Genomic DNA, 144,179 nt, shown 5'->3' on the forward strand with positions numbered 1-144,179 from the left:
GGTGGTGATGTATCAGTATGTAGGTGGGAAGTTGAAAATCTGACTGAGTGGTGACACAACAACCACCTCTCACTCAATGTCAGCAAGACCAAGGAGCTGAATGTGGACTTTAAGAGGAGGAAACTGGAGCTAAATGAGCCATAGACCATAAGAAATAGGAGCAGAAGCCAGCCATTCAGCCCATCGAACCTGCTCCACCATTCAGTTATGGGCTGATCCAATTCTTCCACTCATCCCCACTCCCCTGCCTTCTCCCCATACCCTTTGATGTCCTGGCAAATCAAAAGCATATCTATCTCTGTCTTAAATGCACCCAATGACTTGGCCTCTACAGCCGCTTGTGGCAACAAATTCCACAGATTTACCACCCTCTGACTAAAGTAATTTCTCCGCATCTCTGTTCTAAATGGGTGTCCTTCAATCCTGAAGTCGTGCCCTCTTGCCCTACATTCCCCTACCATGGGAAGTAAGTTTGCCATATCTGTTCAGGATCTGAGCCAGTCCTCATTGGGGAATCTGAAGTGGACAGTGTCAGCGACTTTAACTTCCTTTGTGTTATCAATTCAAAGAAACTGTCCTGAGTCCAGCACATAAGTGTAGAAAGCACAACAGCATCCCCACTTCCTTAGAAGTTTGCATAGATTCAGCGTGTTATTTAAGACCTTGACAAACTTCTATAGGAGTGTTGTGGAGGGTATATTGACTGGTTTTATCACAGACAGTTATGTTAACAACAATGTACTTGTACAGAAAATCCTACAAAAAGTAGTGGATACAGCCCAGTCTATCACAGGTAAAGCCCTCCCCACCATTGAGTACACCTACACGGAGTGCTGTAGCAGGAAAGCAATGCCCCCCCCCCCCCCCATCCAGGCAAAGCTCTCTTATTGCTGCTGTCATCAGAAAGAAGGTACAGGAGCTTCAGGACCAACACCACTAGGATTAGAAGTAGTTATTATCCCTCAACCATCAGGCTCTTGAATCAGAGGCGATAACTTCAGTCAATTTCATTTGCTCCATCACTGAACTGGACTCACATTCAAGGAATCTTTGCCTCTTGTTCTCAACATTAACTGCTTATTTAATAATGATAATTATTATTCCTGTTTTTAACTTTTTGTACTCGCACAATTATTGTTTTTTTTTGCAAGTTGGTTGTTGTCCTCCCTGTTGGCTGTAGACTTTCATGGATTCCGTTGTATTTATTATGGCTGCCTACAAGGAAAGGAATCTCACGGTTATATGTGGTGACATATATATACTTTGATAATGAATTTAATTTGATCTTTGAAGTGCTGGGAACTGGGATTAGTTTAAATATATAGTTTGATTGACACGGTCATGTATATGCTGAAGTATCTTTTCCGTGCTGTGTATGGACCTGTTCTAAGTCACCTTCTGATATTCAACTTCAGATATCTGTTCAAATGTGTGATACAAAAAGTTCACATGTGAATACTAATCAGTCCAGAGGTCCAAATTTGGACCTCCAGATTCAGGCAAACAGTTGCTACACAACATGTAACTTCAGACTAAAAGTAAGCATTTCTCTCAGGAATTGTGGGACATAGGTCATAAGACCATAAGATATAGGAGCAGAATTAGGCTATTTGGCCCTTTGAATCTGCTCCACCATTTCATCACAACTGATTCATTTTACACTCAGCCCAAATCTCCTACCTTCTTCCCATATCCCTTAATGCCCTGACTGACCAAGAACCTATCAACCTCTGTCTTAAACATACGCAATGACTTGGACTCCACAGTTGCCTGTGGTAACGAATTTCACCGATTCACCACTCACTGGCTAAAAAAATTCGTCCTCATCTCCATTCTAAATGGACGCCCCACTATTCTAAGGCTGTGCCCTCTGGTCTTGGCTGTAGTGATGCTGCGAATGGGAGAAAGGCAAGATTATGAAGGGTTTAAAGTGTGAGAATGAGAGTTCTAGATTTCATGCACTGGACAACAGAAAGTCAACATGGGAGAATAAAAGAGGGTTAATAGTTAAATGGATTCAGTGTGTGGTGAAATGTATGCTGCAAAAGTTTTGATGAGTTTAAGAAGATAACAATAGGCACTTTCCATCAGGTTTCACAAATTATAATCACAAACTTGACTGAGTTTTTGAGGAGATCAAGTCAAGTCAAGTCGAGTCACATTTATTGTCATTTCGACCATAACTGCTGGTATAGTGCATGGTAAAAATGAGACAACATTTTTTCAGGACCATGGTGTTACATGACACAGTACAAAAACTAGACTGAACTGCGTAAAAAAAAACAACACAGAAAAAAACTACACTAGACTACAGACCTACCCAGGACTAAAGTGACCAAAGTGATTGATAAAATCTCTCATGGTAAATTGATCAGGAAGATTAAGATTCATGGGATCCACAGTGATCTGATAGTTTGGGTTTAAAATTGGATTGCCCATGCAAGATAGAGAGTAGTGGGAGAAAGGTGTTTTTCTGGCCGTACATCTGTGATCAATGGTGATCTACAGAGATCAGTGCCGGGATCTGTGTTGTTTATGATATATAAATATCTGGAACAAATCTGTAGATGTTAGTAAGTTTAGTAAGCTTGCAGATGACACAAAAATTGGTGGAATTGTAGACAGTGTGGGATATAGCAGGAGATAGCTCAGTTACAGTTAATAGGGAAGAAACAACATTTGGAGTTGCACTAGGGCAAGTGTGAGGTGCTGCACTTTGGATAGAGGAAAGTACACAATTCATAATGGGACCCTTAACAGCATTGAAGTACATTAAGATGTTGGAGTACAAATACATATCTTCCTGAGAATGGTAATGTACATAAGTTGGCAGGGCATGTTTGCTTTCATCTCCAGGGGCACTGCATATTGAGACAGGAAATCTTGATGCAGTTGTATAAAACTTTGGTTAGGCCACAACTGAAGTATTGCCTGCTACTCTGCTTACTTCATTACAGAGGCTTTGGCCAGATCGAGAAGAGGTTGATCAAGAAACCACTGGTAATGGAAAGTATTAGCTAGAAGGAGAGATTGGACAACCTTGGGGTTTCTCTGGAATGTCAGAGGCTGAGGTTCATAAAATTATAAGAGGCATATATAGGGTAGACAACCAGAACATTATTCTCAGGGTACAAATGATAAATACTACAGAATACAGCTTTAGAGTGGCAAAGTCTAAAGGGAATATGAGGGGCAATTATTTCTTTATACACTGGAAGAGAAAGGTGCCTGGAATGTGCTGCGAGGAGTGGTAGTATAAGCAAAGTTCAAAGTAAATTTTATTATCCAAGTACATATATATCACCACATACAACCCTGAGATTAATTTTCTTGTGGGCATACTCAGCAAATTGATAGAATAATAACCATAACAGACCGCTCAACTAGGACTTTCAACTAGAGCGTAGAAGGCAACGAACTGTGTAAGTACAAAAAGAAATAATTATAATAAATAAATAAACAATAAATACCGACAACATGAGATCCTTTGAAAGTGAGCCTATTGGTTATGGGAACATTTCAATGATGGGCTATGTGAAGTTGAGTGTAGGTATCCACTTTGGTTCAAGAACCTGATGGTTAGGTGATAGTAACTCTTCCTGTACCTGGTCGTGTGAGCCCTGAGGTTCCTCTACTTCTTCCTGGTGGCAGCAGCAAGACGAGAGCATGTCCTGGGTGGTGAGGGTCCCTGATGATAGATACTGCTTTCCTGTGACAGCAATTCTTGGAGATGTGCTCAATGGTTGGGAGGGCTTTACATGTGATGGAATGGGCCATATCCACTACTTTTTGTAAGGATTTCCTACCAGAAGTAGTGCGACTGGCATTCCAGAGGCTTTTACATTGGCACATGAATATGCAGGGTATGAAGGGTGTGTATCACATACAGAGATTTGTTTTATTGTGGGCCAAAAAGCCTGGCTTGTGCTGTACTGTTCTATGTTTACCAGGTAAGTAATACTGAAAAAATGAAGGTGATGAATCATCCGCTTCTGGCAGAGCTCCTAAGGCCTTAAAATAGTTGAATAGTCAGATGGCTAATGCACTGTTTTAAATTTTCTAAAATTCCATAGGTTTGGAGAAGATTCCAATAAATTGAAAAAAAGCAAAGAACAGAAATAATCTTTTTCTTCAACTTTCAATACTTTTAAGTTGTAAATGTCGTAAAAGTTGCAAAAGTCTGCAAATCCTCCATGATCATTTTGCAAGTCTGAAATGCAGCCACAAACTGCGTTCACACATGATACAAAAAGCCTGCAGAGGTGGTTTGTTCCATCGGTATAAATAATATGGAGAAGCATTTTACATCCCGCTTTGCCATTCTTAATTATACAGCTAATATTAACAAATTTATCCTGAGTTTTTCTCAGAATAATATTTATTTTTTTAAAGATTTTGCTGCAGATTAAGTTTTAAATGTTATTGATGTTTTTAAAACAACATTGCTGCTGGGAAGTTAATCCAAATTATGTATGGGACATTGGAAAAAAGTTGAATTTCCCCATGGGGATGAATAAAGTATCTATCTATCTATCATCCTGTGAGAAAAGTTTGTGTCCTAACAACCATATGAACATTAATACCATACACATAAAAAAAATCTGAATTTTTTTTCAACAATCTGCCTAATCTAATAACATATGAACAATTGTACTTCTTGTCAATACTGAGTACACCGTTTAAACAATCACAGTCTAGGTTCAAAATTGTTTCCAAGCAGCATCCACAGAGTTTGCATTCCAGGTGGATGAACTTTCTTCAATCAGTATTCGCTCGTGTCTCGACTCCCACCCGAACCTTTTATCTTGTATTGTGTTTCAAAGTTTTCACAGACTCGGTGATACTAAACCTGATTCTGATTGATTAAAAATCAACACACGGGCTTCAGGAACCGGACGTGCACAGCCCGACCACCATCTCCTCTGACGCGCGCTCCCGTCCCCGCCGGTTTGCGCGCTCTCGGCCAGAGCGCTCACGTGAGTGCTGGCCCATCGGGCAGTGCGCGGAGAATCACGTGAGCGCTATGGCCGCCGCCGTGGTGTTTAATCGCCTCCGCACCGGTTCCAAGTTGGGTCCGCAGTATGATCAGGAGGGCAATGTTATCGAGGTACACAGCTCGAAATGCTTGTTCGATACACTACACACACAGAAACAAACTGCTGGAAGAACTCAGCGGACGTTGACGTTTTGGGTCACTAGGACTGAGTGTAGTGGGCAGCTGACGCGCTGAGCTCCGCCTGCAGTTTGCGTTCGGCTCCAGATCCCAGTATTTGCACTTTCTCGTGTCTCTGCTTAATATAAGGAGACGATGTAGTTGGAGCAGGTGGCTGAGGCAGTTTCCCCCTCACTAAACTGGGAAGTTCTTGGGTTTCAGCCGTAATGAGAAACTATTTGAATGTGAACTTCGCTTGTTCTATGAAGGAATCTTTTCAAATATATCTTCAGAAGATTGCCACAGTCTTCACTTGCTGTTAATGTGTTGTTACTTCATTGTAGAGATAATCTTGTGTTTTTAAAATGTTTGATATTTTGCCCGTTCTGGTGTTTTTGTGTTGATTTTATTGTTTGAAATTTGTTCTTGTGTGAAACTTCCACTCTGGACTATTGATAGCCTGCCAGTACTGAAATCATCTTTATGTTCTTGATTGGTTTTGATGTTGACTTCAATATTGGGTTTTTAATTTGCTTTGAAATTTTTTTCAGGATCACTTTTTAACTGTTTATCCTATGATTAATCTTTGTAGTGGGTGACTTCAACTTCCCCAATTGAGGCAAGAGGCCTAGATGGGCAGAATTTCTTAGGTGTATCCAGGAATGTCACTTAAATCAAAATGTAGATAATTCAGCAATAGAGGGTCTCGGTGTTGCTAATGAGTTGTGCTGGTGACTGATCTTTTTACAGTTAGGGAACAATGATCACAACTACCTTAATGATAAAGGGTAGTCATAGGCAAGTATGGACCTTGCAGAAGGAGTATTAAATTGGAGCAGAGAATATTGTGCAGAAGTGAGGGAGAATTAATTTGGAAGTTTTTAGGAAAGTCCATGTCAGGTATGTTCCAGTAAGAAGGAAGGTTGGGGATAACAAGTTAAGGAAACCTCAGATGTCAAGAAAAGTGAATTTAATAAAGAAGAAAAATGAAGTGCACAAGGTTAATATTCAAAGTAAATTTATTATCAAAGTACATACAGTTGCAAGGAAAAATCTGAATGTTTTACAATTACCTGGTTTTCTGTATTAACTATTAATAAAATGTGATCTGGTCTTCATCTGAGTCACAGTAATAAACAACCACAATCTGCCTAATTTAATAACACATGAACAATTGTACTTGTCAATACTGAGTACACCGTTTAAACAATCACAGTCTAGGTTCAAAAGAGTATGTGCACCTCTGGGGTAATGCCTTCTACAAAAGCTATTTGGAGTCGGGTGTTCCAATCAATGAGATGAGATTGAAGATGTGGGTTGTAGAGGTGCCCTGCCCTGTTGTGTTTTTTTTTAAAAAGACGCAAAATCAGGTTACTGACCGAGCCTGCTCTCTTTAAGAAAGATTTATGTGTACCATGCCTCGATCAAAACAACTTTCAGAGGACCTTAAAAGAAGAATTACAGAGATGCATGAAGCTGGAAAAGGCTACAAAGGAATTTCTAAAGACCTGAGTGTTAATCAGTCTGCAGTAAGAGAAGTTGTCTACAAATGAGGGAAATTCAGTATTGTTACTACTCTCCTGAGGAGTTGGTGTCCTACAAAGACCACACCAAGAGCACAACGTGCAGTGCTAAAGGATGTGTAAAAGAATCCAAGGGTAACAGCAAAAGATCTGCCGAAATCTCTACAACTTGCTGAAGTCTCTGTTCATGTGTCCACTATAAGAAAAACATTGAACAAGAATGGTGTTCATTGAAGGACTTCATGGAGAAAACTACTGCTCTCTTTATATATAAAAAAAAATGCTGCACGTCTCAAGATTGTAAAAGACCACCTGGATTTTCTACAACGTTTCTGGGACAATGTTTTGAGGACAGATGAAACACAAGTTGAACTTTTTGGCTGAAATGCACACAGCTATGTTTGGAGGAAAAGGGGCACTGCACGCCAACACCAAAACCTCATCCCATCTGTGAAACACGGTGGAAGGAGCATCATGGTTTGGGGCTGCTTTGCTGCCTCAGGGTCTGGACAGCTTGCAATCATTTAGGGAATAATAAATTCAAAATTGTATCAAGATATTTTACAAGAGAATGTCAGAGTCTGTCACTTGAAGCTTAATAGAAGTTAGATTATGCAACAAGAAAATGATCTGAAACACGAGTAAATCAACAACAGAATGGTTTAAAAAGAAGAAAATTCGTGTTTTTGGAATGACCGAGTCAGAGTCCAGAGCATAACCCAATTAAGATGTTGTGGCATAAACTGAAACAGTTTTGTATGGAGGAGTGGGTTAAAATTCCTCCTCGCCATTGTGCAAATCTGATCAGCAGCAGCAACAGGAAGTGTTTAGTGGAGGTTATTGCCGCTAAAGGAGATTTCTGCCAGTTATTAAATACAAGGGTACACATAGTTTTTCCAGCCTAGACTGTGAATGATTAAACAATGTATTCATTAAGGATATGAAAAGTACAATTGTTTGTGTATGACTAGTTTTGGTAGATTGTGTTTGTCAATTAATGTGACTTTGACGATCAGACCACATTTTATGAATTATTAATGCAGAAAACCAGGTAATTGCAAAAGATGCCCCAAATTTTCCTTGCAACTGTATGTGTACCTATATACCACCTTGAGATTCATTGTCTTGCGGGCATTCTCAATAAATCCACAGAATAATAACCATAACAAAATCAGTGAAAGACCACTCCAATCTGGGAGTTCAACCAGTGTGCAAAAGACAACAAACTGCAAACACAAAAGAGAAGTAATAATAAATAAGCAATCACTATCGAGAACATGAGAGGACAAATCCTTGAAAGTGAGTCTAAGTTGTGGGAATATCTCAAGGATGAGCCAAGTGAAGTTTGGTTCAGGAGCCTGATGGCTGAGGGCTAATAACTGTTCCTGAATCTCATGGTATAAGTTCTGAGGCTCCTGTAACTTCTTGCTGATGGCATCAATGAGAAGCGAGCACGTCCTAGATGGTGGGGGTTTGTGCTGATGAATGTTGCTTTCCTGCAGCAGTGCTCATTTAGATGTGCTCAATGGTAGAAGGGCTTTACCCATGGTAGACTGGGCCATATCCACTACTTTTTGTAGGATTTTCAGTTCAGGGGCATTGGTATTTCCACACCAAGCTGTGATACATCCAGTCAATATACTTTCCACTGCAAATCTATAGAAGTTTGTCAGAGTTCTAGATGCCATGCAGAATCATCACAAAATCCTAAGGAAGTGGAGGAGCTGCCATGCTTTTTTCATAATTGCACTTGCATACAATAGACAGTAGGTGCAGGGTAGGCCATTCGGCCCTTCTAGCCAGCACTACCATTCACTGTGATCATGGCTGATCATACACAATCAGTACCCCGTTCCTGCCTTCTCCCCATATCCCTTGACCCTGCTATCTATAAGAGCTCTATCTAACTCTCTCTTGAATGCATCCAGAGACTTGGCCTCCACTGCCTTCTGGGGCAGAGCATTCCACATATCTACCACTCTGTGTGAAAAAGTTTTTCCGCATCTCAGTTCTAAATGGCCTACCCCTTATTCTTAAACTGTGGCCTCTAGTTCTGGACTCACCCATCAGCGGGAACATGCTTCCTGCCTCCAGTGTGTCCAATTCCTTAATAATCTTATATGTTTCAATCCGATCCCCTCTCATCCTTCTAAATTCCAGTGTATACAAGCCCAGTCGCTCCAATCTTTCAACATATGACAGTCCCGCCATTCGGGGAATTAACCTTGTGAATCTACGCTGCACTCCCTCAATAGCAAGAATGTCCTTCCTCAAATTTGGAGACCAAAACTGCACCCAGTACTCCAGGTGGGGTCTCACCACGGCCCTGTACAGCTGCAGAAGGACCTCTTTACTCCTATACTCAATTCCTCTTGTTATAAAAGCCAGCATGCCATTAGCTTTCTTCACTGCCTGCTGTACCTGCATGCTTGCTTTCATTGACTGATGTACAAGAACACCTAGATCTCATTGTACTTCCCTTTTCCTAACTTGACTCCATTTAGATAGTAATCTGCCTTCCTGTTCTTGCCACCAAAGTGGATAACCTCATTTATCCACATTAAACTGCATCTGCCATACATTTGCCCACTCACCCAACCTGTCCAAGTCACCCTGCATTCTCAGAACATCCTCCTGACATTTCACACTGCCACCCAGCTTTGTGTCATCAGCAAATTTGCTAATGTTACTTTTAATCCCTTCATCTAAATCATTAATGTATATTGTAAACAGCTGCGGTCCCAGCAACGAACCTTGCGGTACCCCACAGGTCACAGCCTGCCATTCCGAAAGGGTCTTGTTAATCACTACTCTTTGTTTCCTGTCAGCCAGCCAATTTTCAATCCATGTCAGTACTCTGCCCCTTACAGAGCTTACACTAGGAAGCAAGCAGATCGCTTGAGAATTATAAAGAAGCCGGGAAAGAACTCGAAGGGAATTAGTAGAGGCCATGAAAAGTCTTGACAAGTAGGATTAAAGCAAATCCCAAAGCATTCTATACATTATATTCAGGGCAAGAGAATAACTAGGCAGTAGATGGGACAATGGTAGGATAAAGGAGGAAACATGCTTGGAGAAGGAAAATGTGGGTGAAGGTCTAAGTGAGTACTTTGCATCAGTATTTAGTAGAAGAATGTGGAGGACAGGCTGTTCAGGAGTGTGCTAATTAGTGAGGGCATTTTGAGAAGTGGAGGTATATTGGGTCCCTTAAGTCCTCAGGGCCTGCTGGGATAATACCCTAGTTTATTGAGAAAGACAAGTAATGAGATTGCTGGGGCAATGACCAATATATTTTTGTGCTCTCTAGCCTTGGGCAAAATCCTGGAGGGCTGATTTCCATTATACAAAAAGAGAAATGGTGATAATCCTGAACTATTGATCAGTGAGTGTTAGGTCAGTGGTAGGATCGTTACTCAGGTGGATTCTTAGGGATAGGATTTATGACAATTTGAAAAAAAACCTTTGTGTAATTAGAGACAGTAAGCATGGCTTGGTTCTCAGCAAGTTGTGTCTTACTAATTTGAGTTTTTCAAAGAGATGACAGGTGGTTGGTGAAGGTAGAGCTGTGGATGTTGTCCATGTAGATTTTAGTACAGCAAAGTCATCATGGTGGCTCATCCAGAAGATTGAACCCATGGTGTTCTGCAGGGTTCCATACTGGAACATCTGTTTATGACATGACCTGAATGAAAATGTATCTGGGTGAGTTAATGTGATGGTGTTGTGGATAGTGTAGAGACTGGCAAAGGGTACTGCGGGATATAGATCAGTTGCAGATCTGGGTGAAGAAATGGCATATGGAGTTTAACCTGGCCAAATGTGAAGTGTTATATTTCAGGAAATCAAATGTAAAGAGACAGTATACAGAATCATAAGTGTTATTGGGAAGAGGGATTTTGGGGTTCAAGTTCATATTTTCCTGAAAGTGGCTATGCAGGTAGCTTGGGTGGTAAAGAAGGCTTATGGCACGCTTGTCTTTATTAGTCAATGAAATGAATTCAGGGGTTGGGAATATGTGTTGCAGCTTTATAAAACTCTAGTCAGGACTTAGTTGGAATATTCCATTCAGTACTGATTGCCCCTTTATAGGAAGAATGTGGATACTTTAGAGATGGTGCAGAACAGATATACCAGGATACTACTTGGATTAGAGGGCATATAGTATGAGGAGAGGCTTGGCGAACTTGGGTTATTTTCTCTGGAGTGGCAGAGGCTGAGGAATATTTGATGAAGGTTTATGAAATTATGACAGATATAGATGGAATAGAGAGCAAGTACAGTATATTTTTCCCAAGGTTGAAATGTCTAATGAGTTTTAGGTGAGAAGGGGTAAGTTATTTTTCGAGAGAATGGTGGGTACCTGGAATGTGCTGCGAGGGCTGATGGTGATGATATTAAATATGACAGACACATGAATGCAGAACATGGAAATATATGGAAATTGTGTTGGCACAAGAGTTTAGTTTAGCATTTGATTAGGAATTTAATCTGTTTGGCACAGCATTGTGGGCTGAATGGTCTGTGCATGTTCTGTACTGTTCTTTGTTCTATAGCTTGAGGATCTGTCTTTGGAGTAATAAGTTTTTAACTGAGTAAGTTGTTTAAATAATCTATATGTCTATTTAAAAAAATGTTTTTTGCGCTCATCTTTCTGATTTTAATGAGTTTACATGCTTCTTATCCGCATTCTCCTCTGTAGCAAAGGTTGCCTTCCCATTATTTGGACATTATCCATTGCTTATTTTTGAATGTCCATTAATAGGAAACAAGGAATAAATATTAATTTAGATATTTATCTTTGAGATCAAAGATTTATATAACTTCAATATGGATGTATAAACCGTTGTATGAAATATTTATGTTCTCATTGTTAGATCAATTTATTTTGAGTTTGCAATGATCTATTTCAGTATTGCCACACCTGTTCTTTGGCATTTTATCAGTACAATAATATTTGGTTTTCTTTTTAAATATTGAAATATATTAATGTTTCTATGTGCAATCAATCTGTTGTCACATTTTGGTCATAGTTTTTGTCATCATTTTTTTTGTTCTTATTTGCCTTTCTGGGACTGTCATGTGTCGCTAACCACAAAAAAAGACACAAGAGCCTGCAGATGCTGTAATCTGGAATATTGAACAAACTGCTGGAGGAATTCTGTGGGTCATGCAGCATCCATGGAGCAGAAGGATAGTCAGCGTTTTTTAGCCAAGACCCCGTAGGAGAAAAGTGAATAATGTAATCACTTTTTAGAAGGCACCAAAAGTAAGGAAGTATAAATTTGAAGTAGGCTGGAAGGGGCTGCAGTGTTGTGAAGTGGTTAGCACAGGCAGCTGCTTGTAAGCAGTGTGTACATTCTCCCTGTGACCATGTGAGTTTCCTCCAGGTGCTCTGGTTTCCTCCCACGTTCCAAAGACCTACCAGTTGATAGGTTAATTGGTCATTGATTTGGTTAGGGCTAAATCGGGGGTTGCTGGGGTGGATAATAATCTACCGCTCAATACTTTTCAATTAAAAGTGACTATTTATGGATTAAGCAACTTAGTTAAGCTCGTAGTTATAAAAAAATGTAATATCATATCTATTTAGATGTTACTTATCTGTTAATGTCTTCATTAAGAATTTGAAAGATCTCATTCTTCATCTCCTGGTGAAAAGGATTACTAAATACAGGTTTCCCCCGCTATCTGAAGGTAGAGCGTTCCTATGAAACCGTTTGTAAGCCGAAATGTCGCAAAGTGAAGATGCAGTTACCATTTATTAATATGGGAAATATTTGTGAGCATTCCCAGACCCAAAAATAGCCTACAAAATCATGCCAAATAACACATAAAACCTCAAATAACAGTAACATATAGTAAAAGCAGGAATTATATGATGAATACACAGCCTATATAAAGTAGAAATACTTTCCTGCAATCATTGCAGCCCTGTCTAGCGTAGCAAAAATCTCACTACTTAGCGCTACTAGCATAGTGGAAGTAGTGTCAGCGGAAGCAGTCTCATATCAAATAACACAAAAAAATACGCAGCCTATATAAAGTAGAAATAATATATGTACAGTGTAGTTTCACTTACCGGAATCGGGAAGACAGCAAGCACACTGATGATGATGTGTTAGGCTGAGTCCTCCGAAGTTGGGGTGAACGGAACACAACGGGAAGTATTTCCTTATCAATGCCTTTAAATGCCTTCGGATTTTCTGAATGGTACACTAGTAGAGGCTTAAGGACAGCATCACTAGTGGCGTTAATCATAGGCATTAAGGTAAACAGGCCTTAGCCTGCTTTTCTTCTATCGAAATAAATGTCTTGCTTGGCAATTTTTGCTTTGAACTTTTCGGCAGCTTCCATATCAGCCGAAGCACTCTCTCCAGTAAACGTCGAACTATGAAGCTGCCCTCGCCTCAGAAACCGATCAAACCACCCATGACTACCTTTAAATTTCACTATCGCAATACTCGTCACCATCGTCCAGTGTTTTCTGTTTCAGCTTATTAAAAAGACTGACTGATTTCTCCTTAAGTATAGGATAACGGAACACCACGCTTTGTACACCCATCAATCCACTCAAGCAATAGACTTTCCATTTTATCCATCATTGGATGCCGACTTAAAGAGACCACTTTGCTACAAGCAGAACCAACAGTAACATTGGCACCTTTCAAGATTCTTTTTTTCTGTGTATAAATAATGCAAATATTATGCATGTTCAACGTGCAGACAATGTCCTTACTTCGTTCACCACAATTGAAATGCTGAATTATGTCTAGTTTTACACTAAGTGTAACACCCTTATGAGCTCTCTTAGGCTTTTCCGATACCTTAGAACTCATCTTGCTAACGGATGCACAAAATAAATCGAGATAATGCACAGATGCTCACAGGCACGTGTTTAAGCTGTGGCAGCTAGAATGCAGTTCCGGGGGAGGAGCTCGGCTGCTTGGGGCGCGTGCTGCCTTTTTTCATAAAAGCGAAAACTCTTCGGTTAGCGAAAACAGGTAACTAATGTAGTTCTTTTGCAGCAGTGAGGTGTTGTAAAGCAGATGTTCGAAAAACAGGGGCCACCTGTATAGAAAATATAAAATACTTCAAGTAATTCAGCAAGTGAGAGAAGAAGAAAGAAACACCATCAGTGTACAATCCAAAGAAGTAAAAATAATGGAGCAAAATGAAATCTAAGGAAAGAGAGGGACTTATTAGGGGCCAAAAGCATTACCTATGTGTGGGGTTGGAAGATGTGGCAATTCATAATGAGCATTTGTAATTACCTTTCCAAAGGGTGGGGACGGTGCTGCTATTGTTGAGTAAATATGAAATATTGGGAGGGGAAACATAGCATCAGTCTCCTTAAAATACTTATCATTATCTTGGCACTAGATTTCCATAAATTAATTCAAAACAATGGGCATTTAAAGGTTTTTCTAATTAAAGTTTATTAGTAGTTAGACCCAGATTAAATGTAGCCCAAACTGTGCTAGAAAAATTCAAAGTACTTTCATGTCACCATATACAACCCTGAGAGTCATCTTCCTACAGGTATATTCAGCAAATCTATAGAATAGTGACTATAACAGGATTGATGAAAGAACAACCAGAATGCAGAGGGCAACAAACTGCAAATACAAATATAAATAAATAGCAATAAATAAATGAGAGCATCAGATGCTGAGATAGAGTCCTTAAAGTGAGACAGCTGTGGGAACTCAAAGATAGGCAGGTGAGTGTAGTTATCCCCTTTCATTCAAGAGTCTGATGTTTGAGAGGTAGTAACTATTCCTGAGCCTGGTGGTGTGAATCCTGAGGCTCTTGTATCTTCTACTTGATGGCAGCAGCGAGAAAAGAGAATGGCCTGGTTGGTGGCAATCTCTGATGATGGATGCTGCTTTCCTACAACAGCATTTCATGTTGATGTGCTCAGTGGTTGGGAGGGCTTTACCTATGACATTCTGGGCTGAATTTACTACCTTTTGTAGGATTTTCCATTCAAAGGCATTGGTGTTTCCATACCAGGCTGTAATGCAGCCAGTCATTAAACTCTCCGCTACACATCTATAAAAGTTTGTCAATGTTTCAGATGCCATTCTAAATGTCCATAGACTTCTAAGGAAGTTAAAGAAGCAAAAGAGAATTGCTGAGGTTCTACAGTTTTCTGGTCTTTGGCTAGAGGTGTGGTGCCAATGATGTGGGCAAAATAGAACCCATTCTAATCATTGGTATAAACCTGTATGTACAAAAGCACAGTCATAGAGTTAAACAGCATGGAAATGGGCTTTGTGGTACAACTTGTCCATTCCAACTAAGTTTAGCTGAGTTGATCCTACTTGCATGTGGCTGTGGACCCTAGGCTGGGAACCCCTGTTCTAAAACGTTTCTGTTCATATACCATATAACTGGCAACCACCTGTGTTTAGGTATACCTTTAACATGCTTCTGCTCTTTTAGGTTTCCAGTAACTGCAGAAATTTTTGAAGAATTCTATACAAAAGACTTTTACTTCAAGCCAACAGGCTTTTTCCCCCCAAAGTTTAGCCATCTCTCCTGCCCCGATAACACTTGGACCTTGGGATCTAATTACCAGCTATTATCAACCAGCAAATTTGGCAACTGTCTAGTATTCATCGCTTGGTTTACAGGTAGTCCCCGAGTTACCAATGTCTGACTTACAGACAGCTCGTACTTACGAACTGAGGAAGGAGAATGCTGTCCGCCATTTGAAGTCGGATCGCGACGCTGTCCGCCATTTTAAGTTGTTGCTGTTGACACTGTGTTGAGTGTGTAACTTTGTATTTGGCTTAAATTTTTCTTAGCAAGATTCACCCTGACACCGCCCCCCCCCCCCCCACCCCCCTCGTTCTGGTCGGCTGGTGGCACAGTGAGATCAACGTCGGGCTGGAGAACAGAGGTTCCCAAGTTCGATCCAGTGACAGACCGCTCCTGTACCAGGTTGATGTCGATCCAGTGACTTCCGTACCATCCGTACTGGATTGATGTTGAACTCGCAACTCGACCTCGTAAAAAAGACTCTGCCACCTCCAGTTTAAATTCCCACGTGGAATATTGTGGAGAATCAAATACCCAAACCCAGCACAGCCCCCACTTTTCCCATTTAACCTGTTTCAGTGCGGTGGAGTTTAGGACCCGAGGAATTCAATGCAGTGGTCCTTAGGACCCAGCGGACCTCAGGAGCCAGCGCAGCTCGGGACCCGCCGCCCGCAGTGTTTCTGTTCCATTGACGGGAAGCGAATGCGATTGAAAATAAAGTGGAAATAATAAAGCGTTTGGAAAGAGGTGAAATGTCATCGGTTATTGGAAAAAATATTAGGCTTCAGTCAATCAACGATCGGAACAATTTTAAAGGATAAAATGAGAATAATGGAGCATGTGAAAGGCCCTGCCCAGATGAAAGCAACAGTTATTACTAAGCAAGCAGTGGTTTAATTATTGGAATACATACATTTCTTAAGTGTTTTATATGCATAGAAAGGTAAAATATATACAATGTACTCACATCAAACATTTGACTAACTGACGCTAAATAATACTGGATATACTTGTTCCGACTTGCATACAAATCAGACTTAAAGACAGACTCAGGAATGGAACTCGTCCTTAACCCGGGGACTGCCTGTATTTTGAATTGTGTTGAATTTTGAATGCTAATTACCAACTTTTTTGCCAATAAAAACAATGTTTGAAAATTTCAAACTTCATTGTTCAGACTGAAAATTGTCATAAAAAGGTGCTGAAAATTGCATATTTGTAAATTGTTAGTGCGTCTTAACCACAGGATGATTTGTCCAACTGCAGACTTCTGAAACTATTAAAATAAAAGCCAATAGATATTTGAGATGAGCTATATCAGTTTGTACTAAAAGCACTCATTCACATTATCTACTTGTTAATACATTGGTTTGCTAAACTGTTATTATTATTCACTGTTATTAATATATTATTATTGTTGTTATTATTCACCTCCGGGTCCAACGTATAATTCTCTGTAACTTCCTCCACCTCCAACGGGATCCCACTACCAAGCACATCTTTCCCTCCCCCCCTTTCTGCTTTCCACAGGGATTGCTCCCTACGTGACTCCCTTGTCCACTCGTCCCCCCCCCCCCCCCATCCCTTCCCACTGATCTCCCACCTGGCACATCCTTGCAAGCGGAACAAGTGCTACACCTGCCCTTACACTTCCTCCCTCACCACCATTCAGGGCCCCAGACAGTCCTTCCAGGTGAGGCGACACTTCACCTGTGAGTCGGCTGGTATGGTATACTGCATCCGGTGCTTCCGGTGTGGCCTTTTATATATTGGTGAGACCCGACACAGACTGTGAGACCGTTTCGCTGAACACCTACGCTCAGTCCGCCAGAGAAAGCAGGATCTCCCAGTGGCCACACATTTTAATTCCACGTCCCATTCCCATTCTGATATGTCTATCCATGGCCTCCTCTACTGTCAAGATGAAGCCACACTCAGGTTGGAGGAACAAACGCCTTATATACCGGCTGGGTAGCCTCCAACCTGATGGCATGAACATTGACTTCTTTAACTTCCATTAATGCTCCTCCTCCCCTACTTACTCCAATCCCTGATATATTTAGTTTTTTTCCCCCTCCTTTTTTTTCCCTCTTTCTGCCCATCACTCTGCCTGTTCTCCATCTCCCTCTGGTGCTCCCTTCCCCCTTTCTTTCTCCCTAGGCCTCCCGTCCCATTATCCTTTCCCTTCTTTAGCTCTGTATCCCTTTTGCCAATCTCCTTTCCGGCTCTCAGCTTCACCCCACCTCTTCTGGTCTTCTATCATTTTGCATTTTCCCCTCCCCCTCCTACTTTCAAATCTCTTACTATCTTTCCTTTCAGTTAGTCCTGACAAAGGGTCTCGGCCCGAAACGTCGACAGCGCTTCTCCCTATAGATGCTGCCTGGCCTGCTGTGTTCCACCAGCATATTGTGTGTGTTGCTTGAATTTCCAGCATCTGCAGATTTCCTCATGTTTGTTATTCACAACTGTTTTTGGGGCTCTTAGTTTTCAGAAAAATTTGAGAATCTTTAGGCAGGGTTTAGATTATTTATAGTTTTGGTGTTCCAGTAGAATTTCCATAGATCAAATTTGAGATGTTTTAATTCAGTTCATACGAGTTTTCCAATAGTACTGAGAGGGTAAAATAATTATCATTGCACAGTCTGATACTCCAGGTACTAAATGTGGATTGCCAAAGAATAATCCGGGAAAAAATCACAGTTTTTCTATTTGCCTAACACATTTGGAGCAAGAGATCAGCTGATTTTGAACTTATTGATTGCTCTGGTTTCTATAGCAAAACATCTCTTTGCATAATCACTGAGCACTCCTGTAACACTTGATTAATTTTCTATGAATTAGGTTGAAACCCGTGAGGACGAGGAGCAAAATGTCAAATTGACAGAAATTTTAGAGTTACTGGTTGCTGCTGGATACTTCAGAGCAAGGATTAAGGGACTATCGCCATTTGACAAGGTACAGATAATCAATGTATTTCCTATAACCCCTTTGTATAAAGAATGACCAGCTTCCATTCAGTTTTTGTCAGTTCTGCAGTGGCTCATAAGACCAATGTGGGAGCAGTAGATTCCTCACAGATAGAAAAAAGAAGTTTAAACTTATCCTACCTGCCGGCACATGGATTGTAACCCTAAATTTCTGACTAGTCCATGTGCCTATCTAAATGCCTCTTAAATGTTGTTATTGTATTTGCTTCTAATGCTAGCATGCCAACCTCAATAAAGAGACCAAAACTACATTATACCAAGTGTGGTTTGGTATAGTAAGACTTGGCTATGTTCACGCCACATCCTTTAGGGCAGCATTCCTGATTTACTTCATATTATTTCCTATACCGGCATATCACCTTTCATTTACAAGGGTAGCAGATTCTTCTGTATGCATTATTTTTTGTTCTCTCCATTTAACCCTTGATCGGGAACATTAAGATGCATGGGATGCATTGTCACTTTGTAGATTGGATTCAAAATTGGCTTGGCCATAGATGATGTGGCCAAGATGAAGAAGTGTTGTTCTACTGAAAGATCTCTGACCAGCGGTGTTCCATAGGTATCAATGTGGGGCGTAACAAATGAGGCAGCAATATCCTCAGACTATTCATCTAAACCATTAATATAGATTGCAAATAGTTTAAATCTAAACACTGATCTCTTGCATCATATTTGTTATTGTAGATCAATAAACATAGTTAAAGTATGGCTTGTATAGGCCAAGAAATTGAACCACAGCAAAAGTTGGGAGGTTAAGATCTAACTTAGACCATAAAACATAGGAGGAGAATTGGGCCATTTGGCCCGTCAAGTCTGCTCCACCATTCAATCATGGCTGATCCTTTTTTCCTCTCCTCAGTTCCACGCCCCAGCATTCTCCCCATAACCTTTAATGCCATGTACAATCAAGAAGCTATCAAGCTCTGCCTTAATTACAACCAACAACCAGGTCTCCTCAGCTGCCTGTGGTAATGAAGCACACAAATTCACCACCCTCCAGCAAACGAAATTTCTCTGCATGTCTGTTTTAAATGGACACCCCTCTATCTTGAGGTTGTGCCCTCTTGTCCTAGTCTCCCCCACCATGGGAAACATTCTTTCCATATGTACTCTTGTCTAGGCCTTTCAATGTTTGAAATGTTTCAATGAGATACCCCCCATCCTTCTAAACGTCAGTGAGTGCAGACTCACTGACATTATCTATCCATAGCTATCAAACGTTCCTCATATAATAACTTTTGTTCCCAGAATCATCCTTGTGAACCTCCTCTGATCTCTCTCCAATGCTAGCACATCTTTTCTTAGATGAGGAGCTCAAAACTGTTCACAGTACTCAAGGTGAGGCCTCACCAGTCCCTTATAAAGCATCACAAACCTGCTCTAGTATTCTAGACCTCTTGAGATGAAAGCTTTTTTTTTAGCATGTGGCACCAGACAGTCAGCCATTCTTCTCTGGTGTGTGGTGTAAGGATTGGTCTCCTTTCGGATTAACCGGGTCACAATACGAATGTTCCTGACTCGACCCTTGTATTTTTTACGAGGCCGAGTGGCTAGCTCAACGCTCAACCCGGCACGGATGGAAAACGTGCTCGGGTGTGGCCCGACTTGGATTCAAACTCGGGAGCCTTCGCTCCGGAGTCCGGCACTGAAGCCATTGCACCACCATCTGACCAATCTTTTGTATTTCTCTTCCTCACCACTGACTCTACCTGCAAGTTAACCTTTAGAGTGTTCTGCACAAGGAACATAGAACAAAGGACATAGAAATCCACAGCACATTACAGGCCCTTCGGCCCACAATGTTGTACCGATCATGTAACTTACTCTAGAAACTGCCTAGAATTTCCCTAGTGCAAAGCCCTCTATTTTTCTAAGCTCCATGTAGCTATCTGAGAGGATCTTAAAAGACCCCATTGTATCTGCTTCCACCACCACCCTCAGCAATGTATTCCACACACCTACCACTCTCTGTGTGAAAATCTTACCTCTGACATCCTGTCAGTGCCTATTTCCAAGCACCTGAAAACTATGCCCCCTCACATTAGTCATTTAAGCCCTGGAAAAAAGCCTCTGACTATCCACACAACCAATGCCTCTCATCATCTTGTACATCTCTATCAGGTTACCTCTCATCCTCCATTGTTCCAAGGAGAAATGTCCAAGTACAGTTAACCTATTTTCATCAGGTATGCCCTCCAATCCAGGCAACTTCCTTGCAACTCTCCTCTACACTCTCTCTATAGTATCTACATCCTTCTTGTAGTAAGGTGACCAGAACTGATCACAGTACTCCAAGTGGCGTACTCCAAAAGTCTCTTTGCATAAAAATACAGTTGGCCCTCCTTATCCACGAGGGATTGGTTCCGGGACCCCTCGCGGATACCAAAATTCGCAGATGCTCAAGTCCCTTATTCAATCTGCCTCAATGCGGTGGATCTAAGGACCCAGCGGAACCCCAGACCTTAATTAACCTATCTCAGTGCAGTGGACATTAGGACCCAACGGCAGAGGTCTGAATCCGCAGTGTTTCTGTTCACAAAAGTAATCACGATAACAATTGAAAATAAAGTGAAAATAATAAAGCGATTGGAAAGAGGTGAAATGCCATTGGTCATTGGAAAAGCATTAGGCTACGTCGGTCAACGATAGGAACAATTTTAAAGGATAAAGTGAGAAAGGCTCTGCCCCGATGAAAGCTACAATTATTACTAAGCAACGCAGTGATCCTCCACATCAACCCGGCACGGTGGACAGTGCGCCCAGGAGCGGTCTGTCCTGAGTCCAGAGAACTTACGAGCCCGGCGCTGAAATATACGTTCTTAAGTATTTTATATGCATAGAAAGGTAAGTTATATACTATATACGAAGACAAACGTTTGACTAACGGACGCTAAATAATACCGGATGTACTTGTTCTGACTTACTTCTGATTTTTTCGATCCCGATCCACGATAACCCACGCACATCCTCCTGTATACTTTAAATCATCTCTAGATTACTTATAATACCTAATACAATGTAAATGCTATGTAAAATAGTTGTTCTACTGTATTGTTTAGGGAATAATGACAAGGAAAAAAGTCTGTACATGCTCAAACGACAAGTGCTGGAAGGCACTTCTGGGTTTTCGCGATTTGCGGTTGGTTGAATTTGCGGATAAGGAGGGCCGACTGTAAGTGGTTCCAGCTCCGACCCCTATGGGACACCACTAGTCACTGGCAGCCAACCAGAAAAGGATCCTTCTATTCCCACTCACTGCCTCCTACCGATCAGCCAATGCTCTAACCATACCAGTAACTTTCCTTTAAAACCATGGACTCCTAACTTGGTAAGCAGCCTCATGTGTAGCACCTTGTCAAAGGCCTTCTGAAAGTCCAAATGTACAACAACCACTGCATCCCCTTTATCTATCTCACTTGTAATCTCAAAGATTCCAACAGGTTCATCAGACAAGATGAAGGAAACCATGCTGACTTTGTCCTATCTTCCCAACCACTGAGATCAGGTTAACTGGTCTATAATTTCCTTTCTGTTGCCTTCCTCCTTTCTTAAAGAGTGAAATGACATTTGCAGTTTTCCAGCCCTCTGGCACCATGCTAGAGTCCAATGATTTTTGAAAGATCATTGCTAATGCCTGTTACCTCTTTCAGAACCCCAGGGAGCAGTTTAGCATGGTTCCTCAGGGAACAGTCAGCATGGCTTTGTGAAGGGCAGATCGTGCCTAACAAGCCTGATGGAGTTCTTTGAGGAGGTGACCAGGCATATAGATGAGGGTAGTGCAGTGGATGTGATCTACATGGATTTTAGTAAGGCATTTGACAAGGTTCCACACGGTAGAACCTTATTCAGAAAGTCAGAAGGCATGGGATCCAGGGAAGTTTGGCTAGGTGGATTCAGAATTGGCTTGCCTGCAGAAGGCAGAGGGTCGTGGTGGAGGGAATACATTCAGATTGGAGGGTTGTGACTAGTGGTGTCCCACAAGGATCTGTTCTGGGACCTCTACTTTTTGTGATTTTTATTAACGACCTGGATGTTGGGGTAGAAGGGTGGGTTGGCAAGTTTGCAGACGACACAAAGGTTAGTGGTGTTGTAGATAGTGTAGAGGATTGTCGAAGATTGCAGAGAGACATTGATAGGATGCAGAAGTGGCAGATGGAGTTCAACCCGGAGAAGTGTGAGGTGGCACACTTTGGAAGGACAAATTCCAAGGCAGAGTACAAAGTAAATGGCAGGATACTTGGTAGTGTGGAGGAGCAGAGAGATCTGGGGGTACATGTCCACAGATCCCTGAAAGTTGCCTCACAGGTAGATAGGGTAGATAAGAAAGCTTATGGGGTGTTAGTTTTCATAAGTCGAGGGATAGAGTTTAAGAGACGCGATGTAATGATGCAGCCCAATAAAACTGTAGTTAGGCTACACTTGGAGTACTGTGTCCATTTCTGGTCACCTCACTATAGGAAGGATGTGGAAGCATTGGAAAAGGTACAGAAGAGATTTACCAGGATGCTGCCTGGTTTAGAGAGTATGGATTATGATCAGAGATTAAGGGAGCTAGGGCTTTACTCTTTGGAGAGAAGGAGGATGAGAGGAGACATGATAGAGGTGTACAAGATATTAAGAGGAATAGACAGAGTGGACAGCCAGCGCCTCTTCCCCAGGGCACCACTGCTCAGTACAAGAGGACATGGCTTTAAGGTAAGGGGAGGGAAGTTCAAGGGGGATATTAGAGGAAGGTTTTTCACTCAGAGAGTGATTGGTCAGTGGTGGAGGCAGATACTCTAGTGAAATTTAAGAGACTACTAGACAGGTATATGGAGGAATTTAAGGTGGGGGGTTATATGGGAGGCAGGGTTTGAGGGTCGGCACAACATTGTGGGCTGAAGGGCCTGTAATGTGCTGTACTATTCTATGTTCTATGTTTATCTGACCCAGATGACTTATGTGCTCTTAGGCTTTCAGCTTTATGAGCACATTCTCTCTTGTAATAGTAACTGCATTGATTTCTTTTCCCTCGCACCCTTCAAAATCTGGGGTGTCTTTCACAGTGAAGACTGATACCAAATACTCATTTAGATCATCAGCCATCTCCTTATCCCCTGTTATTAGTTCTCTGGCATCATTTTCTAGTGGTCTTATATTCAGTCTCATCTTTCTTTTATTTTTTACATACTTGAAAAGGCTTTTACTATCCACTTTGATATTGTTTGCTAGCTTTCATAATTGTTATTTTTACTTGTAAATACTCAAAATGAAACACTGATATTGAATGATCAATTTCTATTATCAGTCAATGATCAATTACACTTTTTCTATGAAATCAGTTTAAAAATTAAAAAAATTAAAAATGAAATAGCATTTTAAATATGCTACAGAAATAGTTTCTTATGAGTTTTCTAAGAAGGACAAATTTTCTCCACAGGTAGTGGGTGGTATGACATGGTGTATTACAACATGCAACTTTGATATTGATGTTGATTTGCTTTTTCAAGAAAATTCTACAATCGGTCAGAAAATGTAAGTTTAAAATATTTTAAAAATTGTTATGGCTTATTATAATTATACTGTACTCCTTTCAAAGCTCTGTGCCTGAGTTTCTTGGCGTAGATGCGAACAGGCCAAGTAATACCAACTAAATTAGCAAGTGTTCTGGATTCTTTTAGAGCAGGAGTTCCCAAAGTTTATTATGCCGTGGACCAATACCATTAAGCAAAGAGTTCGTGAACCACAGGTTGGGAACTACTGTTTTAGAAGAATATCAGACTGAAGTGAAGGGAGGTAAATTTAGTCAAATTTTGTGAAAATGAGCAAAAAGGTCACGATTGGGGACTAAAGGATGTGGGCTGATGTACGGCTGCAGGAGGTTGCACTATTGAACAATGAAAATGTATGTGAAAACCTAGAAGTGAATATTTTAGTTTAAGAACCATAAATAATTTTTAACTATCAATTTGAGCTACAGATCTTGTTTCTTTCTTGTAAAAATATTCTGTAGGATTCTTTCTTCCCCCCACTCCTAATCCCCAAAAGTTTTGGTATTTTTGAAGTAATACAAATATGATTTTATGTATTAGTGTTTAATAGCACAATAAATATTTCAACCCATTTGAAAGATACTACATTTTTACTCTAACACACATTTAGAGCCTTGACTGAGAAAATTGTGTCTGTGCTGCCAAACATGAAGTGTCCGCACCGTTTGGAACCACATCAAATTCAGGGTCTGGATTTCATACACATATTCCCTGTTGTACAAGTAAGTAATGCTACCAAAGAAATGTTGGTAATAAAACCTCTTTTCGATTTGTTTTCTATCTGTTAATGGATTTTTTCTGAATATTTTACAATCCTCAATGAGAAAACTGCTTCTAGATTTGAAAATTGCATGCTAAAATGTTTAACATTAATAATATTCCAGACGTGAGGAAAACAATTTGTGTATATATGATACCATCTTTATAAGTTGAAGTCTATCACAAGAATGCTGTCAAATAAAATTTGGCATCAACCTCTGAGAGAGCAATAATCAGAAGTTTTGAGCAATGTTCTTAAGAGGAAGAAAGGTGGACAGAGTTAAGGAAGGAATGTTAGTGTCCTAATTTTCAGATACAAGTTGGTGAGGTTAAAATTGGGAACAGATCAAAGGACTGGTGCTTGAATGGCTATAAGAATTTAGACAGCGATGACATTAGTGTGTTTTGAAAACAAGGGGGGAAAGGCTGAGTTTAGTATGTTAGGATGCGTGGAGCAAAGGTTCAGAGGATCTCAGGTGTTTTAGAGATTAAAATGGAGGATCTGACAGGTAAATGTTGACTAGTCAAGTTTCGAGGTAAAAGTACATGAAGGTTCTGCAAGCAAATACTTTCAGGCATTCTAATGATTAAAACAAGAAGCTTGTACATTGAAAGTAAGGCCTGTGACAAGGTCCCGCATGGGAGGTTAGTTAGGTAGATTCAGTCGCTAGGTATACATGGAGAGGTAGTAAATTGGATTAGACATTGGCTCATTGGAAGAAGCCAGAGAGTGGTAGTGGAGGATTGCTACTCTGAGTTGAGGCCTGTGACTAGTGGTGTGCCACAGGGATCAGTACTGGGTCCATTGTTATTTGTCATCTATATCAATGATCTGGATGATAATGTGGCAAATTGGATCAGCAAATTTGCTGATGATACGAAGTTTGGAGGTGTAGTGGACAGTGAGGAAGGTTTTCAAAGCTTGCAGAGGGAGTTGGACCAGTTGGAGGAATGGGCTGTAAAATGGCAGATGGAGTTTAATGTGCACAAGTGTGAGGTATTGCACTTCGGAAGGTCAAACCAAGGTAGAACATACAAGGTAAATGGTAGGACACTGAGGAGTGCAGTAGAACAGAGGGATCTGGGAGTACAGGTACATAATTCCCTAATAGTGGCGTCACAAGTAGATAGGGTTGTAAAGAGAGCTTTATATAAGTTGTAAAAGACATTGGTGAGACCAAATTAGGAGTATTGTGTGCAGTTTTGGTCACCTAATTACAGGAAGGATATTAATAAGGTTGAAAGAGTGCAGAGAAGGCTTACAAATATGTTGCCGGGACTTGAGAAACTGAGTTACAGAGAAGGGTTGAATAGGTTAAGACTTTATTCCCTGGAGCGTAGGGGAATGAGGGGTGATTTGATAGAGGTGTATAAAATTATGATGGGTATAGATAGAGTGAATGCAAGCAGGCCTTTTCCACTGAGGCTAGGGGAGAAATAACCAGAGGTCATGGGTTAAGGGTGAAGCGGGAAAAGTTTAAAGGAAACATTGGGGGGGGGCTTCACGCAGAGAGTGGTGGGAATGTGGAATGAGCTACCAGATGAAGTGGTAAATGCAGACTCACTTTTGACATTTAAGAAAAACTTGGACAGGTAATGGATGAGGGGTGTATGGAGGGATATGGGCCAGGTGCAGGTCAGTGGGACTCGGCAGAAAAATGGTTCGGCACAGCCAAGAAGGGCCAAAAGGCCTGTTTCTGTGCTGTAGTGTTCTATAGTTCTATGGTTTTATGAATGATTTTCCACATGGGGAGTGGTTGAGTGCCAGTGGAGGTGATAGATGATGGTTGTCCGTCATGTTTGACATTGATAGGAAACCTGTGCGGGAGAGCTTTTAAAGTGGAAAAACTTTACGCTGGGGCAGTTCCACTTTGACCGCACTCCGGGTCCACTGATACAACTGAGTGTCACAAACTGAGATCTTCCTTGGTTGCAGTGGATGACATGACATTTTCTGTGCCTTGTCATGCCCTTTGCTCTCCATGGAGCATTCCAGCACCGCCTTCACACTGTCGATCTCATCTGCCCAAACCGCCAGAGCTAACTTCACGTGCCGGGACAGGTATGTCCATTTTTCACCAAACCACCAGCTACCCTCACCTGTTCAGCCTGCCTGTCGAAGCAGTGTACCGGGGTGTGCTTGCTGTTGCATGCAAACAGCTTCTTGGAGCTGAGAGTCCAGTGGAGACCAAAAGTGAATGAGCTGCCCTGGAATGGAAACGAATCCCTTCACCAGAGGTGCTACGCCTCCCTGGATGTCCTAAGTATAATGGCAATATTAAGGAGGTATTTAAACAGGTACTTACGTATAACACAGAAAGATACGGATCTAGTGAAAGCAAATAAGATTACCGTAGATAGGCAAAAACATTGTCATGGAGCGAAAAGGAAACTGCTGGCAGAAGTCAGCAGGTTAAGATGCATCTGTGGAGGTAAAAGGTTGAAAATCAGGACTGCATTGGCATGGACAAGAGTGGGTAAAGAGTGTTTTTGTGTTTGTAAAAATCTGTGACTTGAGTTAGTCTGGTTTGCAAATTTGTAGGTTGTTATTTTTCTTTACAATAGAAAAATACGTGACAGCATAATTTGTCTTTTAATGTTGAATAGGTGGGTAATAGTTTGTGTAATCTTATAAATGAAAGACAGTTGTTTATACTAGACAGATAATGAAAGCTATCAAGCTGTATTAAGCAGCCAGCAAAGGATCTGCTTTTGTGATTTTTTTAGTAGATAAAATTACTGGATTTTAGTACAATGTGTATTACTGGTTATATTGTCACTCCTCAAACACATTACAGTGTTGTCATCTTTATTGCATAAAAAATCTGATGTTTTCTTTGTCTCAGAATTTGAATGTTCCTTTCATAAACTGGACATCTGCTATATAACCATATAACAATCATATAACAATCACAGCATGGAAACAGGCCATTCCAGCCCTCCTAGTCCGTGCCGAACTCTTAATCTCACCTAGTCCCACCTACCCACACTCAGCCCATAACCCTCCACTCCTTTCCTGTCCATATACCTATCCAATTTTACCTTAAATGACACAACTGAACTGGCCTCTACTACTTCTACAGGAAGCTCATTCCACACAGCTATCACTCTCTGAGTAAAGAAATACCCCCTCATGTTTCCCTTAAACTTTTGCCCCCTAACTGTCAAATCATGTATAGTTACAATATATAGGATAGTTTTTCTTTCATCGAGGAATTTTAAGCAGTTGTAAAGATCTATTATCACCATCTAAGTGAAAATCTAGTAAATCCAATATTATCCACACAATTTCTGTGGGCAAGGCGGAGGGAATTTTTTTTTAAATCAACGTAACTTTTAATTTGTATAATATTGAGAACAAGGGCAAAGTAGAGATGTTATCACCAATTACTGAGTAACATTTTGTTATTATTTTTAAGTGGTTGGTAAAACGTGCTATTGAAACCAGAGAAGAGATGGGAGATTATATTCGGGCATTTTCAATATCTCAGTTTCAGAAAACACATAGTTTGCTTGAGGTGAGTGTTCTGTTTACTCTAAGTTTTTGAACAAAGTAATTAATAATGATATAGGTATTTCAATATACAGTATTATTTCCTAACCTAGTCCTGTACTTTGGAGGCAGTATCTACTAAAACTTTCTAAAAGTTAAACTTGTAAGTATCTCCACTCATCATCATCATTATGTGTCATGTCATATGATTTGGGAGATCACAGTCTTTGGCTGTGATTGTTCTTGGCAAATTTTATTGCAGTGGTTTGCCACTGCCTTTTGTGTGGTTTTTTTTACAAGATGGGTAACCCCAGCTATTATCAATACTCTTCTGAGATTGCCCGCCTGGCATCAGTAGCCACGTAGCAAGTACTTGTGATATGCACCACCTGCTCATACGACCATCCACCACCTACTCCCATGGCTTTACGTGATCTGGGGTGGGGGGGAGGTGCTAACCAGGTGCTACACTTTGCTCAAGGGTGACCTGCAGGCTAGTGGAGGGAAGGATTACAGTGGAATAAAGGGAATTACAGAGGCATGAGAGTTGAGTTGGCCAGAATTGATTGGGAAAGAACCTGATGGAGATGACAGTAGAGCATCAATGGCTGGAATTTCTGGAAGCAATTCAGAAGACACAAGGTATGAACATTCCAAAGAGGAAGAAGTATTTTGAAGAAAAGATGACACAACCATGACTAACAAGAGAAGTCAGAGCTAACATAAAAGACAGAGAGGGCATATAACAGAACAAAGATTAGTGGGAAGTTAGAGGATTGGGAAGCCTTTAAAAACCAGCACTTGGCAATTAAAGTCATTAAGAAGGTAAAGGTGGAATAGGAAAGTAAGCTAGCCAATAATACTAAAGAGGATTCCAAAACTTAGATTCATGAAGTGTAAAAGAGGCGAGAGTAGATATCAGGCCACTGGAAAAACGATGCTGGAGAGGTAGTAATGTGGGACAAGGAAATGGCGGATGAACTGAATAATTATTTTGCATCAGTCTTCACTGAAAGACACTAGCAGTATGGTGGAAGTTCCAGGTGTCAGGGTGCATGAAGTGTGTGAAGTTACCATAACTAGAGCGAAGGTTCTTGGGGAAACTGAAAGGTCTGAAATTAGATAAGACACCTGGACTAGATGGTGTACACCCCAGAGCTCTGAAGAGATCATAAAGGCATTGGTAATGATATTTCAAGTATCACTGGATTCTGGAATGGTTCCAGAAGACTGGAAAATTGAAGATGTCATTCCACTCTTCAAGAAGGAAGAGAGGCAGAAGAAAGGAAACTATAGGCCTGCTAGTCTGACCTCCGTGGTTGGGAAGATGTTAGAGTTGATTATTAAGGATGAGGTGTCAGGGTACTTGGAGCCACATGAAAAATTTGGCTGTAGTCAGCATGATTTCCTCAGCATGGAAAATCTTCACTGACAAATCTGTTGGGATTCTTTGAAGAAATAACATGCAGGATAGACAAAGCATAATTGGTTGATGTTGTGTACATAGATTTCCAGAAGGCCTTTGACAAGATGGTTGCTCAAGGGATCGTGGCGGCATTAGGAATGATCTTTGAAGAATCACCAGATTCTGGAATAGTTCCAAAAGACTGGAAATTGCAAATGTCACTTCACTCTTCAGGAGGGGAGAGAGAAGCAGAAGAAAGGAAACTATAGGCCAGTTAGTCTGACCCCAATAGTTGGGAAGTTGTTAGACTTGATTATTAAGGTCTTGGGGTACTTGGAGGAACATGCTAAAATAAGCCGTAGTCAGCATGGTTTCCTCAAGGGAAAATCTTCCCTGCGAAATCTATTGGAATTCTTTGAAGAATGACACCCCTTCTATTCCATCACAAATAAGAGAAAAGAGCAGATGCTGGAAATCCAGAGCGACACACACAAAATCCTGGAAGAGCTCAGCAGGCCAGGCAGCATCTATGGAAAAGAGTAAACAGCTGACATTTTGGGCAGACCCTTCATCAGGACTGGAGAAAAAAGGTGAGAAGAAACAGTAAGAAGGTGGATGGAGGGCAGGAAGATATAAGTGATAGGTGAAAGCAGGAGAGGCTGAGGGGTGAAGTAAAGAGCTGGGAAGTCCATTGGTGAAAGAGATAAAGGGCTGGAGATGGGGGAATCTCATAGGAGAGGACAGAAGGCCATGGAGAGGGGAAAGGGGATGGACACCAGATGGACATGTTGGGACCAATTCTTTTTATGCTTGTTATTTCCGAAAAAAGGAGATGTCCTCTTTCAAGGAAAGAGGCTTCCCTTCCCCCATCATCAACGCTGTCCTCAACCACATCTCTTACCTTTTCACAAATGTCTGCCACCCTAGAAGTGTTAGGGTTTCTCTTGTCCTCACCTACCACCCCACCAGCCTCTGCGTCCAGCATGTAATTCTCTGCAACTTCCACCATCTCTAATGGGATTCCACCACCAAGCACATCATTCTCTTCCCCCCCCCCCACCACACACCACCCCACTTCCTGCTTTCCACAGGGATTGCTTCCTATGCGACTCCCTTCTCCATTCATCCCTCCCTACTGATCTCCCTCCTGGGATTTATCCTTGCAAGTGGAACAAGGGCTACATCTGCCCTTGCAACTCCTCCCTCTCTACAATTCAGGGCCACAAACAGTCCTTCCAGGTGAGACAACATTTCACCTGTAAGTCAGTTGGGTTCATATACTGTGTCCAGTGCTCCTAGTGTGACTTCCTGTATATCGGTGAGACCCGATGTAGATTGGGAGACCTCTTCGCCGAGCACCTACGCTCTGTCTACCAGAAGAAGCAGGTTCTCCCAGTAGCCACCCATTTTAATTCCACTTACCATTCTCATTCTGATATGCCTATCCATGGCCCCTTCTGCTGTCGCGATGAGGCCACACTCAGGTTGGAGGTACAACGCTTTGTATAGATAGGTCGGTCTCCATCTGGGTAGCCTCCAACTTGATGGCATGAACATTGATTTCTCGAACTTCCAGTATTGACCCCCCCCATACCACCATTCCCCATCCCCTTTTCCCTCTCTCACCTTATCTCCTTGCTGCCAATTGCCTCCCTCTGGTGCTCCTTCCCCCCCCTTTTTTTCCCATGGCCTTTGTTCTCTCCTATCAGATTTCCCCTTCTCCAGCCCTGTATCTCTTTCACCAATCATCCTCCCAGCTCTTTACTACACCCCTACCCCTCCCGGTTTCACCTATCACCTTTTGTTTCTCCCTCCCTCCCTCCCTCCTTTTAACTCTACTCCTCATCTTTTTTTTTCTCTCCAGTCCTGTAGAAGGGGTTTGGCCCGAAACGTCGACTGAGCTCTTTTCCATAGAGGCTGCTTGGTCTGCTGAGTTCCTCCAGTATTTTGTGTGTGTTGCTTGCATTCATTTGAAGAGGACTAGATTATAAAAGGAAGGATGTAATGTTGAAAATTTATAAAGCATTGGTGAGGCCTCACTTGAAGTATTATGAGCAGGTTTGAGCCTCTTATCTTAGAAAGGATGTGCTGAAATTGAAGAGGGTTCAAAAGAGGTTCACGAAATTGATTCCAGGATTGAATGGCTTGTCATTTGAAGAGCGTCTGATGCCTCTGGGCCTGAATTGACTGGAATTCAGAAGAATGAGGGGTAACCTCATTGAAAGCTATTGAATGGTAAAAGGCCTTGATAAAGTGGATGTGGAGAGGATGTTTCCTATGGTGAGAGAGCTTAATACCACAGGACACAGCCTCAGAATAGAGGGGCGTCCTTTTAGAATGGAGATGAGGAATTTCTTCAGCCAGAGAGTGGTGAATCTGTGGAATTATTTGCCACCTCAGCTGTGGAAACCAAGTCTTTATATTTAAGGCAGAGGGTGATAGGTTCTCAATTGGTCAGGATATGAATGGATGCGAGGAGAAGGCAAGACTTTGGGGCTGCTGGGAAAATTGGATCAGCCATGATGAAATGGCAAAATTTTAAAACCATAGCAAGCATACACTTCTGCAATATTTGACAGTTCTCTAGTTCCTTTTTCTAGTTCCCTTCTGCTATAGAGCATGATGTGGAGATATGTATTACTTTTTTTTTTTACAGTCGTTTGTTGCAGGAGGTAATCTCCTGTTTTTATTATTTTTATTGCCTTATACATGGGTGGCTATTTGCACTCCTGCTATGTCATTCTAATCGTGCCCTCTGACAGAATGTTCTCCCACGTACTCTGTGAGCTTTCTTTCTTTGTTTATTGCTCTAAAGCAGGATTGGTTAGATTGAAACAACACACACAAAATGCTGGTGGAAGACAGCAGGCCAGGCAGCATCTATAAGGAGAAGCACTGTCAACGTTTCGGGCCGAGACCCTTCGTTAGGACTAACTGAAAGGAAAGATAGTAAGAGATTTGAAAGTAGTGGGGGGGAGGGGGAAATGCGAAATGTTAGGAGAAGACTGGAGGGGGTGGGATGAAGCTAAGGGCTGGAAAGGTGATTGGCAAAAGGGATACAGAGCTGGAGAAGGGAAAGGATCATGGGACGGGAGGCCTCGGGAGAAAGAAAAGTGGGGGAGGGGAAGCACCAGAGGGAGATGGAGAACAGGCAAACAACTAAATATGTCAGGGATGAGGTAAGAAGGGGAGGAGGGGCATTAACGGAAGTTAGAGAAGTCATGTTCATGCCATCAGGTTGGAGGCTACCCAGCCGGTATATAAGGTGTTGTTCCTCCAACCTGAGTTTGGATTCATTTTGACAATAGAGGAGGCCATGGATAGACATATCAGAATGGGAATAAATATATATATATTTATTCTCTGTAACTTCCGCCACCTCCAACGGGATCCCACTACCAAGCACAACTTTCCCTCCCCCCCTTTCTGCTTTCCGCAGAGATCGCTCCCTATGCGACTCCCTTGTCCACTCATTCCCCTCCCATCCCTTCCCACTGATCTCCCTCCTGGCACTTATCCTTGTAAGCGGAACAAGTGCTACACCTGTCCTTACTCTTCCTCCCTCACCACCATTCAGGGCCCCAGACAGTCCTTCCAGGTGAGGCGACACTTCACCTGTGAGTCGGCTGATGTGGTATACTGCATCCGGTGCTCCTGGTGTGGCCTTTTATATATTGGTGAGACCCGACGCAGACTGGGAGACCGTTTCGCTGAACACCTACGCTCAGTCCGCCAGAGAAAACGGGATCTCCCAGTGGCCACACATTTTAATTCCACGTCCCATTCCCATTCTGATATGTCTATCCATGGCCTCCTCTATTGTCAAAATGAATCCAAACTCAGGTTGGAGGAACAACACCTTATATACCGGCTGAGTAGCCTCCAACCTGATGGCATGAACATTGACTTCTCTAACTTCTGTTAATGCCCCTCCTCCCCTTCTTACCCCATCCCTGATATATTTAGTTTTTTCCCCCCCTCTTTTTTTCTCTGCCCATCACTCTGCCTGTTCTCCATCTCCCTCTGGTGCTTCCCTCCTCCTTTCTTTCTCCCGAGGCCTCCCGTCCCATGATCCTTTCCCTTCTCCAGCTCTGTATCACTTTCACCAATCACCTTTCCAGCTCTTAGCTTCATCCCACCCCTCTGGTCTTCTCCTATCATTTTGGATTTCCCACTCCCCCCACTACTTTCAAATCTCTTACTATCTTTCCTTTCAGTTAGTCCTGATGAAGGGTCTTGGCCCGAAACGTCAACAGTGCTTCTCCTTACAGATGCTGCCTGGCCTGCTGTGTTCCACCAGCATTTTGTGTGTGTTGTTTGAATTTCCAGCATCAAGTTGAATCTAATCTAATCAATAATCTGATGGATTAATCTGTCAACTGAATTAAGTATCAGATGCTTAGATAGATGCTTAAAATAGATGCTCAGAGAAATTAAATGCTACTGTTCAGTTAGCTTCTAAGCTGCTTCTGTGAGAAATACATGGTGAATTAAATAATTTATTAAACCATATGATACAATATTTTATTTTTGAATTAGGATGATGACTTCAAGCAAAGGAAAGATAAAGCTATGAAAACAGTTATAGAAGTATCTGTAAGTAGAGAATATAAAGATTTTTACTCATTTTAATTCAAGCACTGAGGAAGAAAAGTGTAATACCAACACCATTATTGTTAACATTTTAATTAAAGTCTTCAATTTAATTTACAATCTGCCTTCATCCTAAGCACTTTTGATTTGAATCTCCTCTGTACCCTCCAATGCAATTAATACAGTGTGATGACCCAAGCTCTAACAGTAGCCCGCTGTGGCCTAACCAGTGTTTATTAGTTGTAGCATTATCTTCCATGCTTTTATTTTGTTTTTCCCCTGACTATTGTAGGCAATTATTCCATATGCCGCCTTCAGTCTTTAATCTATATATGCGATCACCTACTGGGATCTTGTATACCAGCTCCCTCCATGAATATTCCCTCAGCTATGCCATTCATTGTGTATATCCTACCCTTGTTAGTCCTCCCAAAATACTTCATCTTACACTTGTCTCGATTGCATTTCATCTCTCATTGTTCTACCCGTCTTCCCAAGTGATCAATGTTGGCTTGTAGCCTACAACTCCCTGCTCTCTATGGTGCTACTGATTTTTCAACTCATATGCAAGCTTGCGATGTACCACAAGTTGCAAGCTTCCAACCACATCCACAAAGAGATCTCTCTATCATTACCCTCTGCATTCCCCTTTACCAGGTCATATGACAATCCAGTTACCCTGTGTTCTTAGTTCTGCAAATTAATTTGCCTTGTTTTAAAGATCATTTTGGATTAATCATTTTATCTTACTTGGAGGTATTGAATGAGTTTTATGTATCCAACTGTTCTCGTGCTCACGCTGAAGGTATAATGGCCATTATTTGCCAAGTTTGCTGAGGGAATTGTTTTGAAACCTAAGTCCAGTTGCTTCTGCTTGCCTCAATACAAGCCTGTCTTTCAGGGTAAATAGGTGGTATATAGAACGGAACTTTATTGTCATTGATTAACACAACGAGATTGCGGTCTTACTCCAGTCCATGCAAAACAGATATTCGCAGTGCATGTGGTACGGACTGGAGAGATGTAAGACACTGTGGCGGTAAGCACTGCCATCTAGGATAATTAGGAAACTCTCATCCCTAGTATCAAGCTTGGCGTAGCAGCATCATGTATGTTTAAATTTGCAGGGGTTGAAGGGCATATGGCTGTCCAGCAGCCTTTGGCTTTAACTTTGAGCATAAACTAATTTATAAATGTTCTTTAAACCTATTGGTCTGTACTCAAGTTGTAAGTGTGGTGCCACCTATTGGTTAGTAAGTGCCATGCACTTGATTCGAATAATAGGGCCTGCAGGTACACAAGTAAAGAGTAGACAATAAGCTGAAGGATGATAAATGTGATTGGGAGAGAGGCAGGTTTGGGAAAACAGAACTATTTGTTCTTAGCTGTGAAGATATGACCTAGGAGCCCCTGAGTCTTGCCCTGCCATTTAGTATGATCAGGGATGATCTGCCCCATGCCTCATCTCTTTTTCTCTGCCGGTTCCCATAGTGTCCAATTCCTTGTTCTTTCAAAAATAGAAGTATGTCTTTAAGTCTTCCTCCCCACCATAACCTAGCTTTCCACAATTCTCAGATAAAGAATTCCCAAAATTTACCATTCTCTATGAAGTTCTGATGTACCTCAGTTTTAAATGACCATCTGCTGTTCTTGAAAGTACAGTCCTGTGCCCAAAGCCTTAGGTACATATATATAGCTAGAGAGCTTTAGACTGAATTTCTCACAATGGAGCAGAGAGTGAGTTTGTAAATGTGGTGGGAGCAAAGGATGTTGGGAATGGTGAGGGTGGAGAGCCACAGGAGGTGGTAGAGAAGGAACACTGGGGGCAGGGACGGGAGACATAAATGCAGACACCTAGCCCTGAGTCTTCAGGCATTGATTCCAAACAATGTCTCTCTGGTCCTTCCTGTTCACTCCCCTCTTTCTTCCCCTTTTCCCAACCATGATTCCCCTTGCCCTGCCCTCTGCCCACTCTCAGTCCACCATAGAGACCCATATCAGAATCAGGTTCAGCATCACTCACATGTGTCATGATTTTATTTTTTGTGACAGCAGTACAATGCAATACATAAAATTACCTCAGTACTGTGCAAAAGACTGTTCTTGTCCCAGCAACTGGCATTGGTGTTGCTGTTTACTACCCTACTGGTAAGACTGACCAAGGCCCTAATCACCAGGATTATACAACCAAACCTCTCTCCCTCATTTTAAGATGCTCCTCAAATCTTGCCCCTCTGATAAAGCTTTAGGTTATTGGTCCTAATCCCAGTGTCAAATCTTGATAAAGCTTCTGTGAAGCAACCTACATCTTCTCACAATTACAGATGTAGTACTATATAAATGTATTCTGCTTAGTGTTGGTCACATGTTCATCATTTCTTGAATTCTTTGGTTTTCAAAGGATGTTTATAAACCACAACGCAAGTATAAACGTTTAGCTGGAGCTTGCGAGTTGGTTGATGAAGAATCGAGAGTCCATTCTACCCTTCTAGAGTTCGGCAGGTATGCTTTGCAATATTGAATTTTAATTTTAAATAGTAGGGCTTTTTAAGAATACTTCAGTTAAGATAGTCTCTGCCTACAGGGTAGTTGAATTCTAGACTAACCTTGTGCCTTTGGTAATTTTCTGTCTTCAGAATGCAGTTTGTCTAAGATCTTTTATATTCTGAAAGATGTTGTTAAACCTTATGATGTACATAGGCGTATATTTTTGAATAAGCTTTACCAGTCATCTTTTTAGAGTCAGTTATTATATACATTGCATTTTCACCCTTAAGAATCCAATGTATTTTCAACTTCTCAGGAAGTTATTCTTGGTTGCAGTGTAGGATGGAGGCCACCTCATGGGAGCATTAATTATCTTCAATAGTTTCCTCTGTTACTAGATAAATGTTGCAAAGTTATATCATTATCTCACTTTGGGATAGGTTGCTTTAGTAAAACTTGATGTTTAGTCCAATCTTAAGAATATGTAATTTTAAAGACGATAAAGAATTTAGTATCTGTTTCCACAGTTAAAAATCGTCAGTGGTTTTTGCTTAAGTGTAAAGTTTTTGATAGTAAGTTTACACAATGTCAATTCCAAACAGTGCTATAAGTTATCATAACCAATAACTAACTGCTTTATTAATTGCATTCATTTTGATATGGTAATGAAAATGAATGCAACTAATAGTTGCTTTTGGATCCCTAACCTCGTGTCCATGGACCCCTAATTAACAGTAGGAGTCCGTGACATAAAAATGGTTGGGAATGTTGCCCTATTCAGAGCAGATTAATCCAGAAACAAGTAGGTGTGCTCTTTAGTAATGGTTGATGCACAAGAACATAAACTTAACTAGGAAGGCCCTGTAGATGTTGATGCCAGAAATTGACTGGCACTAATAAATAGCTAATTATGTGCATTTCTTCAAGAAACTAATTTTCATCATCATTATGTGCAATGTCGTATGACATAGGTGATCATGGTCCCATAGCCAAGATTGTTCTTGGCAAATTTTTCTACAGAAGTGGTTTGCCATCACCTTCTTCTGGGCTGTGTCTTTACAAGATGGGTGACCCCACCAGCCATTGTCTTCAGAGATTGTCTGCCTGGCATCAGTGGTTGCATAACTGGGACTTGTGATGTGCACCAGCTGCTCATACGACCGTCCACCACCTACTCCCATGGCTTCACGTGACCCTGATCAGGGGGTTGGGGGTTGGTCAAGCAGGTGCTGCAACTTGCCCAAGGGTAACCTGCAGGCTAGCAGAGGGAAGAAAGCCTTGCGCCTCCTTTGGTAGGGATGCATCTCTACCCCACTGCCCCAATTAATTTTCACTCATGTGAATGGATGAAATTAAAACACAAATTATGCTTGGCTTTCCAGAGCTTACTTCTCAGGAAGAATGATTCTAGCAACAATCTGCAAACACAGTGCCAAATATTTTAACCAAATGGTTGACTTTTGTTTTTTTAAGAGATGGTTGTAGATAAACAAGTTCTTGCAGTATTGGAACTTGCTATAGAAAAAGTTTACAGCACCAAGTCATTTCATACTTGCATCATGGACAAGTAAAATTTTGACCATTAACTATTCAAGTCCATGATACAACATTGGCTTTATTATATGAATGCTCATTTTCCTAAATAATCTCGTTCACAGAATTATTCTGAGCACCTCAAGAGTTGACACATTTAATGTGGTGCAAAATCCCAGAGAGAACTAAATAACAGTAACCATCTTTGTGTTTATTTCTGATTGTGCTTCATTAGTACCCTTTAAAGAAATCTATATGCTGAGTGGCATAGTGGAGTTAGTGTACATCTCCACCAAAGGAGGTGTAAGATGCTCCTTTTTCCAGCAGCCTGCAGGTCACCCTTGGACAAGGTGTAGCACCTACTTGGCCCCCACCCCCAATCAGGGTCACTTGAAGGCATAGGAGTAGGAGGTGGATTGTTGTATGAGCAGCTGGGGCATATCAGAAGTCCTGGTTATGTGACCACTGACGCCCAGCTTATAAAGACACTGCCCAGAAGAAGGCAATGGTAAGCCACTTATGTAGGGAAAAACTTGCCCAGAATAATCATGGTCAATATGACATGGCACATGATGATGATGTGTGGCCTTTGCACGGCGTAACTGGCAGACAATGATGATGTCCTACAGGTGATTGTCAAACAACCTTTCCCGATTATTGATATTGCTGTTTTCCCCAGACCCAACCTCACCACCAAAATCCTATGGATTAATTGTTGTAGTAACCTTAATGAACCTGCCAAGCACTGTACAAGTACATTTAACATAAACCACAATGGATCACCACTTCCATCTTTTGGGCTCTCAAAGAAGTGGTGAATAGTAAATAAGCTAAATATTTTTTTTACCAAGAGGATTTTGTCCCTGAAGTCGGATTTTTAATAATTTCCTTCAACGTCAGAATGATTAGCTACTGGGAAGAAATGCAACTTAAAAACTGCATGCAAACTTGAGTATAAACTAATATTTGAAATTGACTAACATCAATATTTCTTAACAAGATTTAGAATAAGTGTTGTTGTTCTTTATAGTGTAATTTATTATCAGCAAGTACCTAGATATTTTCTTTCCTTGCCACTGCCTTTCTCTTACTTTTATTTCAATATTACTGATTTTAATGGCTACCAGATTTTTCAATTACTTACAATTTATTCTTCCTGTTTTATGTTAAAACTTTATTTTCTCACTCCTTTTTGTTATTTTCTGACATTTTTCATTTTCATTAGCTTTCCTGATTCCCTCATGTAAGTATTTAGTACAAAATTTCATTTCGAAGCAATCTTTATCACATTTAAAAAGCTAGTGCATTTTTAACCTTCATTGTTGATGCTCAAATTTAATATAGTTGGTTTCTTAATTATTAGTAAATTTGCAGCAAATTAAATTTGCATTGTAAATTTAACTCGTATATATCTCAAGATAATATGAATATACTCAGTTACTAGCTAGATGAGATTTTGGGAATTATGGTTCTGATTTTGGGCCCAAATTAGTAAGAATGTGATTACTAAAGGTGCAGGTGAATAATGGGGAGGAAATATAAAGCTAATGGAGGGTTATTAATAAATATAAACTTAAGAAATAGAAGAACTTATAGGCCAGTCAACCCTTTGGATTTTGTTCCATCATTTGCTTAGATCAGGGGTTCCCAGCCTGGGGTCCATGGACCCCTTGGTTAATGCTTGATCTATGGCATAAAAATGGTTGGGAACCCCTGCGTTAGATCATGGTTGACTTTCTATCTCATCAAACTTGCATTCATCCCAATTTCCCTCGCTGTGAAAAGGTCTTGAATGCACTCAATGGTTTGTCACCCACTGTCCCCCAACCCCATCTACAGTTGATAATATTTAAACAATTAGCAATTGATTAGCCCTGAGTTTTGGAAGTTTATCCTGCTTATTACAGCTGGCTTGGGCTGTTTCAAATAATTTGTGTGGTTGGGTGCAGAATGTGGTGACAGCTAATTTGTCACATTAATGTAATCTATGTTTGTTCTGTAGAGCTAGTGTGGAGGATGTTTCTGATCAGTTGAATGTACTGTATTAATTGTTTTCTTCACTTACTTTCCCCCAAACTCATTGTTTCTGCAGGAAGTATGGTTTCAGCAAGCAATCTAAAGCTGAAAAGGTAAGAATTAATATAAAGTAATTTATTCATAAGAATTCATTTTTATCTTTGTAATCTTTTCCATTTTTGCTCCTCAGTGTAAATGGTCAATTGATTAAAGCTTTGAGTCCTTGAATCTATAAAATTATTAAGTACTGTTTTCAGTTTATGCTGGTTATAGAAATTTGCATATAGGATTTAAAAATATTAGTTTGTGATTGCTCTTTGAAAAGTAGATATGTTTCTTATTGTTTAGTGTTTTCCTCGATGTGAAGTGTTTATTTGTTGAAACCTGTCACGTGTTAGCACCTCATGGTCTGACTGAATGGCTAGATGTTAGTGCTTCTCAGTTACTACAGTCATTTTGGGCCAGTGTGTGGTGATTTGCACAATATTTTGTAACTTTTAACATGACATTACAGACTGAAGACAAAAAAGGTACTTTGCCAACAGGGCTGGCAGTTGGAATGACTGAACTGTCTGAAGATGATCTGGAAGCTGTTGAAGAGGTAGATAACAATGTATTCAAATATTGTGATGGGAAAAGCAGAGATATATGCCTTTTTCTGCCTTTTAATATGCTATACCTTTACAGCTTGTTTGCTGTCAGTTCAAAGCATGGGCCATGTCTTTCTAATTTGCATATATTTCGAGTTACTAGTTCTAACAGATTCTTAGACAGTACATCGTTTAGCCAAGGTTCTTGTAAGAACAATTCTCATGAGAAAATAGTATTTGGGTGAATTTATTTCTTTTTTAAACTACATGTGTAATTAAAGTTGATGACTCCTTCCATTACCTTGCTAATGATTGAGAGTAGGCTGATAGGTGATAATTGGCTGGTTTGGACTTATCCTGTTTCTTGTGTGCAGGACATACTTGGGCAATTTTCCACATTGCCAGTTCGATGCCGATGTAGTTGTACTGCAACAGCTCGGCTAGAGGCGCGGCAAGTTCTAGAGCACAAGTTGTGTGTGGTGTGTCATTGATTCCATTGTGTTTCTTGGTATTTACTGTAAATGCCTGAAAGGAAATAAATCTTAGGGTTGTATAGTGACATATATGTACTTAGATAATAAACTTAATCTGAACTTTATATCCTTTGATGCACATTATGCACATACTACTTGGGCAGGCTAATTTGCAATCCGTCACATAACAAATTAAAACTAGGTTTGCAACAGCACAGCAACCACCAAGGTCAAGGTTGTTCCTGTTGCATTGATACTGTAACCAAAGTAAATTATGACTTTCTTTAAATGTAGCACTTGCTTTAGCTGCAGTTGTAGTTTTTTTTTGTGAAACTAAGAAATGAAATAATGGCCTGAATAGAGAGGTGGGAAAGTGGTGTTTGCATTCCAGTTTATAAGGGTGTAGCGATGTTGCAAACCTGGCCAGATTTTTGCACATCAACATGTATAAAATTTTAAGATCATTTTATGCTGAGTAGTTGTGTACGTTGTCAGAATGAGCAGGTTGAATTGTACTTAACTGATAGGTTAAGATATTGAGATAATTCATAAGTGTTTTAAGTTCCCTGTGTTAGACTATATTTATGTTTGCTCTACAATGTTAAATGTTTACTCATATTAAAATTTCCACTTCTGCTATTGCAGCTTCGCATTAAAACATTGATGACAGGAATGGCAGCAATGGCAACAGAAGAGGTATAATTTCAAATGCATTATTGTTAAGCATTTATGATTCTATTCTCAAGGCTTTGACTTGTGTAAATTACTCTTAGTTTAGTTGCTTGTAGGAGTTTAGTACCTCAGTTTCCAAGCATTGGAACTGTTCTTTGGATTATTAGCCCAGTATTACAACCATTAAACCTATAATTTGTTTAAGGTGTCTACCACAGATGCAAATTATGTATCAAAAATCTATTTTTTTTCTCCTCCTCAGCATTAAATTCCATTCTCTCTTATGGACTTAATCTTTACTTAAATACATTTGTCCTCCACGAGGACTGCTCCCTTGTCGTACGGTTTGGAAGTTTGCGTGTTTCAATGACCCGGAGAGCTATGCAGGCTGGAGTCAGGGCTTTATGCTTTGACTTTTGGACGAGCCACCCATGCCAAACAGTCCAGAGAGTAGAGGCCAGACTAAAAGTGGTCCATTGGTCCTCCAGCTTCAGGGTTGGAAACAACAATGAAGAAACCTTCTATATCTGTGTGCGATGGTATTTCTGAGTCTTCACCTGGACTTGCATGACAGACAGTAGTGAAAACCAAGAGGAAGCTACTGACATGATGAAATAAGCCCCGCGTACCACCAAGACCAAGCAGTCTATTGGACTCTGAAGACCGGAGGAAACGCAGGAGACCAAAGACAACTTGACACCATACCGTAGAGGCAGAAACGAGGACCCTGAACCACACTTGGGGCACAATATAGAATATGGCCAAGGACAGACAGTGGTGGAGGATCTTCATTGCTGCCCTTAATGCCAGCGGAGTAATGGGCATTAAGTTTATATAAAAAAAACATTTATGCTATGTACATCAACAATTCCGAGTGGGAGCAAGTCCTATGTTTTTGCTTCAGATTCAAGCATCTTCTGCCTCTTGTTCCTCTTTATTGCTTGCAGTTTCCTTGTTCCCTTGCAACCCTATCTGCTGGTTTCCTCCTGCAGTCCAAAGACATACTGGGTCATTGTAAATTGTCCCTTGATTGGATTAGGGTTGCTGGGATGGTTGAATTTTTTACTTTGTTACAGTTCATCTGGCAGCAACCATTTTTCTTACACCTTTGAAATTCCAAGCAGTATTTGTCAATGTTCAGAGTGCTTTATAAGTACATGTTATTGCTCAGTTCTTTGTAATTGTATTTATATATTATAGCATTATATTATTGATTTCCATTCTGAAGTATTTGTCAGATATTCCTGGATTTAATTGTCTTTTATATCAAATTAGGTTTCTTCAGATTATTGCTGCCATAGCATTAACGTGGTAGGAATTGTGTTGCTGCATGCAGCTCTCAAGGATAAATTTGACCCATGTTGTTTATACTATACCTAACCTTTTCTCTCTTCCCAACACTTCAAAAGTAGTAGTTGACTAGCAGTTGACTGTGAAGCTATGCTATTAATAATGAGTGTTAAATGTGAGAATCTGCCAGCCCATAATATTTGACAGCATGGCTAAGCACCTGCTTTACCCCTCAAGATATTTTTCCTTTAGAATGATATGATTCTTTTAAAGTTAGAAATAGCTTGCACTTCTGTTCATCTTGACAATGCACTGTTAATCATAAAGTTTACTTGCATGATTAAATGCAGCCAAGTGAAATCATTTTGAGATTTTTAATCTTTTATGATCGCAAAGCATCAACTGATGGTGATGCCAAACACAAAGATAACTATGTAATTCTAAATTTTGAACTTATTGAAATATTTCCTAGCAACAAAATATTAAGCCTATGCTTTGCCTAACATTTCATATTTTTGATCTAGGGAAAGCTGACTGCAAGTTCAGTGGGTCATATAGTAGGTTTACAATCAGAGGAAATTAAGCAGATTGCATCAGAATATGCTGAGAAGGTAAGGTTCTTTATCACATCGGTTTATCTTTATTTCCAATACATTTCTCATAAAATGAGGTTGTGTTCTCGTTTAGATCACCTGGACAGAACTTCCTACTACAAATATCAGAATTGTTGAATAGCTTGGTCATTACTTTGATTGCTATATTCTGTGAGTTCTTTAATGTTGGATTCTCATTGATTTTCAGTGAGGGTTACAGAACTGTGGGGAAGGATGGTGTGGAGAGCATTTTGTCTTTAAATTCTGGTTTGCTTGACCCTTTAAACCTTCAGTACCCCATTTCAACTTTCCATGATCTCTAGATCCTTTTTGTCTCCAGGTTTCTCAATCTCTGTGGTCCTCAGGATGATGTATATTGTATGATTTGGCTTCACCCTCTTTCAGTGGCAATGTATCCACAAGTTCACTACTCTTAGATGGTTATTTTGGCTTAACTCAGTCTTGAATGTTGTATTCCTTACTCATATTCCTGGATTCTCGAGAACACTTTCTGCATCTCTTCTGTCCTATTAGAGTTATGTAAGTGTTCTATGGGAGATCTTCTTGCTCTTCTAATTTCTAGTGAATATAAGCAGAGTTGATCCAATCACTTGTGAATCTGTACCCAGTGCTTCCATTGTGTCTTCCTGTGTATCGCTGAGACCCGACAGAGACAGCTTCGAGCATCTGCCAGAAAAAGCGGGATCTCCTGGAGGCCACCTATTTCAATTTTGCTTCCCATTCTGTCATGTCAGTCCATGGCCTCCTCTACTGTCATGATTAGGCCACACTCAGGTTGGAGGAGCAACACCTTGTATTCCGCATGGGTAGCCTGCAATGTGATGGCATGAACATCGATTTCCCAAACTTCTGGTAATTGCCCCTGTTCTTCACCATTACCCATTTCCCTCTCACATTATCTCATCTGCCCATCACCTCCCTCTGCTGCACCTCCCCTTCCCTTTCTTCCATGGCCTTTGTCTTCTATCAAATTCCCCCATTTCCAGCCCTTTATCTCTGTAACCAATCGACTGGCCAGCTCTTCACTTCACCCCTCCAAATCTCCTGCTTTTGCTTGCTGCCTTGTACTACTTTCACCCCTCCCCCACCTTCTAATTCTGATCTCTTATCTCTTCTTAGCCTGTAGCCACATCACCCTGTTTCTACCCTCAGTGCCATGTGGCACAGGCAACAATCCAAAAAATTACTACCTGCTTCTCAGCTTTCTACCTAGCTCTCCAAAAATCTCTTTTCCGGACCTCTTTGTTTTTACTTTTTTTCCAAATCTTTTTATTATTATTATTATCCAAAATTAACAAGAGTACATTGAAGCAGGTAACATTTACAATGGCTCCGGGGTTGAACACCTAATGGGTTTTGTTTTCTCACTTTGCTTTGCTTTAGTAGGAGTTTTTTTGTCACCAAATTTTTCAATCTTTAAAACAATGTTTTTTTTCCCTTTGCTTTTACTTCCAATGTCATTGGTACCAATATGTACCAAGACATCTGGCTACTCTTCCTCCCTCCCCAAAATGTTGTGGACATGATCCAAGAAGTTCCTGACCCTGGCACCTGGGAGGCAGCATACCATTCGCCTTTCCTGTTCACATCCACAGAATCTCCTGACTATTGAGTCCCTATCACTACCGCTCCCCTCTTCTCCCTCTTTCCCTTCTGCATCATGGACCTATGCTCAGTGCCAGTAACCTGCTCTCTATTGCTTTCCCCTGGAAGGCCATCCCCCACGCAAATATCCAAAGCAGTATACTTATTGTTGAGGGGATTGGCCACAGGGGTGCTCTGCGCTAACTACCTATTCACATTTCTATTTCTTCTGACAGTCACCTGGCTACTCGTCCCCTGCAGCTTAGGGGTGACTACTTCCCTGTAACTCTTATCAGTGATCTCCTTACTCTCCCGTACAAGTTAAAGGTCATCCAGCTGCTGCTCCAGATCCTAACACAGTCTTCAATGAGTTGTAGCTGGATGAATTTCACGCAGATGTAGTTTCCTGGGAGACGTTGGGTTTCCCAGGGCTTTAACATCCGACATGAAGAACACACAACAGCTATTTACTGCATTTGGTACAGTAAGAGAAAAATAAAGAAACCTTAATGGAAGCTTACCAGGAGCCAACGCCTCTTTCGAACCAAAGCCTGACAATCCTACTCTCACCACTTGCCTACTCCCAATAATGGCTGCACCGCTTATCCCTTCTGTACTTTTAAACAAGTGTTGCTGACCTGCGAGAAGCATTGTCACTGTGGCCTGTTCCTGCCACTGATTGCGCCATCGGAATGATGAAGGGTCTTGCCCTGAATCATCGACTGTTTACTCTTTTTCATACATGCTGCCTGGCCTGCTGAGTTCCTCCAGCATTTTGTGTGTGTTGCTTTGATTTCCAGCACCTGCAGATTTTTTTCTTGTTTGTCCATCACCTGCCATATCAGTGTTGTTGTCCCTGGACATTGTAGTGAACAACTATGTTCAAACAGCACACACAAAATGCTGGAGGAACTCAGCAGGCCAGGCAGCATCTAGGAGAAGAGTACCGTCGATGTTTTGGGTTGAAACCCTTCAGCAGGACGGGAGTAAAAAGCTAGGGAGTAGATGGAAATGGTGAGAGGAAGGGAGAGAGAACAACCAGGTGATAGGTGAAACCCGGAGGGGGAGGGATGAAGTAAAGAGCTGGAAAGCTGATTGGTGAAAGAGACAGAAGGCCATAGATGAAAGAAAAGGGGGGGGGGGGGAGGAGCACCAGAGAGAGGCGATGGGTGGGTAAGAAGATAAGGTGAGGAAAGGAAAAGGGCATGGGAAGTGGTGAAGGAGGGGGTGTGGGAGCATTAACAGAAGTTGGAGAAATTGATGTTCGTGCCATCAGGTTGGAGGCTACCCAAATGGAATTTAAGGTGTTGTTTCTCTAACCTAAGTGTGGCCTCATCATGACACTGCAGGAACCATAGATGAACATATCGGAATGGGAATGAGAAGTGGAATTAAAATGGGTTACCACTGGATATCTTGCTTTTTCTGGCAGTCAGAGCCTAGGTGCTTGGCAAAGCGGTCTTTCAACCTAAATCGGGTCTCACTGATTACAGGAGGCCACACCAGGATCACTGAACACAGTATATGACCCCAACAGACTCACAGGTGAAATGTTGCCTCGCCTGGAAGGACTGTTTAGGGCGCTGAATAATAGTTCAGTAGTCCCAGCTCCTCGTTGGGTCCAAACTATATTCAAAGTTAATATTGAATTCTTCTAGTGAATTTAATTTCCATCTATTTTCCAGCCAATGTCATGTCGTAGAACTAAGCAAAGGTCCTCTACAAAGTCCCAAGAAGGGTTGCAGACCAAAACATTGACTCTGTGTTCATTTCCATGGATGCTGCCTTACCTGCTGAGTTCTTCCAGTATTTTGTTTGTGTTGCTTTGAATTCCCAACATTGGCAGATTTTGTTGTGTTTATCCTCTGCAAAGTGGAGGTTTTCTCCTTCTTAGGGCAAAGATGTATTTTGCCTGTTAACTTCACCGTCTGACTTGAGAGATGATGGCAACCCTTACTCATTTATGAGCACATATTCCACTCTATCAGAGGGGATACAGGAGACTATAGATACTGAAAATCTGCCAGTATCATCAGTGTTGCTGACTTTTTATCAACGTTTTGATTTCAAGTTTCACTGCAAAGTTTTGAGCACAAGAAGTAAAGGTTTTTTTTTTGCCTGCTCAGTTGACACCTCCCTGGTGTGTCCATTTAGTTATTCTGGTGGTTAGCAAGTCCAGATGAAGGGTCTTAACTCAGAATATTAACTGTTGATTTTCTTCCGTAGATGCTGCCTGATTTACTGAGTTCATCCAGCTTTTTGTATTGTGCTTTGGATAACAGCATCTGCAGTCTCTTGTTTTCCATTGCAGTTCAGTGATCTGTTTTTTTATGTGTATTTTTTTACAATTGCAGCAATCAGAGCTTTCAGCTGAAGATCGTCCCGAGCGGCTTGGAGCTACTCAACAGTATCGAAGACAAGTTGCATCTCTGAATAAACAAGTCTTGCAAAAATCAAAGCAGTTGGAAGAGGTAAATAACTGAAAGATTTCTACGGTTTGGAAAGGGTACTTTTTCCTCTCTTTATAACAAAACTGATTTTAATGAAAGCTAATGTGATAACTATTTTTGAATGACTATGTTAATTTTATTTCCAGTATGTTGAATTTCTAAATGTCGTAGATCTCTGCGGATGTGGTTGACATCAATTATGTGTTCTATGGAACAAACTGTGTTCTATTCTGCAAATGCTGTTTGACCAGAGTAGTTCAAGTAGAACAATAATGAGATGTGTTTAAACTGTAGTCAATTAGATTGAAGGTTTAGTTTTTATTTTCAAAAAACGCTGTCGAATATATCCTAACTCAAATGAATACCACTTTGGAAATCAAAACTCTTTGAATTGATTTTCATTAGCATGATAAAGTGAAATTTGTGAATTATACTTTAATATTCCTTTAAATATGTTAAAATCACCCAAACTGGCCATAGACAGAATCAGATGTGAACAGAATTAAGAATGAATTTGGCTATGTAACTATTTTGAGATTGTAAATTACGTTTCCACTACTGTAGAAAACAGAGCTTAGAATAGGAGAACAGTGATTTTTCAGAGCTACAGAAAGCATGACCTGAGTAATGTAAGACCAGGGAAGAGAATTGCATTTTATAGATAAATGGATACACTCGCTTTAGAAGTTGTTAATTACGTTGTTGACATATTTTCAAACTATAAAATATTCAAGGAACTCTTTTAATTGAATTACATTTTCAAAGAAGGTTGAACCTTGGGAAACCAGCACAACTTATGAATTGTTCAATTGGAAGGTGACAGAGGCATAATGGATTTGGTGTTGTTAGAGACAAGATGAGATGACAGAAGCATTTGATAAGGCATTTAAACATCAGTAAGGCATTTGATAAGGTTCCCCATGCAAGGCTCATTCAGAAAGTAAGGAGGCAATGGATCCAAGGAGACCTTGTTTTGTGCATCCAGAATTGACTTGCTCATAGAAGGCAAAGGGTGGTTGTAGATGGTTCGTATTCTGCACTGAGGTTGGTGACCAGAGGTGCTCTACAGCAATCTTTTCTGTGGACCCCTCCCCTTAGTAATATTTATAAAAGACCTGGATGAAGAAGTAGAAGGATGGTTTAGTAAGTTTACTGAAGACACAAAGGTTGGGGGTGTTGTGGATAGTCTGGAGAGTTACAGCGGGATATTGATAGGATGCAGAACTGGTCTGCGAAGTGGCAGATGTAATGCAACCCAGATAAGTGTGAAGTGGTTCATTTTGGTATGTCAAATTTGAAGGCAGAATATATTATTAATGGTAAGACTCTTGACAGTGTGGAAGATCCAGAGAGATCTTAGGGACTCTGTGCATAGGACACTCAAAGCTGCTGTGCAGGTTGATAGAGTTGTTAAGAAGGTGTATGGTGTGTGGCATTCATCAACAATGGGACTGTGTTTAAGAGCTGTGAAGTAATATTACAGTTATATAAGACCTTAGTCAAACCCCACTTGGAGTGCTGGTCACCTCACTACAGGAAGGATGTGGGGACTATAGAAAGAGTGCAGAGGAGATTTACAAGGACCTTGCCTGGAATGGAGAGCGTGCCTTATGAGAATAGGTTGAGTGAACTTGGCCTTTTCTCCTTGGAGCAATGGTGGATGAGAGGTGACCTGCTAGAGATGTATAGGATGATGAGAGGCATTGATAGTGTGGATAGCCAGAGACTTTTTCCCAGGGCTTAAATGGCTAACATGAGGGGGCATAGTTTTAAGGTACTTGGAAGTAGGTACAGAAGGGACGTCAGAGCTAAGTTTTCTACTCAGAGAGTCGTGGGTGCGTGGAATGCACTGCCAGTGACAGTGGTAGAGGTGGATACAATAGGGTCTTTCAAGAGACTCTAGATAGGTACGTGGAGCTAAGAAAATCAGAGGTCTATGCGGAAGGGTAATTCTAGGCAGTTTCTAGAGTAGGTTACATGGTTGGCACAACGTTGTGGGCCAAAGGGCCTGGAATGCGCTATTGACTTCTATATTAATTAAGCTAGCTTAGAAGTGGGCCCTTTTGCAGAGCTCAGTGATTTCATGGATAGGTCACATGCACAGTAAGTGTAAATTTCTACTGACATTACAATGGAACTATAAGACTTAAGTTTCATAAATAGCACAAGAAGTGACTGAATGGAGTTCAACTGTATTAATATGCAATCTGTCCATCTTTTTATTAGCTGCAAGTTAAATATCGTGAGATCCAAGCTACGTGTGAGGAGGAGAAGAAAAAACTGGTGGAGGTAAGATGGTAGTTTACATTTATGTAGACAAAGTATCTGGAACTTTGTCAAATTGCTCTCAATTTAAAAAAAGGTACAGAACAGTGCAATAGTCTTAGGTGCATATGTATAGCTAGGGTGCCAAAGACTTCTGCACAGTACTGCGGTAATTTTATGTGTTGCACTATACTGCTGCCATTTAAAAAAAACAACTTCATGTCATATGTGAGTGATGATAAATACGATTCTGATATGGATCTCTATTGTGGACTGAGATTAGAAAGGGGGGAGGGAGAGGGGAAATATTTAAGTAACTTTACACACTACTTCATGTGTGAAGTCTGATTTCCTGCATGTGTCTGTTTATATTTTTCATGTTTTCCATATCCAGTATTCAGGGTATTTTGCTTTTAATACAGTCTTGTGTTTCTTGTATTTGTAGCTTATGAATTATGGGGGAAAGCTGGATAAAGAGTTATTGAATCTTGAAGCTGTTGAATCAAAAGCTGATTCCAGGTATAATGTGTTTGCATTTAGAATTTAATTTAGTCTTCTGAATTTTACAATTAATCAATGAGCATGTTTGTAGAAATCCCATATTTGAGATCTTGTAGTTCATCTACTGGTACAATAGTTAGAATAAATGGAAAATGTTCTAGACTTTGGGTGATAATATGGGAATAACGGAATAAATTGTCAAATAAAATTCAGAGGTAGAAGAAATGTAGGTAATTACATGAGATTCCAAGTTTTGAATAGGTTAGCTGACTTTTTCCTTTGCAAACAAGTGGAATGGCAAAGAAAGCATTTAGTAAAGCTTTCCAGATCTAATAACTTCAGAAATGTAATTCATACAGGCATCAGAATGTGTCGGGCATGGAAATAGAATTGTAGGCGGCATCTGGAATCAAATTCAAATCTTAGAGCTGATCAGTTTGATAAGAGATCCTTAACTATTAAGAATTAAGTTTTGAGGAGCTACTCAAACCCTGGAGGACTGTGATACAGTATAGAGTGCTAATAGCACTGAGCATTAATCCCCTTTGTGTAATCTGTTTGCAGTAATTTAATCTTCAAAGAAAGAAGTTTGCCAGTTAGCATACTGCATTGCAATGTAAAGTAATACTAAAGTATTTGTGTGGAAAGATGCTATGAAGAATTGGGAGGTTAACCTGTATCTATGGTGGGAGAAGGTCTAAACATTTCAGGTTGATGACCTTTCATTAGATCTTGTATTAGTTGTTACTTAAATGTTGTTGTGCTTCTCATGAATATAAATCTTGCTCTTGAACATTATCGTTTTCAGACAGATACATCATTTTTAAAAATTGTAATGCTCCTTCCCTTTCTTTGTGCAGTAATTTATCAGTAAAAAAATTAATCCCTACTAGTGTCATGTTTGATCCTTAATTTTTATTCCTATCCTATATTTGACAGGTTAAGTTAAAAACACCTTGATGATAATGTTCTTCCTCACAGAGCAATCTCAATTCCATTTGAGAAATATTCTCTCTGTCTGAACTGTTCCGTCATATAACTTACAACTCTTTGCAACTCATATCTCAGTAATTTTTTTACACACTGGATGCCAGTTATTATGCATTTTTTTTGTAGTTTCTATTGTATTTCTGTACTTTCCTGTAAATGCCTGCAAGGAAATGAATCTCAAAGTAGTATATGATAACACTTACGTATTTTGATAATTTTACTTTCAACTTTGAACTTTATTTAAGTTTATTTTATTCTCCAATCTGTATTTTATTAGAAATTCACTTTCCAACTCTGCTTTGGCTTCTTTACGAATCCATCCTAAAATATCTTTTTAACGTTCCAGAACACAGTTGTATGGAGTCCAATACTGCACTGTATATCTGATTGTGTCCTGTTTAGTGTAATATGTTTACCTTCCATTGAAGATAATGATAAATACACTGCATATTCCAAAAATATCATTGCCAGTGATCTGGGTGGGATAAAGTATGCTAAAATAGCAAAAATTATAGATCAATTATTGGTCACCAAATTACAGGAAGGATGTTAATAAGGTTGAAAGAGTGCAGAGAAGGTTTACAAGGATGTTGCCGGGACTTGAGAAACTGAGTTACAGAGAAAGGTTGAATAGGTTAGGACTTTATTCCCTGGAGCATAGAAGAATGAGGGGAGACTTGATTGAGGCATATAAAATTATGATGGGTATAGATAGAGTGAATGCAAGCAGGCTTTTTCCACTGAGGCTAGGGGAGAATAAAAACAGAGGACATGGGTTAAGGGTGAAGGGGGAAAAGTTTAAAGGGAACATGGGGGGGGGGAACTTCTTCACACAGAGTGGTGGGAGTGTGGAATGATCTGCCAGATGAAGTGGTAAATGCGGGCTCACTTTTAACATTTAAAAAAAACTTGGACAGGTACATTGATGAGAGGAATATGGAGGGATATGGTCCAGGTGCAGGTCAGTGGGACTAGGCAGAAAAATAGTTTGGCACAGCCAAGAAGGGCCAAAAGGCCTGTTTCTGTACTGTAATGTTCTATGGTTCTAACAATTCTCATATAAAGAATATTTTATATTTCCAGTCTTATACAGCAATATCTGATTATATTTTCTTAAAATGATTTTTATTTAAGTACAGTGGATTTTGGTCAATTGGGCCATCAGTTAATTGGGGCAGTAGCTTAAAGAACAAAACTAATTGAGAAAATAGCCTGGGTTTCCTTTGTTGATTTGGGACATTATGCTATCTAACTGCAACAGATTGTTGCTGCATAGTTTCTAAGTAGCGTCAGTCACGTACACTTGTGTGATCTTTAGACACTACATAGTGCTTAGAGTGAGCAGTTCTTAAACAGAATCAGTTGCGTGCATTTGTGTTCAAAAAGTAGTGATTTTTGTCACTGATAGTTGATGAGAAATAAGCAGCAAGACAATTCAGAACTGCTTTTGCTCACTGCTGTTTCAAGCTTTCAGGCTTGGAGATGCCAGAAATGGCTGGGAGTGAAAATGAAATTATTTTGCTAGTTTAAAAAGTTAGGAACTATGAAGAATTTGAAGGAATTGACAATTGTTATGTATTTTATTTAAATACATATCCTGGTATCAGCTAAACTTTATACCTTTTTTTATATACCTACTAAATTATTTCCATGAAACTCTGTCTAATTGGGGCAGCCACTTAACTGGACCAAAATGTACTGGTGTCAATGTGTCCTTATTGTATGTACAATAGTAGTTTGTTGGGATTGTAAGATTCATAATTGTTATTTCAATTGAGAAGACTGTTATGACTTTTGCTGACCTGTGTATTTAATGTGAGTTTTTATTTCTGCATCAATTTTAATACCAACACCCTGTTTGGTATAGGATACTGGAAAAGCTGAGAGAGTTAGTTACAATGAATGAAAGTCTAAAAGATCAGGAACAACAATTTAGGAATCATTGCAGGGTAAGAATATTTTGTTTATTTTACACATGATCATGTTATGAAAAGACACAAAAATATCATGCCTGAATTACTGATTCTACTCAAATAGAACAGAGTTCATTGCTTTTTGCTCCTCGCCATGCCCCTCCCTCTTTTCTGCTAGTGCTTTATTCTCCAATCCTCTCATCTCCAGTTGCTGTTTAACCTTAAGTAGCTCAGTCTTGCGGTACTTCTTGTCTAAAGTTGACATTTTCAAGGTTTATATAATTTTAAATTGCTTGATATACGCATCCAGTTAATGAAGTGTTCTTAAAAAAGTTTTCTTTAAAAAATGTGTGAAAATTTGTAAAGTGTATAATAGAGTTAACTATTAGAAGTGGATGGTGTTTTTACAAGTAACAGGATGGGAGGAGGTATAGTCCAGGTAGCTGTGAGAGTCCGTAGGTTTGTAATCGATATTAGTAGATAAGCTGTCTCCAGAGACAGAGACAGATCGAGAAAGGGGAGGGTGTGTCAGAAATGGACCAGGTAAATAGAGGGCAAGGTGGAAGTTGGAAGTAAAGTGGCCTCCTGTATATTGGTCATGATGAGACCACAGTTAGGTTGGAGCAACACCACCTTGTATTCTGTCTGGGCAGCTGCCAACCTGATGGCATGAGGATCGACTTCTCGATCCTCTGGTAATGTCCCCCCACCCCCATCCCCTTATCTCTCTCACACCTTATCTCCTTGCCCACTCATCACCTCCCTCTGGTGCTCCTCCTTTTCTTTCTTCCATGGCCTTCTGTTCCCTCCTATCAGACTCCCCCTTCTCCAACCAACTTCCCAGCTCTTTATTTCATCCCTCCTCCTCCAGGTTTCTCCTATCATCTTCTGTTTTTCTCTCACCTCGCCTCACCTTTTAACTCTACTCCTCAGCTTACAAGTGTCAGATAATCCAATTCTTACTGTTCTCTAATGTGAGAATAGGAATAGAATGAAGTGGAGGATAAATGCGTGGCTGAGGGATTGGAGGGAGCAGGGATTTAGATGTCTGGATCATTGGGACCTCTTTTGGGGCGGGTGTGACCTGTATAAAAAGGAAGAGTTGAACTTGAATCCCAGGGGGACCAATATCCTGGCGGGGAGGTTTGCTAAGGCTACTGGGGAGAGTTTAAACTAGAATTGTTGGGGGGTGGGAACCGAACTGAAGAGACTGGGGAAGAGGAGGTTGGGTCACAAATAGAGAAAGCTTGTGGACAGTGCAAGAGGGAGGATAGGTAGGTGATAGAGAAGGGACGCACTCAGGCCAAAGGTTTGAGATGTGTCTATTTTAACATAAAGAGTGTTGTGAACAAAGCTGATGAGCTTAGAGCGTGCTTCAATACTTGGAGATATGATGTGGTGGCCATTACAGAGACTTGGATGGCTCAGGGACAGGAATGGTTACTTCAAGTGCTGGGTTTTAGATGTTTCAGAAAGGACAGGGAGGGAGGCAAAAGAGGTGGGGGTGTGGCACTGTTGATTAGAGATAGTGTCACGGCTGCAGAAAAGGTGGACGCCATGGAAGAATTGTCTATGGAGTCTCTGGGTGGAGGTTAGGAACAGGAAGGGGGTCAAAGACTTTACTGGCTGTTTTTTATAGGCCACCCAACAGTAACAGGGATATCGAGGAGCAGATAGGGAAACAGATCCTGGAAAGGTGTAATAATTACAGAGTTGTCGTGATGGGAGATTTTTATTTCCCAAATACCAATTGGCATCTCCCTTGAGCAAGGGGTTTAGATGAGGTGGAGTTTGTTAGGTGTGTTCAGGAAGGTTTCTTAACACAATATGTAGATAAGCCTACAAGAGGAGAGGCTGTACTTGATTTGGTATTGGGAAATGAACCTGGTCAGTGTCAGATCTCTCAGTGGGAGAGCATATTTGGAGATGGTGATCATAATTCTATCTCCTTTACAATAGCATTGGAGAGAGATAGGAACAGACAAGTTAGAAAAGAGTTTAATTGGAGTAAGGGGAATTATGAGGCTATCAGGCAGGAAATTGGAAGCTTAAATCGGAAACAGATGTTCTTAGGGAAAAGTACAGAAGAAATGTGGCAAATAATCAGGGGATATTTGTGTGAAGTCTGCACAGGTACGTTCCATGAGAAGGCCTTGACGGGCAGGATTAAGGAAAACCCCAAGGCATTCTACAAGTATGTGAAGAGCAAGAGGATAAGATGTGAAAGAATAGGAGCTATCAAGTGTGACAGTGGGAAAGTGTGTATGGAACTGGAGGAAATAGCAGAGGTACTGAATGAATACTTCAGTATTCACTATGGAAAAGGATCTTGGTGATTGTAGTGATGACTTGAAGCAGACTGAAAAGCTTGAGCATGTAGATATTAAGAAAGAGAATGTGCTGGAGCTTTTGGAAAGTATCAAGTTGGATAAGTCGCTTGGACCGGATAAGATGTACCCCAGTCTACTGTGGGAGGTGAGGGAGGAGATTGGTGAGCCTCTGGCAATGATCTTTGCATCATCAATGGGGACGGGAGAGGTTCTGGAGAATTGGAGGGCTGTGGATGTTGTTCCTTTATTCAAGAAAGGGAGTAGAGATAGCCCAGGAAATTATAGACCAGTGAGTCTTACCTCAGTGGTTGGTAAGTTGATAGAGAAGATCCTGAGAGGCAGGATTTATGAACATTTGGAGAGGTATAATATGATTAGGAATAGTCAGCATGGCTTTGTCAAGGGGAGGTCATGCCTTACGAGCCTGATTGAATTTTTTGAGGATGTGACTAAACACATTGATGAAGGAAGAGCAGTAGATGTAGTGTATATGGATTTCAGCAAGGCATTTGATAAGGTACCCCATGCAAGACATTGAGAAAGTAAGGAGGCATGGGATCCAAGGGGACATTGCTTTGTGGATCCAGAACTGCCTTGCCCACAGAAGGCAGAGTGGTTTTAGATAGGTCATATTCTGCATGGAGGTCGGTCACTAGTAGGGTGCCTCAGGGATCTGTTCTGGGACCTGTACTCTTCGTGAATTTTATAAATGACGTGGTTGAGGAAGTGGAGGGATGGGTTAGTAAATTTGCTGATGACACAAAAGTTGGAGGTGTTGTGGATAGTGTGGAGGGCTGTCAGAGGTTACAGCGGGACATTGATAGGATGCAAAACTGGGCTGAGAAGTGGCAGATGGAGTTCAACCCAGATAAGTGTGAAGTGGTTAATTTTGGTAGGTCAAATATGATGGCAGAATATAGTATTAATGGTAAGACTCTTGGCAGTGTGGAGGATCAGAGGGATCTTGGGATCCGAGTCCATAAGACACTCAAAGCAGCTATGCAGGTTGACTTTGTGGTTAAGAAGGCGTACAGTGTATTGGCCTTCATCAATCGTGGAATTGAATTTAGGAGCTGAGAGGTAATGTTGTAGCTATATAGGACCCTTGTCAGACCTCACTTGGAGTACTGTGCTCAGTTCTGGTCACCTCACTACAGGAAGGATGTGGAAGCCATAGAAAGGGTGCAGCGAAGATTTACAAGGATGTTGCCTGGATTGGGGAGAATGCCTTATGAGAATAAGTTGAGTGAACTCGGCTTTTTCTCCTTGGAGCGAAAGAGGATGAGAGGTGACCTGATAGAGGTGAATAAGATGATGAGAGGCATTGATCGTGTGGATAGTCAGAGGATTTTTCCCAGGGCTGAAATTGTTGCCACCTGAGGACATAGGTTTGAGGTGCTGGGGAGTAGGTACAGAGGAGATGTCAGAGCTAAGTTTTTTACTCAGAGAGTGGTGAGTGCGTGGAATGGGCTGCCAGCAACGGTGGTGGAGTCAGATACGATAGGGTCTTTTAAGAGAGTTTTGGATAGGTACATGGAGCATACAAAAATAGAGGGCTATAGGTAAGCCTAGTAATTTCTAAGGTAGGGACATGGTCGGCACAACTTTGTGGGTTGAAGGGCCTGTATTGTGTGAGCAAACACGAGGAAATCTGCAGATGTTGGAAATTCAAACAATACACACACAAAATGCTGGTGGAACACAGCAGGCCAGGCAGCATCTCTAAGGAGAAGCACTGTCGACGTTTCGGGCCGAAACCCTTCGTCAGGACTGTCTCGGCCCGAAACGTCGACAGTGTTTCTCCTTATAGATGCTGCCTGGCCTGCTGTGTTACACCAGCATTTTGTGTGTGGCCTCTATTGTGTTGTAGGTTTTCTATGTTTTTATATTTTGTTGTGTGACTTAGAACAGGACAAGTTGAATACGTTTGTCATTGCAGCTCCAAGAAACATCCTGGATTGGTGTCAGTTCAGTATTTCTTATTGTGGAAATCAATGAGACTTAAAATAGTATTAAAAAAAACAGAAAAGGCTGGAATACCCAGCCGGTTATGCCATATCTGCAGGAAGGTCTGCTTCTCTTCTCAGCATTTTCTGTTTTTGTTCCTTATTGTGACTTCAAATGGAGAAATGTTCCGGTTTAGTTGGAAGAGCTCTGCTGTATGTTAGCTCTCCGCTCTCCAGGAGTACCTGTAGCTGGGCTTGAACCTGTGCTCACCTGACTCTGTCTCTAAGTGTGCACTGGGGTCAATAAACAAAGTAATTTACACTATCTTCAAATATTTGCCAAACAGGCTGGTGGTGATACATATGAAAGAAAGTACACCAAGTCATGTAATTGTATTTTATTAACAACAAAGCAGTGTTTAATTTTTTAATGCTAATGAGGGATACCAATATAGTTGTATCATAAATCTGGCTTTTCAGCTTAATTTGACAGTTTGCATTTCACTTTGAGCTATTTGTTGCAGGAGGAAATGGCTCGATTGCAGCAGAATATTGAAAGCCTCAAGAGTGCAGCAGGGAATGAGGAAGCTGAATTAAAGGTATGTTGTACCTTCAAGAGTGTGTTAACATATTAATGAGCTATCTTCAATAATATCAAAGTCGATTTTTTTTATTGTTAGTGCAAGAAAGTGGAGATATGCAATTCACTTCTTCCATTTATATTCTCTACGTATCAACATTGTTCATAAAATTAAGGGCGTAGCTACTTTATCAGACCTTTAATTTTGGTCTTTGTTGTATTTCTACTCCACCTGAAATTAAGTGAAGAAATTCTATTTTTTCTACAGAAATGTATAGTTTATAACAGCTTGTTTAATTTGCTACTGGTTGATCAACTAGACCTATCCGAGCTAATTCTATTTCTTTGCCTATTAGCAGAGAAGAGCAAGTAATTGCAATGAAACCTTTAATCAGCTTGTGGTCTATTTAATTAATCATAGAAGTGTAATGGTTTGAATATTGGAAGACTCAAGTAATTATCAGGATACTGTATGAGAGAATGTTCCATCAAAGCCTGTTTGTTTAAATTGTACCTCTTTTTAACCTTTAACTAGGAGCACAGTGAATTAATAGAGCAACAGTATAAAGAAGACAGAGTAAAGCTTCAGAAAATACGACTCTTGTTGGTAAGTAAAGTCTAATTATTGTACTGAAAAGCTAGTAGCTTTGTATGTAGGAGCTGATTATTGAGATAATTGTCTACAGAGTAGCTCCACCTTCCATTGAACGGGAAGTTGTTAAAATGTACATCTTATAAATTCTGGTAACTAAGTTCCTATTTAGTAAGTTCCAACCTTCAAATAGTTTCATTTGTAAAAATTAAACTGCTATAACATCAAAATCAAGTTATTTCTTCCTGCAGAATTTTATCTAATTGTATCATGTCAAGCGTTTTCTTTTTCCTTTTTATCCTTGTGCTCACTTCTTAGTCAAGTAGCAAGATTGGTCATTTTTTGCCAAACACAGGTGATCAATAGTTTTACTCAGTTATCTACATAGGCATGGTGATTCTCCTTGTACATTTCAATGCAAGAGCTTAGAGCATGGATCAGCATGTGAAATTATGACATTGTAGCCATTAGTGAGACTTGGTTGCAGGAGGAGCAGGACAGGCAGCTCACTGTTCTGGGGCTCCATTGTTTTAGACATGGTAGAGTCCTCCATTGGTCAGGGTCGACCATGGTTGTTGTGTTCTAGCTGTCTAGATACGGAAGCAAAAGCAGTACGGAGATCAAGCTGTTTCCCATGTAGCAAGCTCTCCCTTTCCACGCAGCTGATGAACCCAAAGGAAAGGCAGAGACCGATACAATAATGCATCAGCAGCATCCCAGGGATTGTCAGTCAGTGGTGAACTCAATGTAGGACTGCCTTAGGACTCCAGCTCCAGATTTTTCCCTCGGGATTGATGCCTGAAGCCTTCCCCATGAGTGGGTATAGTCGCAAGGCACTGGAGGTTTGAGATCAGAGCTTTCCTTCTCCTAGATGAGTTGCCAACCATGGTTGATGAGTCCCATCTGCTCAAAGCGACTGGTTTTATGGCTAAGGCAAACCACCTTTGCTCCTTCTCCTCTCAGTGGAAATGGTTCTAACGGGCTTAGTATCTTAAGCCACCTGTGAAGGCCAGGAGTTGGACTTGGTTGTCAGAGGCTATTTGAGGCGCATGCCATTGGGAGCATCTAAAAGGTACTGGGACCTTGCCTCATTATCACCCTGGCAGACATGGTAGAGCAGGAGGGATTAAAGGGGGAGAGTGGCATTACTACTCGGGGAAAACGCCACAGCAGTGCTTGGGCAGCCGGAAAGCTTGACTACTGAGACTATAGGGGAACTGGGGAATGAGAAAGGGATGAGGGTTGACCATGATAATGGCATCCTCATATAGATCACCTAATAGCAGGATTTAGAGGAGCAAATTTATAGAGAGTACACATAAAGAGACATATGGTTGTGACAGTAGGTGGTTTTAACTTTCCACATTGACTGGAACAACCATACTGTAAAAGGACAGGATGGGATAGAGAAAGTGTGTTTGACAAAGTTTCCTTAATCAATATATAGAGGTCCCAGCTAGAGAGAGTGCAGTACTGCATCTCCTATTAGGAAACAAAACAGGGCAGGTGGCAGAACTGTGTGTAGGAAACACTTTGGATCAAGTGATCACAATGCCATTAGATACATGATAATTGTGGGAGGGTATAGGTCTGGTCCCTCAGTTGAATTTCTGTATTGGAGAAAGTCTATTTTGGTGTTATCAAAAAGGATCTGGCAGGTGTGGATTGGGTTAGGTTTTTTGGTAAGGGTATACTTGGAAAGTGGGAGCCCTTCAAAAGTGACATTTTGAGAGTACAAAGCTTGTGTGCGCCTGTCAGAATAAAAGGCAAGAGTAGCAGGTTTAGGGAACCTTAGTTTTTGAGAAATATTGAGGCCCTGATTAAGAAGAACAAGATGCATATCAGGTATAGCCAGGTTGGAACAAACAAGGTACTTGAGTATATGAAATGCAAGAGAAATCTTATGAAAGAAATCAGGAGAGCTACAATAAGACATGAAGTTGCTCTGGCAGACAAGGTGAAGGATACTCCTAAGGGCTTACACAGATGTATTAAGAGCAAAAGGATAACAAAGGACAACATTGGTCCTGTGTAAGATCAGAATGATAATTTGTGCATGGGGCCGAAAGATATGGGGGAGGTCTTAAATGGATTTTTTGCATCTGTATTTACTCGTGAGTTGGACACAGTCTGTAGATGTGTTGCAATGCAGCAGTGAGGTCATGGACCCGATACAGTTTACAGAGAAGGAGGTGTTTGCTGTCTGGTGGTGAATTAGGGTGGATTAATCTGCAGGGGCTGACATTGTTTTCCCTTGGACCCTGTGGGAGGCTAGTACAGAAACTGCAGGGGCCCTAGCAGAGATATTTAAAATATCCTTACCTTTGGGCGAGGTGCTGGAGGATTGGAAGATAGCTAATGTTGTTTCATTGTTCAAGAAAGGTTCTGAGAATAAACTGGAAATTATAGGCCAATGAGCCTGACATCAGTAGTGGGTAGGTTATTGGAGGGTATTTTAAGGGACCAGATATACTGTATAAGTACAGTGGATCTCAGTTAATTGGGACACATCCAGACCAGTACATTTTGGCCCAATTAAGCGGCTGCCCACATTTGCCAAAGTTTCATGGAAATAGTGTATTTATTAAAAAAAAGACAAACTACCATTTAACTGAGTAACAATTTATGTATTCAAATGAAATACAGAACAAATCAGAACACTACCAATACCTCTACAGTATTCTGAAACTGTATTAGTACTAATAGTCATCGAGAGAGGAATGCATCTACTGAGTTCTTGTGATTGACTGTAATTGAACAAAATCAGTACGGGCACCTAGTGCAGATAATGGACTGCCTTCACACAATGCTGTAGATGAATACATCCTCCAAGTATTCAATTTCATTGTTACATTCAAGGTGATTGTTGATAACTTCATAGTTCCTGGCATCCCCTGGTCTGAGTGTTTGAACTCACAGTCAGCAAAGTAGTTCTGAATTGTCTTACTGCTTATTTCTCACTATCAGTGACAAAAATCACTGCTTTTTGAAAACAATCACACGCAACTATTTAAAACCTAATCGCTATAAGCATCAGTAGTATCTAACGGCCACACAAGTGCACATGACTGACTGACAGGAGTTAGAAACTGTTGTGCAATAGTTTCTTGCCCTAGTTAAGTGGCATAATGTCCTAAATAAACAAAAGGAATCCTAGCTATTTGCTCAATTTAGTTTTTATTCTTTAAAAGTTGTCCCAAATAAACAGCTGCTTTGATTAACCAATGACCCAATTAAGTAGAAATATTTAATTATACATCCATATTCAGGTAGGCAAGGACCAATTAGGGATAGTCAACATGGCTTTGTGCATGGTAGGTAAGTCATGTCTAATCAATCCTACAGTAGAAAATTACCGGTAGACTTGATGAAGGCAAAGCAGTAGGTGTTATCTGTGTTGACTTTAGGAAGGCTTTTTGACATGGTCACATATGGGAAATTGGTCAAGAAGGTTCAGTCGCTTGGATTTCAGGATGAGGTAGTAAATTATATTAGATATTGGCTTTGCGGGAGAAGCCGGAGGGTGATGGTAGATGGTTGCCTCTAAGACTAGTGGTGTGCCACAGGGATCAGTGCTGTGGCTGTTGTTTGTTATCTATACGAACAATCTCGATGATAATGTGATAAACTGGGTCCGCAGCTTTGCAGATGACATCAAGATTGGGGGTGTAGCAGACAGCGAAGAAGGCTATCAAAGCTTGCGGTGGGATCTGGACCAGCTAGGAAAATGGGTGGATAAATGGCAGATGGAATTTAATGGAGCCAAGAATGAGTGAGGTGTTACATTTTGGGAGCTAAGCCAGGGTAGGACTTGCATGAGGAACAGTGGCGTACTGAGGAGTGCGGTAGAACAGAGGGGCCTGGGAATACAGATCCACAATTCCTTGAAAGTAAGATAACAGGTAGATAAGTTCATAAAGAGAGCTTTTGGCACATTGGCTTTCATAAATCAAAGTTGAATACAGGAGTTGGGATGTTGTGTTGAAGTTGTATAACAGTATTATGTGCATTTTTGGTCCCCTGCCTACAGGAAAGATGTAAGTAATGTTGAAAGACTACAGAGGATATTTCCAAGGGTTTTGTAAGGACTTGAGGACCTGGTTATAGAGAAAGGTTGAAGAGGTTGTGTACTGTGCTGTAGTATTCTAGTGTCTAGGTTAGGACTTTATTCCCTAGAGAGTAGGAGAATGAAGGGAGATTTGATAGAGGTGTACAAAATTATGACAAGTGTAGATAGGGTAAATACAAGTAGGCTTTTTTCACTGAGGTTGGGGAGGACTACAACTAGAGGTCATAGGTTAAAGGAGAAAGGTGAAATGTTTATGGGGTACATGAAAGGGAACTTCACACAGAGGGTGTTGACAGTGTGGTACAGGCTGATTGTGGAAGTGGTTGATACACGTTCAATTTCAACACGAGAAATTTTGATACATAAATGGTTGGGAGGTTATGGAGAGCTATGGTTCAGTTACAGGTTTAATGGCACTAGGCAGATTAATAAACTTGGCACAGAATTGGGCTGAGGGTTCTGTTTCTGTGCTGTAGTATTTTATTACTCTGATTGCAGTTAGTCTTTCAAATCTAGTGGACCTCTCCCTGAAGTGCATTTTAAGACTGTTGTGCACAAAAAGGACATGGCTTTAAATCACACTAAATCATAATAGATCATGACAGAGTGGAGACTTTGATCTGGTGTCTAATAATTTCCCACTTCTTAACTCTTAGTTCATTCTTCTGTGCTTTATGGTCCAAATGCCCATTTACTTTGGGGTTCTCCGGTGTGTAATCCACTTAAATGTACAGTTAGGTAACATGAGTTAGTGTGGACCAGCCATTTGTTGGGTTCTGAGGCGGTTATGTTGATGTCTGATTACAAAAAAAAAATCTTAGCCTTTTATGATACCTCAGAGCTTGTTTCATAGTAGGGATTTCAGTTATCAAAGCATTAATGATTTAGGATTTATTAATTATTTAGAATTTGCATTCTTGGGATTTAATAAATTCACCTGCATCTGGATTACTTTGGTTAATTTTTGCTCTCTCTATTGATGCATTTTTATATGTAGAGCATGAAATTGCTTATCTAAGTTGTACAGTCACCTCATGGCAGTTATGTTACATTACTATGTAAGATATCTAATTAAACTGACACTTTGAAAAGAAGGTAAATCACAATTTGAATACAGGCTCGACGGAATAGAGAAATCGCTGTTCTACAACGAAAAATTGATGAGGTACCAAGCAGAGCAGAATTGACCCAATATCAGAGACGGTTTATTGAGCTCTACAATCAAGGTTTGTATTTGAGTTGATTTTTTTTTTAGTATATAAAAATGTGTTTTTTAACCTGTGGTAATGGAACCAGCAACTAATGACCAAGTCAAGATACAGGTGTCCCCCACTTAACAAATGTTCGCTTTACGCCACTTAGCTTTTACAAAAGACCTACATTAGTAACCTGTTTTTGCATTAAAAAGAAAATATTCACGTTTAAGAAATTTTTTCCCATAATAAATGAATGGTTCTTCACTTTACGCCATTTCAGCTTAAGAAAGGTTTCATAGGAACACTCTACCTTTGTAAATGGGGGGGGGGGGGACACCTGCACTTAAAAAAAATTACAAAAACTTGAAGTAAGGAAAAATGTGAAAATAGCATAGTATATTTGATGACACAGAAGTTGGGGGTGTTGTGGATAGTCTAGGGGCATCTGAGAAGTGACAGATGGCGTTGAACCCAGTAAAGTATGTAGTGGTAGATCAAATTTGAAAACAGAATATGGGACACTCAAAATTACTGCGCAGGTTGATGGTGTTGTTAAGAAGGCGTATGGTGTGACGGTCTTCATCAATGATGGGATTGAGTTCAAGAGCTGTGCGATAATGTTAAACCTATTCAAGACCTTAGCTAGACCCCATTTGGAGTACTGTGTTCTTAGGTGTATAAGGTGATATGAGAGGCATTGATTGTGTGGATAGTCAGAGGCTTTATCCCAGGGCTGAAATGGCCAATGAGAGAGGGCATAGTTTTAAGGTGTTTGGAAGTGGGTACAAGGAGGACGTCAGAGGTAAGTTTTTCCACACAGAGTGGAGGGTGCATGGAATGCACTGCCAGCGAAGGCGGTAGGGGCGGATACAATAGGGTCTTTTAAGAGACACTTAGATGGGTACTTGGAGCTTAGAAAGTTAGAGGTCTACGTGGTAGGGTAATTCTAGACAGTTTCTAGAATAGGTTACATGCTTGGCACAACATTGTGGGCTGAAGGGCCTCTAATGCGCTGTAGTTTTCTATTTTCTGTTCTAAATGCACGCCACAGTTTCTGAGGAGAAATTGGACTGCATAACAGGCAAGTGAGGTTAAAAGGAGTGAGCGGCAGCAGATGGGATATTCTGTGTGTCACAGTTCCTGAGGTGATGTTGGATTGTGCGTAATTAGGCACTTAGCAAGGACCAATAAAAAGAAGTTGGGTTTAAGCAGAGTGGCCATTGTGTGAGTGGGGAGCTCAAGCTTTGGCTCACAGAGGCTTCAGCGAGGAGAGGCAGATTTTATTTATTTGTTTCTTTCTTTCTTATTGCACAGTTAGAGCATTGGGACGCCAGGGCTAGTGGAAAGCTCCTTTGTGGGCTATGGGAAGGCAGGAGATATCTGGTGTTCTTACCAATTACGCCTGCAGGAAGTGCATCTAGCTGCAGCTTCTTTTAGAAAGTTTTAAGGAATTGGAGTTGGAACAGAATTAACTCCAAATCATTTGTGAGGGTGAGAGGTAAATCAGCAGGACATAGAGGGAGGTAGTCAATGGGATGCTTTGAAGAGTGACATGGGGACAAGAAGAGTGATGAATACGGGATTGAATGTGTTGTATTTGGATGCACATAGTATATAGATCTTGCAGTACAGTTAGAGATTGAAAGGTATGATATGTGCATCACTGACTTGTGGCTGAAAGAAAATCATAGTTTGGAGCTTAAAATTCAAGGATACACCTTGCTTTAAAAGGACAGGCAGGTATGTAGTGGGTGGGGTGGCTCTGTTGGTAAAAAGTAAATTCAGATCCTTAGAGGTAACATAGAATTGGAAGATATGGAATCCTTGTGGGTAGAGTTAAGAAACTGCAAGGTCTCTGAACAGTAGGCAGGATGTGGGGTACAAATTGCAGCAAGAGATAGAAAAGGAATGCATTGGGCAATGTTACAATGTCATGGGAGATTTCAATATACAGGTGGATTGGGAAAATCAGTTTGCTTCTGGATCGCAAGAAATAGAATTTCTACAAGATGGCTTTTTAGAGTAGTTTGTAGTTGGGCCCATTAAGGGAAAGACAATTCTAAATGTGGGTGTTGTGTAATGAACCAGATTTCATTAGGGAGCTTAAGGTAAAGGAACTCTATGATGGTAAGCTAGCCGATAATATATAAGAGGATAACTAAAGTTTTTTTTTAAGTGATATAAAGAGCAAAAAAAAGAGGCCTGAGTAGATAACAGACTGCTGGAAAATGATGCAAGGGAGGTAGTAATGGGGAACATGCAATCGCAGATGAACTTGTCTATCTTGTGTCAGTTTTCACTGTGGACAATGCTAGCAGTATACCAGAAATTCAAGAATGTCAGGGGGCAGAAGTGATTGTAGTTGCTATTACTAAGAAGGTGATTAGACAGCTGAAGGTCTAAAGTAGATAAGTCAGTTGACCAGGGAACAGCAACCCAAAGTTCTGAAAGAAGTGGCTGAAGAGATTGTGGAGGCAGTAATAGTGATCTTTCAAGAATCGCTGGATCTAAGAAGGGAGGGAGGCCAAAAAAAAGATATTATAGGCTAGTTGGTCTGGTTTCAGAGATTGGGAAGATGTTGGAGCCCATTATTAAGGATGAGGTCTCAGGGTACTTGGAGGCAGATGATAAAGTAGGCCAGAGTCACCAAGGTTTCCTCAAGGGAAAATCTTGTCTGACAAATCTGTTGGAATTCTTTGAGGAAATATCAGGCAAGATAGACAAAGCAGAGTCTGTGGATGTTGTTTACTTGGATTTTCAGAAGGTCTTTGACATGGTGCTGTAGATGAGACTGCTAACAAGAACTCATGGTATTACAGGAAAGATACTATCATGGATAAAACAGTGGGTGATTGGCAGGAAACAGAGTGGGAATAAAGGAGGTCTATTTTGGTTAGCTGCCATTAACCAGTTGTGTTCCGCAGGGGTCAGTGTTGGGGCTGCTTTTCTCGTGTCAATGATTTGCATAATGGAATTGATGACATTGTAGCGAGGTTTGTAAATGATATGAAGATAGGTGGAAGGGCAAATAATTTTGAGGAAGCAGAGAGTCTGCAAAAGGACGTGGACAGATTAGGAGAATGGGCAAAGAAGTAGCAATGGAATATAGTTTAGCAAAGTTTAAAGTCATGCATTTTGGAGAAGAAATAAAGGCAAACACTATTTTCTTAACGGGGAAAAAATTCAGAAATCAGAATTGTAAGGTGACCTTGGGGTCCTTGTGCAAGATTCTGTAAAGTTAACTTGCAGGTTAAGAAAGGCAAATGCAGTGTTAGCATTCTTTTCAAGAGGACTTGAATATAGAATCAAGGGGAACATGCACTAAATGCTGGAGGAACGCAGCAGGCCAGGCAGCATCAATGGAAAAGTGCAAACAGTCAACGTTTTGGGCTGAGACCCTTCATTGGTACTGGAGAAAAAAGATGAAGTCAGAGTAAGAAGGTGGGGGGGGGGAGAAAAAATACAAGGTAGTAGGTGATATTTGAAATTGGGACAGGGAGGGGGTGAAGTAAAGAGCTGGGAAGTCAACTGGTGAAAGAGATAAAGGACTGGAGATGGGGGAATTCGATGGGAGAGGACAGAAGGCCATGGAAGGAAAGTGAAGGGGAGCAGCACCAGAGGGGATGGGCAGGTGAGGAGAAAAGGTGAGAGGGGAAAATGGGAATGGTGAAGGAGAGGAGGGGGGCATTACCGGAACTTCAAGAAATCTATGTTCAGGTTGGACACTACCCAATTGGAATATAAGGTGCTCCTCCAACCCGAGAGTGGCTTCATTGCCGCAGTAGAGGAAACTATGGACTGACATGTCAGAATGGGAAGTGGAATTAAGATGGGTGGTCACTAAGAGATCCTGCTTTTTTGGTAGATGAAGCATAGGTGCTCGGCGAAGCGGTCTCCCAGTCTACGTCGGGCCTCACCAATATACAGGAGGCCACGCAAAGAGCACTGGATACAGTAGATGGCCCCAACAGACTAACATGTGAAGTGTCACCTCACCTGGAATGATTGTTTGGGAGCCTGAATGGTAGTGGGGAAGGAGCTGTAGGGGCAGGTGTAGTACTTGTTCTGCTTGCAAGGATGTGCCAGAAGGGAGACCAATGGGGAGGGAGTCACGTAGGGAGTGATCCCTGCTAATTGTAGAAAATTTGGGGGCAGGAAAGATGAGCTTGGTGGTGGGTCCCCATTGGAAGTGGTGGAAGTTACAGAGAATTATGTGCTGGGCTGGTAGGTGAGGACAAGAGGAAACCTATCTCTGGTGGAGGGTGGGGTGATGTCAGACATGCACAAAATAGAAGTACGGATGTGGGCAGCATTGATGGAAGAGGAACGGAGGCCCCTTTCTTTGAAGAAGGACATCTCCTTAGTTCTGGAATGTAGAAAGTAGATGTGGCAGAGATGGGGGAATTGAGAGAAGGAGATGCTATTTTTACAAGTAATAGTGTGGGAAGAGGTAAAGTCCAGGTTGCTGTGAGAATCAGTGGGTTTATAAAAGATATCAGGAGATAAGCTGTCTCCAGAGATGCAGATAGAGAGATTAAGGAAGTGGTGGGAGGTGTCGGAAATGGACCGGGTGAATTTGAGAGCAGGGTGGAAGTTGGAGGCAAAGTTGATGAAGTCGGTGAGCTCTGCATGGGTGCAGGAAGCAGCACCGATGCAGTCGATAAGTAGCGAAGGAGAAGTTGTGGAGTGATGCTAGTGTTGGCTTGGAACATAGACTGTTCTACATAGCCGCCAAAAAGGCAGGCACAGCTGGGACCAATGCAAGTGCCCACCTTTTATTTTATCAATAAAAATACCTTTTATCAATGCTACACCTTTTATTTGAAGGAAGTGGAAGGAGCCAAAGGAGAAATTATTAAGAGTGAGAACCAGTTCCACCAAACAGAGGAGAGTGGTGGTGGAGGGGAACTGGTTGGGTCTGGTGTCCAGAAAGAAATGGAGAGCTTTGAGGCCTTGTTGATGGGTGATAGAGGTGTATAGGGACAGGGGATCCATGGTGAAAATAAGATGATTGGGGCCAGGAAACTTGAAATCACTGAAAAGATTAACTCACGGATGTAGGTAGGAAGGACTGAACTGGGGGGATAAAACTGAATTGAGGTGTGGGGTAGGAAGAAGCAGAAACAATAGGTCTACCTGGACAGGCAGGTTTGAGGATCTTGGGTAGGTCTAGCTAGACAGGCAGGTCATCTTCTGTATCCGGTGTTTCCAGTGTGATATCGGTGAGACCCGGCATAGATTGGGAACTGCTTTGCCAAGCATCCTCGCTGCTTCCACCAGACAAAGTGGGCTCTCTCAGTGGCCACCCATTTTAATTCTACTTCCCATTCCCATTCTGACATGTCAATCCATGGCCTCCTCTAATGCAGCGATTGAGACCACACTCAGGATGAAGGAACAACTCCTTATATTCTGTCTGGGTAGCCTCCAACCTGATGGCATCACCATTGATTTCTTGAACTTCCAGTAATGGCCCCCTCTCCTTTGACCATTCCCCGTTCCCTTTACCCTCTCTCACCTTTTCTCCTTACTTCCATCACCTCTATCTGATGCTCCTTCCCCTTCCTTCCATTGTCTTCTGTCCTCCCCTATCAGATTCCCACTTCTCCATTCCTTTATTTCTTTCACTGATTGACTTTTCAGCTCTTTACATCAACCCCCTCCCAGCTTCACCTATCACCTTATGTTTCTTCCTCCTCCCCCCCACCTTCTTAATCTTACTTCTCATCTTTTTTCCTCCGGACCTGATGAAAGGTCTCAGCCCGAAATATCAACTGTGTTCTCTTTTCCATTGATGCTGTCTGGCCTGCCTGAGTTCCTCCAGTATTTTGTGTGGGTTGCTCTAGATTTCCAGCATCTTCAGATTTTCTCTTGTTTGTGATAGAGTAGAGGGGTGTCCTTTTAAAACAGAGATGACGAGGAATTTCTTTAGTCAGTGAGCTGGGAATCTGTGGAATTTTTTATCACAGGTAGCTGTGGAGACCAAACCTTTATGAATATTTAAGACAGAGGTTGATAGATTCTTGATTGGTTAGGGCATGAAGGGATATAGGGAGAAGGCAGGAGATTGGGACTAAGAGGGAAATGGATCAGCCATAATGAAACAGTGGAGCAGACTCGATGGGCCAAATGGTCTGGTTCTTTTTCTATATCTTTTCTTATAAAAGCAAGATGTAAAGCTGAGGCTTTTTAGGGATTTGTCAGGCGGAACTTGGAGTATTGTGAAGAGTTTTGGGCTCCTTATCCAAGAAAAGATGTGCTGGCATTGGAGAGGGTACAGAGGAGGTTCACAAGAATTATTCCAAGAATGAAAGGGTTAATGTGTGATGAGCATTTGGCTCTGGGCCTGTACTTGTTGGTATTTGTAAGAATGGGAGGGGATTTCATTGAAATCTATTGAATTTTGAAAGGCTTTGATAGAGTGGATGTGGAGAGGATATTTCCTGTAGTGGGGGTGTCTCAGACCACAAGGAGCAGAATAGAGGAACAGAGGTGTGGAGGAATTTCTTTAGCCATAGTGTAGTGGATCTGGAATTCATTGCTTTAAATATATCCAACTGACTTGGCCTCCATCTGTGGCAAAGTGTGATAGGTTAGTTAGTGTCAAAGTTAAGGGGAGAAGGCAGGAGAATGGAGGAGAGGGATAATAAATCAACCATGATGGAATGGTGAAGCAGACTCGATGGGGTAAATGGCCTAATTCTGCTCCTATGTCTTATTGTCTTCTATTTAAATTAGTTAAATATTATAATGATATTTGGAAGAATTCCTCTCGTATTTTAGATTTTGCAGTTAATCATTTGAAACAGATGAGGATTTGCTTGAATAAAACTCTTTAAGCTGTTCCTGATATTCATATGTTCTGTTGCAGTGTCAGCAACGCACAAGGAAACAAAACAATTTTTTACACTTTATAACACACTTGATGATAAAAAGGTGTACTTGGAAAAAGAGGTAAGGATATCAGAACAGGCATTTTGCTTCATATTCTAATTCACTGAATAATTGAAATAATTGAGGCAAATGGGTTCATCCAAAGTTGTGTCTGTCATAAAATACAAACAAGTACAAATGCTAAACCTGAGAAATACATGGAAAGTAGAGAATGCACAGGGGATTGGTTGACAACTGTCACATTGGGTACTTACTTGTTGCTTGAGTTTATCCTGTAGATACGGGATCAAAATAAACTAGGCACCGGAAGTCCCTGAGTAACACAGGTATTTCTGAGAATTATTTTCCCATAACTCAGAAACAAACAATCTTAATGTGGACCGTTTAACATGAACATATTTATTGTCCTGCCCTATGTAGTTACAATAGTACAGAATCAGAATGTGCCACATTCAATGGTAGTTTCAATGACCTTAAACAATCAGTGGATATTACATTAAGTATTTTGCAAAAAACTATGAAGAGATTGCCTTGTCTTTTTCCGAAGCAAATTTCTTACACGGCCTCGCGGTGTGAACCAGTGGCTATGTTCTTAACACGTTTTAAATGTTACATATAAACAGTTTTTTGAAAGCTGGTTAGTTTTGAAATAACTGACTCCTGAAGATCTTTGCATTTCAATAACTAACTTTAACAAACTATGGGAGAATTTAGTTATAGTCTGATTTCCATGTCAGATCTGCATTTACCCAGACAGCTCCTGTACGAACTTTGCACAGTGGGGATGGAAAGAAATCTGAACTGCTATTTATCCTACTATTGAAATACAATGGCCACTGTCTTGCATACTTGTATCTCAGGAGAGAAGAATAAACTGATCGAATCTTTACCCGTATTCTCTACTTTCCATCTTTATTAATAAAGGATAGAATACCCAAGTGTAAATGGATGATCAAAGCCAGATTACTTAATACTTAACAGTAAGTGTGAATTTTGTAATTTACAAGGTGATCTGTCAGCAATTTGTATGATGTAGATCTGTGAATAAGAGACTGTGACTGATTTCTGATTACCAGAAGGATACAATTGAAAGTAAATTGAACAGTCAATGTTTAAAATTAGCTGCATTATAATTCAGTTGAGGGCAATTGCGATAAGAAGTCAAACATGAAAGATAAAAATGTTTAACTGTAAAAAAAAACTAACCAGATTATTTTAGAAAATACCTCTCTCTGTAAATTAATATAAGTTTAAGCATTTTCTTCTCCAGTGCCTAGTTATGTTTGGCTATAATGTATAAACATGTTTGTTTATTGTTTTTTATCATTTTCTAATTTTAAGATACATAATTTGGATTGATAAAAGGTTTTAGAAATGTGGATAGCACTATACAGTCGGCCCTCCTTATCTGCAAAGGATTGGTTCCGGGACCCCTTGCGGATACCAAAATTTGCGGATGCTCAAGTCCCTTATTCAACCTGTCTCAATCCGGTGGACATTAGGACCCAGCACCAGAGCTCTGAATGCGCAGTGTTTCTGTTCATGAAAATAATCACGATCGCGATTGAAAATAAAGTGGAAATAATAAAGTGATTGGAAGGAGGTGAAACGCCATCGGTCATTGGAAAAGCGTTAGGCTACAGTTGGTCAACGATCGGAACAATTTTAGAGGATAAAGTGAGAAAGGCTCTGCCCCGATAAAGCTACAATTATTACTAAGTAACGCAGTGGTTTAATTATTGGGTTTTGGGTTTTTGATCCTCCACATCAACCCGGCATGGTGGAGAGTGCACTCCATAGCGATCTGTCACTAGATCGAGCTCGGGAACTTCCCGAGCCCGGTGCTGAAACTTACATTCTTAAGTGTTTTATACGCATAGAAAGGTAAAATACATACTATATACGAAGACAAACGTTTGACTAACTGACGCTAAATAATACCGGATGTACCTGTTCTGACTTACTTAGTAAGAGAACTTACGATTTTTTCGATCCCCGATGCACGATAACCCACGCACATCTTCCCGTATACTTTAAATCATCTCTAGATTACTTATTATACTTAATACAATGTAAATGCTATATAAAATGGTGGTTATACTGCATTGTTTAGGGAATAATGACAAGAAAAAGAAGTCTGTACATGCTCGAACAACAAGTGCTGGAAGAGCACTTCTGGGTTTTCGTGATTTGCGGTTGGTTGAATTCGCACATGCGGAATCCGCGGATAAGGAGGGCCGACTGTACTTTAACAATGTGTCAGATACTGATCTAGTTTTCTCTTTTGTCAGGTCAACCTGTTGAATTCAATTCATGACAATTTTCAACAGTAAGTCTTGTGTCAAATTGTGAAGATGTATAAATTTAAACTAGGAGCAGGAGACTTAGTCGCATCTTTCATGGATTTTGTCTTTTAATTCTCATTTTGATTATGCATAAGTAATTCAAAATCTGAATAATGAAAGTTCTTAGTGCAGTATCAATTCAGGTGTGCGCACAGGGTCTTCGAATTAGAATCTGTTCATTTTGACGCATTAAGTTATAAAGGTAACAATCACCTGAATTAATCTCCTTTGATTTGTGGCTTTTCTAATTTGGCCTTGTCTCTCAATGATTATCCGATATTTGTTGTGTTGCGTTTCTGTAGGTATTTGTTGATATGTGTATTTGAATCTTTTTATCTGTATTTTTAAGTTGATACATTGCAGAATGCTCTGTTAAACTTGCTTTTCAGAGCAATGGCTTCGCCAGCTACCCGAGAACAATTCTTGCGTCAGATGGAACAAATCGTGGAAGGTATTAAGCAGAATCGCATGAAGGTAACAGCACAGTTAATTTCAAATGCATCATTCCTGGCAATCTTTTCAAAACATTTTTCAAAAGTAATTAGTAGAGATGAAGGAAATGAATTCTATAGAGAATTGATTGTAAATTAGAAATCATTTTAAGGAAGAGGTAGAGCTAACTGGATATTTTTCATGACAGTTTTGTGAATGAATGTCCATTTGGAATAAAGGGGGGGTTATCTATTTTCTTCAGGGTAAGATTGGTCTTTCACGTTTAGAGCTGACATTGATGTAGGCATGGTGGAATTTGGATTATTTGTATGTAACTTTTCAGTGGTTATTTTATAAAATGAGAATCTGTTCTGAAGACTTAACGAGGGAATGGCAAAAATAGTTTGTAAACGTTCTTATCAGTTGATTAAGGTGCTTTTCTATCAATTACTATCTCAAGTGTCATTGATATATTTGTACAACATTGAAGCTACAGATTAACACACCAGTTACTTCGATTTTTGTTGGTAAATCAAATGCAGCATTAACACTTCATTCCATGTAACATATAGTTGTATTTCAAATTTAACTTTTTTCATAGTGTATTAGCCACAAAAGTATATTGAAATACAGTCAGCCCTCCTAACCTGTGGGGTTTGGTTCCGGGACCCCCCACGGATACCAAAAAACGTAGATGCTCAAGTCCCTTATTCAACCTGTCTCAATGCGGTGGTCTTTAGGACCCGGCACAGCTCTGAATGTGCAGTGTTTCTGTTCACAAAAATAATCACGATTGAAAATAAAGTGGAAGTAATAAAGCGATCGGGAAGAGGTGAAACGCCATCAGTCATTGGAAAAGCGTTAGGCTACAATCGGTCAACGATTGGAGCAATTTTAATGGATAATGTGAAAGGCCCTGCCCCAATGAAAGCTACAATTATTACTAAGCAATGCAGTGGTTTAATTATTGAAATACATAAGTGTTTTCTATGCATAGAAAGGTAAAATATATACTATATGCTAAGACAAACGTTTGACTGACGCTAAATAAACCGGACATACCTTTTCTGACTTCAAATCCGTTTTAAAGACGGACTCAGGAATGAAACTCATTCATAACCCGGGGACTGCCTGTACTTTTAAATCATCTCTAGATTATAATATCTAATACATTGTAAATGCTATGTAAATAGTTGGTATACTGTATTGTTTAGGGAATAATTACAATAAAAAATAGTCTGTACAATCTCAAACAACAAGTGCTGGAGAGAGAACTTCCGGGTTTTCCCGATCCGCAGTTGGTTGAATCCGTGCATGCGGAACCCGTGGATAAGGAGGGTGGACTGTATTCTTTGCATTCTGATTCACCTTATTTTTATTAAATATATTTTTTACAGGTAACAAGTTAGCTTTAAAAGGGCTTGTGAGAAAGCCCTTTTATAATTAGCTGATTATATATGATTTTTTAACTAAATTCTTTCTTTGTTGGTTCTTTTCTTTCTCACTCATTCCCTTCCAATGCTACCATTCTCTGCAATAATCCTACGAAAACTAGCTGGAGAAGAAAAAGCAAGAAAATAAAATGAGACGTGATCAGCTGAATGATGAGTACCTTGAACTGCTGGAGAAACAACGTCTATACTTCAAAACTGTCAAAGAATTTAAAGAGGTATTATTTTATCTTGCATACAAAATTATGAAAACTTGTGGGTAATAATATTTTAGTGATTTTGTTTACATTTTACAAGTTTTTAGAAGTACAGAGGGCAGGGTGGTGAAGAAATATATTTTTGGTTTTGTCAATTGAATATTCATGTATCAAAGTTGCAGAAGTATAATTTGAGTAAAGGTAAGTTTTGTTTTTAGGGTTGTTCACCGAACCTGGAGGTTAGATTGCAAACGTCATCCTGACTGGTGATGAAACATCATCTGTTTCCTATTGAATGTTGTTCAGCAGAGTGCTTACCTTTATATTGGTCTGACTCTTTTTGCACTAAGTCTTGCGACAAAATGTCCTACCACTGAGAGTCTACCATAGACTGAACAAAGAGCCAGACCAATATAATGCAAGTACTCAGCAGAACCAACACTCAGTTGCGCACTTATGATGTCACCTCACCTGGTGATAAAACATTTGCGGCCTAACTCCCAGGCTCGGTGAACAGCCCTGCAAGCAAGCAGCCAACGTGAGCTACCAACCTTCTCTTTTATTTCAAATAATTTTAGTCTATTTTGCCAGGTTGTAGATCAGTGAATGTGTTCCCAGGAGTGATTCCATGGTTATACTAATCCTTCAACTAACTGAAATGGATTTGAAAAACTCGATTTTGGTGGTATGAATATATCGCTGGGTGGGTGTATGGCTATCTCAGTAACTGGAACATAGTGAAGGAAATAAAAACATTTTCTTGTCAAATCTTTGGTGATATCCTGTTTGCCCCATGTAGTTAGAAGTAACCATGTTGGTAATGTTTTATTATCGATTAAATCACAGAACCTTTAACGAAAAAGCGATAAAATTAAAGATTTTGCAAGCCCATGGCAAAGTATTTCAAGTAAATTAGATCTTTAGTCTTTTTTTAATCAACTTTTATTTTAAAAGTACTTTCTGTGTCAGCATTTTGCTCCCCAGTAATTTTTTTTTACTGGGAGTAAAGCACATCCAATTTACCAGATTTCTGCAGTTGTGAAGTCAGGCACTGGATGTATGTGGGTGGTGGAAATTATTGTAAGGATTAGAAACAGTGACTGTACATGAAGGGAAAGAAGAGAGAGTCTTTCGGGTATCTTGGTTGGCTGACCAAAACAGAGGGAAATTATTCTGGTAATTGTGGGTCTGTTGTATGATCAATCATTTTTATAGATTAACAATGAACAAATTGAAGGTGAAAATATATTTTAATTAAAGTTTCCTTGAAAACAGATGTTTTTATTAGCAGAGAACTTAATTTTTGATTTATTTTACTCCGCAGGAGTGTCGCAAGAATGAAATGTTATTGACCAAAATGAGAACAATGGGGGCTTCTTGAATAAATTCACCGTGAGTCCAAGGACTGGACTTAATTCTCCCATGGAAGGCTTTCTGAGCACTTAGAAAGTAAATACTGGATGCATGGTGCCCTACGCATTTTGTCTTTTTTGGATGTAATTTAGTCAAATGCACAGCTAACAACTTTGTTTATCCATGACACTTATGAGCCAAACAGTCCATTGTATTATGTAAAGTTATTTGCCCCATAATAAAAATAATGCAAGCTAACCTGAGCTAGATTCTTGATTAATCATGCTGAATTTATTTACTTATTGAGATACAGCTTGGATTAGGCCCTTCTGGCCAGTTTAACACCAGCCTAATCACAGACTATTTACAAAGACCAATTAACCTACCAACTGGTACACCTTTGGGCTGTGGGAGGAAACCCATGCAGTCACAGGGAGAATGTACAAACTCCTTACAGACGGCAACAGGAATTAGTACTATAAAATGTTGTGCTAGTCACAATGCTACCATCCCACCCCAATTTTAGTTTTGCAAGTGACTCATGCTGCTTTGTCTCACCTGTTAAAGGTGCTCTCTTATGTGATGGGAGTCTTTTTTTCGCTGCAATCAAATTGATAACATCGGCCATTATAACATAATTGTTCTCCAGTTTGCTCTTTTTATGTTTCTAACCCTCCCTTGTGAGATGCCTTTTGCCTTTGATCTCTAATTGTAATCTACAATTCTGCACAGAAAGACGGGAGGTGTGACACTGTAATAAAGAAGGCTTGATTGTCATCGACATGCATCTAGAAATGGGCAGGGATTTTGATTATGAAAAAAGGCACATAATTTAAAAAGTAGAAGTTAGGAATTAATATAGATTATTAGATTCTAAAGGTAACATTGAGGCTGTGAAAAGATGGCATTGCTGGAATGTTTCTGGTCATGCATGAATAAATAACGCCATCTCACACCGATTTAAAGCATTGAGGAAGATTGAAAACATTGAGGCGAGTGCCAAAGGAAAGTGAGTGTTCAGCTCCATCTACCAGCCTGTTGCTGCGGCTGGAGGAAGGTGCCAGTATGTGACGGTCTCTTGCTCGTTGCTCCTGAGGGAAGGCCGCATGCGTTTGAATGGTCTCTCTCTCTCACTCGACGCTGTCAGATGATGGTACTGAAGTTCTGGGTCTTCAGTTTGTGGGTTGGGACTGTAGTTCAATTTGAGCTGAACTGAATACAGACTCCTTTGATTTTTGTGTTTTTATATTGTGTTTTCGCCTGTTCATTCTTGTTGCTGTTTGTGTGATTTGGTTTTTTTTGCGCATGGGAGTTGATGTTCTTGTCGTTTGTGTGATTTGCTTTTTTCACGGAGGATGGTGGGGTTTGATGTTCTTGTTGACTTTTGCACGATTTTTTTTGAGACGGTGGGTTGATGCTCTTGTTGCTGTTTGCCTGATTTGTGTTTTTTTTTTGTGCGTGTGGAGTCAGGTGATGCATTTCTTTGAACGGTTTCCATGGTTTTCTTTATTTTGTGGCCATCTGGAGAAGATGAATCTCGAGGTTGTATACTGATATTAAATGTACTTTGAGCCAAGCTGGGAATGACAGTGTTGTAATTATATTGGAGCAACTTGGCTAGAGGTGCATCTAGTTCTGTGTTGTGACTTTGATCCTCCAATCTTAGCTATATCCAGTGGTCTCAGCTGTTTCTTGTTGCTATGCAGAGTGAATTGACTTGGCCGGATCAGTTAAATAATCTTCTGTTAGAACACCATGGGTTAGCAGCAGCTATCCTAATAATGTAGTTTTATATCAACTTCCAACTGTATGCTGTTCTTGAGTAGCTTGCTAGGCCAGTTGGTGAGCTCACTGGCCAAATCAGGTAAGATAGCAGCTTTCCCTTCCTGAAGGACAATAGTAATTCAGATGTCTTTTTACAGCTATCTAGTAACTGCAGTAAGTTCCCAGTAACTGACTGAACTTTAATTCCACAACAGTGGGAGGATTTGAGCTTTCTTTCTAATAGCTGTTTCTTATAACTAGAAATGCTTAATATATTTCTTTTGTAGATTTTTTTATTAGAGGAAACCTTTGAAACATGGTTGCATTTTGATAAAAAAGCAAATTGTTTGAGTGCATTTACTGCAGAGGCAGAGGAATGTGTTAATGACATGATGTGCTTCATGTTTGATCTGTTTTTACAATGAGATCAAAGGACAAAACCAGAGCACCACAGTATTTTTGTTGGTTCAAACAAAAGCAGTATACCAAAACTACTTTGAACTGATTTGTTTATATTAACCACCTGAACTGCCTTTTTGTGTTTAAAAAAAAATGACAGTATTGAAAGCCCACTTATGTACCAAGTCGAAATAATCTTGTTATAAGAGTAGTGAATTTCCACTGTTAGTTTTGCCAATATGAAATTTTAAAATATCTTGCCCACCACCACCATCAGTGCTCTCATATCAGGGCTGAAGGCAGACCTAGAAACATAGAAATAGAAAACCTAGAGCACAATACGGGCCCTTTGGCCCACAATGCAATGCTGAACATGTACTTACTTTAGATATTACCTAGGGTTACCCATAGCCCTCTATTTTTCTAAGCTCCATGTACCTATCCAGGAGTCTCTTAAGACCCATTGATCTGCCTCCACCACCATCACCGGCAGCCCATTCCATACACTCACCACTCTCTGCGTAAAAAAAGAAACTACTTGCCCCTGGCTTCCCCTCTGTACCTACTTCCAACAACCTTAAAACTGTGCCCTCTCGTGTTAGCCATTTCAGCCCTGGGAAAAAGCCTCTGTCAATCCACACAACCAATGTCTCACCATCTTATACCTCTCTGTCACCTCTCATCCTCCGTCGCTCCAAGGAGAAAAGGCCGAGTTCACTCAACCTATTCTCATAAGGCATGCTTCCTAATCCAGGCAACATCCTTGTAAATCTCCTCTGTACCCTTTCTATGGTTTCCACATCCTCCTGTAGTGAGGTGACCAGAACTGAGCACAGCACTCCGTGGGGTCTGACCAGGGTCCTATATAGCTGTAACGTTACCTCTTGGCTCTTGAACTCAATTCCAGTTGATGAAGGCCAATGCACTGTATGTCTTAACTACAGAGTCAACCTGTGCAGCAGCTATGAGTGTCCTATGGACACAGACCCCAAGATCCCTCTGACAGACATACTTTATTGATCCCGAGGGAAATTGGGTTTTGTTACAGCCACACCAACCAAGAATAGTGAAGAAATATAGCAATATAAAACCATAAATAATTAAATAATAAGTTAATTATGCCAAGTGGAAATAAGTCCAGGACCAGCCTATTGGCTCAGGGTGTCTGACACTCCAAGGGAGGAGTTGTAAAGTTTGATTGCCACAGGTAGAAATGACTTCCTATGATGCTCAATGTTACATCTCGGTGGAATGAGTCTCCGGCTGAATGTACTCCTGTGCCTGAACAGTACATTATGGAGTGGATGGGAGTTATTGTCCAAAATGGCATGCAACTTGGACAGCATCCTCTTTTCAGACACCACCGTCAGAGAGTCCAGTTCCACCCCCACAACATCACTGGCCTTACGAATGAGTTTGTTGATTCTGTTGGTGTCTGCTACCCTCAGCCTGCTGCCCCAGCACACAACAGCAAACATGATAGCACTGGCCACCACAGCCTCGTAGAACATCCTCAGCATCATCCAGCAGATGTTAAAGGACCTCAGTCTCCTCAGGAAATAGAGACGGCTCTGACCCTTCTTGTAGACAGCCTCAGTGTGCTTTGACCAGTCCAGTTTATTGTCCATTCGTATCCCCAGGTATTTGTAATCCTCCACCATGTCCACACTGACCCCTTGGATGGAAACAGGGGTCACCGGTGCCTTAGCCCTCCTCAGGTCCACCACCAGCTCCTTAGTCTTTTTCACATTAAGCTGCAGATGATTCTGCTCGCACCATGTGACAAAGATTCCCACCATAGCCCTGTACTCAGCTTCATATCCCTTGCTGATGCATCCAACTATGGCTGAGTCATCAGAAAATTCTGAAGATGGCAAGACTCTGTGCAGTAGTTGAAGTCCGAGGTGTAGATGGTGAAGAGCAAGGGAGACAGGACAGTCCCCTGTGGAACCCCAGTGCTGCTAACTACTCTGCCTGACACAGTGTTTCAAGTGCACTTAGTGTGGTCTGCCAGTCAGGTAATCAATAATCCATGACACCAGGGAAGCATCCACCTGCATCACTGTCAGCTTCTCACCCAGCAGAGCAGGGCGCATGGTGTTGAATGCACTGGAGAAGTCAAAAAACATGATCCTCATAGTGCTCGCCGGCTTGTCCAGGTGGGCGTAGACACAGTTCAGCAGGTAGACGATGACATCCTCAACTCCTAGTTGGGGCTGATAGGCGAACTGGAGGGGGTCTAAGTGTGGCCTAACCACAGGCCAGAGCTGCTCTAGAACAAGTCTCTCCAGGGTCTTCATGATCCTCCACACTACCGAGAGTCTTACCATTAATACTATATTCTGCCATCATATTTGACCTACCAAAATGAACCAGCTCACACTTATCTGGGTTGAACTCCATCTGCCACTTCTCAGCCCAGTTTTGCATTCTATCGATGTCCTGCTGTAACCTCCGACAGCCCTCCACACCATCAACAACACCCCCCAACCTTTGTGTCATCAGCAGATTTACTAACCCATCCCTCCACTTCCTCATCCAAGTCATTTATAAAAATCACAAAGTTGGGGTCTCAGAACAGGTCCTTGAGGCACACCACTGGTGACCGACCTCCATGCAGAATATGACCCGTCTACAACCACTCTTTACCTTCTGTAGGCAAGCCGGTTCTGGATCCACAAAGCAAGGTCCCCTTGGATCCCATGCCTCCTTACTTTCTCAATAAGTCCTGCATGGGGTACCTTATCAAATGCCTTGCTGAAATCCATATACACTACATCTACTGCTCTTCCTCCATCAATATGTTTAGTCACATCCTTAGAAAATTTAATCAGACAAAGCTATGCTGACTATTCTTAATCATATTAAGCCTCTCCAAATGTTCATAAATCCTGCTTTTCAGGATCTTCTCCATCAACTTACCAACCACTTAAGTAAGGCTCACTGGTCTATAATTTTCTGGGCTATCTCTACTCCCTTTCTTGAATAAGGGAACAACATATGCAACCCTCCAATCCTCCAGAACCTCTCCCGTTCCCATTGATGATGCAAAGATCATTGCCAGAGGATCAGCAATCTCCTCCCTTGCCTCCCACAGGAGCCTGGGGTACAACTCATCCCGTCCTGGTGATTTATCCAACTTGATGCCTTCCAAAAGCTCCAGCACACCCTCTTTCTTAATGTCTACATACTCAAGCTGTTCAATCCACTGTAAGCCATCCCTACAATTGCCAAGGTCCTTTTCTGTAGTGAATACTGAAGCAAAGTATTCATTAAGTACCTCCGCTATCTCCTCCAGTTCCATAGTTTTCCACTCACACTTGATTGATCCTATTCTCTCACATCTTATCCTCTTGCTCTTCACATACTTGTAGAATGCCTTGGGATTTTCCTTAATCCTGCTCGCCAAGGGCTTCTCATGGCCCCTCTGGCTCTCCTTATTTTATTCTTAAGCTCCTTCCTGTTAGCCTTATAATTTTCTAGATCTCTATCTTTACCTAGATTTTTGAACCTTTCGTAAGCTTTTCTTCTTGACTAGATTTTCAACAGCCTTTGTACACCCTGCAAATATCCTCTGAACATGTGCCACATTTCCCTAATATCTGTGCCCAATTAATGCTTCCAAATTGCTGCCTGATAGCTTTGTATTTCCCCTTACTCCAGTTAAATGTTTTCCTAACTTGTCTGTTCCTATCCTCTCCAATGCTATGATCAAGGAGATAGAATTGTCTCTCACAAGGAGAATTAGATGCAAGACCCTGTTCTCTGCCGATATTTTGATTGCGTCACTGGATCCTGTGGAAATATTGAAGATTTGGACTCTCAGAATGTTGCAACATGTCTTTAGAGTTTAGAGCACTTGGGATCTGTTGGTAGTGCAAGGAAATGTTCTATGATTGAGAATTTGGACCAGATATTGGGAGCATTGAGAGGGAACTCTGGAACTGAGTAATGTTGAGGTGTGGTGTGTGAAAGAGCAATAATCTATTATTCCTGCTGGCATGGAAGGGCAAATTAAACTATCCAGTAATGTTCCTTTTGTTTGTCTTTCACCATGTTCCTTCCTTCATTGGTCTATACGACTTGGTTTCAGTGCTCTAGCTCTACAGGTTACCTATTCATGGAGGAAGGCATATAGCAGAATTCTCTAGATTTGATGCAAATCATATTTTCAAAATTTGGTATTATGAATAACAAAAGATATGAACAGAATGCAGATATAAATAGGCCTGTGGAAGTTTGATATGGAGAAAAGCAGGATGCTGCATTTTGATGAGGAGGAGGAAAAGCAACATGAAATGCTGTCTGCAGATGTCATAGAGACTGTCCATTGTAGCCTTGGGGGAGAATTGGAGAAATTGACAGCTGATGAAAAAAATGAAAGGATTAGTGGTACAACCAATGAGTTGCTGTGGGAGAGGCAGTATGGCTATGATATGATTCTGGCACGAGGAGATCATTCAGTACATATATGGTTCCTTTCAAGTAGTTTGTAGGTGATAGAAAGGTTTTGCTGTGTCAGTAAGTCACATTCATTCAATTTTTTATAAATTCTATTACCTATTCTCATCAATTCCACCAAATTCTACCACTCACTTACACATTAGGAGCAATTCCAGTGGCCATTGAACCTACTAACCTGCCTGTCTTTGGAATCTCGGAGGATGTTGAAGCATTCTAACCAAATTATTAAAGATATTAGCTCTAGTACATGCATGCCCATTGTCAGACAGGGAATGGTACCAAAAGAAAGATTTCTAGAAGGTAATGGCAGAAAATAATTGAAATAAATAGGGTTAAAATAAGTAAGGTTAAATTTGTTCATATCCAGGAAAAGCAAGAAAACCACTTCAAAAATCTGATGTCAATTCAAACATTTTTTTTATATATATCAAAATACCATGGAGCTGATCATTTGTTACAAATGATCTAAATGTTCACATTTAAATTATAATCTGACATCTCAAAACAAGTTATTGCAGTATAAGGATTGAGATAAATATATCAAATTAACTTCTATTTTTGCAATTATTGTAATGGCTGCTGTCAGTAAAATAGCAACTGTGTTGTTATCTCATCCCATATTGAACAATATCAACAGAGGTCATCATAATTGTTCCAAATGGCCAGAACAGCCAGGGTTGATCAAGCCTGTATTCCAGCAGCATTGGTCCACGTGTCATATCCCTTGATCCATAGCCATCTGGAGGCTTGCTCAGCAGCCTCTGTGACTGTTCTGATGGCTCTTCTCTTTGCAGTCCCTGCAATGCCAAGAAGTGGGTTCTGCAGAGCAAGCAGCCAGCAAAACCTCTCCATCCTAACTCTACTGGCTCACATCATGCCCTCAACCCATCTTTGCAACTGCTGTACCAGCCTTATTATGCTCAAATGCATCCTCAATCCAGCCTTCCCAAGGCACTGTCTGTTCTACTATAACCACCAGTTTCAAGGTTTCTGACAGAATGACCATGTCAGGCCAGTGATGATGATGTGATTAAGTTAGGGCATTTTAAGTGCTAGCCATGATCAATTTTCAGTTGCCAGTCAGATGCTGTGGTGAGCAAGCCTGTTGGTGATCTTGGATGAGGCTGGGGTTGGTCTCCCGCTTGGACAAAGGCTGTATTTTCTGAGTTGGTGGAGGTGCTTACTGTTGTTAATGGTCAGGGAGATACTATCTGCCAGTGCATTCAGTGCTTGGTCATGGTGCCAGTGACAGCAGCCTTCCCACAGGGCCTTTGGGCAGCTGCTGAGGGTGTTCCAGTGTTCTTCTGCCAAGGCAGAGACTACATAATTGTGCAAAAGGTTCGCTGGACTAAGGATGTCATACACAGCCTGGATTGTGTACTTGAGGTGCTCAGTTTTTGCCTGCCAGATGTTGGACCAGATCTTCTGCTTCAGTGCACCCTCACAACTTCCTTCAAGCTCTCTGCTGCACACTTCCTCAACAGCTGCTCGAACTTCTTCCTGGACCACCTGTCCCTACCCTGGGCCCTTCTGAAGCGAGATGAAGGAAAGCCACCCAACCTCACCTGACCAGACACCATTGTCCCTACCAAATCCCTATGCCTCAGATGTGACTCAGCCATCTCCACTGCACCCTAGGCCATCCACCTCCTGCCTGTCCTGACATCAATGCCTGCTATCAAGACTTTGTGGTCACTATAATTTCTGTATAGCAGCAATTCTCTTGTACAAGAAACCATAAACTCCTCATTCAGGCTACTGAAGGGAAGCTGCAGTTTATTCCTCTTCCTGTACAGAGGAAGACTGCTCAGGTTACATGGGCGACTCAGCCATCTTCAAAGGTAGCCACTACTTTTTTAATAGCCTCAGCTGCTGACATGGCTACCTCATATACCAGCATAGATCAGAGGTTTCAGGGGAGGATACCATACTGGTAGATCTACACCTCAAACTTGCCTGGTAGCCTGACTTGTCCACACTGGTGAGCCAGACTTCTACGTCTTCTGAGTGGCAGTCACATCTGAGGCTGTAGTCAAAGACCTTCCCCCAGGCCATTGACTGGTTTCTCAGAGATGGGCAGGATAACAATGTCCATCCAAGGAGAAACTGAACTTGTCCATGTCTGCCTTTAACACCAGACATCTGGATTTCTCAGGCTTAAAACTCACCCTTCCCACCCACTGCCTGATACATCCTAGGATGTGCTGGGACACACCAGAATGGCGAAAAAATATCTCGGGAAAATTTTTTTTAAAGTGTACATGCCCACTAAATGTCATCAAATTCTTTCAATTTACTTGTTTGTGGTGTCTGAGCAAATATGCAATAGTTACCTCAGTCTCAAGACAAGATAATTTTATATAACTCCATTACTTGTTCAGTAAGTCGCAAGGTTATTGAAGTCTCTTGTCCTGATAAACTGCACAACTGCAGATTAACTTTAGAAAGGGGAATGTGGTTATCTACAAAATATCAATGATACATTTATTATAAATTCAAAATACTTTTGAAGCTGTCACATGTTTAAAGATGAACTTTATCTTCAAATTAGATTAATTTAAACCATAACTTTTTATAAATGAGCACAATGTAAAAAAGATACAGCTTTACAAGAAAGTTTTGCAACAATGAGTCAACTTGATTTGCTATAGTTAAGAAAGTTACCAAGCCTGTTAGCCCAAGGCAGTTAACCTAGGGAAATCATACTTTATGTAGCTCATGAATTTTGCAGCTGTGATAAGGCCTTCTAACGAGAAAATTGTCTCACGTCTGCCCTGTTCCTGCCAACTTGCTTGAAGATTTTTGCTTTACGAACATTTTTGGACGTTTGATAACCAAATCCTCCACCACCACCTCTCTTCTTCAGTTTCATTCCTTTGCTGGCATTTATATCTGAAGGAAGTAGGTTAAGAAAATCAACTAAAATAAATCCATGCAATTTCAACACGGCAGGGTTGAATAGGAAGACTTTTTCCATCACTATTCCCAAACTAATGTCAAAATGTCTACCAGTAGAGGTGTACAGCAAAAGAAACCGCCAAATTAAATTAACTACTATGGAATTAAAATGACACCAAATTTAAATTTTACATATTTTCTTACAACACAGGATGGTAGTTAAGCATGAAATGTATTCCAGAACAATCCCATTCTCCCACATCTATTTTCTGTAATCTTTTCTCCCACATCCATTAATTCCATCATGCTTCTCTGACCACAACCTAGGCCTCATATGGAGGCAGTGATCATTAATGGAGAATGCGTGGAGCAGGTTAAGACCTACAAGTATCTGGGAGTACAGTTAGACGAGAAGCTAGACTGGACTGCCAACACAGATGCCTTGTGCAGGAAGGCACAGAGTCGACTGTACTTCCTTAGAAGGTTGGCGTCATTCAATGTCTGTAGTGAGATGCTGAAGATGTTCTATAGGTCAGTTGTGGAGAGCGCCCTCTTCTTCGTGGTGGCGTGTTGGGGAGGAAGCATTAAGAAGAGGGACGCCTCACGTCTTAATAAGCTGGTAAGGAAGGCGGGCTCTGTCGTGGGCAAAGTACTGGAGAGTTTAACATGGGTAGCTGAGCGAAGGGCGCTGAGTAGGCTACGGTCAATTATGGAAAACTCTGAACATCCTCTACATAGCACCATCCAGAGACAGAGAAGCAGTTTCAGCAATAGGTTACTATCGATGCAATGCTCCTCAGACAGGATGAAGAGGTCAATACTCCCCAATGCCATTAGGCTTTACAATTCAACCGCCAGGACTTAAGAACTTTTTAAAAGCTATTATTAATGCTTTTTGAGATAGTGATTTAGATGCATATCATATTTTTAACTGAGTTAAGTACTGTATGTAATTAGTTTTTGCTACAACAAGTGTATGGGACATTGGAAAAAAAGTTGAATTTCCCCATGGGGATGAATAAAGTATCTATCTATCTATTTATTAGGGGTTATTGACATTGGTCAGCCCAATACAATCTCAGGGAAAAGGTGCAAATTTTACAGAAAGCAGCAAGTCTGGGGCTGAAACTGGGTGGCTCGAGCACCAAGGCAGCAGTACCATGCTGGTGGTAGAGGTAGATACATTGGGTACGCTTAAAAGACTTTTAACTAGATAGACACATGGATAAAAGAAAAATGGAGGGCTATGTGAGAAGGAAGGGTTAGATTGATCTTACAGTAGGTTCAAATCTCAGCACATCATGGGCTGAAGGGCCTGTTCTGTTCTATGTACAATCTATAATACACAATCCATTGTGAAGTACTCTAGGAAATGCATTCTTAGAACTAGATTCATAAAGATGGCATAAGAATGTAATAATAGCAAAAAGGATACTGAGATCAACATATGGTGGTACTGTGAATCCAAATGACAAAGCCACTTTCGGTAAATCCAAGGTGCTGACACTGTAGATGTCCTTGAGAGAATGAGAATCATAGGCTCGGATGTAAGACTTGTAAGCTTCCTGTGCTGATTTGTGCAAATAGTAATTTTTTTCTATTAGTTTTTCAAGCTGGGAAAAAAAACAGAAAATGTTTAAATTCAAGGTGATGAAACAAAGTGACCAATTAGAGCAAAAAATTAATCTGTGTCCTAAGTGTTCATCATATGACCTACAGAAACTCTAAACTTTTGCACTGTCAGCTGTACGAAGAGTATCATAAAAACCGTGGTGAAGAGTAACTTGGCGTCAGTACCACATAACTGAAAACTGCTGACATGTTAAGTTGAATGGCTCCAGGCCACACTGACTGCAAGGACTCAAGACAGAACCTCAGAAACAACTTCTGAAGGGGAATTAAAGACCAGCAATAACCAGTAACTCAGAGTCGTGTTCACGTTCCAGCAATTCACGTAAAAAAATTCTAGCACATTAGTGGTTCAACTAATAGTGTCTGATAAAAAGTGGCCTTCCACTGAGTTCAAGTTGAATTGCCATTCACCCATACGTGAATACAGCCATAAGAAACAGCATTACTCTGGGACCAAGGTGCAAAACAAATACCAGAAGTCACACAGTCTGCAGTTGAACACAATACAGCTTGTCTTCTGTCAGGCTGGGAACACTTGGGGGTGGGGTGGGGCAGGGCAGGGGTGGCAGCACCAACTACAGCACTGACACCATGCCACACCACCTCCAATACTCCAGTGGAGTGTAAACAGGTGACACTGCGGCTTGAGGCTTTGAACTCGCTATGGCCATGGGCATGCAGCACTCTTGCCATCCATCTCTGCCATTTACCAATGAATCAGACTTGCAGCATTCATCACACCCGATATCCAACAGGGTCTTGCAATCACAAGAAAAGCAATTGAGACAAACACCCGCTGTTAGATTGCATACTGATGCTTGTTGCAGGCAGCAAGGGGGAGGGGGCAGAAATTCTAGCCCCTTCAGTTTCTCCACCAACGAGCAACTCACCGATGGGGTAGACCTGCAGTACTTTAAGTTCTTTATGTCCAGCAGGGTCTTGTGATCATAAAAAAAATAACAACTTTGGTTGACTCCGAGAAGATGCTGCATCTGAGCACAGCGCCATCTTTCTAATCATAAGCTGAATCCCAACAAAAGTATTTTCACAAATATACTATACACAAGTTTTACAACTTTACAATATGATCAACTGGATGCTACTTGTAAGACTCTATGGTTTACTCACAAGAGACTAGTGAAAATAATAATGATGACAACTTTAAATTCCTGGATTAAACTATAACTCTTGGCCTCATCATTACATGGCTAAAATCCCAAGTTCTACCATCTGTAAACTTAAGCTCATCCAAATCATTGCTGTTACTAAACTTATACAAAGTCTCCATTTTCCCAACTTGAACTATTGTTGGACACCAGTGAGCACTGCTGCTTCATCCACAACAGGCAGGATTTCTTGGTGGTCACTTATTTTAATTCCAATCCCTATTCCAACATGGCCTCTTCTATTGTCACAATGAGGCCACTCTCAGGTTGGAGGAGCAACACCTCATATTCCATTGGGGTAACCTCAGAACTGAGGGCCTGAACAGAAATTTCTCCAACTTTTGGTAATTTCTGTCCTCTTCCTCCTCCTATCATTTTCCATTCCCCACTTTCACTCCCTTCTTATTTCTTCTCTGCTCTTCAGTCTACATCTCCCTCTGGTACCCCTTCTCCTTTCCCCCACCCCACCATGGTCCAATCTCATCTCCTATCAGATCCTTACCTTTTTCCCCCAGCTTAATATACACCCCCAACCTTTCCCACAGCTGATACTCCTTTCCCTCCCCCACCCAGCTTCTTCTCCCTTTCTTTCCAGTCCTGATGGAAGCTCTCCACACAAAACGTCAACAGATTATTCCTCTCTGTAGGTGCTGCATGAGCCGAGTTCTCCTAGCATTTTGTGTTACTCCTGCCAAATTTGGTTAAAAACTCTTAAAAAAGCACCATTATACACATACTGCCACTGGTTTAATTTTACCTGGGACTGTATGTTTGTAATCTTGCTCCAAGAAAATTCAAATTCATTTAGAGGTACCTATGAAAATAAAATTTGGCATTGTGTAAATGAAATTTGTCCCATAACTTAAAAACCGAAAATTGCTGCCAATGTTTACCATAATGCAAACAAGTTCCCTGATACAACAACGATTACACTTCATACAGATTTCATAGAAATGGGTTCTTTCCATTACAAAACAATTTCGGGCAAGGTTTCCCAGCCTTTCTTATGCCATGGACTCCTACCATTACCCAAGGAGACAATGGACCCCAGATCAGGAACCCCTGATTTGAGTTATTCCTGGTGATTATAGACAAAGCAGAAACTACAATTTCAACCTTTGTTTTCCTCTAGTCACAATTTATAGAAACCAACAAAGTGAAACTGCTGTTTATAGGATTAAAAAAATTCTATTCAATATGATAGTGTCCCAATAATTGTTTTAAGTTTATTTTGCGGATTTACATGGACTCTCAGATTACATTCCCACTCAGCAGCCTGTCCCAGAATTGATACTATGTTAGAAGAGTTCAAAAATCATGTACAAAACGCATCATGCAAAAAATATAAGCTGAGGTTTAAAAGGTAAAGTCTTCTTGAAAAGTATAACATTTTAACTCAGTAATTGGATCTTGAACTGAAATGAAAAAATACTTACTCTGGCCTGCTTGAGATAACGAAGAAAACCCAACTCTTCTGATCTCAGGATAAGTAAGGCATGTCCTTGGCCATTAAGTCCTCGTGCCGTCCTACCAACACGATGGATATATTCCTGATAAAATGACATCGCACATAACTTAGCCGAGTTTAAACTTTCCCAAATCTAACTGATAGATTTTTTAAAACTCATTTTCAGGATCTGGGCATCACTGAAACGCCAGCATTTATTGCTAATCTTTAATTGCTTTTGTGGAGTGGAATCAAACTGCGTTCCTGACCCATAGCAATTCTCCGAGTGAAGATACTCCCACAGTGTTGCAGGATTTAGATCCAGCAATGACAGTTTCTATGTCAGGATGGTATGATACTTGGAGAGAAACCTATAAGAGGTAGTGCTCCCATCCATATACAGCTCATCCTTGGTGGTAGAAAACATAGAAAACCAACAGCACAATACAGGCCCTTCTGCCCATGATGCTGTGCCAAACATGTACTTATTTTAGAAATTCCCTGGAGTTACCCATAGCTCTCTATTTTTCTAAGCTCCAGGTACCCATCTACGAGTCTCTTAAAAGACCCTATTATATACACCTCCACCACTGTCACTGGCAGCCCATTCTACACCCTCACTACTCTCTGTGAAAAAAAATTTGCCCCTGACATCTCCTCTGTACCTACTTCCAAGCACCTTAAAAATGTGCACTCTCATGTTAGCCACTTCAGACCCGGGAAAAATCCTCTGGCTATCCACATGATCAATGTCTCTCATCATCTTATACACCTCTATCAGGTCACCTCTCATCCTCCTTCGCTCCAAGGAGAAAAGGCCAAGTTCACTCAACCTATTCCTGTAAGGCATGTTCCCCAATTCAGGAAACATCCTTGTAAATCTCCTCTGCATTACCTCTCGGCTCTTGAATTCAGTCCCACGGTTGATGAAAGCTAATGCACCATATGCCTTCTTATCCACAGAGTCAACCTGCGCAGCAGCTTTGTGTGTTCTATGGACATGGACCTCAAAATCCTCTGATCCTCCATGCTGCCAAGAATCTTACCATTAATACTATATTCTGCCATCATATTTGACCAACCAAAATGAACCACCTCACACTTATCTGGGTTTAACTCCATCTTCCACTTCTCAGCCCATTTTTGCATTCTATCGATGTTCCGCTGTATCCTCTGACAGCCCTCCACACAATCCACAACACCTCCAATCTTTGTGTCATCAACAAATTTACTAACTCTTCCCTCCACTTCCTCATCCAGGTCATTTATAAAAATCACGAAGGGAAGGGGTCCCAGAACAGATCCCTGAGGCACACCAGTGGTCACCAACTTCCAGCAGAATATGACCCATCTACAACCTCACTTTGTCTTCTGTGGGTAAGCCAGTTCTGGATCCACAAAGCAAGGTCCCTTTGGATCCCATGCCTCCTTACTTTCTCAATAAGCCTTGCATGGGGTACCTTATCAAATGCCTTGCTGAAATCCATATACACTACATCTACTTGCTTTACTTTCATCAATGTGTTTATTCACATCCTCAAAAAATTCAATCAGGCTCATAAGGCACGACCTGCCTTTGACAAAGCCACGCTGACTATTCCTAATCATATTATGCCTCTCCAAATGTTCATAAACCCTGCCTCTCAGAATCTTCTCCTTCAAATTACCAACCATTGAGTTAAGACTCACTGGTCTATAATTTCCTGGGCTATCTCTATTCCCTTTCTTGAATAAGGGAACACCATCTGCAACCCTTAAATCCTCCAGATCCTCTCCCGTCCCCATTGATGACACAAAGATCATCGCCAGAGGATCAGCTATCTCCTCCCTCAGTAGCTTGGGGTATATCAGGTCTGGTCCCAGTGACTTACCCAACTTGAATCTTTCCAAAAGCTCCAGCACATCCTCTTTCTTAATGTCTATATGCTCAAGCTTTTCAGTCCGTTGTAGGTCGTCCTTACAATTGCCAAGCACCTTTGCCGTAGTGAATACCGAAGCAAAATATTCATTAAGACTCTCCGCTAACTCCTCCAGTTCCATACACACTTTTCCACTGTCACACTTGATTGGTCCTATTTTCTCACGTCTTACCCTCTTGCTCTTGACATACTTGTAGAATGCCTTGGGGTTTTCCTTAATCCTGCTTGCCATGGCCTTCTCATTTTTCCTTCTGGCTCTCCTAATTTAATTCTTAACTTCCTTCCTGCTAGCCTTATAACCTTCAAGATCTCTATCATTACCTAGTTTTCCGAGCCTTGTGCAAGCTTTTCTTTCCTTCTTGACTAGATTATTAATAGACTTTGTACACCATGGTTCCTGTACCCTACCATCCTTTCCCTGTCTCAATGGAACATACCTATGCAGAACAACACAAATATCCCCTGAACGTTTGCCACGTTTCTGCCATAAATTTCCCTGAGAACATATGTCCCCAATTTATACTTCCAAGTTCCTGCCTGATAGCTTCGTATTTCCCCTTACTCCAGTTAAACGCTTTCCTAACTTGAGCACAGGCAGTAATCCCAAGATTACTACCTTTGAGGTCCTGCCTCGATCAAACCGCTGAAGAAAAAACCCTCTTCTTTTAAATCCTTCCTGCCGGTCAAACTCGCCGACGTCCACGCACTTGTGCAGTCGTGCCTCAAGGTCATGGATTTTGGAGATGCTGTTAGACTAGCCTGGGCAATAAAATGCAGTTCTTTTTATTGATGGTACACACTGGAGGGAAAACTTATTTAAGATGGTTTATGGGGTGTCCAACCAAGCTGTATGATGTAGGTCTTCTTAGAATATTCCATTGCACTCTCAACGTTTGCCTTGCAGATAGTGAAAGGGCTTTAACAAGTTAGAAGGTGAGTTGCTTAGTTCATACCTTTGATCTGTTCTCATAGTCATAGTATTAATTAAAGTCTAATATTGTTAACAATATACTCTGATATTAACTTTATGGTTGGCAAAAAAAAGTTGGATAACTCACAACAAATAAATGGGGCTTTTAGACACAGCCAGGCAAGTTTGGGACATACACTGTGGACCAAAGGGATTGTTTCTGTGCTGAACTGTTTTATTTCCTGTCCTCCTTCATGTAATAACTTCTTTTGCTCATTTTGCAGTTTTAGACTTTAGCTCAATAATCCATTTGATAAGAGAACTCTACCTGGGTCGCACAATTTAATACAATTTGTTTTTAATCAAACCAACCAAAAATAACCAGTCTCCTTCTCCCCAGGAGAAAAGTCCTAGCTTATATCATCTCAATTTACAGATTGCCCTCCATTCTGGGCAACATTCCTGTGAACCTTTTCATGATCCTCTCTAGTATTCTCATGGTGGCATAGCAGTTGGTACAATTCTGTACAGTACAGTCAACTAGGGTTGCATATAAGGAGTTTCTATGTTCTCCCCGTGACCACGTTGGTTTCCACCCACAGTTCAAAAACATACTGGTTGGTAGGCCAATTGGTCATTGTAAGTTGCCCCATAATCAGGTTCAGAATAAATCAGTGGGCAGCTTGGCTCGAAGGGCCGATTCCAACTGTATCTCAATAAATTAAAATTATATTTATCTTTCCTGTAACACAGTGAGCAGAACTGTACACAATACTCCACATACAGCCAAGCCAAATTTAATATGAAGCCCCCCACTCTTTACTCAATACCTAGGCCACTGAAGACAAGAATATCAAACTTCCTTCACTACTGCCTAACTATGTTGTTGCTTTCAGGGAATTAGGTCTCTGTTCAATAGCCTTCCATTGGGTCCAGCAGTTCAGTATGCATGTACCAGCCTGTTCCAACTTCCCAAAATATCCCACTTTGCATTTACCTGAATTAAATTCCAGTGCCTAGTCGCTTACCCATTTTTCCAGTTAATCACTTGCTGCACTATTCACCATACCAGAGAAAAGGAAAACTCCAAATGAAAAGTATATTTTTAATTTAATAAAAAAGGATACAACTGGTAAACATAGATGACTGTTGACACTGGAGCATGCCATGTTTTTCAGATACAATTAGACAGATTCTATAGATTAAATTATTTCAAAGTTGGGAAGAAAATACCAGATTAATAGCAGGAATGAGTCATTGGGCATTGAAATTTAAATAGCTAACATTGATGCCCTCATGTTTTTTCTTTACACACCAGGTAAAAGTATATTTGTTATGTATATAAACCATCCTCCTCTTTAAATTAGTTTAACATCGCTAAATGTTTCAGGAGAGGATAACCAAACAAAATGTGACAAATCTTCCAAAGAAGAGATTATGACAACAAAAAGCATGATGAAGGAAACAAGTTTAAGCCCGAGTACAAAAATGAAGGGTTTAGGAAGGAACTGCAGAAAGTTATCAACATCACATTCAGTGAATTTACTGATGTTGAAAAGAAGCAAAATGTTCAAACTAAAGTGCAAGATTACAGCTGGAGTAGGTTAAAGATCGTAAGACCATGAGATACAGGAGCAGAATTAGGCCAATGAGTCTGCTCTGCCATTTCATCATGGCTGATTCATTTTTCTCTCAGCCCCAATCTCCTGTCTTCTCCCGATATCCCTTCATTACCCTGACCAATCAATAATCCATCAACTTCTGTCTTAAATATACCCAATTGCTTGGTCTCTACAGCTGCCTGTAGCAGCTAATTCCACAGATTCACCACTCCCTGGCTAAAGAAATTCCTTATCTCCATTCTAAAAGGATGCTCCTCTATTCTGAGACTGTGCTCTCTGGTCTCTGACTCCCTAGCCTCAGAAATACCCTCTCCACATCCAATCAGTTGAAGCCTTTCACCATTCGATAGGTTTAAACAAATAGGGACTGGTTCGGTTATCAAATTATTTGAAGACATGCATGAGAATGTGGTTCATTCTTGAATACATTCCCTAACAAAAACATCCATCACTGTGACAGAGAATTTCAAATAAACATTTGGCACCCTCTTAGAAACAAATTTCTCAGTATATTTTGGGATAACATGTTATCCCAAGACTACGTTCACTAGATTCTGGCTCCAGCTAGAGGAAACAAGCTATTCTGTCAACCGCCACTCCTCAGAATCATGTCACTGTGACATCATCTCCAATTTTGGTAGATTCCAGTGAATACAGATCAATTTTTGGCGATCTCTCTTCAGCCAACAAACCCTGAATGAAGCCTATATTGGACTCCACAAAAGTTGGGCATAACATCCGACTCTCCGAACTTGATTCTAACAAATAAACTCTATTATATTCTCAGCAAGATCTTTGTTCTCCAGTCTCAAAATACTTTGCTATTTGTCATCTTAATTGCTTGCTTTAGTGTACAAACTTCAATATATTTTCCCACTATTTGAAAAATATTTATTCTATTGATACTCTCAAATTCCAGTCTCACATTTGCTCATTATAATACACCTAAACCTTCATGTGCGGTGAGGTGGAGATACATAACTACCAAAGGAGAAGTAAGGTGCTCCTTCCCTCCACTAGCCTGTAGGTCACCCCTGGGCAAGGGGTAGCACCTGCTCAGTCCCCCCCCCCCCCCCCCCCACCGCATTCTGGGTCATGTGAAACCATGGGTGGTTTTATGAGCGGCTGGTGCATATCACAAATGCTGGTTATGTGACTAATAACACAAAGCAGATGACCACTGAAGAGTATTGATAATGGCTGGGGTCACCTGTTTAGTAAAGTCACTGCCCTAAAGGCAATGGCAAACCATTTCTCTAGAACAATTTGCCAAGAACAATCATGGTTACAGAAAGACCATGTTCGCCCACGTCATAAGACACAGCACCTGGAAAGCTCAGGATCATCTATGCCATACGACACAGCACATAACAACAATGAAACCTTCACGAATACTTGTTCAATCTATCTTCATTCATTTGTAGTTACTTTCCAGCCACCTATAATTTCACTTTCTATACTCACTCAGCCATCTGGACTAATGAATAAACCAAAAGGGACAGCCTGTAATAAAAGTCTTTTTTTATATAAATGTGGAACATCATACCTTTGGATCATCAGGAGGGTCATACTGTATAATCCAGTCAACTTCAGGAATATCTAAGCCTCTGGCAGCGACATCTGTGCAGAGCAATATTCCATCATTTGCATTACAGAACTGGAAGAAGGTGGATGTACGTTTTGTCTGCTTTTGTTTGCCCTAAAAATATTGGAAGAAGAAAAAATGATTTACATTTAGTTACAATTTTATTGAAAATTGAATTTCAAAACACTTATTAACCAGTGTTGCATGGTATTTGAACCCATAAAATGAATAGACACTTTGGTGCTGTGCCTAGAGTGTTATAAAGCAGGGGGTGATTTTGCAGAAAAATGGCAGATGCAGATTGTTAAAACCGCCAAAACTGATGGCAACTTGGGAGTTAATGTGCACATGTTCCAAGAAATCAGCAATCTGCTGAGATTCTACACTTAATAGGGAATGATTTGACTAATTGTCTAGCAATTGTAAACGAGATTCTGCAGATGCTGGAAATTGTGAGCAATACACACAAAATACTGGAGGAACTTACATGTCAGGCAGAATCTATGAAGGGAAATAATCAAGACCTGCCTGACCTGCTGCCCTCCTCCAGCATTTTCTGTGTTGTCTTCCAATTGTGATGCAATTGTTCTGGATTTTTATCTGAATGGCTGAGAAAGCATCAATAAGAATAATAAAATACATAACTGGAAATTTACAAAAATCTTTTCAAAACTTTTTTAAAAATTTAAAGAATTTAACTAGCCATTAATTTTTTTTAAATATTACCCTGCTTAGATTTTATATATTTATGAATGTACTTGCAAATGTTAAAATTACAAATGTTTTTAAGAGATTCACCTATGATCATACTGGCAGTCCAAGCCCGTGATTTCTTTTTCCCCTTCAATTGACCTGGATGAAATTGTAAATGGTTGGGCTTGTAGATGATACAAAGGTTGGTGATGTTGTGGATTGCACTGAAGACTGCCAAAAGATAAGGCAGAATATGAATCAGTTGCAAATTGGCAGAGAAATCGCAGATGGAGCTTATCTGCCTGAATTTGAAATGTCGCACTTCAGGATTTCAAATGAACACTTCAAATTCAGGCAGATAAACTCCATCTGCGATTTCTCTGCCAATTTGCAACTGATTCATATTCTGCCTTATCTTCTGGCAGTCTTCAATGCAATCCACAGCATCACCAATCTTTGTATCATCTACAAGCCCAACCATTGTCAGGGACAATATACTGTTAACGACAAGACCCTTGACAATGTTGATGTGCAGAGGTTTCTTGGCATCCAAATCTGTATCTTCCTTAAAGTAGCTATGCAGGTCGATAAGGTGGTAAAGGAAGGTGTAAGGTATTAGTCAAGGAATTGAGTTCAAGAGTCAGGCAATTACAGTGCAGTTTTATAAATTTCTAGTTAGGCTGCATCTGGAGTAGTTCATTCAATTCTGATTGCCACATTATAGGAAGGGTGTGGAAGCTTTGGAGAGGATGCAAAGAGGTTTACCAAGATGCTGCCTGGATTAGAGCACGTGCTGCAAGGTGAGGTTGGTCAGACTTGGATTGATTAATCTGGAGCGGTGGAGGCTGAGGGGAGATCTGAGAGGTATAGACAGCCTATATCGTTACTTCTAGGGTTGAAATCACTAATACTAGAAGCTGTGCATTTAAGGTAAGAGGGACTGGGTTCAAAGGAAATGTGTAGGACAAGGTTTTTTTCTCAGAGTTGTAGTTGCCTGGGAATGTACTGTCAGTGGAGGAATGTAAAGGCAAATACAAAAGAGGCTCCCAGATATGCACGTGAATGTGCAAGAAATGGAAGCATATGGATATTGTGTAAGAAGAAAGCATTAGTTTACATGGGCATTTGATTACTAATTTAATTACTCTGGCACAACATCAAGAGAAGGCCTGTTCCTATGCTGTGTTGTTCCATGATTAGTTCTGGCTGATTCATCCGATGCCCATTTTACACTTTACTATCTTATTATGCATAGGAAGTATCACTGAATGTTACTGGTGAATTAACATGTACAAAAAAATTACTATCATTGAAGTGCAGAAATTTGAGGCTTCCGTATAACACCTGGGCCACTTAACACTTTAGTGTGCCCTAAAGATGTGACAGACATTTTAGAAATGTTAAACGATTTTTATGAAAAAGGGAACACAGATACTGCCTGACCTGCTAATTTCCAGTATATATATGTTTTTAAATAAGGTTCACATGGGTGTGCCAAGAATACACTTGTTAAAATTTCTGTTTGAAACCTGCCTAATCCTCAAGGATCACATGTAAACTACTGTCAGATGAATGGATTGTCAAAGTCAGCAACTAATACTTACATGGATTGCCATTACAGGTAGGTCAATGTAATTCAGTAGCTCATAGTGATACTTCACAGACATGCACGACGAGAAGAAAACCATGACCTTCTTCTTACGATTCTTCTTTAGAAACGTGAAGAGCAAAAGGAATCTTTTCTCAGATGGGCAAACCACATACCCCTAAAGATGAAGATAAATCAATCTGTGCATAATTAATCACCTTACTTCAAATCTTACTTCTTACTTATGGTCTAAATGTGCATTCTTTTACAGGTTACAACAAGAGAAAACCTGTAGATGCTGGAAATCCAAACAACACGCACAAAATACTGGAGGAACTCACCAGGCTAGGAAGCACCTATGGAAAAAAAGTTTAGTTGACGTTTTGGCCCTAAACATTGATTGTATTTTTTTTTCCATAGATGCTGCCTGGCCTGCTGAGTTCCTCTAGCATTTTGTGAGTGTTTCTCTTACAGGTCAAATTTTGTATTTTTGTTTTCCCTTAGATTTTATTAAAAGTCTAATATGAACCAACCGTAGGATTCTAAATATACATAAACAATGAATAACTTTCTTTTTTGAGAACTTCCTGAACCTTTGGAGGAAGAAATTGTTTCACATTACAATATTTGATAGAGAATTAGAATTAGAAAATAGAAGCAGAAGTAATCTGAATACAACTTTAACATGGGCAAACCTCTTGAAAATGAAAAAACATGATATAAACAAATTAATCAGTGAGGGAAAATGTGTTGACACAAAAAATGCACAATACAGCTTTAGTTTTATTTTTGCATACATTAACCTTGTCCATTATCACATATACAGTGGCATGCAAAAGTTTGGGCACCCCTGGTCAAAATTTTTGTTATTGTGAATAGCTATGCGAGTAAAAGATGACCTGATTTCCAAAAGGAATAAAGTTAAAGATGCCACATTTCTTTAATATTTTAAGCAAGATTACTTTTTTATTTCCATCTTTTACAGTTTCAAAATAACAAAAAAGGAAACGGGCCTGAAACAAAAGTTTCGGCACCCTGCGTGGTCAGTACTTAGTAACACCCCCTTTGGCAAGTATCAGAGCTTGTAAATGCTTTCTGTAGCCAGCTAAGAGTCCTTCAATTCTTGTTTGGTGGATTTTCACCCATTCTCCCTTGCAAAAGGCTTCTAGTTCTGTGAGATTCTTGGGCCGTCTTGCATGCACTGCTCTTTTGAGGTCTATCCACAGATTTTCAACAATGTTTAGGTTGGGGGACTGTGAGAGTCATAGCAAAACCTTCAGCCTGCACCTCTTGAGGTTGTCCATTGTGGATTTTGAGGTGTGTTTAGGATCATTATCTTGTTGTAGAAGCCATCCTCTTTTCATCTTCAGTGTTTTTTTTTACAGACGGTGTGATGTTTGCTTCCAGAATTTGCTGGTATTGAATTTAATTTATTCTTCCCTCTACCACTGAAATGTTCCTCATGCCACTGGCTGCAACACAAGCCCAAAGCATGATCGACCCATCCCCATGCTTAACAGTTGGAGAGGTGTTCTTTTCATGAAATTCTGCACCCTTTTTTCTCCAAACATACCTTTGCTCATTGCGGCCAGTAAGTTCTATTTTAACTTCATCAGTCCACAGGACTTGTTTCCAAAATGCATCAGGCTTGTTTAGATGTTCCTTTGCAAACCTCTGACGCTGAATTTTGTGGTGAGGATGCAGGAAAGGTGATGACTCTTCCATGAAGGTCACGTTTGTACAGGCGTCACTACACAGTACAACAGAGCACTGCCACTCCTGAGTCTGCTAAATCTTCCTGAAGGTCTTTTGCAGTGAAACGGGGGTTTTGATTTGCCTTTCTAGCAATCCTACGAGCGATTCTCTCGGAAAGTTTTCTTGGTCTTCCAGACCTCAACTTGACCTCCACCATTCCTGAATTGCATTACGAACTGAAGAAACAGCTACCTGAAAACACTTTGCTATCTTCTTATAGCCTTCTCCTGCTTTGTGGGCATCATTTATTTTAATTTTCAGAGTGCTAGGCAGCTGCTTAAAGGAGCCCATGGCTGCTGATTGTTGGGACAAGGTTTGAGGAGTCAGAGTATTTATAAAGCTTTGCGATTTACATCACCTGGCCTTTCCTAACAATGACTGTGAATAAGCCATAGGCCTAACAAGCTAATTAAGGTCTGAGACCTTGGTAAAAGTTATCCAAGAGCTCAAATCTCTTGCGGTGCCCAAACTTTTGCATGGAGCTCCTTTCCATGATGAAATAATGTTTCATCTTTAACTTTATGACTTTTAGTGATCAGTCCATCTTCTACTCACTTAACTATTCACAGTAACAGAAATTTTGACCAGGGGTGCCCAAACTTTTGCATGCCACTGTATACTGATTGCTGCTGCTACTCCAATTCTGAACAAGGAAAGGAACCTAAGATATAAACAAAGGGAAGAGGCAATGTAAGATAAATACAGTACTCTGCTAAAGTCTGAGGCACATATACATATAGCATAGGTGCCCAAGACTTTTGCACAGTCTGTAGTAATTTTATGTAATGCTCTGTACCGCTGCCACAAAAATTAAACAAATTTCATGACAGATGTGAGTGATAATAAACCTGATTCTGATATGAGCCTCTATTGTGGACTGAGAGTATGAAGTGGCAAGGAGAGAGGAATCATGGGTGGGAAAAGGGGAATGCAGAGGGAGGGAGCAGGAAGCACCAGAGAGACATTCTGTAATGATCAATAAACTAAATGTTTGGAATCAAATCACCTTGCCTGGTGTCTCAAGGCTGGGCATGTCTGAACACCCCCCACCCACCACCCTGGCACTCCTTCTCTGCCACCAGTCCCACACCTCACCCTGACACTCAACCCTCGCCATTCACAATATATCTGCTCCCGCCAGATCTACAAATTCTCTCTTCGCTCCATGTTTAAAAATCTAGTCCTATGCAAAATTCTTAGGCACCCTAGCTAAGATTTTTGCACAGTCCTGTACTTTCAGCAGGATGACACAAATATCCAACAATCAGGTGATGAATGTTCCCACCCCTCACCATTTCTACCAAAGTATATTGCCTTTAAATAAAGTAATTAAATGTCAAATTTGATTAAGCACAATACATGCAAAAAATGTATTCTAATGTTTTAGATTTTGAGCTTGAGTGTTTGACATTTGTTTTTCTAAAAAAAAGACAATTTACTCATATTTCAAAGCTAAAGTATTGGACTGATCTGCTTTGACAATAAATGTCAATTAATTTTATTTCATTCTAGTCAAATTGTGCCAAACAAGGGAAGTAAGATATTTCAGAATATCCTGCTGTTACATTTTAGGCTTCAAATAGTAAAAAAGAATCACCCAGCACCCTACCATATATGAAAATCTCTGGTTACAAGGTCAAACTGTTCCTCCATTCTTTCTACTGTCCTCTCAATGCCATGTTGGATCTTCCCAAAGGAAAGCCACATGTCAGATGCATCATCATACAAAGTAATAGATTTTAGCAGTCTCAATGAGTTATGTTATCATTTCTAAAGTGAACTCCTGGAATCAGGTGGGAAGCAGCTGAGTCATAACAGCAGGTATAAACCGTAGCATTAGGAAGTCATTATACCATATAACAATTACAGCACGGAAACAGGCCATCTTGGCCCTTCTAGTCCATGCCAAACGCTTACTCTCACCTAGTCCCACCTACCTGCACTCAGCCCATAACCCTCCATTCCTCTCCTGTCCATATACCTATCCAATTTTTTTTTTAAATGACAAAATCAAACCTGCCAAGTAAGTTGTTCAAAATAAACGTCCACAAACATACACAATGAAAGAAATGAGCTAAAGATATTGCAAATTGTGTAAACATCGGTAGCTGAGCGAAGGGCGCTGAGTAGGCTACAGTCAATTATGGATAACTCTGAACATCCTCTACATAGCACCATCCAGAGACAGAGAAGCAGTTTCAGCGACAGGTTACTATCGATGCAATGCTCCTCAGACAGGATGAAGAGGTCAATACTCCCCAATGCCATTAGGCTTTACAATTCAGCCGCCAGGACTTAAGAACTTTTTAAAAGCTATTATTAATGCTTTTTGAGATAGTGATTTAGATGCATATCATATTTTTTACTGAGTTAAGTATTGTATGTAATTAGTTTTGCTACAACAAGTGTATGGGACATTGGAAAAAAAGTTGAATTTCCCCATGGGGATGAATAAAGTATCTATCTATCTATCTAAATACCCAAGTCAGGCAGTTTCTGTGGAAGCAGAAACACAGTTAATGTTACATAAGAAATAGGAGCTGCAGTTGGCCTGTTGAGCCTGCTCTGCCATTCAGTAATGACCTGAAATCCCAAATCATGGCTGATAGCTCATTTCAGATCAATGAGTTCAAAAATAAAAAGCATTTAAAGCCAATTCAAATTTGATAAAATGCCAAGTAGTAAGTAAAGCATATCCTGTAAAGCACTCATCCAGAAGATATTTTAGTAGGGAAGTAGCAAATAAACAACTTTGTAAAAACTGTAACCTAGAGTATGAACGCAAAGCTGGTGTAGGGCAGGGATTCTCAACCTCAGTTAATGGCACTGGTCCAAGCATAAAAAAGGTTGGGAACCACTGGTGTAGGGGATCAAGAAATGGGCAAAAATTAAGGATCAAAACACGATAATTAACTTTGAGCTCATAAGGATTGTGTGAATATCCCCTAGATCAAATTTATTTTTTCCACAGAAAAACACAACACTGGGATTGCAAGGTATTGTTCACCATTATCCTGAGAATTTTCTCCTGTTCACACATAATGTTCATAAAACATGCTCAAAAACTGTGCCAAGTTAATTAACTACAGGATCAAATCATAATCAAGAAATTCTGCAGATATCGGAAATCCAGAGCAACAGACACGAAATGCTGGAGGCTCAGCAGGTCAGGCAGCATGTACGAAAATGAATAAACACATGAGGTTCTGTAGATGTTAAAATCTAGAGCAACAGACATAAAATGCAAATAGTATTTTAAAATGCTGGACAATGTTAAAGTAATTTCTGACAAATTCTGCCATACTTGTCTTTGTTTTATGAAATAATCCAGATGTGCAAAAACAAAAAGAACTAAAACCATTCAACTTACTTGTTCAAGACCATCTACAGTTGCAGTTTCTTTGTCATCGTCAACACCAACGTACAAGGGCTCTTTCTTCAAAGAGATTCTGGCCAAATCTTCTACCTTTCGAGTTTGTGTAGCAGAGAAAAGCATTGTCTGTCGCCGTTCTGAAAACATTATAGATATTTAAAATTACTTTTCTTTAAGACATCCTGAATTTCCAGCAAGAGAAAATCTGCAGGTGCTGGAAATCCAAGCAACACACACAAAATGCTCGAGGAACTGAGCAGGCCAGACAACATCTATGAAAAAAGTACAGTCGATGTTTTGGATCGAGACCCTGCGGCAGAGCTGGAGTTCTCCCCTTCCCCACCTTTTAATCTAATCATCTTCATTTTCTCTGACTTCCCTTCAAGTGCTAGTAAAAAAAAACAAGTTGGGGCAGTTTCATCTATCAAATAAAAAAGTAAACTGTTCCCATAACCTGAATTTAGAATCGATATTCTAACAGAGCTGAACAAACTGAAATCTGATAGTTTGACGGGTTTGAAAAAGGTCGCATCATATTTCTATCCATGACACTTCAAATACTTTTATTTTCTGTAGTAAGTTTGCTGCATTGAGATCTTGTAGATTCTAATCTATGATTTAATTTTGTATGTTTTTATGCTACAAAGCCAAAAAGCACAGAAGCTGCAAGTCCTCTTTTTAAAAAAAAATGAGGACTTGTTCCAATGTTAAAATATCAACTCTACTGAATATGCTCCTAGAAGTTTCTGAAATTCAGCACAGTGCTCATCCTTAAAGCAGATCAAGGGTTTTGAAATGGATCAAGCCTGATAAATCAGGATTGCAAATGATTTCAGCTTCCATAAACACTGAAACAGTTTGTTTAATATCGCAGAAGTATGAAAAACAAAGCTTTAACAATCACTGAGGTGAATGGTGAACATTAATTTGAAATAGGAAATATTTAGAAATGTACTTCAGTGAGATTAAAATTTATCAAGGTGAAAATTAAAGATATTAAAATATATTATACACATAATTCCTCTACAGTAACAGTAAATGCATTGGATTAACGCACTTGGCAAAAGTTTGATTATCTGTTTCAATTCCTCTTCAAATCCCACTTCTAGGATACGATCTGCTTCATCTATTATCAGGCATTGCAGGTTCTTATACATAAATCCTGGTGTGTTCTGTCAAGAAATTATTGGGAAAATAATACTTTCACAATCTCAAGACATCAAAATATTTAACAAAATCGCTCTAAAATGAAATACTTCGTTTCACCAATTGGCAATACGAAACTGGACACAGAAACAGTTATACAATGATGGAAATGAGTTTGAAAATATCACCTTCCTCAGCCAATTTTGAAAAATATAAGCCAGTGCTTTACCATTTCTTTATCTGAACAGAATTTCCGAAGATCTAACCACCAACACTGTGCACAAATGATTAGTATTCAGATGCATTTAAACAGATGCATGTTTAAAAAAAGATCAAAACTGGAACAATTGGTAATACTCATGATAATAACACAAATCAAAGCAAGATTTCTTTTTCATACATATGTCAAATTGCTTTAACATCATTGTACAACTGAAATTGATAGACTGCAAACATCTAGGAGATAAAGCTCACTGACCTGAAATAGTAATTATGTTTCCCTCCCCACAGATACCCTCTGACTAGTTAAAAAGCTCAGTATTTCCTGTATTTATTAATTTTTGTGGTGCCTTTTAGAAAGCGCCAAATGCTCTACACCCAAAGTTATACACAGAAGCTATTCTTCAAAGTATTAATTTAAGTTCAAGTTTGTGCACCGTAAGCTTTCAAGCAGTTATATGATGATGACCACCATTGGGAATAGCTTCCGTACACTTCTTTAAAACAGCATCTGTAAGCATTATCTACCTACATTGCACAAGGCCAGATTGATTATTGCTGTAATGTCTCTAATGAATGACATCCTGAAGTCCACAAGATATAGGAGAAGAATTAGGCCATTTGGCCCATTGAGTCTGCTCTGCCATTTCAACACAGCTGCTCCAATTTTTCTCTCAACCCCAATCTCCTGCCTTCTCCCTGTACCCCTTTGTACCCTGAAACTATCAAAGTCTGCCTTAAATATATATAGAGACGGTCTCTACAGCTGCCTGTGGCAAAGATTTCCACAGATTCATCACTCTTGGGCTAAAGAAATTCCACCTTATCTCCATTCTAAAAGAAAGCCCCTCTATCCTGAGGCTATGGTCTTCGACTCTCCCACCATAGGAAATGCATCCTCTCCACATCCACTCTATCAAGGGCTTTCACCATTCGACAGGTTTCAATGAGACTAACCTTCATTTTTCTGAATTCTAGTGAATACAGCACAGAGCCATCAGATGTTCATATGATAAGCCATTCAATCCTGGAATCATTTCCTTTATCCGTCTTTGAACCTTTTCCAGTTTCTTCCTTTCTAAGTAAGATAAGGGGCCCAAACCTGCTCACAATACTCCAAGTGAGGCCTCACCAGTGCTTTAAAGTTTCGACATTACAGCCTTGTTTTTATATTCTAGTCCTCTTGAAATTAATACTAACATTGCATTTGCCTTCCTCACCAGACTCAATCTGCAAATTAGGGAATCCTACATAAGGAATTCTTATATAAAGACTCCCAAAGTCCTTTGCGCCTCAGTTTTTTGTATTTTTTTCTATTTAGAAAATAGTCAACCTTGTATTTCTTCTACCAACGTGCACGACCATACACTGTATTCTATCTGCCCATTTATTTGTCCATTCTCCTAATCTGTCCAAATCCTTCTGTGGCATCTATTTCCTCAAACCTACCTGCCTCTACACCACCTATCTTCATATTATCTGCAAGCTTTGGAACAAAGCCATCAATTCCATCATCCTAATTATTCATATATTACATAAAAAGAATCAGTCCCAACACAGACCCCTCTGGAACACCACTAGCCACCAGCAGCCAATCAGAAAAGGTTCCCTTTATTCCAATTCTTTGCCTCCTGCCAATCAGCCATTGCTTTATCCATACTAGAATCTTTCCTACAAATGTATGCACCTTGTCAAAGGCCTTCTGAAAATCCAAGTACAACTGATTCTCCTTAGTCTATCCTGATTGTTACTTCTTCAAAGGATTCCAACAGACCTGTCAGGCAAGATTTTCCCTTGAGGAAACCATGCTGAATACGGCCTATTTTATCACATGCTTCCAAGTACCCTGAGACCTCATCCTTAATAATTGACTTCAACATCTTCCCGACCACCGAGGTCACACTGGCCTATAGTTTCTTTTCTTCTGCCTCTCTCCCTTATTGAAGAGTGGAGTGACATTTGCAATTTTCTAGTCTTCCAGAACCATTCCAAGATCTAGTGATTCTTGAAAGCTTCTTGAAAGATCATTACTAATGCCCCCACGGTCTCTTCAGCTACTTCTTTCAGAACTCTAGAGTGCACACTTTAGTCCAGGTGACCTATCAATCTTCAGCCCTTTCAGTTTCCCAAGAGCCTTCTCTCGTTATGGTAACTTCACACACTTCATACCCCCGACACCTGGAACTTCCACCATATTGCTAGTGAAATCCACAGTGAAGACTGATGCAAAATACTTAATCAGCTCATCTGCCATTTCCTTGTCCCCCATTTACTACTTTTCTTTCACACTTTATTTATCTGAAGACTCTTTTGGTATCCTCTTTAATTTTATTGTCTAGTTTACTTCGTATTCCACCTTGACCTTCTTAATGACTTTTTTTAGTTGCCTTCTGTTATTTTTTTAAAAGCTTCCCAGTCCTCTAACTTCCCACTAATCTTGCTCTATTATATGTCCTCCCTTTGGCTTTCATGTTGACTTTAACTTCTTTTGTTAGCCATGGTTGTGTCATCTTTCCTTTAGAATAGATGGAACCCTTGACTCTGAAATATGATTGCCACTTTTGGAACCATACAAGACAAGATGCTAGATACTAAAAATGTAAAACAAAGGCTGAATGTGCTAAGAAACATTCCCCAGCCATGACAACATCTGTTCAGAAATTAACATGTAAATTATTGAAAAAAAATCAACAACCATAAGTTTGTTTTCTTTGCAATTAACATTTTGCAATTTGATTATCTGAAGCACCTTCATTTTTAATTACCTCACCAGGGGTTCAAATATGTCATGAAACACTTCGGAATTGTCTTCAACAGCATGTTATCAACTTTAGCAATAACATCCTCACTTGTGGATTCAACTACATTTCAGAATCTGGTTTAACATCACTTGCATATGTTCTGAAATTTGCTGTTATGCAGCAGCAGTACATGGCAATACATAATAATAAAAACTGTAAATTATAAAAAGGTTAAATTAAATAAGTAGCACAAAAAGAGAAAAATAACTAGAGGTAGTGTTCATGGTTCAATGTCCACTCAGGAATCTGACTGCAGTTTCTGAATCATTGAGTGTGTGCCTTCAGACTCCTGTATCTCCTCCATGATAGTGGCAATGAGAAGAGGACATCTCTTAAGCAAATAATTTATAATAAAATCAACAGTGCAATACTAAAATCTCTCTTCTGGACGAGACAAAGAACTGAACAAGTCAGTTTCAGATTTCGTGACTCGAATCAAAATGTCAGGCAAAGACCTGAACAGCATTCCTCAACCAAGGTCCTTAAACAGATTCCTTATTCTGCAACAACTCAGTTCAAGGGTCATCCAGAAAATGACTATGAAATACAACACAAATACAAGAAATCCAGAGCAACACACACAAGATGCTGGAGGAACTCAGAGGGTCAGGCAGCATCTATGGAAATGAATAAATAGTTAAAGCTTTGGGCCAAAACCCTTCTTCAGTACCAAGAAAAAAGGGGGAAGATGCCAGAATTAAAAGGTAGGGGGAGGGGAAGGAGGCTAGCTAGGTAATAGAAGAAGTCACTTGGGTGGGAAAAGTAGAGCTGGCGAAGAAGCAATCAGATAGGGAGGAGCGTAGCCCATAGGAGAAAGGGGAGGAGGGGACCCAGGGGAATGTGAGAGGGAGGTGAGAAGAGGTAAGAGGGCAGAGTGGGGAACAGGAGAAGGAGAGGGATTTTTTTTTAAACTAGAAGGAGAAACTGATATTCATTCCATCAGATTGGAAGGTAGTCATTGGAATACAAGGTGTTGCTTCTCTACCCTGGACCAACAAGTCGGAATGGGAATCAGAATTAAAATGTGTGCCCAACAGGACTATGAAGTATCCTGTCATGGTCTGATGTGAGGAACAAGACCGGAATGAAAATTTATTTTTATTTAACACGCTAATGGTTAAAGTAAAATGTACGATACCTGCATATGATCCAAAAGTCTTCCTGGGGTTGCTATTATGATGTTGATTCCATTTGCCAGTTTTTGTGCTTCTGCAGTTCTGTTACTGCCTCCCATGAGTAATCCGTAAGTATGAACGTGGTGTGCCATTAGTTCTTTCATAACACCGTATGTCTGCATGGCTAATTCCCGGGTTGGTGAAAGAATGAGGACACCCGTCCCTGAGGAAAAGTTCATTTTCAATTTTAGACCAACCATCAGACCGGGAAATGGAGACCATACCTCTGCTTCAAACTTTTTAACTGACAAATCCAGCCCAAAATTAAGATATGTTTAATGCAACATGTTTATTGATTATTCAAACAGTATATGTTTGTAAGGCTTGAAGTTAAGGTTTTTCAGGTAAACAATTTCTTCAAACAAATCTGTAAATTCTCTTCATAAAAATATTTAATCACTGAATCAATAAGTAAAATCACAATAACATATTTGCTCTAATCTCAAAGCTCATCTATCCCTTCCCCAAAAATAACAAATTAGAGTTGAATAAAAATCATTTTATAAATTATAATAAATATGCCCAATAGCTTGAACCAGCAACCAGTTGAAAGATTTAAAATTTGAGCATGATTACCATTTCTTGGCATGAACTTCAGTTTGTAGATCAGCTCCACAGCAGGAATAAGAAATGCCAATGTTTTCCCACTGCCAGTCTTAGCAGCAGCCAAAATATCCCTTTAGAAAAAGAAAACATTTTATAGCCTTTCCTTAATTGTTATGCCTTTTATTCCTACACCCATCAAAAACATAACTTACAAACTTACATTTCTAATTAGGAAAAGATTTATTGAAATCAAATATCAAGAACTAACGTGGCAAGTGCAGAAAAAGAATACAATTTAATTATATTCTGAAAGAAGCAATAATCCCAGCTCAAAATTAACAACTACGTTTGTTAAGAGCTATTAGGCCCCTAGTCTTGGATATGGCCATGGACATCCACAGCTTAAGTTTAGAGGATAGGAGGCAGGCTGTTTATTCTATTGAAATTACACTATGAAACTGCAGTGTTTGCCTCTATTGTCCCACATGTTTAGATGCAAGAAACTTCAACCCAAGAGTAAATACATGATAAATGACTGAGAGAAAAGGGGCAAAGGAAGGATGTGCAGTGGAATGGTATTGGCATATTTGAAACCGATGTTTTATTTCAACAGTGTCATCTTTTCCATGTGAGACACCCACTAGCATAACCGAAGAGGTATAAATAAGATACGCTTCATAAAGCAGCACACAAATATTGGTGAACCTACCTGCCCTCCAGCAAAGGCCGAATGCTTTTCTGTTGAATTTGAGTCATGTGAGTAAAGCTCATATCAGCAATGCCTTTTAAAGTATTCTCACTAACCAAGTCAACCAAGGAAGAAAAAGCACTGTCTTCAAAAGCTCCTAAGTATAAATATAAAATTAGTTAAAGGTTTACCCTTAGCAAGTCCAGTTAATTACATTAGCAAGCATTGAAAATCCTTATCAACATAAAGATTTTTATTCAATATAAAGAAATTCTGTTGAAAAAGCTTATAAAACATACATTTAAATTAAAGGAATATCACAAAAATTTTAAATAGTTAAAGCACAGAAACATGGACAGGCTCTCCTTAAAATGTATCTAACTTCTTGTGTGCATCAATGATTTTGAATGCATGTTTTGAACTAACTACTTACTGGGTCAGATTTTCAGCAATAATATATTACAAAAGCTGCAGTAATCCTTAAATTAAGCCTGACGAACTGCAAGTATCAATGCACTATCTGGATGAATCACAGCTTGGTATGACAACTCTTCTGCCCAAGACTGCAAGAGATTGCAGAGAACTGTGAACACAGCTCAGTCCGTCAAGAGCACCAGTCTTGCCTCCTTCATTGACTCTGTTTGGTTTCCCACTGCCCTGGGAGTGCAGCCAACATAATCAAAGACCCATCCCACTCATTGAGCAGAAGCTACAGATGTTGGAAAACAAGCACCACCAGTGTCAAAGACAGCTTCTTTCCTGCTGCTGTAACTCTTGAACTGACCTCTTGCATGATAAAGATGAGCTCTTGATCTCTCAACAGACCTCAGCACCTTATTTGCCTAACTACACTGCAATTTCTCTGTAATGGTAACTGTAATAATACTGCCAATGGGGTGGCTGACTTTTCAATGCTCACTGAAAGGGCAAAGCAGATCACAAAGGTAAATTACAATTTGGGATGGCCTTGCCAAATACTCACTCATGAAGAAAGACCAGTACTGAATGTCACCATTCCTGACCAAATCAACAATTCAACACTCAGACCCAAACATTTCCCTTTTCCATATACCAAATAGCACTTGTGATAAGGATGTATACAACCATGATATCCATGGATGACATTATTATAACTTGAATGCTGTACTGAGAAGCAACACATAATCCTCAGAAACATGCTTACCTGTCAAGCCCATAGGCAATGTTGGTCCTTCATCTTCAGGTTTCTCTTCATTTACCTCATCCTTCTGATCTTGCTCCACCTCTACGCTATCAGCTTTGTTCATCTCCAGTTCACCCCTTTTATTGAATTCTCCAGTTTTTAGCTTTTTGACTTCTGGAAAACAGAAATTGAAAAATAAAACTGACTGATAACCAATTTACGTTCAACTGGCGTCAATAAGACTTTAATCCCTAGCCAGATCGGGAATGGTTGGGTATCAATCATCTAGGAAGTGTGCCCCAAGAAAAACTTACTGGCCATAATGTGATTGCAACTTCTTGTACTTCCTACACTAAAAGTCATAAACACAATAAGTTTTGCAGATGTTGGAAATCCAGAGCAACACACATGAAATGCTGGAGGCACTCAGAAGGTCAGGCAGCATCTATGGGGATGAATAAACAGTCAATGTTTTGCGCCAAGACCTTTCTTCAGGACTGAAAAGAAAAGAAGACGCCAGAACCAAAAGGTGGAGGGAGGAGAATGAGGATAGCTAGAAGGTGATAGGTAAAGCCAGGTGGGTAGGAATGATAAAGGGCTGGACAGGAAGGAATTTGATTTGAGAGTAGAATGAACCATAGGAGAAAGGGAAAGGGGGGGGGGGGGGGACCTCGGCGAAGAAGAGGTAAGAGGCCAGAGTGGGGAACAGAAAAAGAGGGGAAGGGGAGGGAAATATTTTTACCGAAACAAAAAAAAATCGATATGCATGCCATCAGGTCGGAGGCTGCCCAGGCAGAATATAAAGTGTTGCTCCTCCACTATGAGGGTGCCCTCATCTTGGCACAAGAGGTGGCCACAGGCAGACACTAAAAATTACCCAACTTGGAAAAACCTAGAGTTGCTTTCATAAATTTCTGTCTAATTTTCCTGCAGTTCTTAATATTTCCTGAACAAAAAGACCTCTGTACAAGCTGTTTGCTACTAGCCTAGATGATCTCTGTTTTTCCTTCATTTCTCTTGCTGACAAAATAGTCTGTTCTTACTTTTTTCACCCCCTCCCTGTGCCAAATCTTAATGAACCTTTATTACTTCCATGAAGATGCAGTTACATTTCCATTTTCTTGTCAAATCAAAGTCATTCTAATTTAGCAACAAATGCAAACATAAAAGTGTAATTTTGGAGGAAGAATTGCTGTAATTCCTTCCAGATAAAAACACAGCTTTCAACACGTTTTTCTATTCCAAGCTACTGTTTTTTTTACAAATGGTACAAAATAGTCAAAAGTCACTTGTGTGGTGAAACAGAAAAATAGCATCAGACATCAAACACATCCTGACCAAATAATGTGCAGTTTAGATGTAGACTGATAATGGGAAGAGGGCAGGGAAAACATTCAAGATGGCGGCGCGACGCAGTTTGCAGCGGCCACTCCGGAGTTGATGTCTGTTATTTGTCAAGCGGGGTGCTGTGCACAATCCTAATCTGATGAAAAACGGATGTGGGAGCGCAGAGGAACATTTAGAAATCTCCAGGAAGGCCTTCTTCGTTGTTGCTGCTGTTGTGAGGTCCGGGTCTCTGCTGAGAAGAACAGGTCCCCAGTCTTCAGGGTTGCGTTGCCGGTGGCCATTGGCGGGGATGCTGTAGTGCGCTCGGCAGAGGATAGTGCTTGGAGAGGCTGTGCCGGAGGGGAAGGTCGGAGGCTCGACGGACTCAGAGCCTGCTGCGATTGGGGCGCTTTCACTGTGTGCTGTGTCTGCGGGGCTGAGCCGTGGAAGTCCACAGCAGGGGTATTCCTTTCTGCCGCCTGCGTGAGATGATGAGTCTATCGGGACCATGAGGACTTGTGGAAACTGTGTGGTGGTTTCTTTCTAACTTATAGTCTTTTAACATCTTTTGACTATCTTTACTGTGCCCATGGTCTGATTTTTTTAATCAATTATGGTATTGTCTGCACTGCTGTAACTATATGTTAGCTATAACTATATGTAACTATGTGGTTTTGTGTAGGTCTTGCAGCTTTGGTTTTTGGTTTGTTGGGTGGTAGAGTTGGTCTCCTGACTTGGTGTATCTGGGTAGTCTTGTTTTGTTTGGTGGATTTGGAGCTCCTTTCCGGGAAACACGCTAAGATGGTAGCGCGATATTAGTACGCAGCAGCATCTCCGTACTCTGGATTTGGGGATTACCAAACGTTATGTGGATTTTCTGGTGTAGTCTGCTTTATCATGTGCTTTTGTGATATCATTCTGGAGGAATGTTTTCTCATTTTTTAACTGCATTGCATTTGTGGTTTCTAAATGACAATAAACTGAATCCTGTATCTTGTTGTATCTTGAATCATGTTTGGGAAAAGGGGAAGGGAGAAGGGAGTGGGAAGCACCAGAGACATGAGAGACATTCTGTAATGATCAATAAACCAATTGTTTGGAACCAAATGACTTTGTCTGGTATCTCAAGGTTGGGGGAGTCTGAATCCCCTCCCCTCCACCACTGCCTCTCTACCACCTGTCCCACACCCCACCCATGGTGTTCCGCCCTCCATGCTCATCGTTAGTCTCTTCAAATTGCTTATTTCAGCAAAACAGATTTGACATCAATGCCCAGCGAAACTTTCAAGTTCAAACAGTACTGAAATACTTAAAACTAAAATCAACATACCACCTTCCTGGATGTTACTTGAATGCTTTCTTTTCTTTTTCTTTTTCTTTTCTGATACAGATTTCAGATCAGCTTCTTCTTTCACAAGGCTCGGAGCTTTTGGTACCTTGGCAGTTTTTTCTTCAGTATTCGCTGATTCTGGTGGGACTTCATTTTCCACTTCCTTTTGCTGGATCACTGTAAAGTTAATGCTGAATATAAATCTACCTGAATTTCACATGCAAGATCTCAAGCCAGCACACAAGGTGAATTTGATTACAAATGATAAACTAATGGGCGATACAGTAGAGTAGCCATCTGCCCATACTGTTTTTGTAGAAAACAGTAGTGTAGCCGTCAATATGTCCTCCTCGTGGAATGTAAGATCATGGGTTGTAGGAACATTTCAATGATGTGGTAAGTGAGTGTAGTTATCCCATTTTATTCAAGAACCTGATGATTGAGGTGTAGCAATTGTTCGGGTGTGGGTTATGGGAACTATGAGGTTGGTGGCAGTAGTTAACAGATTTAACAATTTAAATCGTTCTTGTTTCTTATGTAATGCACCTGGTGATACCAGCTATGCTACAGAAGCACTGCCACAAGAAAGCAGCATCCATCATCCAAGTCGTGCTCTCTTCCTGATACCACCATAGGACAGAGGTACAGAAGCCTTGGGCTCCACACCACCAAGTTCAAGAACCATTATTGTCCTACCACTTCTGAACCAACTGTAAACAAACCTCACAAACTATAGATTCACTTTCAAGCTCTCTACAACTCATTCACAGTAATACTTATCTACTTCAATTAAATGTACTATTTGCATAATTTGTCCTCTTTGCATGTTTGTTAGTCTTTATGTATAGCTTTTCATAAATTCTACCATATCTCTTTATTTTCCTGTAAATGCTTGCAAGAAAATGAATCTCAATATAGTATATGGTGACACATATGTACTTTGCTAACAAAGTTTACTTTGAACATTGAATTCTGCTAGACAGTGGAGGGTGGTGGTGGTGAAGAGGACCTGGTTAGGTCTGTTGTCCAGAAAGAAGTGGAGGGCGTTAAAGCCTTCCCGATGTGAGATGGATGAGTATGTGGACTGGACATCCATTAACAAAAACAATACAGACAGGGCCAGGGAACTGAAAGTTGAAGTGATGGAAAGCATTTGATGTATCAGATTTACTGTAGGTGAGAAGGGACTGAACGAAGCTGGCACAAGTTCCATGGGGCAGGAACAGGCAGAAACAACAGGCCTACCTGGACAATCAGATTTGTGCATCTTGGGTAGGAGAAAGAAACAAACAGTGCGGGTTATGGGAACTATGCGGTTGGTGGCAGTAGTTAAGAGATCTATTTAAATTGTCCTAGTTTCTTATGTAATGCACCACAGCATGGCAGCACCTCTACTTCCTTCGAAGTTTGCAAAGATTCGACATGACATCCATTGAGCACATCTACACAAAGCAGTGTCACAGAAGAACATCATCATGGAACTCACCACCCAGTTCATGCTCTCTTCTCACTTCTGTCATCAGGAAGGGATAGGAGCCTCAGGACTCACACCACCAGGTTCGGAAACAATTATCACCTCTCAAACCAAAGGGAATAACTTCACTGAACTTCATTTGCCCCATCGTTGAAATGTTCCCACAACAATGGACTCACTTTCAAGGACCCCTCACCTCTTGATCTCGACATTTATTGCTTATTTTACTTTTACTTTTTTTCTCTCCCTCTTTGTATTTGCAATTTGATATGTTTTGCTGTCCGCCCCGTCAGTGAATTCTTTCGTTGATTCTCTTATAGTTATTGGATTCATTAAGTATGCCCACAAGAAAACGGGCACACTCTCAGGGCAGTATATGGTGACATATATGCACTTTGATAATACATTTACTTTCAATGTGTAAACCTATAAGCTAACACAGAACGATACAACAAAGGTGAATGACTGGAACATCAAACAAGAAGCTGGATAAACTCAGGTCAGGCAAAATCGGTGGAAGGAAAAAGTTCTGATGAAGAATCTGGACCCGAAACGTCGATGGATCATTCCCTTCCTAAAACGCAGCGAAGAAAATCACTATTATCATACACTCAATGCTGGAGGAACTCAGCGGGTCAGGAAACATCTATGGAAATGAATGAACAGTCGACGTTTCGGGCCGAAACTCTTCTTCAGGACTGAAAAGGGAAAATCAAATGAGCCCGTGCCTATCCAAGAATGTTCGCCCTCACAGATCTACATAAATTTCCTACTAAACCCCGCACGACAGGTTCTATTGCATCTGCTTAGCAAGCCCATTCCTTTCTCACTTGTAATATTCCTAGGGTGCTGCAATAGACCACGACCAAACTGAGAGAAATTACACAGGATTTAAATGCGGTGCAGACGGAAGGTATCGTTTTACCTTACTCATATGCTTCCAGTAAAAAAAAACACACTCACCTTTGGGGTTTACGAGTACGTTAGCGCTCTTAATTTTCTCGTTTTTCTTTTTTAACCGCTTACGGATAATCTTCATGTGCAAATCCGCCATCTTGCCCACCACCATGTGAAGGAGTAAGACCCAGCGTTTGAGTAGGTTATAAAAATGCCCGCCAGCAGGAAGAATGAGGCTTGGATTATTTTTAAATTATTTCCTTCATATCCAGGACTTATTTCATATATATTATTTCGATTTCTATTTCATGACCTAAAAAAACGTGATCTGATTATTTCCGGCGATCTCGTCAGACGGTTATGCGTGGCGCAGTCGCAGATCTGTTGGCTGGCGGCGGCTGGTTTGGAAGGGGACGGACGGTGAGACTCCGGTGGAAAATGGTGAGCTGCGGGAAACATGGACCTTCTGGTTTGTAGGTTTGAAAGAGAATGCAATGGCGGCAGCGTCTAAGGCTTTCTCGGCATCTTGAATTCAGCTCTAAAGGAAAGCTTTTATTGATTGAGAGAGTAAGCGGTGCCACTGCTGTCACCCTCGTCACCTTTCCTCTCCAATTCCCTTCGCGTTCTTTTTCTTAAACATTTCCTTTCTTCTAAACTGTACTTCATTACTTTATTGTTACGAAGTTATTCTTTAATAGTCTTGAATAAAGATTCTTTTCGGTAGATGCTGCCTGACCTGCTGAGCGTCTCCACCATTTTGTGTGTCTCAGAATCAGATTTAATATCCCCGGCATATGTCGTGAATTTTTTTTAACTTTACAGCAGCAGTACCATTAAATACATGATAAATAAACATAGAGACAAAAACTGAGTTACATTTTGTGTGTGTGTGTATTAAATACTTAAAATTAGTAGTGCAAACTAACAGAAATAAAGAGTAGTGAGGTGTTTTTGAGTTCAACGCCCATTTAGAGATCGGATGGCAGTGGGGAAGTGATGTTCCTGAGTCATTGTGTGTGTGTCTTCAGGCTTCTTTACCTCCTTCCTGATGATAACAGTGAGAAGAGAGCTTGTCTTGGGTGGTGGGGATCCTTAATTATGGATGCCACCTTCCTAAGGCACTGCTCCTTGAAGATGTCTTAGATATTATGGAGCTGGTACCCATAGAGCTGACTAATTTTACAAGTTTCTGCAACTTATTTCGATTTTGCACAATCTCTTGTGTTAATACTTTAATAGCCCTCAGCTGAAGGATCTCTATCCAATGCAGTAACTGTGTTGGTGCTGTCCTCTTTGGATGCATTATTTGACTGAGGCCCAATCAACTATTGTAAGGATGAAAGCGTTTAAGGACGACTGTTTGATTAAGCAAAAAGAGAAATTCTGAGTCCCTCAACTAACATTATTAAGTCAAATTATCAATTTACTTATTTGAGTGTGCGGAACTTTTCAACAAAATGCCGGTAGCATCGTTTCTTTACAACAACCAGAAAGATATTAAACATGTATAACTCAGCGGAATAATTTTTATATTACTTCCCATTAATACTAAATGCTATTTGTATTTGTTTTCAATGTTTAGTGTTTATGGTTAGAAAGATGTAGAATGCTCCTGTTGAAGTAAGGAGGCTTATTGTTCGAAAAGAATACTCTGTTCTTTTTTAACCCATTGTTAAGATGACCATGCTATGCCATTCCTCAAACAGATGCTTCTGGCATGACAGAAACAGGTAAATGAGGAGGGGTAAACACAAAGGGTGACAAACACGCAGATGCTGACAAAGGGTCTCGGCCCAAAACATCGACTGCTCATTTCAACGGATGCTGCCCGACCTGCTGAGTTCATCCAGCTTTTGTACGTGTTGAAATGAGGAGGGGTGTTGCTTTTCTAAGGGCAGTGCTTATTAGATTGTCCAGGCATGCCATATGACTAGAATTTGGAAACATGAAGAAAAGGGTCATTAATGGGGCTGTATTATAGCCCCCCCCCCCCCCCCCCCCCAGTAATCAGCAGGAACCTGAGCAGGCATGTAGGGGAATTGTTCATAGTTGTACAAATAATGGGGTTGTATTAGTGGAAGGTTTTAACTTCCACACTATTGACAGGGTCTCTCAGAGTGCCCAGCAATACTTACGTCAAGCTACATTATTGACTGTAGCTCATTGTTCAACAGTACTAATGAATACACTTCAAAACCTGGGCATCTATACTCTCTACGAATGGACCTTTGATTTCCTCATCTGGAGGTCGCTGTCATTGAGGATTAGAAATAACATCTCCTTCTCTCTGACAATGGATCCAGAGTGACTGTCATTTGAACTCAGAATTTGTTCAAGTTTAATTATCATTCAACCATGCATGGATACAAAACAGTATTCCTACGGGGCCAAGGTACAAAACACGTTACCAGCAACATAGCACAAATAACACGTTTACGATTTCAGAAAAAAAATCCAGTCACATGGAAATAATAGAAGCCCTGTCCCTGAGTGGCATGACTACGTTGATAGTGAGTTGTCCTGTGCCAGCTTGTTCTTTCACCGAGTGAACACTGGGGGGCAGCACCAATGGGTGGGGCCATCCCTCAACCCAGTGTGATTCCACTGCAACCACAGAGGGCAGTGCTTTCTCCCACACCTCCAGTGTCTCTCCCCTGGGAGACTGCAACATGCGACTCCATGGCGAGGACCTTCGCCACAGCTGAGGCAAGATAGCTTCCCGTACCATCAGTCTCGTCCACGAACCAGTGAACAGGACTTGCAGTATTCTATGTTACCATTCTACGACAAGGTCTTGTGATCACAGTAAAAGCATCCAAGACAATCACACTCACCGCACACCATCTCGAAACAGTAATGGTACGCAACCAGTCCAGGCAACAACGGTATGCAATATGTCCAGCTCCATCGCCATCGAACAACTTGCTGATGGGAAAGTGCTGCAGTACTTGATGTTCTTAGTATACATAAGGGAGGAACAACTACACCTTTGATTGGACCTGGAGTGACCACTGCATCAGAGCGTATCACCATCTTACGGTACAGCTCAGAACTTACTGATCCTATGGAAGAGAGTAGAGGTATTGTCTTCTTCATACTGTACCAACCGCCGCCACGGGGCTATAAACATACAGGACCAGTGTGTGGTTAAGTGCTTTGCTCAAGGGCACACATGCTGCCTCGGCTGAGGCTCGAATTAACGACCTTCAGATCACCATCCCAAAGCCTTAACCAGTTGGCCACGTGCCAACCATGTTGATGGTCAATGGGACTTAAACTAGTTGGAGATCTGTGAATAGTGGTGTTCTGAAGGGATTTGTACTGGGACCTTTGCTGTTTGTAATAGATATTGATGTAAATATGGATGGATGTATACAAGATTGGAAAATGATGCAGAAGGATATCGATCACTTACTTCTATTAATGGAGAAATGCCAGATGGAGCTTAATCTGACCAATCGGGGAGATCAAATGTAACAGGACCCTTAACTGTATAGATGTACAGAGGAAACTTGGTGCTCGAGTCCATAGTTCCCTAAAATTGGTTGCACGGGTTTTTGATACAGTGGTAAAGAAGGTTAATGGTTTGCTTGCCATACACCTTCTTTATCTTCTTAGTTGAGGCAATGAATTCAAGCGTGAGGAAGTTACGTTGCAGCTTTATAAAATTTTGTTTAGACCACACATGGAGTATTACGTTCATTTCTGGCTGCCTCATTGTAGGAACAAAGTGGAGGCTTTGGAGAGCGTGAAAAGGTTAATTATGATGCAGCCTGAATTAGAAGGCATGTGCTATCAGAAAAGATTGGACACACTTTGTTTATTTTCTCTGGAGTGGAGAAGTAATAGAAGTTTATATAGTAGGCAGGCAGTATCTTTTACCCAGGCTCGAAGTATCTACTATAGGGAACATTTACGTAAAGTGATGGGGAGTAAGTTGAAAGGGCAAGTTTTTAACCAGAGTTGTAGGTGCCTGCAATGCTTTCCAGGGTGGTAAATATGACTGAGGTATTTAAAAGGCTAATAGAAAGGCACGTGAATATGTTGTAGATGGGATATGGACATTGCAGAGGTAGAAAGGATTAGTTTAATTTGATTAGCTTGGCAAAGCATTGTGAGCTCAAAAGCTACTCCTGTGCTGTACTGCTTTATGTTCTTATGATCCTCTTAGAAAGACAAAGATCACAAATAAAAATTGTCAGGCTGAATATCTGAATCAGATTTAATATCACCCGCATATGTTGAGAAATTTGTTAACTTTATGGCAGCAGTACAATGAAATACATGATAAATATAGTGAAAAAAACTGAGTTATGTTAAGTATAGAAACATAGAAAACCTACAGCACAATACAGGCCCTTCAGCCCACAAAGTTGTGCCAAACATTTCCCTACCTTAGAAATTACTAGGCTTACCTATAAAACTCTATTTTACTAAGCTCCATGTACCTATCTAAAAGCCTCTTAAAAGACCCTATCGTATCCGCCTCCACCACCGTTGCCGGCAACCCTTTCCACGCTCTCACCACTCTCTGAGTGAAAAAACTTACTCCTGACATCTCCTCTGTACTTACTCCCCAGCACCTTAAACCTATGTCCTCTTGTGGCAACCATTTCAGCCCTGGGAAAAAGCCTCTGATTATCCACACGATCAATGCCTCTCATTATCTTATACACCTCTATCAGGTCACCTCTCATCCTCCTTCGCTCCAAGGAGAAAAGGCCAAGTTCACTCAACCTATTCTCATAAGGCATGCTCCCCAATCCAGGCAACATCCTTGTAAATCTCTGCACCCTTTCTATGGCTTCCACATCCTTCCTGTAGTGAGGTGACCAGAACTGAGCACAGTACTCCAAGTGGGGTCTGACCAGGGTCCTATATAGCTGCAACATTACCTTTCAGCTCCTAAATTCAATTCCACGATTGATGAAGGCCAATACACCATACACCTTCTTAACCACAGAGTCAACCTGCACAGCTGCTTTGAGTGTCCAATGGACTCGGACCCCAAGATCCCTGTGATGCACCACACTGCCAAGAGACTTACCATTAATACTATATTCTGCCATCATATTTGACCTACCAAAATGAACCACCTCACACTTATCAGGGTTGAACTCCATCTGCTACTTCTCAGCCCAATTTTGCATCCTATCAATGTCCTGCTGTAACCTCTGACAGCCCTCCACACTATCCACAACACCTCCAACCTTTGTCATCAGCAAAATTACTAACCCATCCCTCCACTTCCTCATCCAGTTCATTTATAAAAATCACAAAGAGTAAGGGTCCCAGAACAGATCCCTGAGGCACTCCACTGGTGACCGACCTCCATGCAGAATATGACCTATCTACAACCTCTCTATGCCTTCTGTGGGCAAGCCAGTTCTGGATCCACAAAGCAATGTCCCCTTGGATTCCATGCCTTGTTACTTTCTCAATAAGCCTTGCATGGGGTACATTATCAAATGCCTTGTATGTTTTGTTTAGATTATTAATGATCACTGTTCTGAAAGTAATCATGGCTGGAATTAATTAACAAGAGAAGAATATTCTACCATTCAATCAGAAATCTATAGGATTCTCTATTATATACACAACAGGGGAATTGGCATTGAAAGATAATTACTCAAAGCACAACCATCAATTTTGATTTGTGAATGTTATGTTTCTTGCAATGTATCTGTCATGCTGCTGCAAGTTTTACATTGCACCTGTAGATAAGAGAATAAACTCAACAAATTTCTTAAAGAAACACATTTAACCCTGTCAAAAGTCATTGTTGGGAGGATATTTTTAAGTGAAGTACTTAACCACAATAATAGAGCAAACTATTGGTTTTCAGCCTTCTGGCAATGAAATAGAGCTCCATAATAATTTCTAGCCTTTTTATTTATTCAGCTTTATTAGTCTGTGTTGCTGGTAAGACCTTGGAAAAAGGTGATATAGCACCATCATGAACCACTTCAGTGCTGCAGGTAGAGGTAATCCCACAGTGTTGTTCGGTAGCAGAAAAATTGTAATAAATGCTATAATTGATAATGACTTTGAATATGTTGAAGATATTAATGAATATTGCTACAGATGACTGTGGAGGCCAAGTCATTCAATATACTGTATTTAAAACGGAGATTGATGGGTTCCTGATTAGTCAGGGAGTCAAAAGTAATGGGGTTCAAAAGAAGAATAAATCTGCCATGATTCAGTGGCTGGGTAGTTCCCTAATTCTGCTCCTATGTCTTAAGGTCTTATTAAGATGGAGCCTTGTGGCCCAGGAAGTGCTGTTGGGCAGTGAGTTCAAGGATTTAGACTCAGCAATGTCAAAGGACTGTGATGACATGTTCCATTTGGTTTGCTTAGATGTAAAATTATTACCTTGACAAATTATAACATCTTGACACAGGTCATAGAGAAGGGATATAACAAACTTCATATCAGTTTTCAATTTCCTTTGATCACTTTATGTAGTAACATTGTACACACAAATATGGATATCTTCCTTGTTCAATAATCAGAGCAAACTCATGAATATGTAAGTGACAAGCTCAGCCTAGGAAGGCCATTAATTCATTTCTCTTAACGTTCCATTGGTTTCTTTACTGTGATTCATGAAATAATAATTTGGCTTGCTTTCAAGTGGGAAAGGACAAGCCACAACAACAACCTCTCACTCACCATCAGCAAAACCAAGGAGCTGATTGTTGACTGCAGAAGAAAGAAACCAGGGGTCCATGAGCCAGTCCTCATTAGGGGATGAGAGGTGGAGATTGTCAGCAACTTTAAATTCTTAGCATTATCATTTCAAAGGATCTATCCTGGGACTAGAACATGAGGACCATTATAAAGGCATGGCACCATGTTCCCACTTTCTTAGAAGTTTGCACAGATTTGGCATGTCATCCAAAACTTCGTCAAACTTCTTTAGATGCACAGTAGAGAGTATCCTGACTGGTTGCATCATGGCCTGGTATGGAAATATCAAGCCCAAGAATCGAAAAGCCTGCAAAAAATGGTGGATATAGAACAGTGCATCACAAAAAAGCCCTCCTACCATTGAGCATACCTACAAGGAGTGCTGCCACAAGAAAGCAGCATCCAACATCAAGGCCATGCTCAAGATTCTGCTTCTTTCAGAAAGCAGTACAGGACCTAGGTCAGGAACAGTTATTACCCTTCAACCATGAACCAGCATTGAACTAATTTCACAATCTACAGACTCACTTTCAAGGTCTCTGCAATTCACATTCTCAGCTTTATTTGTGTATTTTTTTGGACTTGCACAGTTTGTCTCTTGCACATTGGTGCTCGGCAGTCTTTCATTGATTCTATTATATTTCTTTGTCTTATGTATGCCTGCAAGAAAATGAATTTCAGGGTAGTGTATGGTGACATTATACAGTCATAGAACACTACAGCATGAAAACATACCCTTCAACTCAAGCTATTAATCTGTCTAGTCAATCAACTTGCATCCACACGATAATGCTCCACACCCTATCCATGCATGTATCTATCTAAGTTTCTGTTAAATGTTGAAATCGAACATGAATCCACCACTTTGGCTGGCAACTTGTTCCCCACTCTCACCCATGATCTCTAGTTCCAGTCTTACCCAATCTCAGTGGAAAAATCCAACCTGCATTTACCCTACCTATGCCCCTCATCATTTCTGTATACCTCTATCAAATTTCTCCTCATTCTGCTACACTCTTGGGAATAAACCTTTCCTTACAACTCAGGTCCTCATTAACTGACAACATATCTTTCTGGTAGGTAGATGACCAGAACCGCGCACAATATTCCAAATTAGACCTCACCAAAGTCTTATACAACTTCAACATAACATACTAACTCTTCTACTCAATACTTTGATTTTTGAGTATGACAATACGTAATTTGATAATAAATTTACTTTGAACTTTGGCTATTACTTAAAGTTCCCGTATTTTTTTTATACCCATTTCTTTTGGCAGCTTAAGAAACTTCGTGTGCCAAAAGACTCCATATTCATTACAGTGTTTAACACATTCCAATGGAATTCTCAATGATATCAAGCCATTTTAGTTTTCCTGCTAGTTCTTTGAAGTTTCACTCAAATCTTCTATTACTCTTTGCTGTTAGGCTCTCCTTAGGAATTGAAGGTGATTTGTTTTTACTCACGTTCTATGTGGCTAATGAGGTCATAGGTTGGGCAGGTGGTATGGTACTGTAGCGATGTACTACATACAGAGCTAGAGACAACGACACACAGTCGGTAAGTCGTTTCGAGACTAGTTTATTCAAACTTCGCTGCGCTGGCTTTTAATCCCTAGTTCCCGCCCTCTCCAGGTGGAAATGACATCAGAGGTGCAGTTTGGCTATCTGCCTCTGCGCCTCGGTGCCTGAACCTCGACCGGCTTTGCCAAGTCCACGTTAGCTGGTCTGGAGAGTGCGTCTGCCACGACGTTGTCTTTTCCCGAGACATGCTGGATGTGCGTCGTGTACTCGGAGATGTAGGACAGATGTCACTGCTGGCGAGCCGACCAGGGATCGGACACCTTCGTGAATGTGAAGGTCAACGGTTTGTAGTCCGTGAACGCGGTGAACGGTCTGCCTTCTAAGAAGTACCGGAAATGCCAGATTGCCAGATACAGTGCCAACAGCTCCCGGTCAAAGGCACTGTACTTGAGTTCGGCTGGTCGGTGCTTGCTGAAGAACGCCAGGGGTTGCCAGCGCCCCTTGATGAGTTGCTCCAGCACCCCACCGACTGCTGTGTTGGATACGTCCACTGTGAGGGTGGTTGGAACGTCCGTTATGGGGTGCACCAGCATCGCGGCATCTGCCAAAGCTTCCTTGGCTTTAACGAAAGCGGCCATGGCCTCATCGTCCCAAGTGATGTCCTTGCCTTTACCCGACATCAGGGTGTACAAAGGGCGCATGATATGGACTGCTGAGGGGAGGAAACGGTGGTAGAAGTTCACCATACCAACGAACTCCTGCAGGCCATTGACTGTGTTGGGCCGGGCAAAGTGGCGGATCGCGTCTACCTTAGCGGGCAGAGGTGTTGCCCCGTCTTTGGTAATCCTGTGGCCCAGAAAGTCGATGGTGTCAAGACCGAACTGGCATTTGGCCGGGTTGATTGTGAGGCCGAAATCACTCAGGCGGGAGTAGAGCTGGCGGAGGTGGGACAGATGCTCCTGACCACTACTGCTGGCTATGAGGATGTCGTCCAAGTAGATGAACGCAAAGTCCAGGTCGCGGCCCACTGCATCCATTAGCCGATGGAGCGTCTGTGCGGCATTCTTCAGGCCGAACGGGGTGATGAGTGCTGTTTTGGGGATGTCTTCAGGGTGTACAGGGATTTGATGGTATCCCCGGACGAGGTCTACCTTAGAAAAGATTCTTGCCCCATGCAGGTTTGCTGCAAAGTCCTGTATGTGCGACACGGGGTAGCGGTCTGGATTTGTAGCCTCATTCAGTCTGCAGTAGTCGCCACATGGTCTCCAGCCCCCGGCTGCTTTGGGCACCATGTGCGGGGGGGGAGGACCATGGGCTGTCGGACCTCCGTACGATCCCCAATTCCTCCATCCTCTTGAACTCCTCCTTCGCCAGTCGGAGCTTTTCCGGGGGGAGCCTTCGTGCGCGGGCGTGGAGTGGTCATCCCTGGGTCGGAATGTAGTGCTGTACTCCGTGTCTGGGCATGGCTGCCGTGAACTGCGATGCCAGAATCGTTGGAAAGTCCGCTGGGATTCTGGTGAATTCATTGTCCGACAGTGTGATGGAGTCCAGGTGTGGGGCCGGCAACTTGGCTTCACCCAGGGAAAACGTCTGGGAAGTATCGACATGTACCAGTCTTTTCCATGGCAAGTCAACCAGCAGGCTGTGAGCTCGCAAGAAGTCCGCCCTCAGGCGTGGTTGGGCCACGGCGGCCAGCGTGAAGTTCCACGTGAACCAGCTGGCGCCGAACTGCAGCTGCACTGTGCGGGTGCCATAGGTCCGTATCGTGCTGCTGTTTGCGGCCCTCAGGGTGGGTCCTAGCTTTCTGTTGCAGGCGTCTTACCCCGTCGAGGGTAAGATGCTGATTTCTGTTCCGGTGTCGACCAAGAAGCGGTGTCCCGACTGTTTGTCCCAGACGTACAAGAGGCTGTCCTGGTGGCCAGCTGCCATAGTCATTAGCAGCAGCTGACCCTGGCCCTTGCATGGCTTTGTGCCCCACCGCTGGTGGTAGAAACACCACTGTTCACTGTCCTCCTCACTCCTGCCTCTGTGTTGTGTGCGCCCCCTTGCCGGGCCTGGTCTGGTCTGGTCTGCTGTTGGGCACGTGGCTTGGTAATCTGACTGACGGATGCCACACTCACCCTTTTGGCTCTCCTTTCCAGCACGTCTGCCCGGGCCGCCACCTTCCAGGGTCACTGAAATCTGCGTCGGCCAGCAGCAGATGTATGTCCTCGGGCGGTGGCTCCAGGAACGCTTGCTCAAACATGAAGCAAGGCTTGTGTCCGTCAGCCAGGGCCAGCATCTCGTTCATTAATGCTGACGGCGGCCTGTCTCCCAAACCGTCCAGGTGCAGCAGGTAGGCACCTCGCTCACGCCGTGAGAGGCCAAAGGTCCCAATGAGCAGCGCCTTGAATGCTTCATATTTGCCTTCTTCTGGGGGCGACTGTATGAAATCCGCAACCTGGGCAGCTGTCTCCTGGTCAAGGGAGCTCACCACGTAATAGTAACGCGTGGAATCAGAAAAGACCTGCCGAATCTGGAACTGGGCTTCTACTTGGCTAAACCACACGCGTGGTCGCAGCATCCAGAAAGTCGACAGTTTTAGCGAAATTGCGTGAACAGATGAAGAGTTGGTCATCTTTGGTCCAAATCCCGTTTGGACTGTTGGAGTCACCAATGTAGCGATGTACTACATACAGAGCTAGAGACAACGACATGCAGTCGGTAAATCGTTTTGAGACTAGTTTATTCAAACTCCACGGCGCTCGCTTTTAATCCCTAGTTCCCGCCCTCTCTGGGCGGAAATGACGTCAGAGGTGCATTACCAAAGTCTCTCCCTGCGCGCTGGCTATTTGTGAGCCGGTTCGCCTGCGCAGAAAGTGGGTCGCCACTGTACCATGTTTTCCTGGACTTCTATGTCCTCTTAACAATTCCTTCTGTGCACTTCCTCCTTCATTTTGAGTGGTTAAAAATTTCCATGAGTCAAGGGCAGGATCAAGGAGGCTTTGTGAAGATCTTTAGATTGTTTGCTCAGTCCACCTTGTAATCTTTACGTCTGGCAGCAGGTCTGTTTTGGAGTATGGTAATGGATATGAAAATAAAGCAGACTGCTTGTCAAAGCCAACTGATTTTAAATTGATATTGATCTGAGAGAGAGCACAGATGTTCGTTCTATTAAACTGCCTTCTGTGGAGGTGCACAGTTTCAGTATCTCTCCATTACTTTAAATTACCTGATATGGGTGGTCCAGGTCTCAGTAGTGCTAACTGGCCATGAAGTTTGTCCAGGCATGAGGTCCTGATCTTCAAATGTTGATCTCCCTCAACAAGCCAGAGTGGGCAATCAAACTGGTTTGTGTTACTGTTTCTTTAGGAGGGATCTAAATAACTCAAATTTTCAATGCATAAAAGACCCAATCATGCCTGATATTGAGAAAGCAGTTTCAGGGGATGCTTCCAGATGGTTCACACATGTTGTAAATAGCAATAACTTTTACTCTTGCAGTACAACACAGCAGAGTAAAGGAAGATGGTTGCAGATTGTACAGAGAGAAACATGAACAAAGATACAAACACTTTTGCTTGTGCCCTGACTATCTATTTGCTATGGAACAGGGGTTCCTAACCTGGGGTCCATAGACCCCTTGGTTAATGGTAGGGGTCCATGGCATTAAAAAAAAGTTGGGAACCAAAGTTGTGGAGAAATAATGCATATTTGGTGACTTCTTTGTGAAGTATGTCTGTTTGCAGGGGAGTTTCCTGTTACTTAGCACTTGGTAATTTTCCATCTCAATACCCTTCTGATTTATCTGTATGTAGCCTGCAGTGCTATTCCAACGAGGCCCTAAATGGACCGAGAAACAGCATTTCTTCAGTGTGGACACCTTGTAGCCTTTGGTAGTTGATGCACCATCAATAAATCTCCGAGACGTGAGGCAAAATATTGGCTTTTATTGACTGGAAGAAAGAACAAGCAGCAATTGACCACCATGCTACATCCTGGAGACTGAGGGGCAGGGCTCAGGCCCCAATCGCCTTTATACTGGGGTCTGTGGGCGGAGCCACGATCAGTGAGAGGAGCCACAGGAGCAGTCAGCAGGGGGGGATAGAGTGGAGTGCCTCAGGGAGGACCTCCTGCCATCGAGAGACCGGCAACCCTTTTGACTTAAGGGCTAAAAGTATGGCCTTCCACGCTGTGGCATTCTCCCTCTTCACCTGTCCATTTCCCCGGGGATTATAGCTCGTGGTCCTACTAGTAGCAATGCCCCTAGCCAGCAGGTACTGACGCAGCTCGTCACTCATAAAGGAGGACCCTCTATCACTGTGGATATAGCAGGGATATCCGAACAGAGTGAAGAGCTGGCTCAGGGCTTTTATGACGGATGTGGCAGTGGTGTCGGGGCAGGGGATGGCAAAGGGGAACCGCGAGTACTCGTTGATAATGTTGAGAAAGTAGACATTGCGGTCGGTGGAGGGAAGGGGGCCCTTAAAGTCAACACTCAGTCGCTCAAAGGGGCGGGTGGCCTTGATAAGTTGCGCCTTTTCAGGACGGTAGAAGTGCAGTTTGCACTCAGCGCAGACTTGGCAGTCCCTGGTCATCGTCCTGATGTCCTCAAGGGAGTACGGCAGGTTCCGAGCTTTCACGAAATGGTAGAATCAGGTGACCCCCGGTGGCAAAGATGTGCATGGAGGGCGTATAGCTGGTCGAGCTGTGCGCTGGCACACGCTCCCCGGGATAGGGCATCAGGGGGCTCATTGAGCCTTCCAGGCCGGTACAGGATAATGTTCACCACAGTAGTTAATATTTGAATTGAACAAGTTTGCTTCTGTATCAGAATCTATCAGTTCAGTAAGGTAATCCATCTGCAATATAGCTCAGTATTTTTCAAATCCATAAACACTATGATCTGTTGGACATTCCCAAGATTCCTCTTTTGGTTTCAGTTCTCTGTGACATTTCTAACCTAATTGTCCCTCTGCTTCTAATTAATCTATCAACCAAAGTGCTTTTTTATAGGCAGCATATCGCCATGGCAACCCAGGCTTTCCTATCCCCTGTGGCCTCTCCATTCCTACCCCAACTTCCCCCTGCCCACACCCACCTCCATTGCCTTGCAACAATTTGAAGCTTGTTTTCTCACTTTTCTGGTTAGGATAAAGGGTCTTGAATCTGAAGTAATAACTCAATTTTTCATTCCATTAATGTTGCTTGAATGTTTGGCTATTCCCAGCATGTGGTGCTTTCGTTTATGATTTCAAGTAATTTTGGTTTTTTATATATATGTTTTCAAGCAATATTAAGGATTACTTGTTTTCTTCTTAATTGATGTTTTGAATCGAGATTGATCAAAACACATTGTCTAGGTACATTTTAATGATTACATTCAGCTTAATTGAGGAACCAAGAATTCTAATTATGCAAAAGATACATCAAATTGAATCTTAAGAACTTCCTCAAATTATGTTTCAAAACAATGATGTTAATGGTTTTAAAGCACTGCCTGAACTGTAACAGAATAATACTCTACACTGTTAAGCTTTGATTCTCGCATTGTGTACTGTTCTTCCTCTGGAGATCTCCAATTCAGACTTGCAGTGGTAGTAGATTGTGCACTACCAATATTGAAATGATTAACATTTTTCTTAGTAAATGTCAAAATAGATGTAATTTTATAATAATGCACATTTAGCTTATTCAGCTCATCAAGCCCTCTGAATAGGATGATGTTAACATCATAAATCTTCAGATGACAGCATCTTTATTGAGTGATAGACATGGTGAAGAGTGGAACTTGAAGTTCAGATACCTGTGTGAACAGAACAAACATGTTTTGTATGCTGAAGCTAGTGAAGTGAATCTTTCCCAGAGAGATTTTGTATGTACCTTACAACATGAACTGGGATTAAGCATGGAACAAGGATTGAATTTGCTGTCCTGGATAAACTCACATTGTCAGTGATGGAGCAGATGAATGATGCTGGGCTACCTTTATTTGGTAGTTATTTGCATCAACACTAAGTGCCTTTATACCTAATCTGTAGCATCTTGCAAACCCCTTTCTTATAATATGTTGACATTATTAATGTACTTACAGGAACATCTTGCCTTAACTGTTAAAACCTTGCAGTGAATGTTGATCCCTCTATCATTCATTCTGAAATTGCTTCAGGATTATTCCCTTCTGGGAACAGAAAGTATGATTAACTGAATTTAGAGGCAAAAAGAATTCCCATTGAGCCTCTTCACTCCCTTCATGAGGTCCCTTGAAGTCAGTTTGATAGAGTGGACCTGTAAGCTGCCACAATTAATGTTTATGATTACTTGGTTTTGTATCCCTAGCATGTGCAGGCCTCCTCAAGTAGGTTAATTTACGAAAAAAAAGATTCTGTTGTTTTATTTTGCACATGAGAAAAGCTTTATGACAGCAGCCTCATAAATTTGTTTTGATGCCTTATTACCTTAAGGTATAATGGATTTTTCGGATGTTGGCCTTCTTCACTAATTGTGTGATCATTCTTAATAATGCATATGGGTTTAATTATTTAGAGAAGTTTAAAAGAAATAATAGGGTCCTGCCTGAAAATGGAATTTTTAATTTCCATTTGCCTTTGTAGCCTGATTGTTGTTTTGTTTATATTTTTCCTCTGATATATATTTGTTTATATTTTTCCTCTGATCAGGCACTTGGTGGAGAGGTATTTTTGTTGTTTGCATAGAACTTCAAATGGTAATTGTAGCTGTAAGTAATTAGCCACTATATTGATTTGTCATGACTGATTTAATGTCCATCTGATTCCTTTTTTTTTAAAAGTAGCAAGTATGTTTTGTGTCAAGTTCCTGGATGTCATTATCTCTGAGGATCTATCCTGGACCCAACATATCGAGCAGCTACAAAGAAGGCACGGCAATGGCTATACTTCATTAGGGGTTTGAGGAGATTTAGTATGTCACCAAAACGCAAGTTACTTTGGAGTGCTTTCTAATAGGCTGCATCACTGTGTGGCATGGAGGGTAGGTGCCACTGCATAGGATGGAAATAAGCTGCAAACTTAGTCATAGGCGCTAGCCTCTGTAGTATCCAATTCATCTTCAAGGAGCAATGCCTCAGAAAGGTGGCATCCATCATTAAGGACCCCTGTCATGCATGTTCTCATTGCTACCATCTGGAAGGAGGTACAGAAGCCTGAAACCACATACTCAATGATTCAGGAACAGTTGCTTCCCCTCTGCATCCAATTTCTGAATGGACATTGAACCCATGAACACTACCTCATTACTTTTTTATTTCTACTTTTGCACTATTTATTTAGTTTAACTAATATATGTATCCTTACAGTAATTCAGTTTTTTTATTATTATGTATTGCATTGTATAGCTGCCACAAAGCAACACATTTCACAACATCTGCAGGTGATACTAAACCTGATTCTGGTTCTGATTGTACTTTCTTCCAAATGTGTTCTCTGCAGCCTAGATATAGACTAAGAGCAGTCCCTTGAAGTGCAAGGGAACAGACATGGGATTCAGGAGCTACAATCTGCTGGAGGAACTCAGTGGGCCAAGCAGCATCCACAACAGGAAACAGTGTTGATATCTTGAGTCGAAACTACATCAGGACTGAGTGTGAAGATGCAAGATGGCCAGTATGAAATCAAGTCAAGTTTATTATCATTTAACTATATACATGTATACAGTACTGCCAAATGAGACAACGTTTCTCTGGATGAGGGTGCAAAGTAATAGTACATATAACATACAATAACTTCGGAAAGTAAGAATTAAAGCTACAAGTGCATTTCATATATATAAACGAAGTGAAGTGCAAACATTAAATATATTAGGGTATAGCACAAATTATCCGGTGACACTTTGAATGTGATGCGGCAGGGAGTTTAGAAGCCTAATGGCCTGAGGGAAGAAGCTGTTTCCCATCTTGATCATTTTTGTCTTTATGCATTGAGTCTTCTGCCTGATGGTTGCTGAAGAGAGAGGGGAAACAAGTGGAGATGTTTTGGAGAATATTCATACTATTAGGAAGGAGGTATTTGTAATGTAATAGCGTATTAAGGTGAATAAATCCCCATGGTCTGAATGAGTGCATTCTTTGACTTGGTGGGAGGCTAAGAAAAAAATTGTAGTGGTCCTTGTGGAGATAATTGTTTCATCATTAGCCACTAATGAAGTTCCCAAAGATTGGAAGGTTGTTCCCTTGTTTAAAAAGGGCAGCAAGTACCAGCAAGGGAAATAGATTTCCACACAGCAAAGTGTGAGGTGATACCTTTTGGCAAGTCAAACCAGCACTAGGGAATGTAATGGAACAAAGGGAGATGGGTGTAGGGATATAATTTGTTAAAGATGGTGCCACAAGCTGATAGGGTGGTGAAAAAGGCATTTAGAAAACAGATCTTTGTCAGGCAGGGCACTGAGTTTCAGAGCTGAGGTTTTATGTTGCAGTTATACGTTAACTGATGAGGTTGTACTTTGAGTACCGTGTAGAGTCGATAAGACAGATGATAAGTTTTTTTCCTTGGGCGGGGTGTGAGGAGGGAGGGGAACGGAATCCAAAACTAGACGACATAGATTTAAGGCAAGTGGGGATAGACTTAAAAGGGATCTGAAGAGCAACTTTTCATGCAGAAGTTGGTGAGTATATGGATGACTAGCCCGAGGAAGCGACTGAGTAAGGTACAGTACTGTAGTATCATCTGAGAAACACTCGGATAGGTACATGGAGATGCAGGTTTAGTAGGGATATTGGGATTAACTGGATGGACAAAATGGTATAGACTGGTTGAGCTGTAGAGCTTGTATCCATGCTGCATTGCTCAGTGACTCTGAAGGGGGTGGGCTTGGGTGGAGAGGTTTGAAGGACAGAACACAAATTGGGAGTGCCAAAGAAGGATCCAATGGAATGAGGTGGAGAGGAGATTGAATGGAGGAACAACCAATGGGAGGGATATTTATCTTAAAGTGCTCATGCCATTGAGTTGTGGAGAATCCAGGCAGAACATGAGGTTTTGTTCCTCTAATTTGCACCCTGGCAATAGAGAAGGCCAGTGTGGAAAAGAGAAAGAGAATTATAATGGCATGCAACTGGGAGCTCAGGATATCCATTGATCAAATGGTTGATCGGTTTGCACTGTGCCTTGGTTAAAGGAGACCACACTGGGTTTCATTAAAATTTCTGAATGCAGTAAATGAGGTTGCAAAAGTGCGTGTGAACATTTTCCTCACCTGTAAGAGCTATTCAATGTTTGTAGTGAGATGCTGAAGATGTTCTATAGGTAAGTTGTGGAGAGTGCCCTCTTCTTTGTGGTGGCGTGTTGGGGAGGAAGCATTAAGAAGAGGGACGCCTCACGTCTTAATAAGCTGGTAAGGAAGGCGGGCTCTGTCGTGGGCAAAGTACTGGAGAGTATAACATCGGTAGCAGAGCGAAGGGCGCTGAGTAGGCTACGGTCAATTATGGAAAACCCTGAACATCCTCTACATAGCACCATCCAGAGACAGAGAAGCAGTTTCAGCGACAGGTTGCTATCGATGCAATGCTCCTCAGACAGGATGAAGAGATCAATACTCCCCAATGCCATTCGGCTTTACAATTCAACCGCCAGGAGTAAGATATGTTAAAGTGCTGGGGTTAGGACTCAATGTATTTAAGTAAACTACTTAAGAACTTTTTAAAAACTATTATTAATGCTTTTTGAGAGGGTGATTTTAGATGCATATCATATTTTTACTGAGTTAAGTATTGTATGTAATTAGTTTTGCTACAATAAGTGTATGGGACATTGGAAAAAATGTTGAATTTCCCCATGGGGATGAATAAAGTATCTATCTATCGATCTATCTATCTATTTAGGTCCATCGATGGTGGGTGAGGAGTCAAAACAAACAAATTTCACATCTAATGTGAGGGAAGAGTGAGGTGCCAGGGTAAGGGAAGGGTGGGTGTGGAGGGATGAAGGACATGCGAGTCATAGGGGAGTGGAAGGGCGGCGTCCATCATTAAGGACCCCATCACCCAGGACATGCCCTCTTCTCATTGCTACCATCAGGGTAGACGTACAGGAGCCTGAAGGCACACACTCAATGATTCAGGAACAGCTTCTTTCCATCTGTCACCACTTTTCTGAATGGACATTGAACCCATGAACACAACCTCATTACTTTTTTATTTCTGTATTTGTACTAATTTTATTTATATATGTAGATATATATCTACATATATATATGTATATAATATACATTTCTTACTGTAATTTAGAGTTTTTATTATGATGTAATGTACTGCTGCTGCATAATAACAAACTTCATGGCATATACCAGTGATGTTAAACCTGATTCTGATGATATGGCTGGTGGTGAGGGTTTGTTGTAGCTAGTGGGAATGATAAAGGATTAAAGGATATATGCTGGATGTGGAGCTTCATGCCACATAGGCTGAAGGGGAATTCTCTCTTGGGTTAGGACGAAAGAGGGGTGAGAGCAGAAGTATGACAAACAGACAACATGAGAGTGGGCTCCATCAACCACAGCAGAAGAGAAAGCAATATTTTCTGATAATGGAGAAACTGGGGGAAGGAATGGAATCCTTACAAGAAATAGGATTTAAAGAGATGTAGTTTAAATTGCTTTGAGAATTGGTTGGTTTATAGTAAATGTCAGTGGATAGTTTGTCTCCTGAGTTGGAGGTAGATCTAGAAAAGGGAGAGAAGTGTCAGAAATGGTCCATGTGAATTTGAGAGCAGTGTGGAAGTTTGGCAGTGAATTCAAATGGGAGGAATTTGGTTTGTTCATTGTTACTCTGAATTGCTAGTTGAGGTACGTACATGCTGAATTGGAGCTACTCTAAGTGTTGAGCTACTGTTTTGAGAACGCAGTTGATTATAAATTAAAATCTCCAAAGAGAAATAATTGCAAATACTTTATTGTTGTAAAGGCATCAGTTTGCATTTGTTCTCCCTTAGATAATTATACTTGGTATCATCAACTGTTTTGCAAGTTTAGCTTAACAGTTGAAAACATATTGCCTTGAAGAGTACTTACATTTATCTGGGATCTAATTAAAACATTTAAGATCCTAAGGGGGCATGACAGATGTTGAAATAAAAATGGAAGATGTTGTGAAAACTCAGCTCGTCAGGCTTCATTTGTGGAAAGGTAAACAGTTAGCAATTTAGGTTGAAACCCTTCATCAGAATTGAATGAGAGAGAAAGCAAGTTAATCAAAGTTACAGAGAAACAGATGCAGGGTCTAGATCTGAAATGTCAACCATCACTTTACCTCCACAGCTTCCAGCATCTGGACTCTCTTGTGTCTCGAATGCTTGTAAGAGATTGAAGTGATGGACAGTTAAGCTCCTTTCTCTATGTAATTTGTTGCCAAAAAGAAACAGCTGGAGGAGCTCAGCAGGTTGAGGAGCATCTGGGAGAAGGAAGGAATTGTCAACATTTGAGTTGAGAGTCTGTATCAGTCCTGAAGCTGTTCAACCTTCATTGTATTTTTGCACTCCAGTTTACAGAATCTGTAGCCTTGTGTGTCTCTTCATCCTAAAATTATGAGCCTGGGTGATGTTGTATATGCTGGTCAGGCCAGAATGTACATGCATACGATAAGAAAGGATTAAAAATAAAGGGTAGGGGACAGGGAATGGCAAACACAAATGACCAGTCCTGGTACATTTAGAAGGGAAGGGCAAGTTGTCTTGAACTGAAGAATTAAGTATTAATCCCTATTAATCCTAGCAAACTCTGATAAGAAATGAGGTGTTGTTCCTTGAGTTTTCAATGGGACTCATTATTATAAAGTAAATCAAAGTTCAAAGTAAATTTATTACCAAAGTACATTTGTCACAATATACAACTCTGAGATTTATTTTCTTACAGGCATAGTCAATAATCTGTAACAGAATAGTAACTATAACAGAATCAGTAAAGGACCTCAGCAACTTGGGCATTCAACCAGCGTGCAAAAGACAACAAACTGCAAATACTAAAATAACACACAAACAAATAAATAAATATATACATACATACAAAAACTTGAGTCCTTTGAAGTGAGTCCACAGATTGTGGAAGCATTTCAGTGATGGGGCAAGTGAAGTTGAGTGAATTTATCCCCTTTGGTTCAAGAGCCTGATGGTTGAGGGGTAGTAACTGTTCCTGAACCTGGTGGTGTGAGTTCTGAAAATCCTGAACCTTCTTCCTGATGACAGCAATGAGAAGCGAGCATGTCCTGGGTGGCGGGGTTCCTGATCATGGATACTGCTTTCCTGCAGCATCACTTTGTGTAGATGTGCTCAGTGGTGGGGAAGGCTTGCCCATGATGGACTGGGCTGTATCCACTACTATTTGTAGGATTTTCCATTCAAGGGCTTTGATGTTTAATGTGGGTAAATGTGAGGTTATCCACTTTGGTGGCAAGAACAGGAAGGCAGATTATCTAAATGGAGTCAAGTTAGGAAAAGGGGAAGTACAACGAGATCTAGGTGTTCTTGTACATCAGTCAATAAAAGCAAGCATGCAGGTACAGCAGGCAGTGAAGAAAGCTAATGGCATGCTGGCCTTTATAACAAGGGGAGTTGAGTATAGGAGTAAAGAGGTCCTTCTGCAGCTGTACAGGGCCCTGATGAGACCCCACCTGGAGTATTGTGTGCAGTTTTGGTCTCCAAATTTGAGGAAGGACATTCTTGCTATTGAGGGAGTGCAGCATATGTTCACAAGGTTAATTCCCGGAATGGCGGGACTGTCATATGTTGAAAGATTGGAGCGACTGGGCTTGTATACACTGGAATTTAGAAGGATGAGAGGGGATCTGATTGAAACATATAAGATTATTAAGGGATTGGACACACTGGAGGCAGGAAGCATGTTCCCGCTGATGGGTGAGTCCAGAACTAGAGGCCACAGTTTAAGAATAAGGGGTAGGCCATTTAGAACAGAGATGCGGAAAAACTTTTTCACCCAGAGAGTGGTGGATATGTGGAATGCTCTGCCCCAGAAGGCAGTGGAGGCCAAGTCTCTGGATGCATTCAAGAGAAAGTTAGATAGAGCTCTTATAGATAGCGGGGTCAAGGGATATGGGGAGAGGGCAGGAACGGGGTACTGATTGTGTATGATCAGCCATGATCACAGTGAATGGCAGTACTGGCTAGAAGGGCCAAATGGCCTACTCCTGCACCTACTGTCTATTGTCTATTGTTTCCATGCTAGTCTATGATGCAACCAGTCGTCAAGTCACTTTTTATTGTCATTTCAACCATAACTGCTGGTACAGTACACAGTAAAATAGAGATAATGTTTTTCAGGACCATGGTGCTACATGAAACAATACAAAAACTACACTGAACTACGTAAACAATGCAAAAAACTACACTGGACTACAGACCTACCCAGGACTGCATAAAGTGCACAAAACAGTGCAGGCATTACAATAAATAATAAACAAGACAATTGGCACAGTAGAGGGCAGTAAGTTGGTGTCAGTCCAGATTCTGGGTATTGAGGAGTCTGATGGCTTGGGAGAAGAAACTGTTACGCAGTCTGGTCATGAGAGCCTGAATGCTTCGGGGCCTTTTCCCAGATGGCAGGAGGGAGAAGAGTTTGTATGAGGGGTGCGTGGGGTCCTTCATAATGTTGTTTGCTTTGCAGATGCAGTGTGTGGTATAAATGTCCGTAATGGCGGGAAGAGAGACCCTGATGATCTTCTCAGCTGACCTCACTATCCGCTGCAGGGTCTTGCACTCCAAGATGGTGCAATTTCCGAACCAGGCAGTGATGCAGCTGCTCAGGATGCTCTCAATACAACCTCTGTAGAATGTGGTGAGGATGGGGGGTGAGAGATGGACTTTCCTCAGCCTTCACAGAAAGTAAAGATGCTGCTGGGCTTTCTTTGCTATGGAGCTGGTGTTGAAGGACCAGGTGAAATTTGGTGCTCTTAACGATCTCAAAGGAGGAGTCGTCAATGTTCAGCGGAGAGTGGTCGCTCCGTGCCCTCCTGAAGTCAACAACCATCTCTTTTGTTTACATTCAGAGACAGGTTGTTGGTTCTGCACCAGTCCGTTAGCCTCTGCACCTCCTCTCTGTAAGCTGACTCGTCATTCTTGCCGATGAGACCCACCACGGTCGTTTCATCGGCGAACTTGATGATGTGGTTCGAGTTGTTTGTTGCAGCACAGTCATGAGTCAGCAGAGTGAACAGCAGTGGACTGAGCACACAGCCCTGGGGAGCCTGCAGGGTCAGTATGATGGTGTTGGAGATGCTGCTTTTGATCCGAACTGACTGAGGTCTCCCAGACAGGAAGTCTAGGATCCAGTTGCAGAGGGAGGTGTTCAGTCCCAGTAGGCTCAGCTTCCCAATCAGTTTTTGAGGAATTATTGTGTTGAATACTGAACAGCATTTGAATGTATGTGTCTTTTTTGTCCAGGTGGGTTAGGGCCAGGTGGAGGGTGATGGCAATGACGTCGTCTGTTGAATGGTTGGGTCTGTACGTGAATTGCAGGGGGTCCAGTGAGGGGGGCAGCAGGGTCTTGATGTGCCTCATGACGAGCCTCTCGAAACACTTCATGATGATGGATGTGAGGCAGGACACTGAAGACTTCTTCAGCACGGGGACAATGGTGGCGGCCTCAAAGCACGTTGGAACAACGGTGTATATACTCTTCACTACATTTCTATAGAGGTGTCATGCCATATCTTTGCAAACTCCTAAGGAAGTAGAGGCACTGCTACGCTAATGAAGTGCAGAAGGCCACAGACCAAGAAGTGAGAGTAGAATGGGATGGTAAATTAAAGTGGCAGGCAAATGGAAGATCATGGTCACTCTTTGGTCTGAGTGTAAGTGCTCTGCAAAACAATCACCTAACGTGTTTGCTTTCTCCAATGTCGAGAAGACCACTTTGACTAAATGTGGGATACTAGACTGGAAGAAGTGAAAATTAATGTAGATATCAGGATATTTTCATTACTGGGAGAATCTTGAATGAAGGGTCATAATTTCAATATAAGGGCTGGCCATTAAAAATTAAATATATGATTCCAAATGGTTGAGATTCTCTGAAATTATATACTCCAGATAGGTGAGGAGGTTATTTAATGTGGAAGTAGATCAATTTTTTTAAAAAATCAGGGAATTGAGGACAACAGGGATCTGGTAAAAAGGAGGTCTGGGGTAGATCAGTCTTGATCGTGTAGAATGACACCTGCTCTTATTTTCTTTTGTATTTGCATTAGTTGCCTTGGACTATCACACAAGGACATTATAACATTCAGAACCAAGACCTCCACTGAACAGAGTGGTATGTCAAATGTCCAGCCTGAGGGATAAGTACACCTCATGTTTTCACTGGCATAACTTGACACTGTTCGAATCCACTGTTTTCTAATATTTTTTATAAGATAGTAGATGAATTAATATAAGACTAAGGTCATAGTTTAATCATAATTTGTACTTTTTCTAAACAAACTCATGTATTTGTCACTGCATATTCATCCCCACTTACTGGCAGAAACCGGTACATCAATTACATTATGATTTATTACCTTTCTCAGTTTTCATTGGCTAAGGTTAGCAGATTACCCATGTGATGTAATTACACAACCATTGATTGGTTTATTCTTATCTAAGGAGTTCCTCTTAACTCAACTACAAAGGTGATGAATTTTTCAGAGGCGCCATCTTTTTGTCATCTTTGCTTTTCATTGAATCTCTGCTTCAAAGTAAATATGAAAAAAGATATGTCTGGTCCACAGGTTGAGATTCTATATTGTAGAAAAGCCAATTTTGATGGTATCAGAAATGACCTGGCTGTTGTCTGGCAAAGGTGTACTTGGTAATGGAGAGGCCTTCAAAAGTAAAATTTCGAGAGTAAAAAGCTTGTATGTCCGTGTCAGAATAAAAGGTAAATATAACAAGTGTAGGGAACCTTGGTTTTCAAGAGATATTGAGGCCCTTGTTTAAAAAAAAAAAGGTGCATAGCAGGTATACACAGGTAGGAACAAATGAGGTGATTGTGGAGTATAATAAGTGCAGGAGAACACTTAAGAAAGAAATTAGGAGTACTAAAAGAAGACATGAAGTTTCCCTGGTGGACAAGGTGAAGGAGAATCCCAAGGGATTCTACAAATATGCTAAGAGCAAAAGGATTGCAAGGGACGGTCCAAAGAATCTTCCCTGTTTTACCATATTTTACTGTGAGAATTTACTTTGTTGTCAACCAGAAATAGGAAAGTGAATGTCATACCCGGGGGTAAAGGCCTCATGTTTAAACAGGCTTCTTCATCATATTCAGGATCTGAAGATTCCAGTTTAACTTGTGGGGATAATTTTACAGGAGGAGCCAGAGGCTGAGCTATCCAAGAGCAGACATGTCATGCGACCATGTCCAATAGAATGATCTGTCCCAAAATTAGCCCATAATGGATGAAGGTTCCTCACCATAAATCAGTCTTTTCTCTGCACCCACTCCTTCCCATTAACTGAGCTGTCCTGTTTTTCCAGCACCAGCACTTTTCAGCTGTCTGAGTAGCTACATGCAATCTAGGCGCATTATGATTTGTTAAATTGAAGTTAGGCATATACCATCCCTCAAAGCAATTTCCCTTAATGAATACCAATCTGATCGACATCCACGTTGCCTTGTTCTTCTGTTGATTATTATTCCCTCTTGTATCCATTCCTTCCTTTTGGCCAGTAATAGCTTTTAAAATTGCTGGTTATTGTATCAAAGCATTCTTGCTCCTCACATTGAAGGGAATTGGCTTTATGCATAGGAATCCCCATATACACCTAATAACTAACTGCATTAGTCTGTCTTGCATATTCATAAACTAAGCCCAAATAAGTATTATAGCTCACCCCCAGCATAATAGCTCACCCCCGATAGTCCACACAACTATAGTAGTTTCTTCATAATTCAGTTTTCTGTCTTCCTATCTTCAGCAGAAGATAACTTGCAGTTGGTTCTATGTATCCAGTCAGGCATCCCTTGGACTTTCACAGCAGTCCTTGTCACCAGCATCACTTGATATGGTCCATAGGAGAAAAAGAGTCTTTCTTAAGCATCTTAACATTTTTCCCTGTCTTTATTTCAACTAACTCAGGCAGGGGTTCTATCATAGGAACTCTAGCTATCCCTATAGTCTTAATACTTTTGCTGCTTTTTGGTATGCCACTTCAGATTGGTCATTGTAAAGGAATGTGCTACCTCTGGTTGTAAACAATTTATCAATGTTTGCACTGCCAGTGGGTTGTTTCCTGGCAGGGGTGATCCCTGTGCTAGAATCCCAAGTATTTTTAAACTGGGCCATAAAATCAGTAATAGTCTCCCCCTTCTTTTGCTGGCATTTAGTTACTTCTCCAAAGTCACTGTTGCCCGGCTCTTGTGAGAGTGGCATCTTTTGCTCTGTTCAGCCTATCATTCATTCCATCAGTAGGACTCCCGTCACCGTTCCCCAGTGGAGGGGCCCAGTCCTCTTGAGGTGCATTGGGAAATTCTGTTCTATCTCCTGACCAGGAAGTTCCATAGCTACGTTGAGGTATGCCTGGACGTCTCCAGGTAATGGATTAAAAATTTGGCAAGTCTAGACCAACCATTTATGGCAGGCTACTGGTTTGCTTCACTAATCATGTTGCATACCTCAGGCGGGGTCCAGGGTTTAAGTATCAGACATTTCTTACTATTATGCGAGGAGCCTGGAACAGGGAGTCTCAGCTATTTGTCAGCCCCTCCTTGACTGTTGCTGTTGTTGCCGCTGCTGTTGGCGGTCACAAAGCCGGGACACCCCAACAGCCATCTCTATTATTTTCATATCATCTGGAAGTTCCAAGTAAGGGGGAGAGGGTGCAATTGGAGAATGCAGTCTGGTGCCTGAGGCAATTGGAACTGAGAGTCCTGATGGGGGTACCTTGGCCTTCTGTATAATTTGTTCTTTCTCTTTTTTTAGGTTTAACTTTTGGAGGCTGGTGACGTTTAGCCACCTCCTCCCATTTGTTTAAAAACCACATCATATACTCTAAATCCCAATTAGGGTCTCTGCCCAACAGGTGAAACTTGGAGGGGGAGGGATGAAGCAAAGAGCTGGGACGTTAATTGGTGAAAGAGACAGAAGACCATGGAAGAAAGAAAAAGGGAGAAGGAGCATCAGAGGGAGGCGATGGGCGGGAAAGGAGATAACATGAGAGAGGGAAAAGGGTATGGGAAATGGTGAAGTGGGGGTTAGTGAGAGGGCATTACTGGAAATTTGAGAAATGTTCATGCAATCAGGTTGGAGGCTACCCAAATGGAATGTAGGGTGGTGTCCTCCATCCTAAGTGTGGACTTATCATGACAGTGAGTTGTTTCATCTACTTATACCTTTCTACCTTCTCTTGTGGATTCTTATTCTTCAGTGCCTTTGTCAGAAGATTGGTGAACTGATTGAAGAGATGATTTGCCCCTGGGTCCTTTTCCTTGACTCTTACGTTGAAACTTACCATTATTATTACTCATTTTCCTCCTTCAGTTACTGTTGAAACAATCTTTTAACAACAATACAGGATCTAATATTCTTTACAGTTAATATTTACAATTCTTACAACCATCTACCATACACCAGCTCTCCTCCCTTACCTTTTAGTCTAAATTTACTCTCCCGGAGCTTTCAGTGTCCCTTCTTCCAATCCTCCTCTTGTTCCTTTATTCAAAGGATGGTGGGTGGTCACCAACTGGTATGCAACAGCTCCGGTATCTGTGTCTGGTCTCGACCCCTCTTCCTCAAGTGAGTCTCTCAGATTGGCTTGCCCTAGTCTGGTCTTTACTTCTATCTCTCAAGCAAGTCTTGGGTTTGTTTGGAATCCCGTATCATTGGGATCCTATCCTCATCACCAAGTTACTGTTGAAAAACCTACCCTGATTTACTGTAAGACAATTTACCATGTTAGCAAACAGAAATAAATTTGCAGACCTCGGTATACTGTTATCTCTTTAATACGTGATCATGGAGAGCCATTGCCTTATGACTCCGCCAATGTCAGGTTACACCTTAAATTTATACAGTAAATTCTCAGCAGTAGCCAACAGCTAAACATACATAGTCAGCAATTTCAAGAAGCGCTCGTTAGTTATTAGCCAGTTCGCAAATGTTTCCGTGCGGTTCACAAAATTAGAACTGTGCATCCACATTCAATTGCACTATTAACCAGTCTTAGACAAAGGTTAGCATTCTTGACATGATCTATTGCTAGCTATTGTTAGCTAGCACATGCAAGACAG

General features: G+C 41.0%; 2 protein-coding genes and 1 long non-coding RNA gene across 7 annotated transcripts in view; 2 read left to right on the plus strand and 1 right to left on the minus strand.

Annotated features, from left to right (window-relative positions):
• The first annotated feature begins 4,994 nt into the window (after positions 1–4,994).
• ccdc93 (CCC complex scaffolding subunit CCDC93) lies at positions 4,995–77,011 on the plus strand. 4 transcript variants are annotated; one of them, XM_073047577.1, is made up of 25 exons: positions 4,995–5,107; positions 18,061–18,174; positions 23,629–23,723; positions 24,351–24,462; positions 27,919–28,017; positions 33,937–33,993; positions 36,392–36,492; positions 39,236–39,253; positions 40,103–40,139; positions 40,541–40,627; positions 41,735–41,785; positions 43,037–43,072; positions 43,576–43,662; positions 47,604–47,720; positions 49,926–49,988; positions 50,410–50,483; positions 53,323–53,404; positions 58,169–58,243; positions 58,760–58,831; positions 64,003–64,111; positions 70,953–71,035; positions 73,267–73,304; positions 73,710–73,794; positions 75,308–75,421; positions 76,725–77,011. In XM_073047577.1, the coding sequence occupies exons 1-25, from the start codon at positions 5,024–5,026 to the stop codon at positions 76,779–76,781; spliced, it is 1,947 nt and encodes a 648-aa protein (XP_072903678.1). In that variant the 5' UTR covers positions 4,995–5,023; the 3' UTR covers positions 76,782–77,011. The 4 variants fall into 4 exon arrangements, with proteins under 4 accessions (XP_072903678.1, XP_072903680.1, XP_072903679.1 ...); XM_073047579.1 differs by lacking the exon at positions 43,037–43,072; XM_073047578.1 differs by lacking the exon at positions 39,236–39,253.
• Positions 77,012–83,780: 6,769 nt separating this feature from the next.
• On the minus strand, positions 83,781–116,956 carry ddx18 (DEAD (Asp-Glu-Ala-Asp) box polypeptide 18). The gene is made up of 14 exons (XM_073047582.1): positions 116,799–116,956; positions 114,362–114,538; positions 111,727–111,879; positions 110,565–110,700; positions 109,886–109,986; positions 109,273–109,472; positions 105,026–105,140; positions 103,966–104,105; positions 98,857–99,018; positions 96,521–96,673; positions 90,513–90,626; positions 89,834–89,890; positions 87,714–87,891; positions 83,781–86,272 (listed from the first exon to the last, which is right to left on the minus strand). Exons 1-14 carry the CDS (start codon positions 116,902–116,904, stop codon positions 86,127–86,129), a joined length of 1,938 nt encoding a protein of 645 aa, XP_072903683.1. The 5' UTR covers positions 116,905–116,956; the 3' UTR covers positions 83,781–86,126.
• Positions 116,957–117,108: 152 nt separating this feature from the next.
• Positions 117,109–144,179, plus strand: part of LOC140728602 (uncharacterized) — a 68,115-nt gene continuing 41,044 nt past the window's right edge. For both annotated transcript variants that reach the window (XR_012099115.1, XR_012099114.1), the window contains exon 1: positions 117,109–117,173. This is a non-coding gene — a long non-coding RNA (uncharacterized lncRNA). The remainder of the gene's footprint in view (positions 117,174–144,179) is intronic.

Source organism: Hemitrygon akajei, chromosome 5 (assembly GCF_048418815.1).
Source record: "Hemitrygon akajei chromosome 5, sHemAka1.3, whole genome shotgun sequence".
Lineage (NCBI taxonomy): Eukaryota > Metazoa > Chordata > Chondrichthyes > Myliobatiformes > Dasyatidae > Hemitrygon > Hemitrygon akajei.

Coding starts and splice junctions, on each gene's coding strand:
- ccdc93 (XM_073047577.1), top strand. CDS start 5,024: ATGGCCGCCGCCGTGGTGTTTAATCGCCTCCGCACCGGTTCCAAGTTG. Junction 49,989..50,409: donor AGAAGAAAAAACTGGTGGAG/GTAAGATGGTAG, acceptor TTGTATTTGTAG/CTTATGAATTATGGGGGAAA. Junction 58,832..64,002: donor AGAAAATACGACTCTTGTTG/GTAAGTAAAGTC, acceptor ATTTGAATACAG/GCTCGACGGAATAGAGAAAT.
- ddx18 (XM_073047582.1), bottom strand. CDS start 116,904: ATGGTGGTGGGCAAGATGGCGGATTTGCACATGAAGATTATCCGTAAG. Junction 109,473..109,885: donor GAAGTTCATGCCAAGAAATG/GTAATCATGCTC, acceptor ACTTTTCCTCAG/GGACGGGTGTCCTCATTCTT. Junction 90,627..96,520: donor ACCCTCCTGATGATCCAAAG/GTATGATGTTCC, acceptor TCATTTTATCAG/GAATATATCCATCGTGTTGG.